The 107982-nt window shown below is 37.5% G+C and overlaps 1 protein-coding gene, 1 long non-coding RNA gene, 1 other non-coding gene and 1 pseudogene across 5 annotated transcripts; 2 read left to right on the top strand and 2 right to left on the bottom strand.

Moving 5' to 3' along the window:
* The first annotated feature begins 14290 nt into the window (after positions 1–14290).
* LOC141569409 (U6 spliceosomal RNA) lies at positions 14291–14393 on the top strand. Its single transcript, XR_012493021.1, has one exon. It is a non-coding gene; the product is annotated as a U6 spliceosomal RNA (small nuclear RNA).
* A 5394-nt stretch (positions 14394–19787) lies between these two features.
* Positions 19788–41079, bottom strand: LOC141569324 (uncharacterized). Its single transcript, XR_016022710.1, has 4 exons — positions 40933–41079; positions 38816–38930; positions 24186–24374; positions 19788–21536 (listed from the first exon to the last, which is right to left on the bottom strand). It is a non-coding gene; the product is annotated as an uncharacterized LOC141569324 (long non-coding RNA).
* Positions 31512–31604, bottom strand: LOC141569414 (U6 spliceosomal RNA; annotated as a pseudogene).
* A 120-nt stretch (positions 41080–41199) lies between the features above and the next one.
* Positions 41200–103036, top strand: RC3H1 (ring finger and CCCH-type domains 1). 3 transcript variants are annotated; one of them, XM_019725730.3, is made up of 20 exons: positions 41200–41493; positions 62971–63365; positions 66363–66483; positions 67185–67424; positions 67872–68047; positions 70901–71101; positions 72904–73036; positions 77673–77791; positions 79517–79629; positions 82943–83224; positions 83539–83753; positions 85964–86334; positions 86801–86968; positions 87935–88087; positions 90725–90938; positions 91386–91476; positions 91607–91739; positions 93380–93523; positions 94466–94581; positions 95552–103036. In XM_019725730.3, exons 2-20 carry the CDS (start codon positions 63135–63137, stop codon positions 95700–95702), a joined length of 3372 nt encoding a protein of 1123 aa, XP_019581289.2. In that variant the 5' UTR covers positions 41200–41493; positions 62971–63134; the 3' UTR covers positions 95703–103036. The 3 variants fall into 3 exon arrangements, with proteins under 3 accessions (XP_019581289.2, XP_019581129.2, XP_019581203.2); XM_019725570.3 differs by having other exon boundaries at positions 93353–93523; XM_019725644.3 differs by having other exon boundaries at positions 41225–41493; positions 72910–73036; positions 93353–93523.
* The last annotated feature ends 4946 nt before the right edge of the window (positions 103037–107982 follow it).

Here is a 107982-nt window from a genome sequence, read left to right as displayed (position 1 = left end):
TAAGTGCATAAAAAGTATGTGAGTCCTCACGTGCTAACCACTCAGCTTGGACAACGCTCAACATGTGGCCCATCTCTTCCTCCCCACGAGAGTATCAGTCTCAAGCATGTTTCCAGTTCCATTCCCCACATGAACCACTGGGCTTCAGCATGGACTTGGCTTCAGTCCCTCTAAAGCTGGTTTTCTGTTTCTAGAATCTGGGATATTCCCCTCTCTTGCTTTCAAAATATTGAAATTGGGAATATCTATTTTCTCAATTTTCAGGTTATTATCGAGCACTTTTATATTTTTAGAAAGGTAGCGAGTTTGTCAGCCTAGTTTGCCATATTCATCTGAAATTAATTTTTTGACAATGTTAAAAAAAATTGTTGAAAAGGAACTCCTTTTTAACCATGGAATGAAATTGCTGAAAATAAACTCTATTTTTTAACAATGTAAAGAAACTACATAGTCAAAGAAGGAGGCTGCCTCTGTGCAGATGTGGCGTCAGCCATTTTAGCGGCGTTCTGCTCCCTAATGTGTTTGTTTCCGACTCTAGGCAATGCTTCGGCAGGGACCCCAAGTCCCCTTGAAGTACTTGCCACAGGTCTAGAATTTAGGTTTTGGACATAAAAGAAATATTTCTTAAATACATATGTTTTGCAGAAAAGCAACTTCAAAAATTACACATCCTTTCATGGTAAAGCTAGGAAAATTACCACTTTCCTCTTGAGTCAAGGGAAATTCATGCCCTCTCCCTTCCCTCCCCACATGACATTTTTTAGTCTCGTTTCCCTTTGCTACATAAAATATGAGCTGCAAATTTGAAGGGGATAAAAAAGATTTATGCCTAAATTCTATAAAAGTCTAACATAAAGTAATTGAGAACTATTAAAGGACAAAACCTGTAGCTTTAGAATGTATGAAAAGATTCCTAACACTTTCTCTAACACATCTCCAACTTCAGGAAGATTCTTAGCACTCATGAATTCTTTCATTTGATGACAATAACAACCTCTTATGGTATTTATGATATTTACACTTATACTTATTATTGCTAATAAATTCAAACTTCATACCAAAATCCAGGTTTAGAATTATTTTTAATAAAAACTATGTCCTACGATTATATTCATAACATCTTATCTCAAGAGGTAGATGGTGAGTAAATGGATGTTCATTGTGTCAGTCTTTATGCCTTTTGGTACATTTAAAATTGCATATACAGAGAACAAACTGATGGTTGCCAGATGGGAAGAGGGTTTGGGGGCTGGGTGAAACCATATACTTCTTGGCTAGGACCAAGAAGTATAAATCGGTAGTTATGATTAAAAATAAATAAAATTGCATAATAATTTTTAATTTAATTCCACCATCACTTTGTGCCTCACTTTGGATATATACCCTTCAATCTCTTTTGTAGAATTAATACCTCACTCTTCTGTGCCCCAACACCTGGTACATACTTTCTTACAGCACCTATAACACTTTCTTACATTCAAAATTTCTCATAACTATCGCCACTAGATTTTAGTTCTTTGGAGACAAAAAAAAAAAATCTTGTTTTTTTTTCCCTAGTACCTAAACATTCAGTAAATGTTTACTGTATGAATGATAGAATGAACGAATACATTCACAAATTTGTTTTAGAAATGACTGAGTGGTTTCTTTTCTCAATGAAACAGAGAACTTAAATAATATAACTAATTACTGAAAATTGATCATAAATTAGTCTCTCTTTGTTTGCAAGGGACAAAAATGTTCTGTACAGAGAAAGCAAGATTTTAAAGAAAATCATACCTGCCGCACGATCAATGATCCTTTTCAATAATTCTTATTAGTAATCAATGTTTGACCTAGACATTTTATTAGCAGAACTATATTTAAGTCTGTATGCCAGTGACTCCTAACTGCTTGCCTCAAATCCATTTTCTCTTTCCACTTTAGTAAAAGAACCCTACATTTATTCAAGATTAGAATGTGCATCGTTAAAAGACTACAATTCCTGGCTGTCGTGCGGGGCGGCCTGCGGGGTCTCTGGTCCCGCTCCCCATACAAGAACGCAGGATATGGTGAGGCCAAAAAGGAACACCCACGGAGCCATAGATGGGGGAGTCATACCACTATATTCTCTCTGGCGGCACTATACTCACTGGAGGCTGGATCCACACTGTCCGCAAACCGCCATCCACGCTTGCCAGCCCAGCCGCCATCTTCTTGCTAGCCCCCATTCTCTCTCCTCTGCTAGCATAGCCACAGCAGTTATATTAGTGGCCAATGGCTCACTGGTTACAGCTGATGGCCATGCAATCACAGTTGATGGCCATTTACTACCTGAGCCAGCACCTGTCTATGTGAGGCCGAGAGCCTGGAAACTGCTTTTTGGGGTTTGGCCCCACACTGGCCTCTGTTGCAGCCGTGTATACTAGCAAGAAAGAAATAACTGAAAAATTGTCTTCAAAGAGAAGGAATGGGCTCTTCTTTCCTCCCTCTTACTACCTGGAACATAGAATGACGGTTGAAACTAGCAACCATCTTGAATCAGAGTACAAGAATGCACCGTAGGAATGTGGAGTGATGAACTGGAAGGAATTTAGGTCCCTGGTGACTTTGTAGAACCTCCAACCCACCTGAAATGCCAACTTCCAAACTTCTTTGATACAGAATGAAATCTTGCATATTTAGTCCATTATTAATTATTATTTTGGGTTTTACTCACTACAGCTGCACCTAATTCTAACCACTGCTCTTGCCCTTAAACCTTATTTTAGGGTCATACTCTTATTAATTGATTCACATGATTTTAGGATAAAGAATGAATATAGTTTCATAATACTGTAATTCCTTTAAAGTTAAAATTCTTTATTTGGACCCATCATATCTAGAAGGATAGCTGATACAGGAAGGTTGTATGAGAATGTGAGTAATGACTGTCTTAATAACCATGACTAAAGATATGTTTTCGTTCGATAATCTTTTTACTTAAAGTACACTGCGTTTTTTTCCCTGCCTTAGGAAGAATGATTTTTGTTTCATTCAAATTTTATATTTATTTCTTCCATAAAGTCTGAATAGTCTACATTCATTTCAGGATTCTACTGTAGTGACTGGTGAATGAAACTAATACAAAACTTGCAAATATTTTCATTTTATAAATTTGGGCTTGCAATGCTCATTTCCTCTTAAGACTTGTACCTACAAGTTCTGAAAGGTTTCTACTCACTATACACTGGAAAATCTGTGTATATGTTATAATGAACTAGTGTGATTTGTGAGATATAGTCAAAACATAACTTCTCAGAAATGAATTCAGAGGGTGAGTTTTTCCCCCTGCCACTGCGGTGTAAATTCCAGCTAGATTCGTGAGTTTTCTGCACACTTATTCTTACATCCTTTTAAATCATAAAGTTCAGCCTCAATTTGACATTTAGAAAGGAAAGCCTCAGAGAAAAAACATGCAGTCAGGTGCTTCTCCCTTTTCTGCTTACTTTCTCCCCTACTCAGGAGCAGCTGTTTGGGGTACGGGGAGGGAACAGGACAAAGGGAGCAGGAAGGTCTTACCTACCTGATACTGTAGTGAGCTGACTTTGTACTCTCTGGGAGTGGCAAACCTTTACAGCTGCCTCTTTGTCTTGTGGGAAATTTTGTGAGCTCCTCTGAGGCTCACATGCCAATCAAGCTACAATGCCTCTGACAACTCCTGTGACACAGGTCATATATTGTATTCCTCTTGCTGTCACCTCTCCCTTAGCCTCAGATTTTGTAGATCCACACCATACAGTGTTTCCTGTTAGAGCCCAATTGATGTCTCAAGCAGTTCTCTTGGGCAGGAGCCAAAAGGTCTCTGGACTGGCTTTTTCCTGTGTGGCCCACATCTGGTCTGTGGAGTGCATTTTGCATCCTTTGTCCTGACAAACTCTGAGGGAGGCGACTGGTCCCAGTGCAACTGTGTATATCCTCTCTAATAACAAAGAGCTAGCCAGGCCCTCTAGATTTTCCTGGGCAGGGAGTCAGACATCAGCCCTTTATACCCCATCCTTCCCATCAGTTTCCTGAATAATCCTGTAAGAATCCCCCCTCACTAGGCCAGGAATGAAGGGGCAAGTACCCTTCCCTCCTTCACTCCAGTAAGTGGGTACAGGATGCACAGGACAACTTCCTCTAAAGAATACTCTTCACAAATTCAGCGTGATTTTCCACTGTCTGAAGGTCGTGGTTTTGAAGAACCATCTACTCAGTGGAAATTCATCTGAAATTTCTGCTTGGTGGTCTAGCACTTCACGCTGAAAAAATCAAACCTGTTGCATTGAAGCTCTTCTGTCAAAAATTTCTATGCAACCTCCTGTTACATTTGTTACAGCTTCAGGATTCAAATATAATAAACACAAAGGTCACTTTTCTAGAATTTTATTTAAATAAAATCACACACTCTCTTTTTTGTCTGGCTTCTTTCATTAAACATACTCTGAGATTCATCCATGTCGTTGTGTATAGCAATACTTTATTCCTTTGCTTTGCTCAGTAATAGTCCATTCTAATGAATATGTCAACATTTATTTATCCATGCACTTAGTGATAGACTTTTTGAGTGGTGTGAGCCAGATTTTAAATAGTTTTGTTAGACTTGAAAGTCTGTGATTTTATCTGCCATGTAATAATACACTTTGTTGTGGACTGAATTGTGTCCCCTCAAAATTCTGATGTTGAAACCGTAACCCCCAATGTTACTATATTTGGAGAAAGGACAGTTAAGGAGGTAATGATGGAAAAATTTCTTGAGGTGTACTGATATCTACCTCCAAAGAAGGATGGGACCTAGTGACCGAAAAAGCAGGCGAACAACTCTGGAATTGAACAAAAACTTTATTAAGGGAACTTATGTGCTGGCATCGAAGAAAGGACGGCTATGAAGAAATGTTTCCCACAGAAGACATCTGGGCTGCATTTTGGATTAATGACATTTTTCATAAACTGTCTAGTAAAACCAATAGAAATCTTGATGAGCAGTGTTTAGGGAACTGAAGCATAGGTAAGTGAACATATTTCTCCCAAGAAAATATAAAGCATATGGTTTGACATCTGATTTGGCAACAGGACAGAATATTTGAAATTGGGACTCTCCAGAAAGAGAGAGCATATGGTCACTCTAAGCAGAGGGTGGAGCTTGGGAGAAGGCTCTAAGGTGGGAGAGGAATGAGCCAAGAGTGCACTGAGATTACACGATTGTCTAATGTCATCAACATTGACTGCAGAGCATTAAAAATAGAGCTAAGATACAGAAGCCAACCGAGGCCCCCAAAGAGTTTCCGCCTACTCTCCTCTCCCTGGTGTGACTGATATTAACAGCCTCCAGCAACAGCCCAGCAAGTGGGCTTTAGAAGTGGGTGATGATTGATTTTGAGGTAACAGTGGACATGAGGGTCAGTAACACAAGAGCAAAGTCGTTGGGAAACAGGCAGCAAATACTGCAGAGGTACTAACTGACTTCCTCTCAACTCCCACCTTTTGTGTGCTGACAAACACCAGCATTGCAACTATTTTATTTAAGAGTTTCTATGTTCCTCAAATAGAAGAGAAAATCAAAAGACGTATTTTTTTCTTTTTAAAAGGGAGATGTTTTTGGTTTTTTTTTAAAGGGAGATAACATTTTTAACCGAAAGAGAAAGCTGATTAAAACAATTGCATTTTGGTACTATCTGCTTGACTTCTTCCTATACAAAGTACAAATTCCTAAGAATCTATATTTAAGATAAGGAGCATATTATTAGTATGGTATTCATAGGAGAAAACAAAATAAAGTTTCAAAATCTGAGGACTTCTTGTGAAGGAAATAAAAGAATAACAATCAACTAGAAACCTATTCAAGGAGGTAGCAATTTTTGTAAAAACCAAATAGTTAGGTGATGATGACAAAGCTATGTGGTTTTTCTTGGAGGGGGTGATAATTATTTTTAGAAATTGAGTGTGCTTCTTTGCATTTCAAGGCAGAATCTCATACATCCACAGTGAAGAAAATGGGCACTTGATAAGAGTAGATAATGCAAAAAAGAAGAAATACAAAGCTAAAAATATGTTTAAATGTTTAGCCTCGCTAGTCCAATGAAACAATGAGATATCTCTTTGTTTACATATAGATTAAAAAAGAATGATAGGGCCAGCCTGGTGGCTCAGGCGATTAGAGCTCCATGCTCCTAACTCCGAAGGCTGCTAGTTCAATTCCCACATGGGCCAGTGGGCTCTCAACCACAAGGTTGCCGGTTCAACTCCTCGAGTACCGCAAGGGATGGTGGGCTGCGCCCCCTGCAACTAGCAACGGCAACTGGACCTGGAGCTGAGCTGCGCCCTCCACAACTAAGACTGAAAGGACAACATCTTGACTTGGAAGAAAGTCCTAGAAGTACCCACTGTTCCCCAATAAAATAAAAAATAAAAAAAGTATCTATCTATCTATCTATCTATCTATCTATCTATATATATATATATGTAAAGAATGATAATACGCAGTGTTGTTGACAGTGGAAAGATACAGTCTCAACAAGACTAGAGGGAGAATAAAAGGCATGACTTTTTTGGAAAGCAACTTGGCAAAATGTAAGAAAAGTCTCAAAAACGAGCATAGCTTCTGCTGTAACAATTCTACTTCTAATATTTATGTTTTTAGGAAATATTCATAAACATGTTAAACATAGGTATATAATTTTTAATAGTATTGTTTATAAAGCTTAAAATACCTAAGCATTCATTGATGACCTGCTATAATGCCTCTGTACATTGTGAAAGTGTGACTCATTTAATATTATATCTTACATGCATATGAGCGTATACATGGAAAGAAATTTATAATACTGATTTAAAGTGGGCTCTGTATAGTGGGACCCAAATTTTTTAAAATCCTATAGTTGTTATAGCTATGAATGCTTACAAAAAAGGAATACAAGATGTTAGCAGTGGCAGAATTATGGATGCTTAGTTATATTTGTCTTCTTATATTTTTTATTTTCCTTAATAAAGGAAAAAATATTTTAATGACTACTTTACGAACAGGAGTATTTTCACTGAAGGTTTTCTCTCCAAAAATCCAAGTGCAGGGGTATGAGGACGTCGTGAAGGTGAAGCTGAACGACAGGTGCGTGTGGTCAGGAGGGGTGTCTAACAATCAGGAGAAACAACAATGAACTTTTACATACTCGGTATGCTCCAAAGATGCATAGAGGGGGAGTTTTTAGGTCCTACTTCCTTTAATTAATTTATTTTTTCACTTTAAAAATTCTTTATCTGGAGAAATAAGCATTCATCGATTTCAGGGGGATGGGATGGGATAGGATGGGGGGAAATAGATTTTCTGTTAGTACCTTTGCTTTTAAGTAATTTTACATTCTGTGGATGTGTGTTTATCTTTCCATCAGGGGAAAATGGTTCTTGTTGGCTCAACCATCCGAAATATCTCAGGATTTCAAACATACAGTTACAATAATCATTATTAATGCTTTTGCAGCATCTTTCAAAATAGTAAAAGGTTTCACTCACATTAAATAGGGTCCATAATGAGCCTCTCAGCCAAATCAACCCAACGAGACTCACAGGGCCATTGTGAAGCACAGGTTTCCGAACTGCTTACGCACAGAAGTGTCTGTTTCAGCCAAGGCTCTTAGTGGCAGTAATAGAGACCAACTCTCGCTGATTTAAGCAGAACAGTAGTTGATTAAAAGGATATTGGGTTATACTTACATAATTGTTTTAAAGGACATTGAGTGGCTCCCAGGATGCTGGGAGGGATGGAAAACTAGTCCTGAAGCCAAGCAGTGGTGTATAAACCACCTACAGGACGGATCTGATGGGGAAGTTGGCTAGAGTAACCAACCATCCTGCTTTTCCTGGGACTCAACCATTTCCAGGGATTTGGAGCTTTCCACGCTAAAAATGGGAAAGTGCTGGGCAAATTGTGACAAGATGGTCACCCTACATCTGGTGCCATGGACATCAAGCTCTAGACAACACACTTTGCTCTTTGGCCACTTCTGCATTGGAAACTATAGCTTGCAGTAACTTCTACTGCCACCAGGCATTGGGGGGTGGGGGGGGTGAGGGGAGAGAGAGAGAGAGAGGACTATTGCTTGTATCATCAGCTATGAGCCAAAGGTCTAGCATAGATGCCTGACTGAAAAGCCTAGGTCACATGCCTGCACCCTAGCTGCAAGGAAGACAGAGAAAGTGAGTATATGACATCTTCCACGTCCATTATGGGAGACATCTTTGCTTGCCACCAAGATTTACAAGGTGAGGAATTCTCGAAATATAGGGAAGCAGTTCAAGTGGCCCAAATAATGATCAATTTCCACTGCAGTATCCATATTATTTTTAATTCTCTAATATTATTTATTTAAGAACACTAAGGCAATCATTTGTCTGGTGTATAGTGGTTTCTTTGATAGAAAATTAAATTATAAAAGTCAGATTAACAGACTGTTACTGTAATATTATCTTAATTATTTGGCCACACAATAGTTTATGCCTGTTATAAACTTTACAACTGTATAATAAACAGAATCCTATACTTAGGTTGTAAAAGTTTAATCCTTCTAACTTTTGCTCCTCATAAAGTATTGTTCCATTTCCATCATTTACCCAAGGGGTTAAAATCTTTTTTGTTTTTTTGTATTTCTAGAGAAGACAGTAGTTATACAAAGGCCACGATGTTTGCCAAGAAGAAATGGACTTTAAAGAAAACCTTTTATCTAAGACAGACCTGAGGAACAGTAATGGACAATGTGTTCTATACAACTTTTAGCTTTCACTCTTACATTTTTTGTGGTCAAGTGATTTGAGCAAAGGATTTCAAGTGAATGCTCATCTATTTTTTCTTAGCTGTTCATTTCTTTTAACAGAATGACCTTGAACGAACCCTTTTTGTCTTCATATACTGAACTATAAAATGGGAATGCCTGTAATTAATCAAAGATACTGTTTTTGCTGATTGATGGTAAAGAACAAAATAATGGAACAAGAATTCTAGTCCTGCCTTTCATGATGTAGTTATGAGGTCTTGGCCATGCCATATCACTTAAATTCTCATGTCTCAGTTTCCTCAATCTATAAATGATAATAATACCTGCATTACATCCGTGTGTTTCAAAATATATATGAGAATGCATTTTTAAAAGTATAGAACAATAAATGCAAAGTGTTATTACTGAATTACATCTTCCAGCATTTAATGCTAAAAATGCAGAGTGCTTCCTTTGATTTGATCTAGGAAATGTCTCTCAAAATCAATGTAAAATTAAGAGGCTAATACATAAGTCCTTTTAAGTTTGTGGCTGTCTTCCGTATGGCAGATTTTTAAATGGTAATTATTAATGCAGTTTTCTTGCACTTACTGTTTCCTACACTCCATTCTTTCCAAAGTTTTCTGAATTACATTTGTAGTCCCCGAAGTCCTGGGGATGCTTTTCTGAGTTGTTTTTTGATTGTTGTTGTTTGTTTGTTTTTTAAAGTATAATAAGATGTCCAAGATAAAATTCCATACAGGAGACAACCATTTATACAGCAAACAGAAAGTAGTGGAGTAGTCCTACTTAAAACAATTGCCCCCTGTTGGAGGCATGGAATATAACCTCCATTTACAAAGAGAGGAGAACAAAGGGAGAGGAGGAGAATCTGTTGAAAGACATTTGCTTGACAAATATAACGTATCTACTTTGTGCAAGTACCAAGTGCCTGAGGACTAGAAAAGTAGCCACATACCCACTATGAAGAGGCTCCTTTGTTTCCTTGATCTCTGGCCCTTAAATAGTGTCTGGATCATCTCATAGTAACTCTCTGTAGCTGTGAATTTATAGATTAAAAACTGCTGATGTAGGACAGTCATGTAATTAATCAAGACACCAGAAACATAAGCAAGCAAACAAGAATGCTTATCCTGGCAGCTTCGTAATTTGGGCTGTTCAGTGGGAAAAAAATATCTCAAGCCCGTTCCTTTACAAAAGTTCTTTCTATAGCTCACCTTCACTGCCTAAACCTAAATAGAATTCCTTTCTATTTTTAATCCCCTTTCAACACAGTGAAAGCTGAATTGACACACTGGTTTTTGTCTTTTATCCATCAACACTTTAGTTGAAGACAAACTACACTGCCTGTTAATCTCAAGTGGGATAAACCCTTCCATCACTTTTCTCACACCTACTGAGTGTATTTATCACAAAAGTTTGGTTTAGGGCAAATGATATGATTTAGAAGAGACAGTGCTGCCTGTGACCTTGAGCGATCTCTCAGATTATTTTCCTAGAGAATGTAATACAGTTAATAAAGAACTGTGTGATCTATCTTGCCCATAACAAGTATTCAAAAAAATTTTGTTGGTTGATTTCTTGATTGAGAGGCAGGGCTTAGATTCACAGTACTGAAAAGAGTCAATTTTATTTATAAAGTTAAACATTCAACTGAGGATTGTTTACATGTTAACTAAGAATATAAAGGAATTTGACTTAATTTTTTATGAGACTTAAACATGCAAAATCCCATACATTAATACAAGTAAAATGTAAATGATGCCACACTATGTCCTGAAGGAACTATAAAGATGTATAAGAAATAACCCCTGATCTCAAGGATCTTACAGACTAGTACAGACTTGCTACAACTTTTGACACATTTAAAAAGATTCCATTCAAAAGAAAACAATCAAGATGATTCACCATGTACAAGGCATGGAAAACAACAACAACAACAATAATAATAACTATGGCAGTGTCCTAAATAATGTCTCTGAAAAATATTCAGACTATCAAATAACTTTTTGTCTTCATTTTTTTAAAGTCAACAAGTCTTACAAGATATATTAAAAGACAACTTCTTTCAACTCTAGATGATTTTCTTCACATGTACTTTCAGACTCATGTAAAAAACCTGCTTGTATTGCTACATCACGTTCTTTTAGTTGTAGGCATTCTCTAGTGTCTTTCCTCGCCCTCCCACTAAACACATACATACACAGTCCCCACTCCTCATCATCACAATGTAGTGATGACATAAATATATACTGATTATGAGTACACAGGCTTTCAGAACGGTGATGCAGTCAACGATAATTTTTCATTTCCTGCAAAATGTCTTGCTTTCCCTGGAGTTAATCATTTTTGCATGTGTTTAGTTAACTCTCTAATCCCTAATGCAATCAAACTCTGTCTCAGTTGTTAAAATTTGTTAACGTGGTCTATCAATTTCAGCTTCCTAAATATTTCTGTCCCAGGGCCTCTGACCCACTCCAACTTGGTCTTGTTGCGTAGTTATCGTCTTAAGATCTTCTGTGGTAAACATTTTGGATATTCACTTCACTTCTCGCCTACATCTCCTGTTTTGGTGGAACACAACCTTCAGTAACTTCATGAGAAAAAATACATGGGAAGCAAATTTTTTGAGAGCTTATATGTCTGGAAATGTCTTTTTCCCCCCTCTATAGGCATACTGGGTATAGAATTCTAGATTGGAAATAATTTTCCTTCAGAATTTTGAAGCCAATTTACCATTGCCTTCTGCCTTCTAGTATTATTGCTACTGAGGAGTCAAAAGACACTTTGACTCTTGATCCTTCATGTAAGATTTCTTTTTTTTCTTTTTGGAAGTTTGTAGGATCTTCTCTTTGTCTTTAGTATCTGAAATTTCATAGTAATGTGTCTGAGTGTGGGTCTTTTTTCATCTCTGATGGTACACATTCAGTGAGATGTTTCAGTCTGAAAACTCATGATCTTCAGTTCTGAGAAACTTTTGTAAATTATCTTGTTAATACCTTCCCAATTGTTTTCTTATTTTTCTCTGTCTAGAATTCCTATTATTCAGATGGAGTCCTTCTCTGGATTTTTTTCTTCTTTTTTCTGCTCTTGGTCTTTTTGCTCTACTCTCTGGAAGATTTCCTCAACTTGATTTTCCAACTTTGCGGTTGAATTTTTTGTTTATGCTACCATAATTTTAATTCCAAAGAATAATTTTTGCTTTCTGAATATTGTTTTTATATAGCATCTTGTTTCATCAATATAATAACTTCTCTTGCATTTAAGTTTTTTTTCTCTCCTTGCCTAGTTGTGATTTCCTCAATTTTCTTTCCTGTATTTATTCATTTTGGTTTTATCTTTCTTTTAGAGGATTTCTTCAACTTTCTGATACTCAATTGTTTGTTTGCTCATATTTAAGGGTAGGATACTGATTGAAGTAAAATCAGTAAAAGCTGATTGAAAGACTTGCTCATACATCGACTCTGAGTTTTAGTGTGAAATGATATGGATGGGTCATTTGTTGAGGAACCCCTGAATTGTTATCTTTAGCTTTCTGGTCTTATCACAAGAGAAGGACCTTCCAATCTCCTGCCTAGAGGGTCTAGGCTTGACTACTAGTGTCTTGGAGTCAACGGAAAACAACTGGGAACTGAAAATATCCTACATGATATGAATTTTCCATGCAACATTGCTTCAGCTAAAATAACTCTGTGTGTCAATAGTCTGACACCCATTGGATTTGCAAGTCTTACCTTGCACCCCATCACCCGGAAGCCATCAGTGCTGATCTCAGAGAACAGTGACATGACTATTGAAACTTCAGTTACATTACCAGCTGGGGGATCATGCTGTATTGAGGTGTGAAGTTGGGGTGTTGCCCTACAGGATGAGGTAAATGCTCTAAACCTTTGACTAATATAAGGTGCACTTTTTCCTCTCCAGTAACCAAAGGAGTGAAAATGAGGGTTATGCCTCCCACACTTTTACCACATGGCCCTTGCACAAAGTATTTATTTCCTATCCCCTGTGACTTTGGGCTCTGCTAGTTTAGCAGTTTTGATAATTAAACTTAGGAGTACATCCATCAGGGACACAAAAAAATTTTGTGGAGGAGACATATAGAAATGTCTTTTAATCAGAAAATAAAGGATGACAACTTAGGTGAGAAGACAGAACTAGAGACAACGGTTTGAGAGTCATCGGGTGTCAGATGTAAAGGTGTAAGAGTAGATGAAACCTCTGAAGGAGAGTGCAGACTGAGCAGCCAGCCAAAGAAGCCAAAGACTGTGCCCTAGGAAATCTGTCAGAGGCTGGAAGAACAGGCTGATGCAATCACAATAAAAATCAATGAGGCATTCTAGTTTTAAATGGTATTTGGCTAGCCGATCCTGACTCAGCCTCTCCCAGCTGCTGCCCTAAAACACATAAAAAGACAAAGAAAAATGACAAAATCCATACCAATGCAGAAGATAAAGAATGACGGGCTGCTTATTGCCAGAACGAATTACCCTAATTCATGAGGCCGATGGAGTTCAATTCAGAGAAACAACCAGCAGTCTATGCATACTGTGCTTCATGATACGGAGCAGATCCACTCCTTCAAAAGAATCTGAGCATCCCTCTGGGAGTCTGAGCATCCCTCTCCCACTGCTGGCTTGCTGACTCAGAAAGCCAGGGTCCATACAGAGTTGCAAACAGCAACTGGACCTTTTTTACCTCCAATTCCCACAATCCTGCCCTTTGGTTACAGCACTGTTAGAGGCTATCAAATATCTGTGTGTATCTGGAGACTGCAACTTCCAAACAGCAGTGGAGACGGATGAAGTGGGGATGGAGGGGCAGGTAGTGGTCCATTGTGCCCTGGCAGATTTATCTCTATGAATAGTCTACAGGCAGGGTGCTGGTCACAGTGTTTGCTGAGCTATAGCAGATCACGAGTTCATTGGTTGGGTTTGTCAGAGAATCTGTTCCTGTCCTTCAGGCAGTGACAATGTCTTACCACAGTATAGCAAAGCCATGGAAGAAAAAACACTGGGAATTACTCTGGACATGAGCATATCAATCTGACCTCTAGTTAGAGATCTGAACGTGAAGCCAAAGGAAATCTATATGTCCTGCCTGGGTATATGATGGGTATACTAGATGGAGATGAGAAAATAAAGAGGGAAGAAAACTGTCCAAACTGACTGAAGGCCCTAATAATTCCTTCTAAATCTAGCACTATGAAAAGCTATCACACACTGTGTGTTTAATTTCCTCAGGTTAACATTCCTGGCTCTGTCTCCAGACAGAGGGCAGTCTTGCCTGACAACCTGTGAAAAAGGCCCAGTTCTTAAGTTCACCTTCCCCTACAGATTTATTGGTTGTTTCTCAAGGCTGCTTGGCCAGGCTCTTGGACGTGGGCTCCTGCGTGCTCCCCACCCAAAGCTGGTGGCAAGCTCTGCCTACTGGCACACAACTTGCCCCAAATCCCTGAAACCCTGGTCCATATCAGACACCCAAACCCTCTTCTTGCCCAACTGACATATAAAAAATAATATAGAGTGCTCGCTTCGGCAGCACATACACTAAAATTGGAACGACACAGAGATTAGCATGCGCCTGCGCAAGGATGACATGCAAATTCGTGAAGTGTTCCATATTTAAAGAACGTACAATCAAATAATATAGGAAAAGGAACATAATCAAGAAGATTCAGAAGACACATTTATCTCTGATAGTGATTTTCATTTAGAAAACTGTTTGACATCCTCAATAAGAAAGTGAGAAGTTATGGCCTGTACAAAACAGAATCAGAAGGGGAATAAAAGAGGAGGTGAGAAAAACCCAAACTGGGAATTATGAGTACGTCTGAGGAGGAACCCAGAAGAATGGGACAGAAGTAATAGTAAATCAAAGATAAATTGAATAGAAATGTCTGGACCTAAAAGAAGACTTAAAAATAGAGAAAAATGTGACACAAAATTAATGGAAAAGACCCACATCTAGACATATCCTGGAAAAAAAATGGATAACAAGGATTTTATAAGCATTCAGGCAGGCTAAAAGTATACTTACGAATGGCCAAAAATTACTATCTTCATTCTCTGAACTTAACTATAACAGAGTTTGCAACAAAGTTTGGAGGAAAATTTGAAATCTAAGCTATTGTTTAAGTGTGAACCAATGTGTTTATGTATGATGTTAGAGAAAACCATGAGAGGTTTCAGAATAAAAATACCATTCATGTTCTCTTCCTTAAAGAAATCATGAGTATATATTCAACTAAGAAAGAAATCAAAATAAGAATTCTAAATGAGGAAGTTGTGGTATAAACTATGGGCAGGGGACATTAAAGCCCATTTAACATCATTCATTCATTCATTCATTTAACAAATATTTATTGAGTCATTGCTACATGCTGAACATTGGAAATTCAACAGGGAACAAGATTATTGTCCTAGAGCTAGTGGGAAATAAAGAAAATTCAACAAGTAGTTATAATCAAGTGTGTGCTATGAAGCACATAGTAGAGAAACTGGCCTATTGTAGGAATCAAAGAAGACAGACTAGAAGCAGTGAAATTTTAGCTGTGACCTAAAAGATGGCGAGGAACTAGCCAGGCAAACAAGTGGTAATATGTGTTTGTCTATGAATGTGGAGGTGGTAAATAGTAGCAAATATGTCATGTATATAATATAATAACTAAAGAATGATACTACTTTATTAAAAAAATACCATAGTAAATTGTCACTTGAGCACTACTAGAATAAACCAAAGTACGTGGAAATTCACCACACATTCATTGAGTGAGTTCTGAGATGGTCACTGAGCTGGGTACTAGCAGTATAATTTCTTCATGTATATAATATAATATAAAACTAAAATATTAGGATATAGCAGCATGGCGTGTTATTTAGAAATCTGAGTCTAATACTAGAGCAGCCCCCAAAACACTTGAAAGAGGTGGCTTCTGGGAAAGGAAGGGAGGGGGCAGTTTTGGGGGAGACATGGAACCAAAGATTGCACTTTTCATTATAAGCCTTGTAATCCTATTTGGCTTTTTAAACCATGCATATGCATAAATGTGATAAACTTTTAATTGAATTTTAAAAACCCAACAAACTGATGATTTTTCTCTTGTTAAAATAAAAATTAAAATGTGGCGAACTTCTTTTGACCAGTATAGTAAAATTCACAAAACTTGTTTGTTCCTATCTTCTTCCAGTTCCATGATTTCCAAATTCCTTCTTCTCTGTGTTCCTCACATTTTATTCAATGAAGATTATTTACCACCTTCACAAAGAATAAGGAAGAACTAATAAAAAATGATTGATAAGTACAAAGAGACCTGAAAAGATGGGAATTAAGGGCAAGTCCTTTGGCTAAAAATTGTTAGAACATGAGCTATAAAAAAAAATTACAGGACATGGGTGTTTTCTTCAGAAATGTCCTTCCTAGAGAGAGATTTTTTAAAATTAAACAAATAGATCTTACAAATGCTGTCAAGTATAGCAACAATCAGAGCTGCACTCCAATGCATCACTCAGCTGGTAAATTCAATATTCAAGACAAAACCTGCTTAAGCTCAAATATAACAAAAATTACTAAAACAATAAAAGCTAACAATAACTGAGCATTGCTAAGTGACAAGCATTGTACTGAGCCTTTTATTTACATTCTACCATTTGAATTCTCACGATCCTATGAGTTAGATTTGACGATTGCCTCATGCTGCATGTGGGAAAACCTTTTAAGGGATAAGTCACTTGTTCAAGGAAGTGTCAGGCTGAATTTAAACTCAGATCTGTCTGACTCAAAAGCCCAAGCTCTTGCAAACTTCCAGAGGATTTTAAGCAAAACCAAAAATGACAAGGTTGGGGTGGGAGTGGAAAAGGATTAGAAATCACTCTGGCTGCCAAGTCTCAAGGCAGGGATATAGCAGTAAAAGAGAAAATTACTAAGAACCAATGGAAACTACAAAAGAATGATACTACTTTATTTAAAAATGCCACAGTAAATTGTCACTTGAGCACTACTAGAATAAACCAAAAGTACATGGAAATTAATTCGCCAAACATTCATTAAGTGAGCTCTGAGTTGGTCACTGAGCTGGGTACTGACAGTATAATTTCTTCATGTACGTAATATAATATACTTAGAAATAATGAAAGATTTGTTGAATATTCACTACAAAATTGGAGGTCCTTGGCTATCCTGAGCACACTCAATAACCAGTTTCTTAGAAGAAATTGTTATACCACAGCATTTTCAGTAGAGGGCACTAGGTGATTGAGATAGTTTTGAACTTCAGTTTATCAAGAGTTCATAGGGATATCTTTTAGAACTGTGTAGTTATGATTTTCAAAAGCATATCAAGTGTTCCAAAAATGGAATAAGCCACAAACCAAAAAAAAAGAGGTCTGATATATGAATATTGACAAGACCACTAAGGTCAATATTGTAGATGCTTGTACAATGATAGATTTTTTTTGAGTGATTCTATTTATAAAACGATTGCCATTACTTATCAGCAAGTCTCTATTAGGGCCATTTGGGAAAGACCAGTTTAACACCTAGCACTTATGAAAGAGATGGCTTAGGGTAATAATAGAATAAAAATAGGGCCAAAGGTCAAAATGCTAGAATTTGTGAGCACCTACCCGTCCCCATTGCCTTGTGCTAATGATGTGGCCTGGGGATGAATTACTTAATCTCAGTTTCCATACCTCTAAAATAGTGATAATTTCTCCCTTGAATGTGAAAATGTGTTACAAAGTGTTGGAAATACGTAAGGTATTATTATTAAAGTATAAAAAGTCAAACTATTAGAAAAAGAAATTCCAGAAAATTGACAGAATGAGTTCTTTTAACTCGTTCAAAGAAGTCAAAGCTCTTAACAAGCACTTAATCAATTCACTAAATATTTATTGAATACCTCCTAAGTGTATATAAATGAAATCTGAGAGATATCACTCCTCCTCAAAATGTTTACCAGGTTGGGGGCAGCCGGATGGCTCAGTTGGTTAGAGCGTGAGCTCTCAACAACAAGGTTGCCGGTTCAATTCCCCCATGGGATGGCGGGTTGTGCCCCCTGCAACTAAAGACTGCAAACAGCAACTGGACTTGGAGCTGAGCTGTGCCCTCCACAATTAGATTGAAGGACAACTATTTGGAGCTGATGGGCCCTGGAGAAACAAACTGTCCCCCAATAAAATTTATTTAAAAAAAAAAGAATTTTGGACTTCTGTGGTAGGCAGGATTCTAACTGTAAGACTTCCCCATCTGCTGCGTACATGTGTACTATGAATACGATCGATTTCTCTCGCATGCGTACTAAAAGTGCCCGTTTTAGTTTCATACAATATAAAACTGTTTTTCTCTTTGAGGCAAGCATATCTTCGGTGAAAATAAACAATAAAAAAGGGAACATGAAGTGAAATGGAGCTCTACAAATTAATTAACTATCAATGGCTTTTTGAGAGGAAAACTGACAACCCTCTGATCATAATAGAGTCATTTCCATGTTAGTATCTATTTTGAAAAGCAAAGGCGTTTTTATTTTATGTGTCAAACAATAGAGCAGTGTTGTACTTTTTGGAGCACAGGAAACACATTTGTTACGGCAAGAAGGGATGGAAAGCAGTAAATTGAAAATGTCTTAGGAAATAGACTCAACAGAACTTGGTAATTGATTGCTAGATGGATGGGGGCAGTAATGCCATGGAAGGTGTGAGAAAGGAGGCAAGAGTCAAGAATGGTTCCCTGGTTTCTGCCTCAGAGTATCTGGGGGGATGGTGGAACCACTTTCTGAAACAGAGACATAGAAGAGGAATAGAATTGGAAAAACAGGAAAGAATGCAAGTTTGATTTGACACGTAATCAAATAAAGTACCTATGGGATACCCAGGTAGAGAGGACAGGTGGCAACTTGATATGGAGAAGAAGAGCTCATAAGAAAGATTTGGCCTGAAAAAAAATTGGGAATGTAACACTATAAATAAAATGATTAGAGTGAGGGGAACAGGAAAATCCTTTCCTAGGAACGGACCTGCTTTGCAAACCCATGTAAGAGGCCAGGCTTTAAAACTCTACGGGAAGATTGACAATTATAAGTTAGAGAAGTTGAAAAGTACTAAAATTACTCTCAGAGGAAGTTATATGAAGGGTTAGGAAGAATGACAGACCCTACTGGGGCTGGTAGCATTTGGGGAAGGGGACAAAAATGTCTGACAAGGAATTTAAACTATTTGCTGTGTGGTATGCCTTATAAATCTTTATCTTTTTCTTTCCATGAAATCTTTAGCTAAACAATGGCTTTATTTCTCAGTATTTTGTGAAACAGATTTATTTTTTTGGAGATGTGACAAAAAAATGAATTGCGTCTCCAGGTTTGTATAGAGAAGCCAGACACAGCCATGGGAGGAAGGCTACGTGACTATGGGTATCATAGGCAAAGCATTAGGGGAGCATCTGCAAATGTCTCCGATGAAGGCGAAAACAAAGCAGTACCCAAAGAAGTCACTGTGGTGACACAGGAAGGTCTCTCATAGTCGTAATTTTTATTTATTTATTGGGAAACAGTGTGTTTTTCCAGAACCCATCAGCTCCAAGTCAAGTCATTGTTTTCAATCTAGTTGGGGAGGGTGCAGCTCACTGGCCGATGTGGGAATTGAACCAGCAACCTTGGTGTTACTACTGCGTTTCCCTGAAAATAAGACCTAGCCGGACAATCAGCTCTAATGCGTCGTTTGCAGCAAAAATTAATGTAAGACCCAGTCTTAGTTTACTATAATATAAGACCGGGTCATATAATAAACATTAATATAATATAATATAATATAATATAATATAATATAATATAATATAATATAATATAATATAATATAATGCAATATAATATATTGATACCAGGTCTTATATTAATTTTTGCTCCAAAAGACACGAGCTGATTATCCGGCTAGGTCTTATTTTCAGGGAAACATGGATGAGCACTGCGCTCTAATTAACTGAGCCACCAGGCTGCCCCTTTTGTTTTTAATGTTTTGTCGTTGTTGTTATTGTTCTTCTGTCTCTGCGTTAATGCTTTTTTTTTTTTTTGGTGTTTTTAAAATTGAGATATAATTGACATATAAAATTACAATCATGCTGCTTAACCAATGGGAATACATTCCGAGCCAGCAGAGGTTTACAATAAACTGCTAAGATTAAATTTATTTTCAAAGTTATTACATTGATTCTAAGTGACAGGGGGTGGTGGCAGCAAAAATAGAAAGCAAAGTGTGGATTTTCAAAACCTACACATTACAACATCTTAGAGGCAAACACATCAGAAACTAGAAACTATCTTTGCCTCTAGGAAGGGAACAAGAAGAACAGAGAAGAGAGGAGGGAGGAAGCCCTATTTTTCACTTTGTATCAGAAATGACCTTGTGAATTTCATAGCTCTAAAATTTTATGGATGACGGAGCCTTTACTGACACAAAGGCAGGAACCATTGAGCCAATGGCACAGAATCTAACCAAATGAACCTCACTGCCCGAGTTTCCTGAAGATTCTCTGAGGGGATGCTGAGACCATCTCTCCAGCCTTTATTGTGACACAGAGAAGCCAACTGCCTTTGTTCTCGGTTATCACATGATGCTGCATCCAGCTGCCTGTTGGAATCCAGGCTCAGTTGTTCCTTACGCATGACTCAGCCACTGCTTGTCTTTACAATGCATCTTGTCAGGTTGAACCCGTGAAGTCACCACCTAACAAAAATTGGCTCCCTCCCTCTTTTAAAGTTTTGGGTTAGTTGACTAGTGTTCTTCAGTTTCCCAACAACAATGAGAAAGAGATTTTTAGTCTGTGAAGGTCCCCTCTTTCCCTTTACCTTCTGTTTTCCAGACTTAAAGCTTGAGAGAACAGAATTAAAGTTTCAAACCGTTGTTTCATTTAGCTATTTGTCTTGAATGATTCTGATATAACTTTGCCTAGAAAACTAAATTTCTGAGTCTTTAGCAACAACACAGTGCATCAAAAAGATGTTATTAAATGTGTCTACCTTTTCCAAAGAGTAAAATGTAACTATTAGAGATAAAATAATGTACGCTGGAAGAGGGGAATATGTTCCCTGGAAGAGGGAAATAATGTTCCCTGGGAGAGGGGAAGAGTGAGAAACATGGTGGTGGTGGTAGGGGAAAGGCTGGACCTGGGAGTACTTTAGTTGATATCCTATTTTCCTCAATTGTTTTTGTGCTAGAATTAAAAATGTTTTTACTGACAGCAACAAAATACAATTTTACAGCAGAAAGAATAGGCAGTACCATATGTCAGAGCCGTACATATTAAAATAATGTACTAATAAAAGGGGTTTTCTATATATGTGCTTAAAGACATCCATTTTAGTATTATATCACTATTTTCCTCTTCCTCCATAAACGAAGAGTAAAAAATTGTGATAATTTTTGACTATTACTTCTCTGTGCTCTGTTAACTGAACTTGGAATACATTCCGAGTGTTTTCTTTCTCCTGAAAGCATTGTCTCTGAACTTTCCCCAAATTTAACACTGTAATCCTACACATGGCAACTTTGATTTCTTATTTAAAACCTAAGCATGATTTTTTTTTAACCAAAGTAAATATACTGAAAATGCAAAAAGAGCATGAATTAAAATACTCAAACCCTGAGGAGTTTATTCCATTCATTCTGTCTCTTGGAGCCTAATTATCTGCTGTATGGAGTGAACCGTTCATTTGTCCCTTCTCACACCAAATATAGTTGCACTTCTGCCATTGAATGGCTCATTTTCTTCTCCCACAAGGATCTAGGAGAAATGGAAGAAAGACCCAATATTTCAGCTCTTGAACTCTGAAGAGGATAGTAGTTTATATAGTACAGCGGAGGCTGTGCTCTGCCACTCCAGCTGCCAGGGATATTGACTGCTGGCTCCAACTTCGAAACTCGCTGCAAATTGCTCAGCTGATGAGAGCCATTTCACTGAAGTCATGTCCTCAGAAGCTCATGCTCCCTTCCTGGAGACAGTTCTCAACCAATAACTGGTTTCTTGCCTCCCAATATTACAACTCTGAAGGAACTCCCAGCTCCCGAATTTTTTGTGGGATCAGCTAAGGCCTCTGTTGTGACCGCACTGAAGACCAACTGTTCCCACTGCCTTTCACTCCCTTACAGCTGTTGTCGCAGAGAGTACTCCTCAATAAACCTTTCTCCACAAGTAACCGTCTAAATATGCTTCTGGGGAAACAACCTAAGACATATGGGTTGAGTTTTTTCCCCCCACCAGAGGTGAACTGATTTATAGTGATAAGTCTTTACTCTTTTTCTCACCATTTAATTTCCCAGTATTTTTGGTTCCTTTTAGGTTCCTGTAGCAGTATGTTGCCGAACTACCCTAGGACACAGAATCTCAACAGCGACAGTAAAGTGAGACTGGATTCTTTCTTGCCTATTTTATAGCTACCCCAAACAACATTCTGGACTTTCTCTGTCAGTTAGGGGAGAAGATAGAGTCTGTGAAATTAAGTAAGGCTAACTGACCTTCATGGAGATCAAACTCATGACCTTGGCATTATTTTGCTGTGCTCTGCCCAACTGAGCTAGTCGGCTCAGATATAAAGCTGAAAACTGAGACTTAAACACTACTTCTATAAATCATGCTATTCCTGTTCATGACAATCATCAAAAATTACCTAAAAATTGTATGTTTGAGAGCTTTTACAATTCTCCAAAAGATTCTGGTTAAAGATGGCAGATTGATCATGTGAATTTTTCTCCTATCCTGCCTAAGACCCACCCCCTCCCCTAAAATTAAGAGAATGGGAGAAGAAACAGAAGCAGATAAGAAATTTCAACAAACTTTTGAAAACTTGAAATCAGACAAAGTAGAAAGTGATTCTGCAGAGCAGAAAGTGAATAGCCCCAGGATAAAAATACATTCCATGGCCTCCAGCGTAAGGCTGGCTATTGCCTAATCATCCTAAACTAAATAAACAGAGCAAAGGGATCCAAAGAAGACAGATAACATAGGAAGAAGAAAAATCTTTTTAAAATTCTTAAACTTTCAAAAAAGAGATTACATGACACCCATAAAATAAAATAAAAAACACCAAAAAAAAAAACAAAACACACACACAAAAAACAGAATTATGTAAAAAGTAGAGAACACAGATATATTTTTATCTTATAAATTAAAACTGGGCCAGCCCGGTGGCTCCAGCAGTTAGAGCTCCATGCTCCTATCTCCAAAGGCTGCCGGTTCGATTCCCACATGGGCCAGTGGGCTCTCAACCACAAGGTTGCCAGTTCAATTCTTTGAGTCCCGCAAGGGATGATGTGCTGCGCCCGCTGCAACTAGCAACGGCAACTAGACCTGGAGCTGAGCTGCGCCCTCCACAATTAAAACTGAAAGGACAACAACTTGACTTGGAAAAAAGTCCTGGAAGTATACACTGTTCCTCAATAAAGTCCTGTTCCCCTTCCCCAATAAAACCTTAAAAAAAAAAGAAGAAGTTTAATAACATGATAAGAAGGGTTGGAAGAGAAAGTTAATGAAATCTCCCAGAAAGCAGGAAAAGACAGAAGATAAAAGAGATGTAGAGAAGATCAAAACAAAAGCCAAATCCAACTGTTAGAAGTCCCGCAAAAGGGGAGAGTAAATAGAGATGAGTAAACTATCAAAAAAAATGCTAGAAAATTCCCCAGACCCAAATGACAGGAGTCTACAAATTGAAAAATAGTAATAGGATATAAAATACTCAAACCCCTGGAGCAATGACTGAAAGAAACATTCAAAGTTTTGTCACTGTGAAATTTCCCAACACCCTTGAGAAAGTGAAGATTTGAAAAAATTCCAGAGAGGAAAAGCAGGTCAGATTCAAAGGAATAAGAATGAGAACGGTATGAGAATCCTGTTGTCAATACTGAACACGAGCAGATAATGAAGCAATGCTTTCAGAACTCTGAGGAAAAAATACCTTTCAAAACAAGAAATAGATTAAAGAAATTTTCATTTATTCAAAGACCCGGAAAACCTATTTTCTGTTCATTCTTCTCTGGACTTCAGTAAGGATGTATTCCAACAAAAACTGTATGTAGATGATGATAGAGGAAGACGTGGAACATAGGAAACAGTGCAAAACAACACCCAAAAAGCAGGCCCAAAGGGCGATATGGAGATTAAAACCAGACAGAGGCTTCCATACGTCAGTATCTAGGAAAATAAGAAAACTGGTAGTTTTTCTGTTACCCATGAGCATTTGGGGGGAAATGGTGGATTGTGAATCCATTTGAGCAGTTGTAAAAATGTGAAAATACTTTTATTTTTAATTATTTTATTTTGAAAGTACTCTAGAATTGCCAAGAAAGAAATATAATCATAGCACAGTTTGGAGTACCGATGGTGAACAATATTTACATAAACACCGATTAATTGAACTAAAAATTATGATATACTTACATTAGAAGTATAGCGAGTGGGTGGAGTGAGTGTAAAAGGATTTAATCCACTTGATTGTAAATCCACAAAGTCAGGGATTTGTCTGTTTTGTTGTCTCTGGCATCCTCAATAAATAACGCAAAGTCTGGTATACAGAAGTTGCCCAACCAATATTTGATTTGCCATACCAAGGAAGTCGATAGATGTTATCTAGAAGTGATAAATCAGGAAGCAGCTCTATAAAGATATCATCTAGGAATATGGAGATATAGATGTTAGTATATACACATACAAAGACACAGCTAAAATGATGAAAAAGAAAGAAGTAATTATTTCTGAGGCAATAACTGGGAGGTAGCCTGAAGGCGAGGGGCAAGAAACTACTGTTTGTCTTTATAACTTACTTGGTGTTCTTGGATATTTTTAAAATTATGTGTATATAATAAATACTGTTATTAAATTTTTAAATGAAGACTAATAAAAGTGTAAAATAAAATAATGTTCTCTAATAACATATTTTTTAAAAGAAAGTACTGAGCAATACAAGCTCAACACAAAGAGATTGCAGGTCCTTTATTAAGAAAAATATATCAAACAAAATCCCACTTGCTTCTCTGGTACCCTGACAATCAATTTGTTAGAAAAAGTAAAGATGACTGAGCCAATACAATTCAAGTTTCATACATTGCACTTGAATGGCATGAAGTTATACAAATCCAGAGAATGTGTTAATGGAGATGTCTTCTGCACAGCTTCTTATTTAGCCTAGTATCCTGACAGTGGACAAGGTTAAATGATGCCTTACCATGCAATTATGGCTATTTAGAATTACTGCTGAGCAAATGATATATTTATTTATTTGGTCATGTTAAGAAATCTAGGATTCACGTTAAGAAATCTGGGGTTCTTTTAAATGGAGCAAATGCAAGGTAAACAATTCCCCTTCCTTAGCTTTGGTGCTAAGACTTTAACAATTCTTATGGGTTTCTCACCCCCCACCCCCCGCCCCACCTCCCAAATTGGAAGGTTTACCACTTTCTTTCCCCTTCTAACATTAGTAACATGTCTTTTAAATTGAGCTTTAGTGGGTCCTTTGGCGAGTTTGTAAAACAAAGCACGGACTTTAGAATCAGGTAATGATAATCACAAATCCTGTTGCCTACTGTTTATGACTGTGAGTCAGTTACTTAACTTCTCCAAGCCTCAGTTTCCACACCTTGAAAACAGGGATACGAATGCTTACTATATCGTATTGTCGATAAAAATAAATAAGAGTTCAGTATGTAGGGTAAATGCCTACTAAAGGGTCTGACACTTGACTTAATCAATGGCAGGTGACAGTATTACTTAGGGTTTAGAGATTCTGTTGTTTAATTTTGTGATTTGTTTTTCTCATCTTCCCATAAGTTTACCTTATGACATGTATATGTTTATCTATTTTATAAAGTCGATTAAAATGAATTAAAGTTTGGTTTTCAGGATTCCATGAGACCCTTGGAAATGGCTGTGCTGTTGCCAAACCAAGGGACTGGTACTTTCTACAAAGCTTTCTCTTGACTGTAACGAGGAGCCAAGGTGTTAACTGTTGGTTAAGTGACAGGTAAAAGGGGTCTTTCTTATGTCATTCTGTCTCCTTTTGTATCTGTTTGAAAATTTCCAGACTGAAAAGCTAGAATAAACGTGGGTTCCCAATAAAGAGAAAGGTGTTAACCTAGTTTCCTTGAACAAAGCATTGGTTGGTACGGAGGCTTGACTGTTCGCTGAATCAACTTAGACAAGAAAGAGTCCATTTTTTAAGGAATATTTTCCATATTATAAATTCTATTTTTGTTTTTATCGTAAAGAGCAGCCTACGTGACAATAATGAAGATTTAATCTTCAGCTAAACAGGCTGGGCCGTCACACCCCTGAAGGAGAGACCCTCCAGGGAAATCTAGGTAGGAAGCAAAGTGTTGGTGAGTCAGCCTGTGGCACACTTTCTGTCCGTTGGTGCTGAATCAAAGCTGCAGGGAAAGACCGGGACCTTTGTTGCCTAAGCAGTAGTCTTGGGAGAGACAATACGATTGAGGGCGTAGCTATTAATAGACGCTGACACTTCCTTCTTTTCTGGCGTGTTTACTGCAAGAGTCCAAGTGTAGCTTGTGGAAACCTAGATAAGTCATTATTTGGATAATGATTCTCTTGCGGAAACTCCATTGGTGGTTTTAGTCACATAAAAGATGATGCTCCCTTTCCTGCTCTGAACTATTTGATGGGGTTGTTTATACGTGAAGTAGTGCCAAGGCTAGTCTTCTCCACAAAGGCTGTGTTTTACTGGTCCTTTGGTGATTCATCTACTATATACACATAAAAATTATAGTTCACAGGGTTGTTGTAAGAATTAATTAACGTTTGCTGTGCACCTCATGATCCTGAGATAAAAGGCACTAAGGAAATGCAGTGTGTCTACATAAAATAATAACATCAGTACACATTGTAAAGAAGGTTGGAATCTTTTTAAATGAAAGATGGAGTATTAACTTCAAGTTATTTTTATTAGTGTTTGCAGAGGAATCAAACAATATTTGGAGGAAGATAATAAAACTCTAGGGATTTTCAGGTGAGCCTGTAACTAACGAAAGTAGCAGACAATAATTCTGCTATAGACTAAGGAAAAATAGCCTTTTGCTTTTGGATACCTAAATATCAAAAAGACAAAAGTAAGAAAGAAAAAAAAAAAAAAAGGCATATGCTCAGTGTTCAGAGGAGGCAGCCTAAAACCAATAATGGAAATCTTTGATTCTTGAGATACTTTCCCCATTGAGATAAACAATTATAAACTGGCCCAAAAGAGCTTATCCCAAATATTTGATCTTATCTTGTTCCTCATAGTTTTACATGTGGTTGGGGGAAGACTTCAAAGGAAGGAGAAGGAAGAGTGGGAGGAAAACTTGTGTAAATATAAACATCAACGAACACAGGAGACCTGAGAATTATTTTGACCCCATCCTTCTATTTCACTCCTCCTGATAATGAAGGCCTAGTAATATTTCCTCCCAAATACCGTGTTTCCCCAAAAGTAAGATCTGACCGGGAAAGAAGCCCTAGCATGATTTTTCAGGACATCCCCTAAACATAAGCCCTAATGCATCTTTTGGAGCAAAAATGAATATAAGACCCGGTCTTATTTTCGGGGAAACATGGTATCAGTTCCTCCTGTCCCTTCCCACCCGCCTCACCCCAGTTGGACCGCTCAGTGTCTCAGATTTAGAGCACCCCAGTACCCACCTAGCTGGACTCCCTGAACGTTCTCAGCCTGTATATTAAACGCATCACAGCTAAACTCTCTTCCTACCTATGAAGGCCTGTTTTCATCATGCCCACTCTCTACCTGTCCTGCAGTAAGTTTATTCAGTCACATTGTTCTCTGTGGAAGTGATCCCCTCCTTCACAATCTTGAAACCAGTGGGACGTACTCTCCCTCCCCTCTACCAATCTACATTTAACCCGCTCTGAAAGCTTCGGATCGGTTTGAAAGCTTTCGCTGACGATGCCAGCTCACAGTAATCATTATCTTTTCTGACCGGTTTGGTATCTGGGCACCTAGAGTTTGTACCACGGACTCCCATGCGTGTTGCTCTTACCTACAGAATGAGGATGGACCCTCCTTGAGGACAGGGACTGTTCTTGATACACATTCTGCCTGTCACAGAGTGAAGCACTTACAAAAAGCACAGGAAGCGTGTGTCTGACTGGCTGATCCTAACTGGTTCACCATTGTCTCCCTTTTAAAGCAGGATGGTGGGGTCCGATGGGGACCACTGGCTTTGGCATCAAAGCTGAATGACAATTCCACCTGGGTCACTTCTATTCCACCTCTGTTGTATGAATGTGAGGAAGATGTTTGTTTTCTAACACCTAGAGAGCTACCAAGACAAATGCTTGACATGTCTATCCAGCCTCTGACCTGCGGAGAAAGACATCAGATCTGGGAACCAGAGCCAGCAGGTTCCGTCCTCTGGCATGGGAGAGGAATGTTCCATCAGCCACGTCCAGAGCCCAAAGGAAATGTTACCCCTCACGTTTTTTGACTTCCCTTGCTACAATTCTTTTCTCACTTTCTGTTTTTCCATGTTCCCTGATACCAGCAAGAGTGAGTCCCAGACAGAGGGGAAGAGTTTCTAGACACTGATAGAGCACATGACATTATGGCTGCGTATTAGTGTCTTAAAAGTTTGGTCAGTAGTAGGAATTGTTTTCAAGACACTCATTATCTTTCATTGAGAAAGTCCAGTTTTTTTAAAAAAGCTGACGGACAGTCACTGGGCAGTGGTGACCCTGCATGTATTTTGCCAAAAACGCCTGCCAGAGCAGCCCGTTCCTAAGCCACACTCCCAACTCAGTCTCCGCCAGACTGCCACACACTTCTGCTTGTCCAACCATCGGTCCCGATTTTGGCTTCACCAGAGGAGCCAGGCAGTGCAGTGGTCAAGAGAGTAGACTCTAGAGCTGGGTGGCCTCAGTTTGAAGCATGGCTCTATTATTTACTAAGCCACCTCAAGCCATCAGTCAACTCTTCGGGGCCTAAGTTTCCTCATATGAAATAAGATGTCAACTTCACCTACTTCACAAGGATGTCAGGAAACGCTTACATACATAAAATGCTTCAAACAGTAACCAGCAGATAAGTCCTCAATAAATAATAAGTATGCAAAAAGCAAGCTACAGGTAGCACTATGATAAAATTTGTTTAGACCCAGTCTGCTGACTTATTTTGGTAAAATATGAGGCACAATTTAAAGAACTTGTTGAAAGTTGGTGAGTATGTGTGACTTCCGTCTTTCACAGTTTCTTTTGACCACAAATTTGTTTCCCCATAGCAATTGACAGTAATTCCTTAAAAACAAAAAAGGTCTCTGGGCTTTTTTTTCCTGAGGTCATTGAGGATGGTTAGAGAAAGCTGAAGAGGCAGTTTCGCAGCCTTGTAAGGAGAAACACAGATGGGGGCGGGGAGGGGGCAGGAAGGGTGGAAACTGTGAAAAAGAAAGGAATACAGGAGCTATCCCATAAACCTGAGGGAAGAAAGGTCTCCAGAGATATCACTGGATCTCAAGAAATGCTCCATCATCTCAATAGGGTAGGTAGACAGATAGAAATGAGCAGAAGGAGAGACCTAGGCCGGTTAGGAAGCCCCTTGCGGCAGCTCCAACTAAGGCACTGAGGCCTTAGTAGCCCAGCAGGATTCCAGGCTCACACATGCCCCTAATCAAAGGGATGTATTATTAGAAGCTAGAAAGAGAGAAACCATCCTGCTTATCAGAATATACGCCCTGCTTCTCAGGGCCATTGTACTGAACTCAGACAACCTTGGGAGCAAGAAAGGAGAACGAGGCACGTCAGCTGGGAGAATGAGGTACTGCAGAGGAAGAGGCGGAGACAATTCTACCTGTAGACATAAAAACTCTCACGCAATGTAAGGAGAGGCTGCTTCCCTCTCCTGGGTCAGCCACTCCGTGTCTCGGAGTGTACTCGCTCTTACTAATAAACTTCTTGCTGTCCTGTGCTGCATAAACTCTGTCTCTTGACTGAATTCTTTCCTTCAAAAAGACAAACAGCTGAGGTACATGTCATTTCTGGTAACAATCTCCTTCTGAACCAGACCTTCCGACTTCACTAAAGGTTGGCTTGATGCTTGCTCTCAGCTGTACAAAGGGACTGTCCGCAATCCTTCAGTAGGTAAAGTTGTTTGTAATACAACTAAGATCTTAGTTAATACACAGGAATGTGCAAGACATGTTTTTTTCATGGACATTCTCCTAGGAGATTGAAATATGTTGTATTCAATATATTCTTTGGATGATTTAGAACACTGATGTAATTCTTTAAAAATTCACTCCAACCTTCAACAAATATTTCTGAGTCTTCAAAACTTATGAAGGTTCAAAACCAAATTGATCTTTTGATTTAATTCCAAAATCTCCACTGAGTGTACTTGAAAATATGTTTTCTCAAATCCAAATACATTGGGTGGGTTTTTCCCTCCTACTCTTTGGCAGCACAGCCTGAGTCCAGATTTCTGGAGCCGACTGTCAAGACTCAATTCCCAGTTTTTTGATGAGTGACTTCAGGGCAAACAACTTGATCTTTCTCCTTCCTCCATTTCCTCATTTGTAAAAGAGATAATAATAATACCAATTTATAAGTTTTAAGAATTAAGTAAGTCAGTACATTTAGAACAATGTCTGACACAGTAAGCACTCAATCAACATAAGTTGCTATTGTTACTCTTATTGTTGTCACTTATTGAATTGTCCCAAAATTCATTTTAATACATCTTACCTAAAAGGCCAAGTGTGGTGAGCACATGACTGTAAAAGGCACGATAGCACGGATTTACCTTCCTATCTTCTTCTTCTGGTTCCATGCAGTCTTCGTGAAGTTACTAATCAAGGTCCCCATTTTCCCGACCACAAGTGTGAGCACATGCGACAGTTTGGGCCAATTCCTTCCTCTCCGGGACTTCCCTGCGTGCTGTGCTGAGGATGAGGTTGTGTCATGCAGGGTGTCATGCATGGTCTCAGCTCCCGCTCCCCACATGAGAACGCAGGATATGGGGAGGCCAAAAAGGAACACCCACAGAGCCATAGATAGGGGAGTCACACCACGATAGTCTCACTAGCAGCTGGGTTGGAGACACAGGAGGCAGGAGCCACACAATCCGCAACCTGCCGTCTGCTTTTCTGCCAACCAACCAACTCCACTTGCTAGCTGCAATCCACTGTGCTAACTGCAATCCGCGCTTGCTAGCTCAGCCACCATCTTCTTGCTAGCCCCCACTTTTTTTGTTAGCGTAGCCACAGCAGGTATATTAGTGGCCAATGGCTCACTGGTTACAGCTGACGGCCAACTAGCCACATCTGATGGCCATCCAATCACAGTTGATAGTCGTTTACTGCCCAAGTGAGCACCTTTCCACGTGAGGGTGAGGGCCTGGAAACTGCACTCCTGGCTCTGTCTCCACAGGTTGAGAATGGGAAGCCTCCTTGTTTTTGCCTTATAAGCTATAAGAAGGTAGCCCTGGAGAAACACACTATTCTCCAATATTCCCCAATAAAATTAAAAAAAAAAAAAAAAAAAAAAAAAAAGAACCTAGAAAAATGCCTGGCTCATATCAGGCACTCAATAACCATGTGAAAGAAATGAATGAATGAATGAATGAATGAATGTGCAGGATAGGATGGAACGGAATCAGGAGAGTTACAAAGGTAAAGGTAACTATTTCTTAAACTGGTGATAGGTTCATAGATGTGCCTTTTAAAAAATTTTTATTATATATATACGTATATTGGTTTATAATCAATATTTCATAAAATAGTAAAAAAATTCCTTTGTATGGACAGGTTTTTTGCTAATCTTCTCTGTATCGTTCCAATTTTAGTATATATGCAATCCAACAAGCATTGGACAGGATTTTTTAATCCTTCGATAATATTATCTTTTTCTAATTAAGTTTTTAAATTGTGGTAAAAAAAACTGCACAAATTTACTACCATACCATTTTTAAGTGTTCAGTTCAGTGGTGTTAACTATATCCACATTATTGCATAACAAATTTCTAGAACTTTTTTATGTGGAGAAACTGAAACTCCATACCCATTGAACACTCCCAAATTTCCCCTTTCCCCTCCCTGGCAAACACCATTCCACTCTGTGTGTGTTTCCATGAATTTGATTACTCCAGATTCCTCATGTAAGTGGAATCTAACGATCTTTGTCCTTCTGTGACTTGCTTATTTCATTTAGCATACTGTCCTCGAGGTTCATTCATGTTGCAGTACATAACAGAATTGCCTTCTTTTTCAAGGCTGAATAGTATTCCGTCGTATGTATGTACTACATTTTCTGTCTAATCATCAGTAGATGGGCATTTGGGTTGCTCTCCCTCTTATCTATTGTGAACATGGGTGTGCAAAATCTTGAGATCCGACTTCCAATTCTTTCAAACATACCCCCACAAGTGGGATGGCAAGATCACAGGTATTTTGATCTCTCACTAATGACACATGAAAGAATTAGTTGCTCCATAGCCTTGCAAACTTTGTGTGTGGCCAGTCTTGGACGTCAACATTTAACTGTCTAATAGAAGAGGTGAATCTATGAAAGGAAACTGAGGCACAGTGACCAGGGGGATAGGAGAAAATCCAGGTGTGATTTCATAAGAAGGCAAAGGAAGAGGAGGTTTCAAGAAAGAGAAACTAATCCAGGTCTCCTCGTGTACTTTTGCTCCGCCTCCAATACATTTTCCACTCCACAATTAGAGACTAATTTTCAACAGGCAAATTTTACCATGTCCCTCAGCCTTTCAGACCTCAGCTAGTATAATAGGGTTGCCAGGGTTAGCACATAAAAATACAGGAGGCCCAGTTAAATTCGAGTTTCATGTAAGCAACGGATAATTTTTTTCAGTATATGTTCCATGCACTATGTGGGATATACTAATACTAAAATATTGTTGTTTATCTGAAATTTAAATTTCAGGTACATATCTGAAATACAAATTTAATTTGATGTCCTGTATTTTATCTGGCCAATCTATCTTCAAACAAAGTTTAAAATTCCCACTGTGGGTTCCATTGCCTACCCGCCTACCTTTGCAACATCTTTTTGGCTAGGGTCCCTCTGACTCTCTGTACTTTCTCCAGCCAAACTGGATTTCTGTTAGTTCCACAAACACATCGTGCTTCTTCCTGCCTCAGTTCATTTGCATATGCTGTTCTTGCTGCCTGAAATAGTTTTCTCTCTCTTTGCCTACTTAATTTCTACTCATCCTGCAGCTTTCAGCTTACATGTGACTTTCTTGAGGAAGCCTTCTCTGTTCATCTCAGACTAGGTCAATTCTCACTATTAAATATGCCATATACTTTGGCCTTAAAACTTGTGGCTATTTAACTATTTATAAGTATTCTATCTTCCCTGCTAAACTATAAGCTCTCTCAAGGAAGAGACACTGCAACATCTCCACAGCATGGTGACTGGCACAGAACAGGCTATTAAATATTTACTGTGATTGTCTCTAATAAAGTAGATGCAAATTAATTTTGTTCTGTTTGATTGAGAATATTTATATATCATCAGTTGAGAACACTTGAGTCTGGCTAGATGTTGCAGACACAAGGTTACAAATCTCTGCAGAAAAGAACCATAAATGAACACTTCAATTGTGGTAGTTGAAATATTTTTGCAAATATTTTTAAAAGAATCCTTTTTCCATGTAATTTTAGCACAGAGGGTTTTGATTATCCCAAATGAAATCCTTGATTAGGAAGATTCTTATTAGCAAAAGGAATTCAAGAAAAAAACTAAAAAGCGCTTTGCATTTGAAATAATGTTTAGCTAAAGAGAGATTTATATGGAGCCTTTTCCCTTGAGAAATTTGTGCAATATTCATTTTTAATGCAGACACTAAACATTCTTGGCAGAATGAGTAAAAAAATTCCAATCAAAAGCTTGAGAGGAGTGCTTATAATTTGGGTGTAATCAATGAACTGAGTTAACAAAAGGAATTTAGGACACCTTCACTTCAGTTTAAATGAAATGGACACAACTGTACTCTTATGTTTTGAGAGTCTAACGACCAGTGCAACAAAAATCAGGGCCCAAAGAAAGAAAAAATATGGATAATTCCATTAAACTGAGCAAAGGGCAAATATATGAGAAATAGGAAAATGGATTATTTCTGCGGACCCTTTGATTTCTGCACCCTTCCCTTATATGTTAAACTATGTCAGTGGCTAACTTAACCAGAAAGGGAATTTTCTGGAAGAACATTGAGTGGCTCACAGTTTTGATAGTAAGAAAGGGAGCTGAGGAAGCTAGAAAGCCAGAAGCATGGCTAGATCAGTTCGGAAATGGCCTGGTAAAGGAACCACTGCCATTACCAGTGGACACCACTCCAGGGATTGCTGCCATTGTCCCACCAAATCCTGATATCACAGGTGCAAGTGGGATGAATTCTACTTACTTTTCTGTAACTCAGTACAGATTCAAATCCCAAGTAAGAGTACCCAGTCTACCAAGAATCTTAGATCACTTTTCCTCACCTACGATTGCTGTGGCGCTGCAGCTGAAGGCAGAAAACACAAAACAAGTATCTGGGCTTTCTGGCCCCTGAGATCCTGTGACCCACAAAAATTCCCAAGTGGAAAATTCCCACAGAGTGTGAGGAGAGGGTAAGATGTTGTGCAGCCAAAAATTATAAATATTCATTATTATAGGTCCATCTTTCAGGGATAAGATAATTTTGCTCTATCCAACCGCTACAATTACAGCATTTCTACAATTGTAGACAATAGGTTACTAAATTACCAATCACTTGATGTAAACATACACACACCCACACACACACACACACACACACACACACAAATTGATCCACTGACTTTTCTTCTAAGTTTACTAATATTCCTGTTGAGAAAGGGAAACATTTTTCTTTATTCCAAGTTAAATAAGGAAACGGTCAAGTGTCGTTAAATTGCAACCATAACACAGTCCCTAACCTCAGAGGATAAATCAGACTATGATGTATTTTAACAAAGAAATTACAATTGAGAGAAGGCAAGTTCAGCCATGCGGAGAACCATGAAGTCCTATTTAAAAAGATGCTCCCTTACAGCCTTTTGCTGAAAAAGGGAAGTTAGTCTGGGGCATTGTTCTCTTTACATTGGTTCCTGAATGAGCCCTCTTGCATTTTTTTACCATAGCTGATATTTGTAAATCAAGAGCATTATCAAAATCTGCCTACCTCTAAACTCAGTTTCACATTTAGATTTGTATACTCATGTTTATACGGCAATTACTCATTCAGGAATACTTATAAATACTATGCCTGTGCTGTTGTTGCTTTACATTACTAATTCCTTGGAATGCAGGAACCTTGTTTAATTAATTATGTTTAACACCAAATCTTGCTCATTACATGTAAGGCTTTTAATGCTGCTGTTGAACATAATAATAATACTTTCCCTAGCTATAGCAAATATAATCTCTCTTCCAATAAGACGTGGTTGACAAACAACAGTCTGGAAGTTAAATCCAGTCCACCATCTCTTTTTGCAAATAAAGTTTTATTGAAACACAGTCATGCTCATTTGTTTACATATTGTCTGTGGCTGCTTTCCTGCTACCATGGCAGAGTTGAGTAGTTGACAGAGACCATATGGCCCACAAAGCCTAAAATATTTGTCTGGACACTTACAAAAAAGCTTACTGGCCATTGATCTGTATCAGTCGTTCTTAGCTCAGATGGTAGGATGGGATAATGTGTAAAATCCCTCAAAGGTAAAGATCCCTGGCCCCACACCAACACCTTATATCAAAATCTCTAGGGTCAGAGCAGTTTTTAAAAGTTCACAGCAAAACTGAAAATCACTGGTCTAACGCAACACTCAGTACCTGGTATAATTTTAATAACTCTCATTCATTGAGTGATAGATGTCAGGCATTGTACTTGATATTCTACATGTATTTTCTCATTTTAATCTCCATAAAAACCATCTCAGGTACATTTTACAATCCCTTCGTTTATAGTAAAGTTAATTGAAGCTTTCTAAGCTTAACTTGGAGAAACTCACACAGCTAGTAAGTGGTGGAGTTTGGGTGGTAATAAGTCTTTCTACCTGTCCAACACTGACAACAGAAGACAAATATCCAGGTAGAGAAAGACTCTGACTCTTATTCCCTGAGATTTGCTTCTCCTCTGGGGGAGCTGGAGGTATTTCCCATTACGATGCTACATTGGCCTGCATGAGAACGACTGGCCTAAGTATGGCTGCAGAACTCTCCTGTTTTTAGAAGGTGGCACAGCTGAGAAAAGACGGGGACATTACAATAAGACTTTATTCAAATGGAGAGGATAAGAGTGAAATAAACTCATGGAGGAACATGAAGCGGAATATTCACCTTCAATGAGGAGTCTACCATAGGGACATCTATCTGGTTCGTGACCTGCCTCCAAATTACAGAGCTCATCTTGAATCTCTAACCTCTTGAAACATCGTAAAGAACTCTAAAAACTCCCCCAAGTCCAGATCCTACAAACTAAGGCATGGAGGAAAAAGAAGGTTCGATTCCATCTTGCTTAAAGCACACTTTCAAATTCTGGTTTCCTGAATGATTTACACATGAAATGTCCAACTTTTTCTTAACTGGCTACTCATGACATGATAAACCTAATGTTGCCTAAGAGATAGTGAACATACATTTGGCTTGCAGGCTATCATTTGCTTATAAAATACATTTGACCGTAATATATCTATAATTGCTTATTTAGACAAGATGGAGCTCTAAATGAGGTTTAAATCATTAGCTATATAAATATGAATCCTTTCATACTAATCATGAGTCTATGCACATTCTGGTACGTGTTTTCTAGCATCTTGTGGTGTGACTCAGATAATTTTGGTAATCAGTTTTTTTATTCTAGTATCCTATTGGTTGTTGCTAATGTATACCTCCCAAGCATTGATACTTCATGATGCAAAGAGTAATCAGAAAAAGAAATGCTTCAGATTTAACTGGGTAGATTTAAAACTGTTCCTTCAACAAGGGTGCCTTTTATTCATAAGTATGGTATTCTTAAAGCGAGCATTTGTTATTATTATGTGCTGAATTCTGTCCACTACTCCCCCCGCCAAATCATGTCATAGGCTTAACCTCCAGTACCTCAGAATGTGACTGTATTTGGAGAAAGGATCATCAAAGAAGTAATTAAGGCAAAATGAGGTCATATGGGTAGGTCCTAACCCAATATGCCTGGTGTTCTTGTAAGAAGCAATTAGGACACATACAGACACACAGCGAAGACAGAGGGAGAAGATGGTCTCCACAAGCCAAGGAGAGAGGCTTTGGAAGAAACCTCACCTGCCTACATCTTAGACTTCTAGCCTTCGTGGAAATTGTGAGAAAATTTCTGTGGTTTAAGCCATCCAGCCCGTGGTATTTCTCATGGCAACCCTAGCAAACTAACACAATAGTGAAAACCAACAATATTCCACTGAGTTTTGCCCAGTGAAAAGTGGAGCTGCTTTCTTTTATCACAATGTTTAAAGTAGCACCTACAAGGAGCCTCTTTGCAGAAAGTTGTTTGATGTGTCTTTAATAAAAGGGTGCTGTTTACTATCACCCTGGGATAAGTCTTAGGAGGTCAACTGAGGTTCAGACATGCTCAATGTTGGGAGGCTTTCCTGGGAGGTAAGTCCGCTCAGAAGTAATTGCAGGTAAGAGGCAGAAACATCGTTTTATTTAGCTCTTTGGCAATCAAGTCTATAGGGATCCAGCTCCAGAATTCCCAGAATTGACTTGGCCTACATCTGCCATGATTACTTTGGATTGTTACCCTGAGTCTAAGGCAACCCCTTAGGCCTAATCCGCAAATGTTGACTTGGGCCTAGTTGGGACTGGACTCTAAAGGAGAAGGGTAGGTCAGAAACTATTCGTTTCCTCCTATTTCCTTAGTGTAATGGCTCGAGACATCTATCTCTATTTCTTATTTCTTTCCTAGAGATTTATCTTAATGGACACTGGTAACAAGAGTGAGGTCTGGGGTGGGAGTAGGTTATGGAGAATCTACGTAGAGGGGAAGAAGAAGGAGGGAATGATGGAGAGGACTCAGTTGGCCTCCCATCCTTATTTTACCTAAAGCAGTTCAGAAAATTCTAATGATCCCACTCCAGTACTCCCATTTTGTGCGTGTCTGTGTTTTAGGATGTTATTCCCCGCTACCCCTATATAAATGATTTACACTGAAGAGTTCTCAGGTCCCACCTGTACTTTAACCAGGTTTTTTACTCAATCCAAACTCTATTGCCACACCTCCAATTTCCTATTCCTTGTTCTTCCTCATCCCTACCTGCCCTGAATTGAGAGCTGACTGTACTTCTATGCCTCTGGATACATATCTAATATCATACATAGTATTGTCACTGGTCAAAAGGTAGGTTCTGTGACATTAGAATTAAGATTCATACTATTTCTTCCTTTTAACTTTCATAGCACTTGGTAGTTTGTATGCACTATCACCAAGCTACTTTATACTCCAGTAGTTGACACGCGTGTCTTATTGTATTCCCACTATGGCATTAATTTTTTTTAAGGCACGGACACATGACTCATTCACATGTATATTTTCCCCTCCCATCCCAGCCCTTACAGCTCTCTAACCCCCTCCTCAATAAGAGTGTTTATAAATAAGGAGTTGGGTAGATAGGTGGCCTATCTATCCTTTCTTAGTCTCTATCTCATTTGTTGAAATAAGTGGGTTAGTATCTAAGGTCTTTTCTAGCTTTAATACAACAAACAATGCTTTAGATGGACAATTACACATTCCAGAGCGATTTGTAAGTATGCAGTATCTTAAAAAATCATTCAGTATAACCTAAAAAGCAGACGTTATTCTCAAAAAACAAATAAATAAGAACAATATAGTGCAGGCATTGAAAAAATTAATCAGGCATCATTCTAATTTGTGTGTGATCTAAAAAGTAGCATTACTTTTTTTAGAGTTCATGTCAAGAGCAAAAACATATTTGATGATTTGTCATCCTTATTTGATCAAGAAACTAAAGACTGTAACGACACAAACATAAAATGGATTTTTAAAAAATTTGAGTACTTACTATGTGCCACGCTCTGTTCTAAGTCCTTCACATGAAATGATTCACTTAATTTTCATAGCATATCAATGGTGGAGGACGAGACAGGGTCTAAATTTCTAGGCATTCCACATCAGAACTAAATAAAATAGAAAATAAAACTAACTTGTTTAAATTGTGTTAAAGCTACAAAATAATGATTCCTAAGTATAATGAATATAAAACACTTAAGCTGTTCGTCTTTAGTAATTTATTCTTAATGTGTTACCTTGGCTCAAGGTAATTCTCAAACACTATTTCACTATATTAATACAAATTTCACTGGATTCAACAAATTATATAATTTTAAGTTTAGAAGTTTAAATATATGTAATCTAAAAGTCAACATGTCTTATTTAATCTTATTTATGTTAATTCACAACACCCTGAAAAATGTTACCATTACATAACAATAACATAGCAATAACTTAAATAGCAAAATCAGGAAAAAAAGAGCTTAATTCACTAGCTAAAATTCTTACAGAATTAATTTGGGAATAAAATCCAAAATATCTTTTTTTTCCCTTACTTAATAACCTAGTATTTTTCTTCTAAATAGACTCAGTCTCAGGAGATAAATTATTCTCTGTATCTTCCTATACGTTTAGACTAACTGGGTAGTTTAAAGAATATAAACGGCTTCTCTTAGATTAGTTTTTATTGTAAACACTTCAGTGTTTTCTTCAAAGCTGCTCTTCTGCTAAATGTTTCTGTTTAATTATATTGTTAAAATGAATTTTGGGAAGCCCTTCCATTTCCAACTTATGTTTAACTGAAATATTGATGAAATTAATGTAACCTAAAAGTCGTATTTTTTAAAGGGAAACTTGAACGGGCTTTACCAACTGAGGTACAACTATTAATAGTTCAAAGAAATTATATTATCTAGGTTGCTAGGTTGTAATGGAAGTTGGGTTACTAGCTTCACCTAAACAAGGGAGATTGGCATGTTTGCCTAGCAACAGCCGCTAAAACCTTCTGTTGTGGAAGGTTCCCTAGGAGTGAGAAGGGAGGGGGAGGAAAAGCAGGAACAGATTAATTTGTTTTTCCTAGCAGGGGATTGAGGCTTGGCTGTTTGAGGGAGATAGCCCTTAGGTTAGCCCACACTAGCCCGATCCCTCTGTGATAGCTAGAAATTTACTCTTTGTAGGACTGGGATTACTAACTAGTAGGTTGAAGAGGTTACTGATGTAGTCCCACTTCGAAGGCGGTAATTTCCAATCAATAGGAAGACATCAATAGGTCTAAAAAGAAGCTGAACTCTCAGGTACAAGAGGGTGTTGGCAGCTAAAAAAAACTCTTCCCTCCTCAGAGTTTAGGAAGGTGTGTGATATGTTATTTACAAATAATAAAAACACTACCTGTCATAGTGATTGGATTTACCACGATAAAGGCAAAAGCGTCTCTAAATATAGTACGTTACTCTCCTTGGTATTGGTGATGTATGCAGTGAACAAAGGACAAGAAAGCAAAAATCTCTGCTCTTGGTCAAGACCTGAGGCAAAAAACGGGGATGACGATGCAGAGGACTATTAACTGGGTGATTATTTGAGGACAATCTCCCTCCTCTATACCAGACGACTCATTTTGAAATTAGGACTGCATGGTATGAAAGGATTCCATTCCTCTCCCTTCTTAAAAGCAAGGGTTTGGCCACACCGCGTTGTCTTGCAGGGGTCTCCCATTACCCCAAGTCAAAATGGCTTCTTCTCCTTGAAGAAACTTTCAGTAATTACGAGGTTAGCGCTTAGATGCAGGCGCTCTTCTAGGGGCCAGGTTTTCCTGTCCTCCCCCCAGAGGGCTCTCACGGTGCACACAGGCCTGGAGAGACGTTTGGGGGCAGTGAGCGTACTGGCCTTCGGGCTGTTTCACCCAGTTGGGAGGCTGGACTCGTTCGGGACTCTGTGAGAGGGGTGACTTGGGCAAAGCTGGTGTGATGGAGAACCCGGATACAAAGAGTTAAGAACAAATTCTTCTGGGGGGTGTGAGGGGAGATATGGAAAAGAAACAAGAGTGGAGGGACAGGACTGAGAAAGTCAAGGGGGCTGGTAGATGGAGGTAGTGCGGGATTGGATGGAAATGCCAGCAATTTTGCAATTCACCTTCACCGTCTGGCCACCTGCCCGCTGGGCGCAGAGGCGTTGGTGGGGGCTGGGCCGGGCAGACGGATGGACCAGTTCTTCGGCTCAGGGCGTGGGTGCGCTCGGGTCCCGGCGGTGAGCGTCGCCAGCCTCGCTCTCGGCGTCGGGGGCCGGTGACTCAGAGCTTTCCTCCCTAGCCCGGCCCGGCCCCGCCCCTCCGATCGCCCCGCCCCCGGAAGGAGGGGCCTCGCCCTGATCTCCGCCCCAGTCTCCGGGGCGGGCCGGAGCCCGAGGAAGAGGAAGGGGACGAGGACAACGAGCGACCGGGCGGCGAAGGAGGAGGAGGAGGAGGAGGAGGAAGGGGAGGCCGACCAACAAGATGGCCCCTGCTGCCGGAGCAGCCTCAGCAGCAGCAGGTGGGAGGCCGGAGGCGGCGCTGGCAGTGACGGCCGTGGCCGTGGCCCGGCGGCCTGGGACAGAGTCAGAGTCGACGGTGGTAGCGGCGGCGGCGGCGGCTGCCGCGGCGGTGGCGACGGCCGCGGGGACTCGGAGCTGAGAGGAGCTGCTGCTCGGACCAGCGCGGTGAGCGAGCGGCGGCGGCGTGGGGAGCGGGGCGGCGCGGCCCGGCCTCGGTCGGGAACAATAGGCAGCGGCGGCGGGGAAGGGGCTGTCCTCGCCTGCCCTCCGCTCCTCGGCGGCCGCGTCCGCCCGCCCGCCCGCCGGGCCTCAGGCCCCGCCGGCGGCCGAGGGGCTTGTCAGTGGCCGGCGGCCTTCAGGCCTCAGGCCTCCGCGTGCCGCCTGGAGGGCCTGCCGGGGTGGGGAGGCCGGCCGTGGGGAGATGCGGACGCCGCCCTGGACGAGGGGAGGGCGAGCGCGGCTTCGGCCGGAGGCTTGGGGCCGGCAGGCTGCCCAGCTCCTCTGTGACTCTGAGGGCCCGGGCCGGGAGGCCTCTGCGCCCCGGAAACGCTTTTGGACCCTCAGCTTGTGGGGTGGGGGAGGTGAAGGCGTCTGTAAACAGGCGCCGCCTCTGCCTCCCTCCCCCTCAGGGCAGCTCCTTTCCCCAACCCCTTAGGCGCTCCCCTTCCCCGGAGGAATGGGTTTTACGACGTCTGTTTCCCTGGAGATGGAACGATATAGTCTTTCTTCCTGGCGGCGATAGGCACATTGTGTATGCAGGTGTCTTTTTTTAAAAAATATGTAAGTGCAGAAACAACAAATGCAAGGTAAAAGGTGATTAGCGATGAAGGATGGAGAGGGATGGACGTCTATCTACGGGACGTTCCTCTTTAAACACCTCCCTGGGCATCAGTTCTCTCTAAACATCACTTATGCCCACGTCCCGGGTGAGAGTGGAACAAGGACGCTTTTGGAGCAGTCATCATAACTCTTGACATCCCAGAATAGTCCATGAAACTGGAAACAAAGCCATTTACTGGCAACGCAAAGACAGATTGTAATGTTTGAATAGAACTTTTCTCCAAACGAACCGTTTTGAATTATTAATGTGCCGCATAAGACACAACAACAGCTCGCAACGGACCTCGTGGAGCATTTCTTCAGGAGACAGACGCGGTTCATCTGCAGGCTAGAAGTTCTTGTGTCCTGTCTCATGTTCTTATTTTGTCTTTCAGTAATTTGCCCGAAAATTATGCAAGACCAGCCCTGTCCTCTGAGTTTGAAATTTGGTTTCTGAAGCAGATTTGATAAGGTTTCAAAACTTGATTATATTACAATTTTCAAAAACTGGAAACAACTGTTGTTGTTTTGAATGTTTAAGCTTGTCAAGAGACAGCTGTTCATTATATTTGCCCTACTGTAGTGGTATCTGAAACTTCAACAATTACTATTTCTCCTTAACTTAGTTTTTCAAAGGCACCTACCACGTCCATTTACAAATGATGGGGGGAAAATAATTTAAATTTCTTTTATTCCAGTTTCTACCTAGGTGTGCAGAAATTTATATTAATGTTGTTTGGATGCATCCAAGTAGATTGCTCCACTATTTAACATTCAATTGCATAGTCCTTCTAGTTTGTGTTCTTAAAAAGGAAGATTGACCTGTGCAGAGAAGATGCCAGTTAATATCTTTCACCTGTGTTTAGGGTAAATTTCTCATTGGAATTGCCTATGTCGTAATTCAAAGCATTTTCAGGTTACAGTATATGAAGTTTAATGAGTCCTTAGGTCTTCCACAAGAGTTGACAGTAAATAGACTAGCAATTGAATAAACACGGTGGTTGAACTATCTCATTGTTTAGGAGTAAAGTATAGTGGATGAATATGAATGGCTTTCCTTTTATGCATAGATGTGTCAATGTTTTGACTAAGTGAAGGAAAGAACAACTTTCACATGGCTCTTGTTTATGTGAATTTTCTGGGCATAAGTTTCAGAAAGGACACCTTTCTCTAAGTGCTCAAATCCATGATTTTTTTTAATGCCAAGTTTTGTTAGATCAATACAGAATGCAAGTGAAGTCTATATTGCAACGATTCTGAAATTTATCTGTGACCCTAACATTGCAACAATTGTAGTAACTTATGAATTTGTAAATTGTAAGTCATTAGGGTGCTTTGTTATGGAAAAAAAATCTCTTGTATTATATTATAATCATAAGTTATCATTTGCCTCAGGCCTAATACCATTTTTCTAAAAACAAAGCTTTAAGTGTTAGGTTTTGTGTTTGAAAGTAGATGTTGACGCAACAATTTATGGGTTGAGTCTGGGTCCCTATAGCTGTTTAACATTGAAAAAGTTCTTAGAGAATTCTGTTTTTGTGTCAAAACTGTTCTAAGATGTGATCCCTCAATTTTCATATCATCATTATCAGTGTTTATTCTGATTATTTCAGTTCAGATTTTCTCAAGTAGTGTTTAAGAATTTCCTTCTAAGAAGTTTTGGTACGATAACTTAGGAATCAGATTTGCATTTACTTGATAATATTGAAAGTTAATAAATGTTTGATTCATTTCAAAAGATTTGAAAGTTGTTTTGTTTTTGTTTTGTTTTTTTGTCCATAAAAATATTAGTTTTTCGAAGTATATTTGTTGAATGAGTAAAATGTTCCCATTTAATTCTCCTAGTTAGGCTATAACGTTGGTGGTATCGTTCTCATTTTGTGTATGAAGAATGTGAGGCTAGGAGAAGCTAAGTAAATAGCAAAAAGGCCACACAGTAATTAATAGGTAAAAGAGCTTACTCAAACCCAGGTCCTGTGACAGATTAGATGCTTCACTACTGCTACCATATGTTTCAAGGTTAAACTTTGAAGCATCTAACGTATTGTCATATTCCTTGTTCTGACCATGAACTATGTCTTGTAATCCTGTATTTGCCTTTAGCCCTAATATCCGTTCAAGTATCATTATTTGTACCCTGCCAAATATTCACTTACAAGTTTGAGAAAATATTTATTCATGTGAATTACGAAGGAAACACTTATTTTTGCTTTTAGCAGATCTAAATACTATGAATATAGAAACTCATACCATTTATATACGACAGATTTGTACTATTACTATAATTGTTTCATGGCTTTAATTATGTAAGCAGTTACTAAGTTGTGCCTTTGAAATACTTTATGAGAATTTAAAAATGACGTTAGTAATATTCAGTGATATTAAAGTTGGGTCAGCTAGCATTTGAAATTCTTCAGTTACATTTTTTAAAGTCATAAACCATTTAGAATTCGGCAGCATGTTTTTAATCTCTAGATCATAGGGCTTGAAATGGAGCTTGATAGGATCTAATCAGGCTACTCGTGCATATATCTTGAAAGTGGTTGGCATCCAATAAGATGAAGAATAAGCTGATAAATGATCCTTGTTTGGTGGACACCTTGGAGCAACATGTTCCTTGGCAGGGTGTACTGACCTGGTTTAACTTCGGCCCCGTCAGTGCTCCGGTAGTTCAAGTATTCCTTGGGGTTGGATTCCAGTGGATTTAAATTCTCAGACTGGCCTGCATCAAAATAGTCACAGTAGATTTTGAAATCAGCCTGTTCTGTAGGCTCCTCTTTAAGCTCTCCTCTCTTTTGTTTAATTCTGGAGTCTAGGCTGGATTTGGACTGGCCCCAGAGGTTATGACATAATGTCAATTTTGTCAGGCATTTATACAAAGGAATTTTTCTCACACCAAAGTTTCTTAAGGTAAATTCTATACATTTTCAAGTGCGAAGTTTACTAATCTGAATTAATGTTGCCCTGCATCCCTAAGACAGCTTTAGCATATTTGTTTATATCCATATTGGTCAGACGTGTGCCTGTTTACTTATATGATATTAGACACTTCTTACCAGTTCACGGTGTTTTCCTGCTTGGTTCAGGAAAAGAATTCTAGTACAGATTTTGAGTTTACCTTACATGCACAGTGAAGCTGACTGAAATTGCATTCTGTCTTAGAGGAATAAATGTTTTAAGGTTCATTTGTATTTTTCTTTGAAATTATTTACAAATGTATGTCTGAGCAATATTCTTTTGATGTTTGTCAAGCATTTTAGCACTGATGTCAGCACACTCATTATTGAGCATATATGGTAATAATTTAACTTGTAATTCATTTTAGCTCAAAATCTCTAAGATCTAAATAGCATTTGCACATGGTAATGTTTTTGAAGAGTCCTAAAGAGGTCAATTTTATGTGTGTATCTTAACATAAATTTTTTTCATTGAGATTCAATTCACATAACATAAAATGAATCATTTTAAAATAAACAGTTCAATGGCAGTACGTTCACAATTTTTTGTTTTGCAACTACCACCTCTAATCCCATAACATTTTATCACCCCAAAAGGAAACTGTGCGCATTAAACTCCCCATTCCCTCTCCCCCTAGTCCCGGGGCAACCGCCATTCTAATTTCTGTCTCTGAATTTAACAACATTATTGTGAGGCAAGACCGAGGAAGAGTGCTATGTATAATTGAAATTGCAGAACAAAACTTTGGGGTATGATTGTTAGGAATCAAAAACCACCTCATTCTTTGCATGCTTCTCTAAGCACAGTAGGCACACTGCCAGGGACTCTTGATGGGAGAAAAGTTGGAAGACACAGCAATTTGCAGTTTTAGTTTTGATCACTCCAAAGAAGTTGTACTCTCAGACTCATTTGTATTTCCTCATTGGGTTGAGAGAATTAACAAAATTTCATTGTTACATACAAATGTGAGCAACTAATATTTAGTCTATCTACAATTTGTTTGCCTTTTGGTCTTAATATATACAGAAGCAACGTGGAATATTAACAGACTTCTTTGGACTTATTTGAGGTTATCTTGGGAAACGATTGTTAGATTGAAACTGTGAATCTTATGAATAACTTTATGACTCTTTTGTTTGGCTAATCTCTGAGAATATTTAGAGTTATGATTTACCTGACACTGCTTTTAATCCCTTGTTAAATAAATCTTAGAAACCTTGGTCGTGGCCTCCTATCTGACTCCCTCCAAAAACATAGACAATGTTACAGAAGCAATTGGTTTGAGCCTTTTTAATTGTTTTAGTTGTTTGAGGGAGAAAAATTTTTTTTTTTCTTTCTGGAATAATGTATAATAAAATTGGGCTTTTGTGAAAGTAGAATTGCTTTTAAATTTGAACTTTCAATTTTGAGCTTTGAAAATATCCTTAAATTTAAATTGATACTTCCCTAACTAAACTGAAATCTTAAAATTTATGGTGAGAAGTGAGATACAGATTTCATGTTATGAGTAAAGATTTGTAGTAAGTTACAGGAGAGCTAAGTGGAGAAGAATTTAAATTTTGATATTAATCTCCCCTCTTTTAGGGAAAGTTTAATAAATTTAGTAGTAAGGACAACTTAGAGTGATGAGAAAGAATTATATAAAAATATTTAGAACTCAATGCAGTAAAATTCTGCTTTTTTTTTTAATAGTGACTTTTCCCCCAGGAAAATATAACTGTAAATATATTTCTGTGTTTTTATGTATACCTTATTAAGTTTTGATAGTAATACATTTTGGAAAGCTAGTGACTAATCGTAAAAATAACATTTAAATGGGAGATGTCTAGAAATCTATGCTTGGAAATATGGTTTAGTGGAAGATTTGTAAATAGGATCTTATGTTTTTAGCTTTATTATAGAACAGTATTTCATCTATCCAGGTTCCAGTTTAGAATAAGAAGTAGACAAAACGACCTTTAATTGTCGCAAAATTAATGAACTAAATCATCTGCACAAAGGCATTGGCTTAGAAGTGCTCTTGCTTTGTACGTAATTCTGTGCAGTTTGATGATATGTTTTCTAATCCACAGCAGATTAAAAGGTACAAATTAGATGTGGGAGTACAGTCACTGTTGGTGAGATGGACAGCAAGGGAGGTAACAGGAAAGAAAACCACATTAGCTTGGGGCCATTTAATGTAAGGACAACACCTCATTAGACTCTGAGTATATCGTCAATTAATTAATTGTATTGTGCTATATCACTTATTCAAAAGGTTTAGAGAAGAAGAAGAAAGAAAAAGATCACTCCAGAAATTAGAAGTTCCTGATAATAAATTCATTCTGGGAAAATTAAGTTACGTTTGTAATTTTGGGAATCACAAAAATATGTACAGAGTATATTAGAACATAAACTTTGGAGTCAAATCTAGCTAGGTTCTCATCTTTTATCCCTTAAGTTTTATGATTCTTCATCTCTAAAAACAAATGGTAATACCTTCCTTTAAAGATTGTTTTGAAATTTAAATGAGGTGTAGTATACGTTTAATATAGTACCTGACATCTAGTACCCATTCAGTAAATGTTGTTTTGCTCCTTAAATTCTGTTTAACAAAAATGATTTAGAAAGAGATTCATCTAGAATATTTGAAAAAGTTGTGCTGTAAAATGTTAGTATTCAAGCCACATACAAGCTTTGTATAGTTTACGATGAACTGTGTTGTACCTTCGGGTGGTGGTCGGAAGTGAAATACCATTCTAATTTTCTTCCCACATTAGTCTTTCATTAATATGGACCCGTGCTGTTAAAATACAGATTACTAGCTAACTACATGTGGCTACTTAAATTTAAAATTTTTGATGGACTATATTTTTAGAGTAGTTCTAGGTCTATAGAAAAATTAGGCTGAAAGTACGGAGTTTCCATATACACCTTCTCACAGTTACCTTTGTTAACATCTTATATTAGTGTGGTACGTTTGTTATAACTGATGAACCAATATTGATAGATTATTATTAACTATAGTCCATGGTTTATATTAGGGTTCCCTCTTTGTGTTGTACACTTGTATGGGCAAGATTGTCTTCTTTCACTTAGCAATGTATGTTTAAGTTTCCTCCATGTCTTCGTGGCTTGATAGTGCATTTTACTGCTAAATAATATTCCATTGTACTTCATGTGGATAAATTTAACTTTTAATTAATTAAAACCAAATAAAATTTAAAATTTAGTTCCTCAGTTGCACTAGCCACATTTCAAGAGCTCAATAGCCATATGTGGCCAGTGGCTACTATATTGGAGAACATAGATGGAGAACTCCATCATCTCAGAAAATTCTGTTGAATAGCGCTGATACAAGCTGTTCCCCCAAGGTCCGGTTCTTCATGTATATTCACTCTCACAGAGAATTTACCTATTTACACGGCCTCAAGTTGTCCTCAAGCCTACATTGTCAATGCTTTGTTGCTTAGTCTGTTGGCAGCCCTAAACTTTACATAATTTAAATTCCTTTACTCCCCCAAAGACCCAGCCTTTCCAAATATTGTCCATCATAGTAAGGTTTCCTCAGTTTCCTATCAGAACATCATCTTTTACTGCACTCTTCTTTGTTCCTAAAATCTGGAGTCATGGTTTTCTTTCTTGCTCTAAACATTTTGATTATTTATCAAAGGTATAAAGATCTCTCAGAGCAAATAAATGATAACGTTGAGATTAGAATCTAGATCTCCCTATTTCTGTTCTCTCTTGGGGTCCCCACAAGTTGGGGTTGCTTTTACAATCACTTTTGAAGTTACAGTTGCTTTTAAAGTGGTTACCGGGGGCTATTTGATTATGTACTATGTAATTTAAAATATACTAACCGAAAGTATAGAGGCTGTTGCTACAAATTTAGTAAATAATGGTGTATTCTTTAAACATTTAGAATCTTAAATGAAGAAATTTATATTTAGCATATTTTTCTCTATAATTCATTTATGATGAAATTTCCTTTCCTCCATGTATTATCCATTTTAGATAATAAAAATTAATTGACAGTACTAATATGAATTGGCTGGTAATGATTAGAATTTGAACATTACTGGCACCAAAATTCTCTGTTGGCACTGATTTACATTTGGATTCTATTCAAAATACATTTTGATCTGTTAAATCCAAATTGCTTACCACATGAACTTGTATTTTTCTAAATTCGTTATGTTAAAGTTTCCAAAGCTTGAAAAATGGAGAGCCTCATGTCAGTTTCCTTTGCTTTTTGAGGTAGTCTGTACCTCTACTTTGCTGAAAATAGCCACGGTCTTGATTTGACCGTCTCTATATACAGGCTATGCTTGCTCAAAAGTCCATTTTAGGAGTACTATTCGGCGGTAAGAAAAGATGAAATAGGACCATTTGTGACAACATGGATGGATCTTGAGATTATTATGCTAAGCGAAATAAGTCAGACGGAAAAAGCAGAGAACCATGTGATTTCACTGATATGTGGTATATAAACCAAAAACAACAAAAGAACAAGACAAACAAATGAGAAACAAAAACGGGGATCAACTATATGGTGACGGAAGGAGAACTGACTCTGGGTGGTGAACACACAGTGGGATTTATAGATGATGTAATACAGAATTGTATACCTGAAATCTATGTAACTTTACTAACAGTTGTCACCCAATAAACTTTAATTAAAATAAAAAATAAATTTTAAAAAAGTCCATTTTATTAGAGACATTCTGTTAAAGAGTTTAGTCTTCCATATTTAATTACTGTCCTTTAAAAAAAACCACCTGGATTTTAATCTTCATTTTGAAATGTTTTGCCTGTAATTACTGCTCTTAAAACTCATGTTTTATATGTCAATTTTTACATTAATTACCCCATTGATAGCAGTTTTTGAACTATTTTGATTTAAACTGTCACTCTGCTTGAATCTAGCCTCTTTATTAAAAACTTGAAAAAATACATGTAACTATTTAGAAAAATTGAGTTATAGGTTCTTTGGATTGACTCCATTGATCTGCATCAGTTTTTTCAGAAATGTCATTTTGTTATGTACGTCTGCAGTTAATGAAAACCTGCTCATAAGGGCACAAAAGGTCCTTTCAATTTATTCTCTTTCTACCATATTTCCCCGAAAATAAGACCTAGCAGGACCATCAGCTTTAATGCATCTTTTGGAGAAGAAATTAATATGAGACCCAGTATTGTATTATGTTATATAATATTATATAATACAATACCAGGTCTTACATAAAAACAAGACCGGGTCTTATATAACATAATACAAGACCGGGTCTTATATTAATTTTTACTCCAAAAGACACATTAGAGCTGATGGTCCAGCTAGGTCTTATTTTTGGGGAAACACGGTACCACTATTTTTTTTAAATGTTGGCTTATTGGAATAAAATCCCTAGAATAGAAAACGTGAGATGTAACTCTCTTTAAATGCATTTAAGAGTAACTTAGACTAGCACAAAGCCTTGAACAGGTGATAATCTTATGAAAGCATTACTGAATATTAAAGTGGTAGCACCTGTTCCCCTAACAATTGGCATTCATTAATTCACTGTACTCAGATGTCAAGATAAAACTTGAAGCATCCTGTTAAGTGCATAATGACAAAATGGTGAGTGAGGCGGAGGGGAAAGAAGGGGGAACAATTCCGTCAGGATCTCCACATTTGAGAGAGATTTCAGGTTCAGTTATTGATCATTTTTATTATCTTTTTGTTTTTAAAGACTTTATTTTTTAGAACACTTTTGGATTCGTAGCAGACTTGAGAAGAAGGTACTGAAATTTCCCATATACCCCCTGCACGCACAGGTGCACAGCCTCCCCCATTATCAACATCCCCACCAGAGGGACATTTTACAACTGATGAACCTATGTTGACACTTAAAAGTCGATAGTTTACATTAGAACTCACTCTTCGTGGTGTACATTTTGTGGGTTTGGACAAATGTATAATGACATTTGATAATTGATAATCCATCATTATAGTGTCATACAGAATATTTCATTGCTCTAAAAATCCTCTGTGCTCCGCCTATTCATCCTGTCTCACCATAGCTCCTAGCAACCACTGATCTTTTTTATTGTTTCCATAGTTTTGCCTTTTCCAGAATGTCCAAGAGTTGGAATTGCTAAAAAGAAACTTGCACGGCCAAAAGCTTTTCTAAAAGAAAGGGTCTATTGAGCTACATACTAGCCAGAAAAGGACTAGGTCCTGGGGCATGCAATCTAAATCACCAGCAGCAGGGCTGGATGGAGAAGACAGCGTGTCCACCATCCTGGGATTGACCAGCAGTTTGGGGAAGAAAAATCTAAGTTGTTTTGAAAGAATTACATAGGCTACAGATAAAGGGGATGGGAGAAGGTGAAGTGGGGCTGGTTCTGGGGTAGGTGTGTAGTCCGTACGGAAGAAGAGTTTGCTCTTGAGGATTGGTGGTGGGCAATAGTCTGCACAGTTCACACGTAAGCAAGATGCAGTGGCTGCTGGTGGTTGGCTGTTCAGTCTCTAGATAATTGTGGAAATATGTACCCCTCTTTGGGTTGTTTCCCAATTTTGTAGAGCTTTTTAGGAAAAAATGCTATGAACATTTTTGTATATGTTTTGGTGGACATAAGTAGTCATTTCTTTTGTATAAATACATAGGAGTGGAATTTTGGGGTCATTTTGTTTGGCTTTGTTTGGCCTAAATAGATATTGCCAGTTTTCCAAAGTGAATGTACCAATTTCCAGTGCCATCAGCATTATATGAGACTTTTACTTGCACATATTTTCTTTAATACTTGGTATTGCAGTTTAAAAAAGTCTTTAGCCATTCTGGTAGGTGTAGCTCATTGTCATTTTAATTTAAATTCCCCTCATGAGTAATAATACCCTGTAACTCTTCAATAAGCATATAATATGCTTGTTGGCCATTTGGATATCCTCTTTTGTGAAATGTCTGTTCAAGTCTATTGTCCTTTTTTATTAAGTTGTTTGTCATGGAAGGAAAACAGAGCAGCAGTTGTAAGGATGGTGGAGGAAGATGAGATCAGTTAAAAGGTTACTCTGTGATCCAGGTGAGAGACTAAGCTCCATGAGGGTGGGGACTTCCTTTCATTCAGGCTGGTATCTTCCCATCTCAGGACACTGGCACATAGTAGGTGCTCAAAAAGTGTGTGTGTGTGTATATATATATATATATATATATTTTTTTTTTTTTTTTTTTTTTTTTTTTTAACTGAATGAATGTGGCCCTCAATCAGGGAAGTAGAGATGGAAAGGAAGCTATAGATACAAGAGATAATAAAATGCCTTCACGGGAGTAGAAGAGGATGGAATTAGGGTGAGTACCAGATTACCTGGTATGTACATTGAGTGTCAAATTGGGGATAGTGCTGTCATCAAAGAAATAAATACTACAGAAGGAATTACCAGTTTAAAAATAGGGATAAGTTTAGTTACCGTGTGGACTGGAGCATATTACCCAACATCTGTACTTCAGTTTCCTCAACTCTAAAATTTAGCTGTACTGAGGCCTAATAGGGTCATTGTGAGGCCTAAATGAGATAAAGCATATAAAACGTGGAGAATAGTGTTTGGCACATAGAATGGACTCCAGAAGGTTAGAGATAGAAACAAACAAAATCCGTCTTTATGGAGCTTACATTTTAGTAGTGGTGGGTGTATATATAACAAAATAAGTAAAAACATAGCATATTGGATGGTGAGAAGCATTATGGAGAAAAAGTGAATCGGGAAAGGCATGAACAGCAGTTGTGCATGGTGATAGTGGAATTGAGGTTGAGGGATCATTTTGAATAAGGTGATCAAGTAAGTCACTCCCTAAGGAAATTCACATTATGCCTGTAGGGAAATGGGGCAAAGATTCAGGGTTAGGGAAAGAATGGAATACACTGTCATGATTTTTTTTTTAAGATAAAGCAGAGCTCCCTATTTTTACCAAATAGAGTGTAATATTAGGTTTATCTGTTTTATTGTGTAGCCCACAGCAGTTACTTACCTCAACCTTTTATCCCCTCCTCCCAGCATCTCTCTCTCTCTGTCTGTCTCTCTCCCCCTCTCCCCCTCCCTCTCTCCATCTCTCTCTCCCTCTCCCCTTCTCCCTCTCTCTCCCTCCCTCCCCGCCTCCCTCCTCTCCCCCCCCCCCAAGCCTAAGCATGAATTTAATCCCTAAAAGATTATCGTTACATATTTTGGAGGAGGTGTTTTATGTTTAATTCTGATATATTAGCAACAAATTAGTAGGTTCTCTAACAGTAGTTACTACTTGGGAATCAGCAAAATGTCTTCTTTCATAATTTATATATACACATGTTCCAAACCACGTTATGTATATAAATAAGATATAGCTATAGTGTCTGGAGTCCATGTAGCAATTTGTTCATTCTTTTAAACTTCTCAAAATGAAATTTGCCTGGAATAACAGTCTACAAATAATTCTAAAATAGAAAGACCTTTTTGTTTTTTTTTTAGTAGCATCATTTTTCAAGTATGTGCAATTGAAAGTCACAAGAACTGTTTTCTGGAAATAGTTTGAATTCTAGCAAGTATATTCCACAAAAACAGAAATAATGTAGATGTCCGTAAGCCTAGGCCACTAGATTATGGGCACAATACATTTTAATAACACTAATACTGTTATTTTATTAAATATGCTAGATTATATCTTTAAAAATGTAAAAACTCCCTAGCTCAGAATATGCACTTGAGTATCACTTGACTAGTGCAAAAACAGCGTGTTGCATATCCCGTTTACCTGTGCTGAATATCTCTGCCTCCTTTCTCTTTGTTGCCCAGTTCTAGAATCAGTCAAAGCCCTACGGTAGCAACCAAGTGCCGCAAGGAAGTCTAAGGCATAAGGTCCCTGGAAAACAGCAATAGAAGCAAGTAAAAGGAAAGAAGTGGGAGCTATTAGTGTGACATGTGCTGCTGTGTTTTCATAAGACAGGATTCTTTATTCTCAAGTGTTATTGACACCTGTTTTTGTTCCTTCAGTTCAACACAAGAAATTTGCTGCATTCAAAATCCAAATGTCATCACTGCTCCAAAAATGAGTTCGTAAAAGGTAGCTTCCTAACTGGGGTCAATTTAACAGGAGTGCTTTGTAACATTTTAAAAATATAGATGTAGAAAAACTTAATATGTAATGTTGAATGAAAGAAGCTAAAATACAACAGAATATATGTACTGATGATTCTGTTATATAGGATTTTAAAACAAAAGTGATCTAGAGTAGTAGAAGTTGGGGTAGTAGAGAATAAAGGGGTGGCAAGGGGCCCTTCTGGGGTGCTGGTAATGCACATCTTGGGTGTACAGGTATGCTCACCTTGTGATAATTCATTGCGCTGAGCATTCTTACCTTTCTGTGTATGTTATACTTCAGTACATACAATTAGGATTCATTTTCTATTTCAGTGTGGATTATTTCTCAGTGAAGTGTTCTAATAAAGTATTCCTGTGGCTCTCTTCAAAGGAAATGTAGTAGTTGCTATAACCTGATTTTTCAAATGGATAAATAAACTGGTAGGCCTAAACAGTTTCCCAGTCCTGTACTGGCTAGCATATGGCCTGTCTTGGAGAGGTTCCATAGGCACTTGAAAAGAATTCTCCTGTTGTTGATACAGTATTCTAAGGGTGTCTTTTAGGTCCAGTTGGTTTATAATGTTATTCAAGTCTCATATGTATATCCTTGTTAAGCTGTGCACACTATTCTGGGTGGTAAGGCCCTAGGTTTCTTCCCTATCTGCTTTTCTTTAGGCCTGTGGACTGTTGGAGAAAACTTAAATACTGCAGCTTGGTAAGTTTGCTAATGTATATTGGCTAGCTGCTTCTGTATTACAGTCATAGAGCAAATAGCAAGAGAGGAAGAAAACCCAAGATAGTCTCTGAGTTTAAGGAATTTACACGCCACTTATAGCCTAGCCTTGCTTTATTGAGGTCACGGTTATCAGGGATACCAGTTAAGAAACTGTCACAGTAATCCAGGTAAGAGATGTTGGTAGCCTAAACTAAGGTCTTGGGAATGGATGGGACGGTTTTAAGACACACTAAAGGAATACAATGAGTAGGACATGGTGCTAGATTTGTTGAGGGGGAGGATTTGAGGAAAAGGAAGTAGTCAACGACGATCCTCATGCTGTGTCAACAGCTAAGTCCGTCAATCATTGACATAGAGAATAAAAGGTTAGGTAAGGTGGCATGGTTTGAGACTCAAGTTGGACATGGGTGACTAGCTAGCTGGTTATATGGCCCTGGCACTCGGAAAAGAGCTCAGAATTGCCATGTAGATTTGGAAGTCAGCTTCTACTTGGTATTTGAAAGCTGAAAATAAATGACATCACTCAATGACATTTTGTAGAGAAGAGAATCGAGGAATGAATTCTGAGGAAGATGAGCAGAGAAAGAGAAGCCCTCAAGAGAGACATGCAAGGAGTGGCCTGCCACTTAGTGTGGTTCTTGCACTGCCATTATAGCAGTGAAAGAGGGGCAGCATTTGCAGGATTAGCTGGTCGACATTGTTAAATACTGTATATATAGGAAGAAATAAGATAAGGACTAAGATGGAACCATTGAATTTCATAAGATTGTTCATGTGCTAGTTAAGAGTCGTTTCAAAATAGTGGTTGGGACAAAGTAATAGTTTGAAAACTGAAAAGTGAGGGGTGGGGAATAGCGTTTAGGAGAAGACAGGGATTGAATGACTTTTAAAAAAAATAAGACAGGTTCGCGATAGAAATGAGCTTTTTAGCTCCTCTGAACAAGGATTTAAGTGTGCTAGTGGGAAAAGAGCTGGTAAAGATGTGTAAGTTGAAGAAACAATATTAGTGTTGCTCCTTAAAATGTCTCAATTCCATTGGGTTCCTCAGGAGTCTATAGGTTGGTATTTAACAATCTAAAATACAAGTTTATGAGGTACAAGTTAGATTTTCTTTTCATTGTGAGCATTTTCCCTTACATTCAAGATATTGAGTACTTGCCAATCAGATTTGTCATTGTGTCTCAAAATAACTCCTGGGACATACGGAGCAAACTTCCTCTATAACAAGGAGTCGTTATTGTGGAAGGATGATTTCAAACTGTGACCTGAAAAGCTATTTAAAGGCTTCTTAAAATATTTGCCTAGTCTTCAAAACTTTTGACTGAGTTATCTTTATGATTTAGCAAAGAGCCTTAATTAAGGAGACATCAATTTTCACAAAGAAAACCAGTTTCAGAAATTTGCCCTTAATTTGAAAGCAGTTAACAAGATAGCAGATATATTTAAAATGCCTAGTATGTTCCAGAATATTCCTGATTTGGGTTATTAGTTCTTGGGATGATCTTGATGTTTGGATTACCACTAAATGGTGATGACGTACTTACTAACTTGATATTAATAGTAATAGTATATGTAATATTCATCGGTGTTAATGCAAAAACTGAAAAAAGAAAATTTCCCTTTGCTGTTTTGCTACAGTGGATAAGTCTTTTTCTGCTTACTACCTTCACAGTCCCTTTAAAGGCAATGCTTTTGAGTCTGGCCTTTTCATTCTGCCACCTTTAATAACTGCTGATGTCCTCTTCAGTGTAGCAAATGTACACCTAACATATAACTGAGCTTCAAACTATATACACAAAGTTAGAGACTGATTCACTTCCTAGAGGACTGTTTCAACTTCAGATCAGACAGCTTCTCCACGAATGGTTTTTATCTTCCTTACTGTTTCTTTTAAATTTGGCATTAGGTTCCAGGTAGAAATGTTTCTTTTTGTCCCTCTGAACACTGGGAAAGTAAGCCACCTAAATTAACCCTTTGCAGCTTTCTCAACCCTTCTTTATCATGATCTATTTTTCAGGCTTGTCCACCTTGAAATCAAAAGCCCTTCTCTTTATTCCTATCCCAAATATTTCTCCATTTGTACTAACATTAGCATATTTATATCTAGGATGTTGTGTACAATATAGGGCTACAATTCAACCCATATATTTTTGGAAGAGATATTTTAACAGTCAAAATTGGGTCTTCACAGTATTATTGCTGGAAAAACCTTGAGCCTCCTCAAAAATCTCAGACTACTATCTCATCTGTAAATTGATACTCTGCTGGAAATTATAACACTGAATAGTGTAATAATAAGTCTTCTTTTATTTTCTTTTTGTTTTTTATTTCCTGTATTTGGCTTCATTTTTCAAGATAGTTAAAACTTTTCTCTGATGTTGCCCTGCATGTTGGTTGTCATGGAAATGTTCCAAAGAAATGGCAGAGTAAATTTAAGGTCAAGGATAATGAGTTAAACTCATCTCATGAGGCAGGGCTGGGTGGGAGTAGATCCAAGATTGTCTTCTTAAAGACTTTCAGGTTTTGTTTGATATCCTATCTTTCTCAGAGCAGTTTATAGTTCAAATTCACATGAGAGCTGAGTTTCAGTCTTAGCTCAACAGTTTATTAGCTTCAGGCAAGTTATTTGTGCTACAGAAGCCAGGAGTTATCTATGAAATGCACATAGTACTGTATCGGAGGAGTGACTGGCCCAGAGTAGATACTTGATGAATTTTACTTTCCATGTTTCTCTGATTTCTCCAAATCAGAGGCAGGTAAAATGAACCTGTAATAGAGGAGATGGTGATAAATTTTTAACAGTTTTTTAAATGTCAGTTTAATATATTTATATGAAATCTTGAAAGCAACGTAATTTATTTCATAGAACTATTGCTGTGCTCATAGAAGAAATCTGAATAATATCTTTATATTTTTAAGTTATCACATTTAAAAATTTGAAAACTGACTTTATAAAAAGCCTTTAATGACTTTTAACAACTTTATTGACGTATAATTTGCATACTATAAAATTCGCTTATTTTAAGTGCACAATTCAATAATTTTTAGTAAATTTACAGAATTGTGCAGCCGTCACCACAATCCAATTTTAGAGCATTGCCATCACCCCTCAAAGTTCCCTTGTCTTAAAGACTTAACTTTTCACCTGTAAGGTGACACAAATTATAGGATTTAAAAGTACCGTTTTGGGCGTTAGGCCAGCCTGAGTTTGAATCATAGTCTTGCCACTTACTAGCCTTGTGTCTTTGGATGCTTCTCTGTACTGTGGTTTCTTTTATCTTCAAAGTGGAGATAATGACATCACAGCATTGCTGTGAACATTTAATTAATTAGATACTACATATAGAGCATTGAAAGTACAGGCATGTAGTTGGTGCTTAACAAGTATTGGTTACTAGTGGTTCTCTATATTGTGGTTTAGTTTTATGGTAGACATTTAGAGAAGAGAACCATCTGAAAACACCTAGAATACTGCCTGACACATGTTTTGTTTTCAGAAAACCAAGCTCTGTTATGCATCATGTCCTCATAATTTTGTCTATAGTAGCTCTTTGGCAGTTGCTTTAATCACAGTTAAACCTTGAGGTTCACAATATATAGTTATTTGTTACTTTGCAGAGGCATGGATTTGAATTGAATAGCTACAAGGCAGCTGTACGAGTTGAAGTTTGATATCTGCAGACTGGTCACTTAGCTAGTGGAATGGGTCCTTGGTCTTACTGTTTACTGTTCATTGAAATAATTTTACTCTGATAAGATCTTATTTATTTATTAAAAAAGCTCTGAGAAAAGTCAAGTGATAATATTAATGATTAATTTTATTAATATAAAAAATTATTTTTTTAAGTGATAGTTTTTCATCAGAATTTAGAAGTTGGAAAACTCAGTAAAACATCAAATGTTAGATTCTGTACAGTAGCTCCAATCTGTACAGTGACAGGAGGAAGGCATGAAACCAAATCGTCTTTTAAGTGTTTTCTATGAACACTTTTCCTGGTATAATGTGTATATTATTGGTGAAATTATATTTTTTAATTTGGACCTTCTTCAAGGTGGACTGATTTCTATTATCATGTGTATTCTGAGTTGTCTGTTATCATTTAGCTGCAGTAAAATCACTAATTGTTGCCATTTGTGTAGGAGGGTAGACCTTATTTAAACTGATGGGAAAGTTGACCATTGCTCTCATCACTGAGCAGCTTTTGGATTTTTTTGAAATAAAGACTCATCATTCATGCTCTGTTTCTGATTAGTAAGGTTCCAGTAGAATGTACTCCTAATGAGCTAGATTTGGGCTGACCCCCAACACATAATGATTTATCTGCAGGCCTTGAGCTCGTGTGCTTTAATAGAATTATTCAGCTTTTTTTTTTCTTTTTTCCCTGGCAGAATCTTGCTCTAAGGAAATTTAAAAAGTCAGTGTTGGTATTTTAGCAATTTTATTTCATATGTTTACTCTTGACTGAAAGAATGTTTATTACATTCACTGAGCGATATGTCCTGTGTGGTTTAGATATGTTTTGTGGTTGAAGAACATGTAAACACTGTCTTTGAGAAGCTTGGAGAATGTTTGGAAAGATGACTTTGGAGAAAGATGTTTCAAGAATGAAGAAGGGGAAATTCTTCTTAGATCTAATAATTGCAATTAATGACAGACACTTTGTCTCTAAACAATACCTTTGCCTTCTGTTTTTATAATTCCTGAATTAGAATCATCAAAGAGTGACTTACTGTTCTTAGTCATCAAACTTTCCCAAGCAAAGGCAAGCTTTTACAATGCTAGTTTACCCTTGGTGTCTCAGACCTATCTTTATGGTCAAAAGCTTGCTTTTAGTTTTAGTGAAAAACGGGGTGCTGATTCTGTATGTTTATTCTATCTAGTTTGGTATAGTTGTCTCCAGAGCTAGTTTACTAGAAAATGTAAGAGGTTAGCAACTATGTAATCTCATTTTACTAGGTTAATAAACTATGCTAGTTCTTTAAAATAGATAAGGTATACAAAAGTTTATAAGGGTTTTTAATGAATTTTGAAAAGAGCTAATAAAATTTTAGTGTACCTGAATTGTAGTGAGGAGCTCTAGTTTTCCTAGTAAACAACACAGACTAGGTCTGTGCTCTCGTGGAGTCTGTCTTCTAAATAATAGGAGAACATAGACATTGAGTGAACAAAAATATAAGGAAGAAAATGCAACTTATAGATGATGGAAATGTTTCGCAGGGAGTTTAAATACAGTGATGGACTAGAGAAGAATTTAGAGGTTATTTGAGAGTTTTAAGTGTTCAGGGAGGTCTGCTGAGGAGTTGACATTTTTAATGGCATCTAAATGATAAGGAGTGGCCTCCATTCCAAAGATTAAACAGAGACTAGTATTAACATTCTAAGATGGAACCAAGCTGCACTTGAGTAGCTGGCGGGTAGTGGGGTGTGAGGACAAGTGTTAGAAAATGAAGTTGGAGGGCTAAGTGTAGGTCATAGCATTCAGGTCATCGTAAACCAGGATAAATCCAGATTTCATTTTACATGTAGTGGGAAGCCAGTTCAGGATTTTTAGCTGGAGAATTAGAAAAGGAAAGTCAAGATAGAGACCTGAGGACTCCAGAAGTTTAAGAAATCAACACCATAGCCAGTGAATTGGGAATGTTGAGGGAGGGCAGTGTGGTTCATTATTGACACTCTCAAGGAGGAAGTAGTCATCTGTTTCACATCTTGTTGAGAAGTTAAGTGAAATTAGAGCAATGCCCTGACCCTTAGATTTGGCAACAAGTTTGCCTGAAGAACAGTAGTATTAGGGAATACAGCTTTGTGACATTGGGTTTTGAACAAAACTGGAAGTAGTTCTTCCTTAATCTGTGAGTGGTGATGTGGTTAAGAGTGGGTTTTGAGCCAGAATATTTGGGTTAATAGCTCTATTTCTTTTTAGAGTTTTCAGCATCTCTAAATCTCTCTAATTTTTTTAAATATCTGTAAAACCCATTTTAACAGTAATTACCTACCTTTTATCGGTTTGCTCTATGTAAGGCATTTAGTACGTTATGTGCACATAGTTTTATAAGAAGTAAAAATTATAATGACCTGCAGTAAAACATTTCTTTTGTGCTCTTTGGGGTTTGTACAGTTTATAGTGTTTAAGGAAATAAACTGCTGTTTTGTCTTGATTTTATGATTAACAAATTTTAAGTTCTCTACACGGCCATACTAGTAAAAAGGAAGGAACCATCAACTCTGTTTTGCAGGGATTAACACAGGATCCTATTCTTTGCAGGTATTAATATAAAGCCATGCTAATCCATAGAAACATTCGTGTAGGTGATACTTTACCGGCTTAATCAGCTTCAGCAAACGTATTCTGACTAATACCAGTTCTTGTTGCAAATATTACATCCTCTAAACACTTACCTTTTTTGTTCTTTATTTTAAAACATTCTGCAACCCCATGCAGTTGTATTGTTGGACTCTACTATTGAGTACAATAACTAGATTCTGTATTTTTTTAGCATTCCAGATGATAGTTTCAATTTATTAAGTAGTAGTAATTTCATGTAAACTTGCAGCTACTCATAATTTCTTTTGTTAAAAGTATGTATAATTAAAACATTATAGAAATCAAAATGTGGGCAGTTTCTTTTGCGGGGGGGCAGGGAGGCAGTTTCTTTATTGTTATCACAGGGCCATTTGAACACACATGCAGATAACTTTAATTTTAGATCCTGAGCATGAAATTAACTTGGTAACTGTCTGCTAGGCCATTAATTTTTTTTTCATTGTCCATTTATCCGGTAGCATGCTTTGCAAAAACCCAAACAAAGCTGAGGTTACTCAGAAGGCAGATAACTATGTGCTGTGTCACTGTTCCCCAACAGTTCAGAGTCTGTCACATAGTAGTGCTTAGTAAATATTTGTTGAATGAATGGATAAAAGTTTTAACATTCTTACAAACTGTTCTCTTATCAGTAATGGACTTGTATTTAAGGTTATTTCAATAAAACATGAATTCAGTGTAATGCTTCAAGACTTACGGTATATAGATTACTAGTTAATTACAGCTTAATTAAGATTTTTTTTTCATCTTTGTAAGTAGTCTCTACTGAGCATAATCAAGTCTTTAAGAACTTGGAATGCTATGTTACCTTATTGTTCTGTGCATCAGTTCTCATTTTTCGAAACTACAGTTATAGTAAGTTTGGTACATACCGTTTAAGATACACGCTAGAAGTTTCTGGTTGGGTTTTATACATAAAGAAAATTTCTGTTAGACACAGCTGATGAGTTTTGTGTTTGATTTGGTGTTTATCTCCCACCAAAAATAAGAGGATAGACAGTGAAAATCAATTATACATGAGTTCCCATTAATATAATTGTTCTATCATTCTTAAATTCGATAATTTAAAAAAGCTTTTGAAGTAAATTTTAACTGTGTTCTAACACAACACACAATAGCAAGTATAGGAAGTACTGGGGGGTTAAAGATACCAACAGTAAATAAAACTCTTAAGACTATGTAAAACCCTTAAAAATAAACCTGAAAAAATTCTGTATCTTTTCGTCTCATTATCTATACAAAATTACATGATAAAATCTTTTAAGGTAGTTTTTATTCTAGGCTAATTTTTAAAACCCTTTTTACTGAGGTGTAATATTCACAGAAATGTACTTATTAAAAGTGTAGAGCTTGATAAATTTTTACAGCTGAACAGAGTCACGTAACTGGTGTACAGGTCAAAAAACACTATTATTAGCCACCTTGCAAAGGCTAATTTTTAAATATAAAAAATCATAGATTTAGAAAAATTTGGAGCGTTAGGTCTGGATCTAACTTTATAACTAACTTCAAGTGTCAACCTCAGGCAAGTTATTTTTTCTTCTGGGGTCTGCTCCCCATCTTTAAATTGAGGGGATGAGACAGAATGTTTGATTACAGCTCTAATTCTGTAAAAGTGCAAAAAGATGGGCTATGGTAACGTAAACATGGTGTAAAAGGTTGTAGGTAGTAGGATGAGAAAGCACAGTTTAATTGAAAAAGGAAGACACTTACTTTTTTTCTTTTTCTTTGTTTTCCAGGTTATATTTCACACTATGTGCTGACTGTATCTACAGAAGATACTTAAAAAAAAAAGAAAAAAGAAAAAAAAAAGATAAACTTTTTTCAAAGATTTTGATTCCAGTGGAATCTTTGCTTTAGATATTGTGTGCGTGTGTGTGAGTGAATCGTAACTCCAGAAGCAATGCCTGTACAAGCTCCACAGTGGACGGATTTCCTTTCCTGCCCAATTTGCACTCAGACTTTTGACGAAACAATTCGAAAGCCCATCAGTTTGGGTTGTGGCCATACTGTCTGCAAGATGTGCCTGAATAAACTCCACCGCAAGGCTTGCCCATTTGACCAGACCACTATCAACACAGACATTGAGCTTCTTCCCGTGAACTCAGCGTTGCTGCAGCTGGTGGGTGCTCAGGTAAGAGGAGTGACTTACTCTTATGTTTTGATTTCTGTGTGTGTGTGTGTGTGTGTGTGTGTGTGTGTGTGTGTGTGTTCTTCCTGAGAGAGGCTTGTTGAATTAAAATCGGGTAACATTGCCTTCTATTTCAATAGATAAAATTCTGTTCAGTACTGTGCAAATCCTTTATTTCAGTCTATTAGACTTACTGTCGTGCAGTATTTCTCAGTCAGAGTGCTGTAACATCCATTTAATCTGCTGGTCAGACTTTCTCAACAGTCTTAGCTATTCAGATCACTAGAGAAAACTAGGAAGTCGCAAGGGCTTTGTAATATTGAGGAAAATATTATTCACAAAACCACTGTATTTCACTTACTAGGAAAAGTGAAGCTGCTTCAGACAATTTTGCTTAGTAGAGGCTAATTGAAATGAAAGATAAAGAAGATGACAAAAACTGGAGCGCACACAGCCTTTGGGAACCATTTATCTAGAGTAGGAGCAAATATCCCGAGGTACCTATAAACTTTAGTGTGGTAATTCTGAAAGTGATACTCTGAAAGTTTTATGTCAGAATTCTCAAATTAGAGATTAGTGGTATCCTCAGAGGGTTTCACAAAGCCTGGGAGGCAGATTTTTGAGACCTAGGTTCACTGAAATAATTCCTCACTAAATTAATTTGCATAGTGTGAGTCTAAAGTACCGTACATTTACCATAAATTCTTTTCTGAATAAATATACTGGAACTTTGGAGTTATTCCCACTAATGTCTTCCTATAAGTTGCTATAAACTAGTGAAGGTTGACATTGTGTATGTTGGACATAAACAGAGCAGTTCTAGAATAGCTTATTTAAAAGGATAACAATATATTTACATACCTTTCTTGATGACGTCACCAACAACACTACAGAATATTTGTCAAAAAGGAAAGTGCCGTTGATTTTTTTTTTCCTTCTGTACTTAATTTTTCATTTCATAATCATTTTTATTTTGAAAATCCCAGTACGACATTTTGGAAACGTTTAAAAAATAGACTTATTGGGGGTAACAATTTTAGAAATATAATATTTAATAGGAACCAAGGTTTACTTTTTAAAATAAAGTGGATTAAAGATGAACTGATTCTTTTTCTACAAAATGAGTAAGACCTTGTCATAGCTTAACAGAAACAACTAATGTTTGTGAAATATGAGTATATAGGACATTTAAAATAACTACTATTTTAACCTTAAATATTTCTGTTTAAAAACTGTTTGAGCTAATAAATTAATTAAAGTTTCAGGATACAAAATCAACATGCAAAAATCAGTTGCATGTCTGTTTATACACTAACAATGAACAATCCAAAAGGAAATTAAAAAGACAATTTCACTTACAGTAACATCAAAAAGAATACAATACTTAGGAATACATTTAGCAAAGGAGGTGAAACACTTGTGTACTGAAAGCTACAAAACAAGCTGAAATGAATTTTAAAAGATGTAAATAAATGGAAAGACATCACGCATTCACATATAGGCAGATTTCATATTATTAAGATGACCCCAAAGTAATTACCCAAAGTAATCTACAGATTCAAATGCGAGCTCTATCAAAATAAACCAATGGTGGTTTATTTTTCAGGAATAGAAAAATTCACCTAAAATTCATACGGAATCGTAAGGGACCCCAAAAAACAATCTTAAAAAAGAAGAACAAAGTTAAAGGAATCACACTTTCTGATTTTGAAACTGCAAAGCGACAGTAATCAAGACAGAATGGTACTGACATAAAGGCAGATATTTAGATCAGTGGAATAGAAGAGAGAGCTCAGAAATAAACCCACGTGTATAGTCAGATGATTTTTGACAAGGTTGCCAAGACCATTCAGTGCGGGAAAAGATAGTCTTTCCAAAACATGGTGCTGGGAAAACTGGATATCCAAATGCAAAAAATTGAATTTGGACCCCTATTTCACACCACATACAAAACTTAACTCAAAAGGGGTCAAAAGCTAAATGTAAGAGCTAAAACTACAAAACTCTTCGAACAAATAATAGGCATAGAATTTGTGACCTTGGAATAGGCAGTGGTTTTGTAGATAGGACACCAAAAACACAAGAGAAAAGATAAATTGAACTAAATCGAAATTTAAAACTTTGTGCTTCCAATGACATCATCAAGAGAGTGAAAGAACAACTCACAGAATGGGAGAAAATCATTGTAATTCATATACCTGATCAGAAACTTGTATCTAGACTATATAAAGAACTCTTACAAATTAATAAAAAGAACATAATTTTAAAATGAGCAAAGATCTGAATAGACACCTCACCAGAGAAGATATACAGATGGCAAGTAAGCAAATCAAAAGTTGTTCAACATCATTTGTCATTCAGAAATGCAAATGAAAACAATGAGATGCCACTGCATACCAGTTAGAATAGCTAAAAATCCCAAACACTGACACCACCAAACACTGAAGGAGTATGGAGCAACCGAAACTCGTTTACTGTTAGTAGGAATGCAAAATGCTAGTCACTTTGGAAGTTACTGTATGATTCTATGTTTCTGTTTATATAAGATGTCTAAAATAAGCAAATCCATAAAGACAGAAAATAGATTCATGTTTTCCTGTGATTGGTGGTGGTTGGAAAGAAATATGGGAGGGGGGCAGTTAAAAGAATATGGGGCTCTTTGGGAGGTAATGAAAAATGTTCAAAAATTGTGAGGGTTGCACAACTGTGAATATACTGAAAACCATTGATTTATGTATCTTAAATGGGTCACCTATATGGTATGCAAATTATATCTCAATAAAGTTACAGAAGCAAAACAAAACCAAAATAATGCAGTAAACTGTGTGTGTGTGTGTGTGTGTGTGTGTGTGTGTGTGTAGAAAAGGTCTTTTGAAAGAATCCAGTAGTTTAGTGGGAGTTTTGATGTTACTGGTGTGGACAGTACATAAGCACACTCATTAAAACATTTGTTTAATTAATTGGTGAACACGGACACAGACCTTTTCTTTTGACATCTAGGTCCCTGAGCAGCAGCCCATTACTCTGTGTAGTGGGGTTGAAGATACAAAGCATTATGAGGAAGCCAAGAAGTGTGTAGAAGAATTAGCATTATACCTGAAACCACTCAGCAGTGCTCGAGGTAAATCAGATGCCGTTAGCAACACTAAGTAAATGTTAATCAAAATACTTTTATTACCAGAAAGATTGTGGGATCTAAGTGAATGTTAATGGCATTCATTTATTATAAACCAAACCCATTGGTGCTAAATAATGTCATTATAAACCAAGCAAATAAAGAAGTGAATTTAGAGTTTATGTTGGAAACGTTTGAATGAGTTGCAGAGGTATAAATACACTGATGATTTCAGGAGGACTCTCTATTATTTGACAACTCTGAATTGTCTGCCTTCCATTCAGTTTCATACGGTATACTGTAGGGGATGTAATAAAACTGGAAGTTGCCATTACTGTCTCGTCATTACAGCCTATTTCATTAGGAAGGGAAGATTAATCACTATGAAATATATGCCAACGCTGTTATGACCTCAAGATCTGGATCTTAAACTAATTATTATCTAGCTTTTTTTTTCTTTATTCTTCCATGATTAACATGAATAATGGTGTATTTATTGTTGTGTTACATTTGCATGAGATGACAGCTTTCGTATACTTGTAAAAATGCTTCACTTGTGTAATTTTATTTATTGCTTATTTTAAATGTTCTGGTAGAACTCCCGACTATTCACCTACCCATAAGTCAGTCAGCCCGTTAGAAGAAGTTTTCCTGGTCTCTAAAATTGCGTTGTAAACCTAGAAATAACTATTTGCTCTCTTTTAAAGGAGTGGGTCTGAATAGCACGACTCAGAGTGTTCTGAGTCGCCCAATGCAGAGGAAGCTGGTGACTCTGGTCCACTGCCAACTAGTGGAAGAAGAAGGCAGGATTCGTGCCATGCGGGCAGCTCGGTCTTTAGGCGAAAGAACAGTTACAGAACTCATTCTCCAGCACCAGAACCCCCAGCAGCTCTCTTCCAACCTTTGGGCAGCAGTCAGGGCTAGGGGCTGCCAGTTCCTTGGACCAGGTATAGATTTAATTTCCTATTTACTATGCAAGAAATTCTCAAAGTATGCTGTAAGAACTGTAAGTTAGGTCCAAAGTCCAGTTCATTGCAAATTCTGTTATCAAGTAACAACCCTCTTGACAGTCATGGCTTGGGTAATTCCATGTCAGTTTTTCAGAGCACTTAAAACTTTTAATGTCAAAAATTTGTTCATTTTGATAGAAGTTTTTCTTAAGTGTTTTCTTTAAGTTTTTCTTAAATTAATTTTTTATCTGATTTCTTAAGTAAAATATACAGAATGTAATACAAAATTGCCCCCAAAAGATTAACAAGTGTAACTGTGTCTGTCATTGTGTTGTCCATTCATTAAGTGATACCTGCAAAAATTATTGAATATTGCCCTTCTAATAAGTGGATTTATCTTATCTCTGCACATGATAAATTTTAGTTTTGCCCAATTTTTCCTAGCAATGCAGGAGGAAGCTCTAAAGCTGGTTCTCCTAGCCTTAGAAGATGGTTCTGCTTTGTCAAGAAAAGTATTGGTTCTCTTTGTGGTGCAAAGGTTGGAGCCCCGGTTTCCTCAAGCCTCTAAAACTAGCATTGGGCATGTTGTCCAGCTTCTTTACAGAGCGTCCTGCTTCAAGGTAAGAACCTTGGTCACATTTCAGCTTAAAAGCAAACATTGTCTTTCCCCTAAACTTACGTAGTAAGACTTGTAGTTTAATAAAATTGCCTGTATCTTTTCAGGCAATTTAGCAATTTTTCTTTTTTCTTTTACAGAATGTAGATGGTGTCCTATTAAAGTTGTCTTTTTGTATTAAATTTTGTATGTTAGATATTGAACAACATAGATCAAACCAAGGCTTACAGATTTTTGCATTTGAAGAGATTTTTGTATTTGAAGAGCTGTGTCAATTTTCCACCAAGACTACAAGCAGACTTGGTCTGAATAGAGGGCCCTTGAAGCAGGAATAAGTTTTATTGGGCTATTTGCTTCTGATAGAATTCCACACATACAGTACTGGAGTCCCCCTTGCCATTTCGGTTTCAGGGTGTAGAGTAATGCTGGACAGATTCCTTGGTACCCCAAACTGATGCTGCACTACTTCCAGCATTGGTGCCCACTATATATCATTTATTGTTTGTCCTGTTTTCGTGACTTCTTAATGTTAAGGCTTCTTGCTTCTGACACAACACATAATCAGTACTTTGTGGATCAGGGAAGCATGTCTCTAAAACATTGTCAGTTCATACAAGCTCTACAGAAATCCATTCCTGAGGTCCCCACATTCCTTCATCTGACACTCAAACTAAAATAATCCCACATTAGCCTCCTACTAAATTCTGGTCTCTCTCATTTTTTGAAAAGGATAAAATGATTCACAAAACAGCAGCAGAGTAGACAGAATTACTGTAAAAAATGTTTTTAAACTTCCATCTAAAGGCCAACATTATTCTGTTTCTTTCTAAAGTCAGATTATGTACTGAAAATGGGATGTGGACTCCAGGTGTGTACCCACTCCTCTCATTTTCCGTAGGTGCCTCTGGAGCTGTCACAGCCTCTAGCGAAAATAGCTCCAACTGGTGCACATTGTCCCTGAATAACTCAAAGTTGTTACAGTGGTTGAAATAACATGATTGTACAGAGTAATCCAGCATACACTTCAGAATAGCTACCTGCCTCCAATGTTGTTTGTTCTCCATTAATAGCATCAGACAGATACAATATAGAAAGTTTAAAAAATAAAAAGAGAGGTAAGGAAATCCAACCTTCCCCTGTGAAGAATAATAAGGGGCTCATAAGCCCCAGCATAGCCACAAAGTGAACTTCACAATCCTAATTAAAAACATTAATAGTGATTTTTTAAAAGATTGGAAATTTGTAAAAATCTGATTTTCCGCTTGGGTCATGATTCCCTTTATTTCATTGTCTGCCTGCTTTTTTTTCTCTTGGTGGTCGTTTGTACTATATATACTCTCAATCATGAAAAGTTTATCTTCTCTCATTGCAGTAGGGTCTATACCCTTAACTATTCACTATGGCAGAGTTTCTGTTAAGTGTCTACCAAAACCATTTCATCTTCCTCACAGAACTCAAATCAGACTGCATTTTCCATTCTTTGTTGAAGGTGTATGTCCATGTAGCTGTGTCCTCCTATCATCTCTCTTATTTCCATTTGAAAACCTTTTTAATCTGTGGGATAATTCTGTTAGTTCTTAGTATATAGTACAATTCCAGGACTTTAGACAGTGCTCTCTTTGAAATCCTTGATTGTCTTTTAGTTAAAGAGAATTTTGAGAGCCAAGTCCAGGGAACCCCAGTATGTCATACAGAAAGCATAGTCTACATTTTAATGAGGTGTATCCTATATTGACAGGGAGTTTTCATAATATACACGTGTATTTGGTCTTTTGACTTGCTTTTGAATAGTGTCAAAATACGTATTTTTTGTGACCATAATTCTTGATTTTTTATTTATTTATTTGATCTTTCTGTGGACTTATCTAACAAAATTTAATTTAGACCTTCTTGTAATAAGAATGGAATACATTTTTAAATATAGTATCAGTATGACCTAAAAGTATGACTGAAATATTGCCAAGCTTCTTTAGTGGGAGAAAAAAAAAGGGAGGGAAGTTTCTACTACAGGAATTTGCGTCTGTATGGGACTAAAAGGTCAACAAGGCAAAATATGTAGGTGATCTTAAACTAGAATTAATTATATTACTTTGATTGGTTAAGCCTTTGGCCTAAATCCAGCTTGACTCAAAATGTGAATCACTGGGTGTGATAACAATAGTACCTGCCTCAACAAGTTTAGAGAATTAAACATGGTCATATGTCAGTACAATGGTTAATAAGGTAACTTAACACACCAACTGGCACATACCAAGTACTCAGTAAGTGTTAATTTTATTTACTAAAAGGTATTATTATCATCATGATTATTCTAATTCAGCATCTCAGAATTTGCACTTTCTAATGATGGCTCAGCCTATAAAATTCCATAGAGAATTAAGCCAAATACAAATTAGTCATGCTTAGAATCACACCAGCATCTGAAGCTCTTTTGTTTATGAGTAGCAGCTAGCTCAGTGCCAGGCAAGCCAAAGAGTAATAATCCACAGTTATGGAGAAGAAACATACATTGTTTTTCAGAATAATTGTACTTTGTATGAGTATTTTCTTCTTTTCACACATGCATATACACACACATACAATTTAAGCTGTATTATGTGTTAAGATCTGCCTATTCAGTCTTTGAATTTTGTTCCAGCGTATATTCTTTCTGTAAGACCTGTCCAGAAGATTGTGACATCTGTAAAGGGGGAAATGTTTTACTGGCAAAATGGTGTGCTCCATTTTAATCTTGCTATTATTGCGAAAAGAAATTTGTTACATTAAACATGATCTGTTATCTATATGTGGTCTTAGAAAGTATAAACCCATTTTGTTCCTTACCTGACTCGTTATGAGATTATATGTGTCTTCGTAGGTCACCAAACGTGATGAAGACTCTTCTTTGATGCAGCTGAAAGAAGAATTTAGAACCTATGAAGCTCTGCGGCGAGAGCATGACTCCCAGATAGTGCAGATTGCTATGGAAGCAGGCTTACGGATTGCACCAGACCAGTGGTCCTCTTTGCTCTATGGAGACCAGTCTCACAAGTCGCATATGCAGTCCATTATTGACAAGGTACACCCTTTTTTGTTCCTTACTCTTGGGCTAATCCTGCAGATTTGGTAATTCATGTATTTAACAGATGTGTATTAGTGACTACTCTATGTCACGTTCTTGAAATTATATTCTCTGTAACCAAGTGTCATAACTAGTCATCATAATTCCAGTTTGTTAATATAAAGATTTGTTTTAACTGGGTTATAATTAACATTGTTGATATAAGATTTCATTAGTGTTATAATGCTTTATCCAGCACGCTGTCTTTCATTCCTTTGAGAGGGTCCTATCTCTCTTTTGATATCACTTCTTTTATTGTCCTCTGAGTTTTGATCATTGTGTTAGTTAAATCCACTTTCTAAGTGCTTTTATTGTCCTTCCTGTAGCAGCCATTTAATGGTCTGGAAGATGTACATATTGAGGTTTCATATCATTCTCAGCTAGAATAATTTCACATAATAAATTACCAGCCATTCTGAGCTTGATCAAATATTCAGTAAATTTATTTCTACTTAGCTCTTGTTATAGTGAAGAAATCACTAGAGTACACATGAATTTTAGGTCATGAATTTTACGTCAGGCTCCTTTATTTCAGATTTTAAGAGCTATATTTAATAAAATTGGAGCATACTATAGCAGTGTTGTAATTCAATGTGAAAGTTCTATAAAAGTCTTTTAAAGCACCTTGTAAATATGTTATGTTAAATAACAGTGTTTAATTTTTACTATTTTACCTTACATACTTATAACCACAGAGATGATCATATATTAGAGTCTACCCTACCATTAATTGAGAGAAATAAGGTCAAGATGTAAAAGTTCCCTAAATATAATAATATCTAACACTTACTGAGAGTTAACTATGTGCCAGGTGTTTTAAAGAATTCATTGAATCTTCTAACAGCCCTGAAAGAGAGAGAGAGGTTATGTACATTTCTCCAGTGACAGAGCTGGATTTGAACTCTAGAATCTATGACTCTAGAATCTATGTTCTTAACCGCTAAGCCTCTTTCCACCATGTGTGTGTGTGATTTTCCATGTTTTTTTAATGTATACTTTTTTAAACAATTACCTTTTATAGAGTGACCTTTTGGGAGAGAAAAATTCTCATCTATATTAATAAACTGCTAAATTTTTCCAAGTAAAAACTCTTAGTTACTATCACATAATCAATTTTCCCCCCGTTAAAGGTCATGTTTGGCCACCTTAAGGGAGATAATCCAATGTTTATCATTAAGGCTTAGGAAGATACATAACCTGTTAGCTTCCCAAAAAACCAAACCAATAAAATGATTTTTTTGAGTTGGAATGGACTTTTGAAATTATTTAGTCCATATAACAGATGTGCTTCAGACTGAGTCTGTAAAGATTATAGCCAGTGTCACAGTCTTTAGTCTAAAATAGAATTTGAACTCAAACTCAGTTTGACTGAGTCCAGTTTCATCGTTCTTGGTATTGTATAGCATTATCTCTAGATAATATTTCCAAATTTCAGTTATTTGAAAGAACCCCAAGAACCATACTGTAAGATCATAAAATGGGAAGAATACTTCCAAACTGAGAAATTGAGAACGGTCTCACATTTGAGGAATGTGACAGCAGAGGGAAGAGAGTATACAATAAGCCAAGCCAAGCCGTAGCTGCAGGGAAGTGCAGGGTTTGCTCAGGTAGCAGGTAATTCAGTCTGGCCAAAGCGTGGGGTGTCTGGGAAGAAAAAATTAAATTTAACAAATTGCAAAAATGATTGTGATATTGTAAATAATCTTCACTTTAAAAGGATTGTCTGGGCTTTGGGAAAGTTAATATTTATGTTTTTTAAGTTGCAGACCCCAGCCTCTTTTGCACAAAGTGTTCAGGAACTAACGATTGCTCTTCAGCGGACTGGAGATCCAGCAAACTTGAACCGCCTGAGACCCCATTTGGAGCTATTAGCAAACATTGACCCAAGTCCAGGTAAACCCAAGGGAAATTACCGGACTGTCCTGTGTGTCTTGGTGCTGCTCAGTGATTTGTTAAATTATTTTCTGTTACATTCTAGCATTTCCCTGGGTGGTTATTCATATTTTTTCTGCAGTATTTAAGTTTCTGGCCCCAGTCTTCCCTGTCTGTCTCTATTGCTTCAACCAATGTTTATTTAATACTTTTTATTGTACTCCTCACTTCACCAGTAAATTCTCTCTGTGAGCCTTTGTTTCCTCTTTCTCCCACTGTAAAATTGTGCTGTCCTACCCTTCTCAATTCTTTTGACAAAACTCTAAGTTTTCTCTTTTTTCTAAATCATATGTCATGAGTTGCATTTTCTTGGTCCCGTTTTTTTCTTCTCTATGATAATATCATTTCATCAAGTATCTCTTACTTTCAACCCCTTTCCTGTTCTTTCTTCTTGACCTTAAAATCACCAATCCTTCACTTTTCACCTAATACTTACATTTAAGATATTTTAGCTGGTCTCTTATTGCTGTGTTCTTACTACTGAGCTAAAACTTTCTTAACATTCACTAGTAATTTCCCAGTTTCTAATTCCAAGGGCTTTTTCTCAGTCCTTAAATTACTTGATTTGTCTTCAGCATTTCATAATGTTGTTGATTACTTCCTTGGTATGGAAACTCTCCTGATACTGTATTTCTGTAGCCGTACGGTTCTCTTCTGACCTGTCTAAATGCTGCTTCTGTCTTATTTTGACCACACTTTCCTCTCCTGCCAGCTTACTTAAGGAGTAAGCTGGTTCTGTGCTTGGAATTTTGTTTTCTCTACACTCTGTTGGTGAAGGTCATTCAATCCCAGCATCAGGTATCGCTTTATAGATAATAGATGCCCAGCTGTCTCTCTCACTGTTATCTCTTCATCACTCCACACCCACTTTCCCAAATGCTTTCTGAGATTCACCCTCATCTGTGTTCCATCTTCACTTGATACCTACTCTTCCTCCTGTGTTCCCTGTCTCTGCAAATGACCTCATTCTCGAGGTATGTAAGCTTACAACCCGAGTCTTCTGTTACTTCATATCTTTTCCTTTCACTTGCTCTACATACCATTTCAGACAACAGGATCTATGTGTTTTTCTTTCATAATATCCCTCTATCCCATGCCTGTTATTTCTGCCTTAATGAGGACCTCATTCCTTTTCCTGAGACTGCCTTCCACTTTACTCTTTTAATTGTTCCAATCCATTCCACTTCTACTGCTGCAAAATAAATCACATTCTGATCTTATTTCCACACTTACAAACTTTCAGTGATACCCCATTGCTTACAGAAAAGTTTAGAACTCTTGACTGTGACATTCAGAGCTCTCTAATTTTTAATCAGCCTGCCTTTGTAGATTTACTACCAAAATTGCATAATCAAACCAAATCAGATCCGTTCCTAGAACACAGTGATTTTTTTCCCACTTCTGTGCTTTGATCATCCTGAGCGATCATGAGAGCACTTTGCCAAGCTTACCACCCCCATCAGCCACCAACCTGTTTACCTGCATCTGTGCCAATGTATCCTACTCTCCTTGTGTAACAGTGGATAACTGTACTACGAGCTAACGCCGTCCTCTCTCCTCATGTGCCAATATCATCTTGTCAAGAATATCCTGCCAGTATCATCTGTTTCTTATATCATCAGTTTCCTTCTCTCTGGAGCATTTCTGACAGCAGTCAAACATGGTATTATTTCTCTCATCGTAACACACTTTTGACACCATTTGCCATCCACCTACCACTCTGTTTCTCCTCTTTTTATAGCACTCTCTTGAACTCACTCTAATCAGGCATTATCACTCAATCAAAACTGCTTTTTGTCAAGGTGACAAGTGACTTCCATATGGCTAATATTGTTCTTGGCACTCATTATATTTGACCTGTTAGCAGCATTTAACATTGTTGCTTATTCTCTACTCTTTATAACACTTTTTTCACTTCTAGGTCACCACTCTCTCCTAAGTTTCCTTCTTTCTTTATTGGACCCTCCTTCTCAGCCTCCTTTTCTGATTTTTCCTTCTCTCTATAGACTCTCACCTTTTCCCGCACTGTAGCCTGACTTTTGGAGTGCTCCCAGAGATTAATCCTCGTATCTCTTCCCCGCCCACTGATCCCGCCTCCCCCCCACTCCAGTTCAAGCCATTGTTTCTCAGTCTAGCTGTGTAGGACACAGCTCCCTGGCCCATGTAGTATTATGAGCCTTGCGCTCCCCACCGGCTGAGGCAGTCAGTCGCCAGTTGTTGGTCAGCCGCTCATGGCAGCTCTCACCGGTTGCCGGCCACTCATGCTGGCTGCCAGCCACTCATGATGGCAGCACACAGCAGCCCACGGCAGGACTGCAGCACACGGATGCTCACACTGACCTCCCGCTGCTCACCGCAGCCCAGCTCCAGGGAGAGCCGTTGTTCACAGTCTTAGCTGTAGAGGGCGCAACTCACTGGCCCATGTGGGAATGGAACCGGCAGCCTCCATGTTAGGAGCACAGCGCTCCAACCACCTGAGCCACCAGCCTGGCCCTCTCTTTTCTATTTATACCCATTCACTAGATAATCTCATCTAGCCTTGTGGCTTGAAATATTTATATGATTCGTGAATTTACTATATTTCATCAATTCTGAAGTACATTTTTTTCAGATCTTAGCATTTCTGAAATTGGGATGCGTTTGTACAATCAATGACGTCATAATTTAATTAGCAGTCTTTTTTCTAGCAATCTTTTTGGTGGCACAGAAAATAAGGATATGTGTGTATTACAATTGATAGCATTTTAGAATCTGTGAAACACAGTATATCCAAATTCTTCCCAAATTCTTTTGTATGTCAACCTGTCTGCTGAATATCCAACAGCTCCACTTGAATATCTAATAAGAATTTCAAACTTAATCTGTCCAAAAGTGAGTTGTAAGCCTCTGTCCCAGCCCTGCCATTCCTGTTAGTGGCAGCTCTGTCCTTCCGTTTCCTCAGTCCAAAGACCTTGGCAATATCAGCTTCAACTCTTCTTTCTCTCTTTAAGATCCATCTACTCGATCAGCATATCCTGTAGGCCCTTCCTTTCAAATCCATCCGGACTCCATCTGCTTATCACTTTCACTGCTACCACCCTTATCTCTTTTCATGGATTATAGAATAGCTTCTTATTGTCTGTGGTTTTAGCAGAGGAGCCGGAGTGCTCTTACCCTTGTGCTCCAAAATTCTTCAGTGCTTTCATCACTCAGTAAAAGGCAAAATCTTTTCCGTGACCTCAGGCCTCGTATGACTGGTCTTCCTTTACCTCTCTCCAACATCGTCTCCTACTCTTTTTCCACCTAATTTAATTCCTCTCTAGTCTTACTTCCATGGAACATGCCAGACGTACTCCCACATCAGGTCTCTGCACTTTTCTTCCCTCTTCCTAGCATGTTTTTCTCCTAATATTATCTGTAAGTCACGCTCAAACTCTTCTTTCGGGTCTTTAATCAAATGAAACCTCAAGGAGGCTTCTGAGGCCACCCTGTCTAAAATTGTACACATGCCTATCTCACTCCCCTTCTTTATTCATTCAACTCAGTATTCTCTAAATATTATACTTTGTATTCTGGTTATTTATTTTATTTACTGTCTGGCTCCTTTCCTTGAATATAACAAGGATTTTTGTTTTGATCTCTGTGACTTCCCCAGTAACTAGAACAATACCTGGGAATTAGTAGGTGTTCCAAAAAGTACTTTTTTGTATGACTATTCACCTCTGTATCTTTATCATTTTTCCCTGTTAAAATTCTGTGTGTCCTTCAAAGCCAAGTTTAAATGCCATCACCTAAGTCTTTTAGAGTGTCTCCAACAGAAGTCTATTCTCTATCTCTGTTCTCACTTCATTTCAAACTTCTTTTAGAGAACATTTCATATTTAGTCTTATGGTTAATTTTTCCTTTATAAAATCACAGTGCTGGCACTCGACAAATAACTTACTAAATGAGGACAATGTATAACAGAGTTGATTTATATAATAGCTCTTCTATTAAACTTTTTAAATATTCTGTGTACCAGTACTTGATTTATACAAAATTTCAAGACAGACATTACAAATTGTCTGACTGTAGGCAGTCCACAGTTACATCTTGTTGGGTCCACACAGTGTTGACCTGCACAATATTCTAAATTTTTAGATATCGGCACTCATAAACTGGGTAATTTTACCGAAAAATCTCACATTTCAGCTTTCCCTGGGAAACAGTGGTGTATCTAGCAGTGCCAGCCTTGCTTCTTCACATAACAGCAGTCAGCTAAAGTTAAATGGTAACCATAACCTTAGACCTGAGACATACTCTCCAGTTCCACATGCCCTGTCACTCACTGTTGTCATTTCCAACACTCAGGGTCTAACTGCAGTTGCCATTTATTGTCTGGCCTACTTATTAGTTCGATTATGTTACCTTCCCTGTCCCTGTAGTTATTTTAGTTTGCAACCCTACCTTTGAAAGACTATATTTCATTAAAATGATGTTTAGGTGAATATTACCTACAAAGCTGTAATAAAGCTTAATTTGATTCTACTGAGGTGCTGACACAGTTCCTTTGTTAACTTAGTGTTGAGCAAAACATTGACTAACATAATTAAAAAAGGTTTTTTTATTTGTTGTATAGATGCTCCTCCTCCTACTTGGGAACAGCTAGAAAATGGGCTGGTTGCTGTGCGTACAGTGGTACACGGGCTGGTTGATTATATCCAGAACCACAGCAAAAAAGGAGCAGATCAACAGCAGGTAAGGCAGAAGTTTGAAACTTAGAAGGAAACCACTGTGGGTATCCTTAAAGATACAAACAAAGCCAACAACAATACACGAGTATTTTGAGACTGTAGAAACTATAAATTAGTTTAGCATGGTTAGCAGCCAGTTCCTTGGATTAGCCGTATAATTTTATCTGACACACTGAAATTAAATAATTCTTGTGGGTCTCATGTACTGGAGTCACTTTTCACATTGGACATAGTGGCAGTTGATTCTGTGCTAAAGCTTATTCTATTTAAATCAAATTACTCTCTTTGGTTACTGTTATATTTCTGTTGGACAATAAGTATCACTTTTTAGTGCTAATGCTACATCTCTCCAATATTATTCACACATTCATAAATGTTTTTCTATGTTAGTATTTGAAAATTTTTCATTCACAAGGTCTGTTATACCACTGCATCAATTTTCCTCAAATATTCTTTTTTTTTCAGTTGGGAAATATTGGGAACAGTGTGTTTCTCCAGGGCCCATCAGCTCCAAGTAGTTGCCCTTCAGTCTAGCTGTGGAGGGCACAGCTCAGCTCCAAGTCCAGTTGTTGTTTTCAATCTTTAGTTGCAGGGGGCGCAGCCCACGATCCCATGTGGGAATCCAACCGGCAACCTTGTTGAGAGCTTGCGCTCTAACCAGCTGAACCATCTGACTGCCTCTCCGAAAGCTCAGTGGCAGCTAGTTGTCTTCAATCTAGTTGTGGAGGGCGCAGCTCACTGGCCCATGTGGGAATCGAACCGGCAACCCTGTTGTTCAGGGCTTGCGCTCTAGCCAACTGAGCCATCCAGCCACTCCCACTAGGTCTTTTATTTTGCAGTAGTAAGCTTGAGAAATTAAAACTTTGTAATTAATTTATGTGGCTCAGGTAAATATTAATAGATTATTTAATAATCTTATTTTCTTTGGGAAGTAAGAAATATTAAAACTGTCCTAAGAATAATAATATGTATACAATTTTCCTCATCAATCTAAGCACAGATCAGAGCTTTATTTTATGATTCAGAAATGGAAGAAATTAAAACCTGTTTTTAACTCCCTGTTCCATTAGACATCATGAATGATGTAACAAAAATAAGATTAACCGTTGTGTTCTGCCAATAAGTGATAAAATACATTAAATTTCATTTAGCTTAGTATTGTGTTTGGTATCTCAACTCCCAACTCCATTGTCCTGCCTTATTCCTGAGTTCTAAGTAATAAGTCTGATTTGTACTTTTTGAGGTATATTAACTCCTTGATATATCTACATGTCAAGAATTGGTTACAGAATACTTTGCAGTTATAGGGCTTATTGATGATTTGTGGTGTGTTATAAAGAAACAGAATTACAAGTATAGCTATACTAAACACTGTTCAAAACAAATATTTGAAGACAGCTTAAACATTTGAAAGTCCTAAACTTCAGTGGTTTTCCATTATAAAACTTGGAAGGAAGATCATAGAGCCCTCATGAGATTTAATCAAGAATTTATGTGATGGTACATGTTTGAGAACATACCAGAAAAATCAAGACTACATTCTTTGTAATTAATTTATTTTTGGACTCTGAGACTTCAGGCAAGATGACTTTCCAGCACATTTGCTCTAGGCAGTCTAGATAAGTGTGTGATTCAATCTGAATTGTTCGTCTAGATTATCAAGATTCAAAAATGGCAGTGCAAAATATACATCTTTATTGAATGTCTGATGCTTTAATTTTGATCTTAGCCTCCACAGCATAGCAAATATAAAACATACATGTGTCGAGATATGAAGCAGAGAGGAGGATGCCCTCGTGGGGCCAGCTGTACATTTGCACACTCACAGGAGGAACTGGAAAAGTAAGTGTAAAAAGTCATTCAATTCAACCTTCCAATAACTTGTAGAATAAGGTGGAATTACTCAGTAGAATAATTTGCTGCCATTGAGAAAGTAGAAAAACAGTACTTGCATTCTCCCTAATGTTTGGAATGTAGTACAGACTTTAAAAAAAAAAAACAACTGAAGCAGTTTCTTCAGCTTTCATTACATTGTGCCTAAAAATAGGAAACTATGGTTAGCTAAATCTAGCAGTGAGTCACTGTCACTACCAAACAAATTAAAATTCTAAGAATTTTTATCAGTTTTAACTGATTGATTTTAACTAATTGAACAGTGCATTTCCAGTGGGATATATTGTCTTTTGCGGTAGTCAACAAATTATTTTATTGCCAGGTTCAATTTCATAGATTTTTTTTTGTCTTCAGATTTCAAGGATCAGATAATTCCTGTGTTGTTACATTTTCTAACACATAGTGGAAAGAAAGGAATACTTCTTAATTTTTCTATAAAGCCAGTAATAAGTTTGACAAAGACAGCACAGTTAAACTACAAATTTATCTCACGTAGTAATATTTTTAAAATCCCAAATATTAAACTTAGAATTCAATAATACATTAAAATAGACACCATGATTAAGTGCAAAGGTAGCACAATATTAGTTACTGTAGGTTAGAGAAGAAATACCGTGTGATCATATCCAGAGATGCCAAAAGGCATTTGAATAAAATCCAGTGTCCATGACAGATCAAAATCCCTTAATAGAACAAAAATGTCAGACACTTTCTCAACATGATAATCATACCTTCAAAGCCAGTATGATAGTATGATTAATCAATAAAATGTTTCATCTAGTCTCATTAAAGTCAAGAGGAAGGCAACATTTTCTACTCAGACTATTAGTGAATATTCTGGAAATAGTAGCAAATGTATATAAACGAGAGTAAAATAGCTATAAATATAGATATTACATGAAACAGCTCAAGAAAAGTACTGGAAGCTAAAGAAACAAGAATATAACAAGGTGGCAAATCAAAAAAGTTAGTTTAAAGGAATGAACTGCTCTTATATAAACTATAAAAAGAAACAACCAGTTAAAAAGAAAAGTGAAATTAAGGATTCCTTTTGTATTAACAACAACAAAAAGATAAATGCCAAATAATAAACTAATAAGAAATATTCAGGACATAAATGATTTGAACTAGTAAACTGACTAGGAATGGAAGAGAAAAATTGAATAAATGAAGAATACTATGTTGTTGGGTAAGACGGGGCATCATAAAGATTATATTTAGTCTCAAACAATAAATTCAGTGAAATCCCAGGTGGAATGTTCACATGATGGTTGTTAGTTGGGACCTAACAAAGTCATTCCCTTGGAAGAATATGTGCCAATAGCCAGGAAAATTCTGAAAAAAGAAGTGTTCAGCAGGGACTAGGCTAATAACTATTAACTGTATTATGAGTTAAAATGGAAAGACTGTATTAGCATAGGAATAGATAGATTAATGAAATATAATAGAAAATCTAGAAAGAGTTCCAGATACATGTAGGAACTTAGATGTGCTAAAAGTTGGCATTTCACATCACTAATAAAAATGATGGTGGAATAACTGCTATCCATTTGAAAAATAATTAGAGCTAGATTCTTTACACCAAAATGAATTATAAAATATCAGATTTAAATATCTAAGCAGGAAACCATAGAATACTTACAGATTTTTTTTATTGTTGTTACATAATCTTACAGTAGGAAAGGAGTTTTGAAGAATAACCCAGCATCCATAAAGGAAAGATTGATAAATTTGATTACATAAAAATTAAAAATTAAGATATGGCCTAACCACCACAATTGAAAAAAAAAAAAGATTAGTGGGGAAATGACCTACCAGAGGGCTGCTATCCTGACCATAAAATGAGCTACAGCTCTGTCAGAGAAGAACCGGTAGATACATGGATCACGAACATAAATGGGCAATTTGTAGAATACTAACTGCTAGTAAACATGTGAAACTATGTTCAGCTTCACTAATTGCTACAGAATGCAAATTAAAAAAACCTTGATATCTTTGAACTATCAGTTAACAAAGACTGATACCACCCAGTGTTTGATGAGATATTGAAAAAAGACATTTATTATCAGGAGTGATAATAGTTTGGGAGCATTAAAACAATTTCTAATGTACATACATTAGACTTAGAAATTCGACTTAGTCTAAGGGTGCAAACACATGTACATAATTATCCATTACTACATTTTTTAATAGCAAAAACTTAGGAATAACTTAAAATGTACTGATATAAAGGAATATCCAAGATTATGAGGTGGAGGAAGGGAATTACTAAGCAGTTATATATGACCCTATTTCTGTAAATAATAATCTTACATACATATGAATATTAAGGCAGTTTATAGAGGGAAAATCTGTATGATTATTTTCCAAACTGTTAACAGTGGTTACCCCTGACAGGTAGGTTCCCTCCTCCTCGCCCCCCACCCTCAAATTTGTCAGATATGGGAAACATTTGGAAAAATAGCATTTATCTTTTGAGGGTTTGTGTTTGAAATTATTTTTTTAAATGCACTAGATAGTTGTAAATAGATTTGCTTTCATTGCTGAACAAGGATACTAGAGTCTGATGGTTTAATTTTTTTTCCTGTGGTTAGATTTAGAATCTACGTGCCTTTTATACCAGAGCATCTGTTTAAATTTAGGCATCATTCTATATTGTTTCCATTATCTCAATTTTCAAATAATTTCAGCTTTATGTAGGCACATGTAGCATCAGTATTTCTGAATTATATCTGATACAAATTGCAGTTTTTGATTATTTAAAAACTTTAATGGAATAAATAGTAAATTTTTTCTCAGTGCACACTGGTTTGTTTTATTCTTAATTTATAGTATAGGCACACTGTATCCCAAGGCATTTGAGGGGAAGCTAAAGTAAAATGTTTCAGAAACTATCCTCTGAAAGTTTTAGAAATAGGAATTTCTAAATTTCGTCCAATAAGTTTTAGAAATAGGAATTTTAATAAAAGTAAGTTACGCTTATTATTAATACAAGTATTAATTGGCACAATTTGTAATGTTACAAATACTCATTACAAGGAATTTTATACTTAATCATGTGTGCCTTGCTTGAGATTTTATAGAACATATGTGTACACATACATTTTCAAGATGACAGCTAAAATCAAGGTTTGAAGAGAATTTCTAGAAGATAATGTGCTTGGAATCTTTAACTGTTGTATCTTTCTTTTAAATACATTTTAGTTCTTGCTTTTGCTTTTATAATTTTGGTTTTTGGTGTATGCCTCTGCCTTTTCTATAGATTTCGTAAAATGAACAAACGCCTGGTCCCTAGGAGACCCCTGAGTGCCTCTTTGGGTCAGCTTAATGAAGTGGGCCTGCCTTCAGCAGCCGTCCTTCCAGATGAAGGTGCAGTGGATCTGCCCAGCAGAAAACCCCCTGCTATGCCAAATGGAATTGTGTCAGCAGGGAGTACGGTAACTCAGCTGATTCCCCGAGGGACAGACCCCAGCTACGACTCCAGCCTGAAGCCAGGAAAGATAGATCATCTGAGCAGTAGTGCCCCTGGATCTCCTCCGGACCTGTATGTCATTTTTCCTAACTCTGATTTTAAAGTTTCTTTGTAAACATGACGAATAATCTCTATGTTTTCTTTCAACTCATTTTTTGGCCATTATTTTGTTGTTGTTTTATTTCTATTTCCTGTATTAGTGATTTTTAAGAAACAATTAGCATAGGTGAAATAAAATTAAAGTTTGCAAAATTTGTAGAAGCAATGACTATTGGAAGAAATCAGTTTACCAAACTGTGGCAATTTTTCTTTGTATGTTTAAGTTTGTATACATTAGAAGTATTTTTGAGGCCTTAAACATGACTTGCAGAATTTTGTTCCTATAGGTTAGAATCTGTCCCCAAGAGTATTTCTGCCTTACCTGTGAATCCGCACCCTGTACCTCCAAGGGGGCCAGCAGACCTGCCTCCTATGCCTGTCACCAAACCACTTCAGATGGTCCCACGGGGTTCTCAGTTATACCCGGCACAGCAGGCGGATGTGTACTATCAGGACCCTCGAGGAGCGGCTCCTCCCTTTGAACCAGCACCTTATCAGCAGGGTAATGGTCTTTCATTTGTTTTGCTCACTTCTCACTTTTCTTAATGAGAACCATTCGAAGTAAGAGGAATCATATTTGCAGTGGCCTCTTTAAGATAAATAGATGTATTTTTTTTAATACTTCAGGAAAAAACGGATTTTATAACCAACGAGTATGAAATGAAGTAGCAAAGCTGTAAAAGAAAATTGCCCTAACTACCAAACGCACTTATATATTAAATATGTTCATATATTTCTGGAAATAACAAGTCACCCCAGTAGGCAGTGGAAATTTGCTGACAAAGGACTGTATATTTTCCTGAACAAAATTTTCTTCAAATATAAAAAAGGAATTTAATATTACAGTGGGTATAAATTAAATGTGCACATACATTTTTCTTCCTTTCAATTATCCCCTACTATTATCTGGGCCCTGTAATACATATGAAAAAATGCAGCACATAATATACACTTTTAGAGAGTTTCTGGCGTAGAATCAATGTTAGTACAGAATAGAAAACTAACATATATGCACAGGCAGACCTTGGAGGCAGTGCAGGTTTGGTTTCAGACCACCGCAGTACAGCGAGTATCGCAATAAAGTGAGTCACATGACTTTTTTGGTTTCCCACTGTATATATGTTTACACTGTGCTGTAGTCTTTTAATGTATGTAGTAGCATTATGTCTAAAAAATATTGTATATACCTTAATTTAAAAATACTTTATTGGTAAAAATGCTATCATCTGGGCATGTTGGATAAATGACACTAATAGACTTGCTCAGTGGAAGGTTGCCACAAACCTTCAATTTGTAAAAAATGCAGTTATATGTGAAACTCAGTAAAGCAAAATGCAATAAAACGAGGTATGCCTGTTTGTGTATGTATGTTCATTTTAGTTGCGGTTAATATTAGTGTGATAGAAATTAACTGCAAGACTCAAGGGAAATCATGAAGAACTTGAGGAATTAAAAAGACTTTATGGACAAGTGCTTTAAATAGAAGTTTTGGGCACAGAAAGAAAAATTTACTAGTGGATTGCAGAGGAAAGTCTCGAGTCAAGGAGTGGTAAACTGTTACTCATTCAGGTGTGAGTGTTGAGGTTGGATTAGTGTGGTGGGAAGCAAGAAGAGACTTTTAGAAAACATACAAGTTGGAAAAATCAGCCAGTTTACTAATGACAATAGTAGGTATGGAGGGTGAAGGAGAGGAGGTGACTGAGGGTTCACATACACAGTTCATAGAAAAAAAATAAACATCAGATTTTTAAACTGGAGTGTTGGATCGCTCTGTCAGAAACAGTATAGTGCTATTATTTTTTAAACTGGGAAAGATTAAAGCTGTTCTCCATTTCCTTTTCCCAAGGCTGTCTTAATTTTGAACCAGAAATGTCTTCTCTGATTTCAAAATAATGGTTTTAAATTGGCACAGCATTATTAATACATGTCGAACTAAGATAAAAGTTGGTTTGGATCTTCCTTTTGATCATCCATTGCAGGAAAAACCCCACTACTTTTGTTGAAGTGACCTTAAATATAGTGTATCAGTCAGGGTTCAGTATTAAGCAGAAAGAGGTTTGATGCAAGAGGCTTAGGTGCCTACAAAATCAGTGGAAGGTACTGGAAATGCAGGCTTAAGCTAGGTCTCCAGGAACAAGTTCCAGAACTTGCTGCAGATAGAACCTGTTACAATGAAGCAGTAGAAATTGGAAACTTCTGTCCTAACTGCTCGCTTCAGAATCGCATCACTTGAGACAGAAGTCTGGAAATTGGGAAGCTACTGTGGTAACTGTTGTCTCAAGAACTCTAGAGCTATGCAGTAGCTATTGGATCTGCACCAGCAGAATGGATCTTTGTGCCACATCTCTCCATTTAACTCAATTTCACATTTAAAACTCATGTGAGTGATTCATGGAATCTATGAGTTTCAGGGAAAGAAGTTTTTTGCTTTCTAATGTTTGCATTGCATTAAGGCACACCAGAAAATGTTCAAACAAGTGAGAGAGCCAGTCTATTATTGTAGATTATAGATTAGTTTTTTCATTGAGTTTTAAGGATAATTTTTACATTCTTTTTCATAAAGCTAACTTGACTACATAAGCAGAGGGAAAACATCTAAAGAAATGAGTGGATTGTTAATTATTTAGTGTTAAAATAGTTTTAAAGGAAAGGTTTCATATAGAAAAACCAATTGGCTCATTGTGCTTTTGGGTCCTCTTTTGCATCGTATAGGTATGTACTATACTCCACCGCCACAATGTGTGTCTCGCTTTGTCCGACCTCCACCATCTGCTCCTGAACCAGGGCCTCCCTACTTGGATCATTACCCACCCTACCTCCAAGATCGTGTAGTTAACTCGCAATATGGCACACAGCCACAACAGTACCCACCTATGTACCCACCACACTATGATGGCCGTCGAGTATACCCTGCTCAGTCATATCCAAGAGAGGAGATTTTCCGGGAGAGCCCTATACCCATTGAGATTCCACCTGCGGCAGTACCATCCTATGTACCAGAATCCAGAGAAAGATACCAGCAGATGGAGGGGTACTACCCAGTGGCACCTCATCCCACTCAGATCAGACCTCCGTACATCAGAGTATGCTGTATATTTTTTCTTTTTTTCTTTTCTTCTTAGTACATAAGTTTAATTTGATTGTTGCTTGCAGTGATTTTTTGTTTTAGTAAGAAAGCTTCCCCTTTTTCTTGTCTTTTCATAATTTGGGTAGGTAATATTTTATTTGTTGGATTTTTTGTTAAACTATTAAAAGGGAAAAAATTCCCACCCCACTCTAATAACCCTTCTTTTGTTTCTGGACATTAGATGGTTTTAACATTTCTAGACCTACTTGGAAATTATGGTCTCTGGCCAAGAAAACAAAACTTAAATTTGGAAATCCTGAGTTTTGGGGAGTTTTGTTTGTTTTGTTTTGCTTTGTTTTATTAAGTCTTAGTATTTCCGAATGTTAAGATGAGTAAACAGGCTGCTTATTTAAAATATGTGCTAAATAAATGAACATGCTCTGAAATTTGTTTTCATTTTTTACTAACCTTTGCATTTTCAGGAGCCTCCTTATAGCCGACTTCCTCCTCCTCCCCAGCCCCATCCTAGTCTAGATGAGCTACATCGAAGACGAAAGGAAATAATGGCCCAACTAGAGGAAAGGAAAGTTATCTCTCCACCTCCTTTTGCACCTTCGCCAACATTGCCTCCTACCTTCCATCAAGAGGAAGTAAGACATTATTTTTAGTCTCAGTTTATCAATTTTTCCTTTATCAATGGTTTATTGTATCCTGTTTATCTTCTCCTATATAAAGATTATAAAGATACTTTCCTGTGCTTTTTTCTAAAAGGTTGATTATTGGATGGCTGGTTAGCTCAGTTGGATAGAGCATGGTGTGGGTAGCACCAAGGTTGCTGGTTCAATCCCTGCATGGGTCACTGTGAGCTGTGCCCTCTTTAAAAAAAAAAGGCAGTAAAATCTTGATTATTTCATTTAGATCTGCTGCCCATCTAGCATTGATTTTTGTATTATAGTCTAGGGGTCACGATCCATTTTTTATCCCCAAGACTATCTCATTGACTCTGCACCATTTAATGAAAAGACCATCCTTTCCCTAGTGCCCTGCAGTCACCTTTATCATAGTCAGGTCACCTTTGTCGTGGTCAGGTGACTATATATGTTTCTGGACTCTGTTCTGTTTCATTGATCTGTTTCTCTGTCCTTATACATACCAACACCACATTGGCTTTAGTGTACTTTTATAAAAGTCTTAATATGTGGTGATGTATGTTTTTCAGTTTTGTTGTTCTTCTTTGCTATTCTTGGTCCTTGGAATTTGCAGACACATTTTAGAATCAGCATTTTGTAGTCCACAAAAATATCTGCTGCATTTTTTATTAACCATTACATGGAATTTCTGGATCTATGCTGTCCAGTATGATAACCACTAGCCACATGTGGCTAATGAGTGGTTAAAATATGGCAAGTCCAAATTCAGATGTGCTATAAGCATAAAGTACACACTGAGTCTCGTTAGTGCCCCCAATAGTAAAATGTTGCATCAATATATTTCTGTTAATTACATGTTAAAATGGTAATATTTTGGATGTATTAGATTTAAAAATATGTATTGTTAGAATTAATTTCATCTGTTTCTTTTTCTAATTTTTTCTTTTCCTTTTTTTCCATCTGTAGTTTTTGGATGAAGACTTGAAGGGACCTGGGAAATACAAAGGAAATGATTATAGCCAGTATTCTCCCTGGTCATGTGACACCATCGGCTCCTACATTGGAACCAAAGATGCAAAACCCAAAGATGTTGTGGCACCAGGAGGTGTGGAGATGATGGTATGTGTGATGACTAAGCTATAAGTAGCACTGGTCAAGGTTAACCCCACAAACTACCCTCCATTATAGTGGAGGCACAAATCTTTGAGCTTTGCTCAAGAGTTTCAGGCTATATTCTATACTATGCAATTGAATTATATTTAAAGTATATGGCTCTTTGTTCCTTTCAGGATAAATAAAAATCCTCTCATACTTACTCGAGTCAAAGAAGGACATTTATATTTCTGCACAGCCAGCAGTTAACTCAGCAGCTGTTTAGAACCAGAATTATTTTGCATAATTAATCAAGCTCTTGGATTTTTTGTGCAAGTAATTGATAACCTTTGACAGCTCTGAAGTTTAAATAGCACAGGTGAACCTAGTAAACAACAATGGTACTTGAGTCAGAATTGTATTAGGTTGGTGCAAAAGTAATTGCAGTGTAAAAGGTTAAAAATAATTACAAAAATCACAATTACTTTTGCTCCGACCTAACAGCTACTTAACCTCAAGTAAGCGATTTTGTTTTTTAACAAAAAATAATGAAACACCAGTTTATCGAATACCCAAGCTTACAGTATATCACTATTTTATCTTAATTGCTTCTTTATTTTTTGAGGAAATAAACCTTTACAAAAGTAGCACAATCTTCCTGTGTATACTTCCCTAATCTCATTTTTGTTTCCTTCCCTCCTTCCCTGGAGGTAACCTGTATCCTGAATTGAGAGTTTATCATTTCATGGATAATTTTATACTTCCTAAACAGTTTTGTTTTGCATGTTTATAGACCTTATATGTTATATACTTCAACATGCATTTTCACTCAGCATTGTTTTTGAGATGTATCCAAATTTGAACCTATAGTTCAAGGTCATTAATTTTAACTACTTTTATCATATACTATTGTATAATAACTGATATTATCCAATGTATATAAATTATTTTTTATTTATTTTCCTGTTACTGGGCATTTAGGCTATTTTTGATCTTTTACTATCATGCTCATTGCTACAGTGAACACGTTGTGTGTGTCTCCTTGTGGACATGCATGAAAGTTATGCTTACATGTCGTATTGCTGGGTCAAAGGTATGCCTTGACTATTATTCTTAAAGCATTTGCCCTTATTAGCTATAAAGTTCCCCGGGTTATGATGTTGGTTTTCATGGATGAATACTTGTCCATTTGGTTAAGAGAAAACTAATTCTTGGTAATAGAAAAGGAAGACTTGGATGCTAATACCACTATCCGTAAGTGAAGTGGTATCTATGGCATAAATATGATTAGATGCCAGCCTTCCCCCCCACCTCCCCAAAAAAGAGGGGGGAGGGCGAGAGGAAGGGATATAGAAGAGGAAGAAGCACGATGAACCTTTTGTTTTTCTGTGCTGTGATTAGAGGCACATTGTTTTTTAAGGCCATAGAGAATAGCCCGCCTAAGAACAGGAATGAGCTGAGAAGGTGGAGGTGAACAGGAGCCCTTGCTTTGTACCTGGTTTTCAGAAACGGTGCTTATATGAAAGTAACATATACCAGCAAAAGAAAACTCATTGCCTTAAATCAGTAAAGAATAAAAATGTTGGCCAACTTAGTCTAGTGTAATTGGAAATCTGCTAAGCTGGTGAAAGAAGTCTAGCCCGATGTTTCTAAAACATTAATGTCCATATAAATTACCTAGGGATCCATTAAAATGCACGTCCTAATTCAGTCAGAATTTTCTGTTGGGAGCTCATTTCTATTGAGTTCCCAAGTGATGCTGGTGCTGCTGGTCTTCAGACTATATGCTTTGAATAGCAAGGGTCTAGCAATTAGATTTCTGTTTCTATTTATCTTGGTACCTACCGTGTTTCCCCAAAAATAAGACCTAGCTGGACCATCAGCTCTAATGCATCTTTTGGAGCAAAAATTAATATAAGATCCGGTATTATATTGTATTGTATTATATAAGACCGGGTTGTATATGATATTAAAATAAGACCTGGTCTTATATTACATTAAAATAAGACCGGGTCTTATATTAATTTTTGCTCCAAAAGACACATTAGAGCTGATGGTCCTGCTAGGTCTTATTTTCGGGAAAACATGTTATTAGGTTGGTGCAAAAGTAATTGCGGTTTTTGCAATTATTTTTAACCTTTTAGACTGCAGTTACTTTTGCACCAACCTAATTATTTCTTTCTGACTGTAATCCCTTTAAAAACTCTGTATTGGCCTTATATTTTTAAACAGTATTTTGCTAACGATTGAGTTTTGAAATTAACTGAATGAGTCATGATGGGCCTTTTTTTTAACACGTTGCTTACGGATCACGAGAATCTTCACGAGGGATTTAAACCCTGCCGTACGCAACGTGTTAAAAAGAAATGAATTCAAATACCATACAATATAAATACAAGAGTACATTACCTATAGTAAGGGAAAACATTTGTCATGAAAATATATTTGAATGTATATAGGTACTGGGTCATGAAGTAAAATAGATTTCTTATTGGGGACTGGTCAGAGGTTTAAAAAACAATGTCTTACTTGACAACCAAAGGCAATAAATGATTTTGGTCTTACCAGTAAGCATTATACTCTTTTTAACTTTATTACAGAGCTAGAGGAAATTATGTTAGAGATCTAATTGTGGGGTGGATTTCTCATTTTACTTATTATCAGAATGTAGAGAGTAAAGGAATGAGAGACCAGCGATTGGATCATCAGAGAAGAGCAACAGAAACCAGTGATGATGACCTCATCCCTTTTGGAGACCGACCAACAGTATCTCGGTTTGGCGCCATCTCTCGAACTTCCAAAACAATATATCCGAGTGCTGGCCCAATGCAGGCTATGGCACCTCAGGGAGCTCCCACAAAACCTATTAACATCTCAGGTAAGATTCTCAGAGGTAAGAGCATTAGAGGGTTCACATGCATGCCCCTTGGCACCATCCCTATTACCCACTCACAGCCAGTGCTTTCCATAATCTTCCAAAACAGTAAGCTTCAAAACTTTTCCTTGGAATTATCCCAATAGAAAGATAATTATAACCCAGGGGTACAAATGAAAATTAAATATCTGTACATGAAGAGTGCCTATTTTTCAGTAGCTCCCTTTTATTAAAATAATACATTCTTATTTTTTAAAAATTCAAACCAAAGAAAAAATTACAAAGACTGTTTCATTGGGGAAAAACAAACCCCAGTACCCTATTACCATTTTGGTAGATATCTTTCCAGGTAGCTGTGTACACAATATGCCGATGCCTTTTTGATTATAGCTCTCTGAATAGAATCAAGTCTGTGACTTCCTCACACTAGAGTGAATTGTTCTCTTACAGATTATAGTCCGTATGGAGCCCACGGTGGCTGGGGCGGTTCTCCATATTCCCCTCATCAAAACATACCTTCTCAGGGACACTTCAGTGAGAGGTGCGAGTCTTTTTTTTTTTACTTTTACAAACCTTTAAAATTATTCACTTTCTCTTTGCTTTTCTGGTCAATAATTTAAAATAAATAAATAAACTTTTAAATTTATTCCACACTTTCTTTCTCACTGAAGGGAGAGAATATCCATGTCAGAAGTGGCCAGTCACGGAAAACCCCTTCCATCTGCTGAGAGAGAACAGCTGCGACTAGAATTGCAGCAGCTAAACCATCAGATTAGCCAACAGACACAGCTACATGGACTAGAGGTACCAGCCAATAGATATTTTTTTATTTCAGTTTTTCAAGTGTTCTCAAAGAGATTTTAAAAGGAGAATCTTGAGGTGCTGTGAACACAAATTTTAAGGTCTGCTTCTTAAGAGTTAGTGTAGGTGCCCATTCTTCAAGAAGTACTTCAAAGAATTTAAGTACTTAAGAGTTCAGTTCTGGGACAATAGGAAACTTAGAATTTTATTACCTAAGAATAGATGACAGGTTATCTAAAATGTCCCAACAGGAGCTTTTATAATCCCTGGTGGCACATTTAAGTTATACAGTGTTTATCAACATACATTTTCTCTTAAGATTGGTTTTTAATTTCTCATATTTCTTTAATTGTTTTTAAAAAGTCTCTTAATTCTCAGCATTTATTTATAAATCTTTAAAGAGTAGAAGTTTAGAACTTTGACTTTAATAGCCTCTCTATAATCACAACACCTTCATTAATACAGTTCTTTTCAGTTTATAAATTATTGTCACCTCTTGTTTGATCCTTACATGTCCCTGACAGGGAGGTTAGGCAGGTGTCATTATTCCCCTTTTTTGGTTGAAGTTTATGAGTTTCACAGAGGTTGAAACAAACCCAGGTCTTCATACTCCAAATTCAGTGTTCTTTCCTTCATGCTGCCTGACACTGAAGGGAAACAAAATAATCAGAAAACAATGTTTTTTTCCCAAATCCTTTAAGTACCACTGAAGGAAGACTAGGCTTTGTTTATGTGATCCTTTACATGGGAACTTACTCTTTGAATATGGAAAACTAAAGACATCCTAGTGATAAATACATTGTTTCCTTGTGGAGAAAAAGATACTGTTAGAACATTAGACTTTACCTTTCTCCCAAGATCTTTAATAAATAAGGCATCACTTTGGAAATAAATTTCTTACTGATTCTTAGACTTTCTTATAAGGAAGACCAATAGTAGATTGTCTTTTGGAACCCATATCTGGCTCTTGCTCTTATATAAGCAATAAAGTTTAGAAATGGGAAAACCTATGTAATACTCACATTTTGTCTCCTTTACCCTTGCATTATTTACATTGGTCCAAAATTTGCTGATACCTGTTGTAAAAAAAAAAAAAGGAATGCTCTCTCTGATTATGTCCATCTTTTGTTCATTAACTTTTTAAAGATTCATACCTTTAACTCCATAAAGCATTATTCCTTATTCTGCTAATTCATGGCTTTTTGTCGTAGTTGAAATTTCTAGACCCATTTTTTGTCCCAAAAGAATATCAGCATCATTTGGAAGCTTGCCACGTGTTTAACTCACTGTGGTTAAAAGTCCTTGCCATTACTGAGGTTCAATTGAAATACATTACAGGATGTACTTCAGAGAAAATTAAATAAAGAGGGGGAGGAACGTAGATTTATAGTTGACTTCTATAAGAGCAATTTACACCTAAGATTAAATTACTGTTCCCTAATCTCCTATTTTTTTTCTTTTTTACAAATGATACTCAAAGAGAGAGTAGCTTATAGTTGTATCATTTTTATGCAAATACCTGAGTGATAAGCTGCTTAAGGCTGTGGTCTGAAATCAGACCTGGTCATTCTGCATGGTGTGTTAAGTTGTGTACATGCTTGGCTTTTATGCACTAGGCTGTTAGTAACAGGCCGGTGTTGCAGCGGGAGGCGAGTGCCCTGGCAGGCCCGTCACAGCCCCCACCACCACCTCCAAAATGGCCTGGAATGATCTCAAGTGAGCAGTTGAGCTTGGAACTGCACCAGGTGGAAAGGGAAATCGGGAAGAGAACCCGGGAACTCAGTATGGTGAGTGTTATGGTGGGAAAAGAGAGGGAAGGTGAAAGGAAAGCTTCTTTGTAGTTGTGTCACAGAACTCATGGCTCCAGAGTTCTAGAATCATCCAGAACTATAAAATCATCACCCCAAGGTACCCCAATGAGTGATTAATACTTAAAATAAGTTTCATGATGATAGGCCGCCCCCTCCTCCCATTTTATCATTCCTCTCTTTGGTTTGAGTGTATTGTCTTAGATTTTGCATTATGAAAAACGTTTAGGGAAAACAAAGTAGTTAATTGGAAGTTACTAAATTTCTGTTAAACATACTGATTAGGGAAGCAGTGTGGGTGGTTTGGTGTTTATGATTTACCAATACCATCATGTTATGTAAAGATATATTACCAAATAACATCTTAGCTTTCATAGCCCTTAAGTTATTGGTGATCAGCTTTTTGTTATGAATGAGATGCAATCTATATATCCTTTCCTGTGAAATTGTATCCATGGATATGCTAGGGTTTGCTTCATAGTTCATTAATGTTCATTTCAGTAAATTCTGAATTTCGGCGACTGAACCATTCCACCAGGATGCATGTAACTGACTTTTTTGTTGCATAATTTTCACATTCTTTCTAAGTAAATAAATGGGGTAGTTTTTCTGCTTTCAATAAGTATACTATAGGTATGTATTATATTTTGTCTTACTTCTTTTCTATGTCGTCATTTCTGTGAGATGTTTTCCATGTTGACCTAAGGCATTCTCCCCAATTATCCAGCCCGAGTAGTGTGCACGTGGGTGTGTACTCTGCTGTGCTTCGTATAGGTCTCTCTTTTTAGTCGGCCTGTTTCCTTGGTCATTTTACAAAACTCAGTGATTTCTGGATCATCAGTTTGTATTATCTTTAGTTGGTCTCTTCCATTAGCACCATGAAATAGAAGATAACTGAATTTATTTTCTTCTCTTTCAAAGGAGAACCAGTGTTCTCTGGATATGAAAAGCAAATTGAGTACAAGTAAGCAAGCAGAAAATGGACAACCAGAACCACAAAATAAGGTTCCAGCTGAGGACCTTACATTGACATTCAGGTAAAGAAAGGGACATTTCCACAGTCTTATATATTACCCAGTCATGACAGAAATACCCTTAGAAATATGATTTGATTTTTAAAATATTCTGTATACATTGAGAAAATAATATATTTACATAAATTTAGGAGTTATAAAACTTATTTTAGAACAGATCCAAGGTTAAATTATCTGTTAACTAATGAAAATTTTCTGGTTCAATTTCCTTCTTCCCCTTGTTTCTAAATTATTTAAAACCAATGTTCACTGTTGGACACCTTTCCAATCTCTTTAAAATGTGTGGGCATTTAGCTTCTTTCAAATCCAGCCACCACGACCCCATCCCCCTGGTTTTTAATTTGGTCTATCCCATACCATCTAATATTCTTCTATAGCCGTGGAAGAATGCATATCGTTATCATGAACAATCATACAATAAACAATATTTAATTCTTTGCGCATCTTTAATTATTTTCTTAGTGTACTTTGTGGTTTTTGATATATAGTCCTGAGCTGTCCTCATGATGATATATAACAGTGTCTAATGCCTGGTGCTTTCAGGCTTAGGTTTTGGCTATTTCATCCATGTATTATCTTAGGTTCAAAACAATTTCTTTTACTAGTAAACCTGGTAAAGCAGACATGAGCACTTTTTCTTAAAGGCCACATTGTTAAATATTTAAAATTATGAGTCCTACAGTCTCTGTCAAAACTCTCAGCTTTGCCATCGTAGTGTGAAAGCAGCCATAGACAACACGTAAACAAATAGGCGAGCTGTGTTCCAGTAAAACTTTATTCACAAAAACAGGCAGCTGTGTAGGCTTAGTTTGTCAACCTCTCGGCTATAGAGCTGTAAATTAAAGTGTGAAAGCCATTCATATGTTCACCATACTGCTAAAAGAAGGCCCTGTCAATTTTATTCTACTAAATAATCATTTTTATCTTCTTTATTTAAAATTCCAACTCTTTTTTTTTTTTTTTAAATTAACAGTGATATACCGAATGGATCAGCCTTGACCCAAGAGAATATCAGCCTCCTGTCAAACAAGACCAGCTCTCTGAACCTGTCAGAGGATCCGGAGGGAGGAGGAGACAACAATGAGTCCCAGAGACCCAGCGTTGCACCCAGTTCTGCTCCCTAAAATACGAGGAGCCCTGCTTTTATTCTTGGCTCCTAATCAATTTGTGGGGCATAGGGGTAGAAGAATGTGTAACTTCTAACCCTTTTCTCTGAGAGTGGTCAGAGAAATCCAGGAGAAGCACCGGAGGCAATGTGCACAAACACCACTACTAAAAACAAACTCTGCACATAGATCACATTAATGCATTTTTTAATTTAAAAAAAGAAAAAGAAAAAGAAAATTAGCAGTATCTGCAAGGAATTCAGATTAAATTTGTTTTTGTTCTGTGAATGAACTTTATTTTAATAACTTTGGACGCCTTGGATCCAGGGCTTTAAAAAAAAGAAGATATTATATATACACTCTGTTTGATTAATTGTATGATCTTAATGAAGTAGGTTTTTCTTGTATTTTGGTATTATTACATACCCAGTGTATAATTCCTTACCCACGGTCCTTTCCAACTCTCACAACCCCAGCAATTAAAACAGACAAAAAGCACCGGCCTTTCTGAGAATCTGTGGTGCTTGACAAACAGAGACAGTAACAGACCAGTTACTAGAAAATGTGCAGCAAACCCACTTTTTCCAAGAACTGTTACTGGAAGCCATAATTTTCTTTCCGTTACTGGGTCACTGTCTTCATGTGTAGGATTTTCCCAGGGCATGAAAACTTTTTTTGTTGTTCAGTAGGGTTTTATTCCTTGTTTTTGTTTTCAGTTTTTCAAAAAGGCAACTAATTTTTGAAGTTCACATTTCCATATTATGGGGTCCTCCTCGTTCTCTAATGTAATCAGAAAGCCAAGTCAATGCCTTAGTTGGTTAGATTTACATGGAGATTATTTTAAGAATTAACAGTAATTTATTAGCACTGAAAATACGTTGTTGGTGTATTACCTATATTGAACTGATGGTTGAAATTTGGAGCTGTGCTTTTCCAAATTGAACTTCTGCTGAAATCATAGAATGTTAAAAAACCAGAACAGTCAACCACATTTTAAAACTGCAGTACTTGATCTGAAGTTAAAATGAACAGAGCAACATTCATTCAATGGATGCTTTTGTTTTACTCTCAAAACCCAATAGTATGAAATAAAGTCCCTATATAAGGGCGCCTCTGGCTTTCGAAGAGATTTGCCTGGATCTTAAGGATAGTTTAGGAATTGATTGGTTATGACTGTTCAGAATCATTAGCACAAGTAGGTAGTAAGTACCTAGAAGTTAATTTTCATAGACTTGGCTTTATAAATATTGGAAAGATTCTTCATGGAAATGTCAAAAAGAACAAAGAAGCATTTTTATTATTTAGTTCTGCTGCACATACTCTATGGCGCTTGTCTATACTGAACTAAGACCCTATAAAACACGTTCGATGTGGATTATTTTATATAGTCAAACAATCCTCCCCATCCCTCTGTGTGCCTGATTTTTAAAACTTTCCCTTTCTGGATTATACTACTAAAACAGAAAGCACTGGTTATGTAATAAGTTACTGCATTGCCTTGGTTGGGTAAAAGCAAGAGTTTGTATTTTTCTTGTTTCTTACTTTCTTAACCCTTAACTCCTGCTGAGGTCCTAACAACCTCAGTCTAAGCTCTGTGTCCATCATACTGTTAACTGAAACAAATTGTGGGGGAGGGGGGAGGGCAGTACAGTCCTGCCATTGCCTACCAGTAGGAGAGTCCAAACAGAACACTCTTTTGAGTAGCAATTATTTAATTTGCCCAGTCAAGGCACCGTGTTTATATACTATTTCACATTGAATTTGATTATGCCCTACAGACCTGGCTGGTCAAGGATTTGATATACACATATTGGCTTGGGATTCGAGCTTTCTTTTTTATTTAAATAAAAATTTATATATATATATTATATATATATACACATATACATAGCTATATCTGTATATATATTGGGTATGTTTTAAGGATTTTTTCGCATGAGCGCAGCTGTTGCGATCAAATGACTGATTGGGAGGTAGAAGCACTGAATGAAGATGAGGCATTTTTTTCCATTGAAATCCGTGTTTTCCTTTTTTGTTAATACACTTGCTTTTTTGTTTGTTTTGCTTTGCTTATAACCCTTTCATATTTACTCTCTATGTGCTTATTGTTTTTTTTGGCAGGACACAAACTTTGTATTACTGACAGTCCCAGAATTTTCTTTTCTCTGTGGAATCATAAAAGAACATCCGTGGCCTCCAACCTTCTATAGGCAGATTTGAGCAGATCTTCCCCTTTGGACATGTTAGTTAATTCCTAAATTTTAGAAGCAGTTGATTCAATTTGGAACTCAAAATGATTCTGGTATTGGAAAGGAACTTACGGGTATGGATTTTGTTAAAGTTCAGAATAAAAGTGAAAATTCCATTTTGGGCATCTGTTGAAACCCCTAATAACTCAACTTCTGTTACTCTTGTTCTTGTTTCCTTCAAATACACTCATTCTTGCTTTCACCATTTTGATTTTGTAAACTAGGCAGGCGTAGGGACTAATTTCTACAGCATTCCTATTCTGAATAAAATCTGAAAAGCTACTGTTTGAATTGATTTAAAATAGTCCCTTTCACTTTTTAAGGCATTTTCATTGGGGGGGGGGTGGATCTCTTAAATTGTGTCCTTAAATCTAGCCATACCTCTCTCTAGGGCCCCACACTCTAAAGGAAACCTAGTTGTGTAGAAAGGCAGAGGTATCTGTCGCATTGTGCCTACAATTCACCTACTTTAAATTGGTCTTTCTGCCTTACCTCGTGGGTCTTCTCACAACTGTCCTAGTGCTCACAAGCAGTTCTAGGAATACAGTAAATCTCCAAAGTTTGGGGTTCTTTTTCCCTTTTCTCTGTCATATACTTTGTGATACGAAGAATCTGTTAAGGGTAAGTGGCCCGCTTTGGCAAAACGGCTTAACTCGAACTGCTTTTTTGTCAAAAATCTATAAAAGGCATTGATTTTTCTGGCTTTTAATAGTTATACCTTTTTAGACAGGTAAGAGATGAAACCAGATAGAAGTACAATTTTAATGCTTTATACTTATTAAAATATTAATTTCTCCTGAAGATGACTTTATTTGCTTCCACTGAATTCAAAAGCAAGACTCAGACATCTCAGATGAACGTGAGCAATTCTGAGAGGGCTAAGGTAGGAGTAATAAGCACTGTGTTCACTCATGTTAAGATAAAACCAGGACTTTATTAATAGGAATAGAAAAGTGCTTTGACTTTTTTTTTAAAGGTGTCTCTGAACAAGTGTAGAAGAACAGAATAAGATACCTAGATTCAATTTCTCGACTTATATGTAGTTCTCTTGCCTGACAGATACTGCCACAAGGTAAGTCCAGTAGCTGCCCTGTCTTGGGTAATTTCCAGAGGCTGAAGTGACCAAAGATCCATTCCTTGTTACTTTTCTAATCAAAAGAAAAGTTAGTTATAGCATAGGTTTCTAGTAATATTATTCAAATGGTAAGACACTATTTCTAATGCCAGCTACAAATATTCAGCTACTTAGAATGTATAAAAATTTATTTGGTACAGCATTAACATGGCTGATTCCCTTCTCACCTATTTCCCTTCCCCTCTCCTCGTCTTCCTCATGTATTTATTCTTTTGCCTAAAAGATACAAAATTGGTATGATTCTTATTTGCTTACCTTGCATATTTTAACTTCATCAGACTTTCCATAGGTCTTCAGGGTTGGAGCTTAAAATTTTATTTTTAATTTTTTTTTCCTGGCCCTTTTCTATCTCGCAAATTCCCCTTGATTTACCCACCACCCTCCCCAATCTGCAACAGTGACAGTTTGCTGCCTCAAAACAGAGCATTCACATGAATTCGCTTAGCCAATAACTTCTGTGAAGTTGCCTTTTCTAATGGTGTTATTACTCAGTGATGCACAAATGTGGTATTTGCCCTACTGGTAGGCAAACAAAGGTCTGGTTAAGAATGGTGACCTGCTGTTTTTTGGGTTTTGTTTTTTGTTTTTGTTTTTGTTTTTTTTTAAGGAGAGCCAAAGACTTGTGCTTTACTCTGTTTTGATTTTGGGGGGAAATAGTAGCCATTTTGATTGTAAAACCTGTTAAGTATTTGTGAGTTGATTGTACTGTGTAAGTAGATTTATCTAAAGTTAACTGTTAAAGTTAGCTGGCCTTATAAAATGTAAAAGTAATGAAAATTCATCAGTTTCTCTTTCGTCATGGAATATCATCTTTAACAATATTGTATGTAAGCATTCCCTTCCCCCTTTTTTCGAGAATATGTCATGGTTTTTTGGGTGTGTTTTTTTTTTAACTTGTTCCTAAAGAGCAGTCTACTATCGCTGTGGTCAATGGGACGGGGTAAAATAACTGATAAGCAGGTGGCTGGTGAGAAGTAACTGGTACATACCAGAGTACATACCAGATCAGATTCAGTCAGAAACAAATAGGTTCTTTTCACTGAAGAGTATTTGTTATTATATACAAATAATGATGGATGGAGTTCTTAACCATCTTTTTTTCCACTTTCTTTTTTTGCTCATTTTAAAGAATTTAGTAAAGATTTTATATATGCACTCTGTCTGTAAAAAGCACCTGTAATGATTTATATTTCATTAGAAGGAAAGGCCAGTTACTTTTTAGGAGAAATTAATAACCTGCCTGGAAATTAACTGCAGTGTTGCTAAGATTTTTACCCAAAAAGAGTACCGTTGTTTTTATTTTTTAGTTGGTGTTCCACTGTTATAGTGTTCTCTTCCCCGAGAAATCTCTCCTGTCCTTTTAGATGAAAATTCGAGCTCTAAACTAAAGCAATCACATTCAACATTAGGGATGGAACAAGCAAGCAGGTGACTGCTGTCGTCATTTTACCTGAGTGCCCATTTTGCCGCTGTACACCAGCCTTGCTACCTTGGAGAGCTATGATTTTTATATTTCATTGTTGCTTCAGTTCAGCTTGATGAAATTTTCCTGCTGAAATGATTTATTGGGAATTGTGGGTGGATTGCAGTGAATTTTTTTTCAACTCTTAATTTAACTTTTCTCAGCCACTTAGAAAGTTGTTTTGGTCAAAATGTACTATTAATAGTGAATACCAACTTAAGATTTAATTTTTAAGATTTTATTTCTTTGCTAAAGATATTTCACATATAATAGATTCTAATTGATAATACTAGCTATAAAGTTAATAAAGAATAGGAAACTGCCACCACCAGGAAGAAGTAACACCTTTTTTTAATAATGTGTTCCCAATAGTTGGATTTGCAATACTGCACTGAACAAAGTGAGTAAAGAGTCTTTTGAAATCCCATTGTGATAAAGGGACTTATCTACCACTGGAATCCTTGTTTTCAGAGTCTGAATTTTCAGCCAAACACTGAATTCCTCCTAAACTTTATTCCTGAGCAAAACATCCCTAGAGTAATAACCTGTATTTTCACAAGAAAATAAGGCACAATAACCTAAGAGAGAGAACTTAAATCTCAAGGCAATACTGTGTCCAAAAAATGTGTATTTATAAAGACAAGATCCTGTGGAATTAGTATATTATACACTAGATAAGGTGAGTGGTTTTCTTGTATTGAGGTCTCACTGTTTCTGGTTGGTTGGCTTTTTTGTTGTGTTCTGTTTTGTTCAGGTAGACAGAGCTCACAAGTCTTTGGCGTCCATTCTAGGTTGTACACTCAAGAGTCATAACTGGAAACAGTCAGCTAGCCCCCTCCCCCCACCCAAGGTGTTGTATAAAAGGGTCAAGAAAAGGATGGAAACAAACTATTGGGTGAATAATTGGTTGTCTTTTTTTTTTCTTTTTGGGGTTTGTTTGTTTTTGGCCTGATTTTAAAAAAGCATTTATTAGTGTCTCTCCAGTGATTGGCTGCCATTTTCACAATAATGTCTGAACCACTCTGTAAAATATTCCACTAATGTGAGGGCATTTTAAGCTTTGTTTATTATTTTTATATCCTCTTCATCTAATACACTGTCCTGAGAGCTACTTTGAACAGATCTATTGTTGGCTTCAATTTCTGTTACCCTCTTTCATCCTTTCTCCTCTTCCCACCTGGGAATGAAAGGAACTTGGGGGGCAGTTTTTTTTTCATTCTAGTCATTGATCCCTAGGCATCATATCTTACTTTATGCTGAATCTATGACTTCTTGAACAAGAGGAGTGGACAAAGTGGATTAAGATAATGAATGAAAACCTTCACCCACTGAAACATTTTCCAGTTGTGAGGTTCCTCTTCGTGAGTGTGTGGTCTCTTCCGTGTCACTTCTGTTGCCCTTTTTCCCCGACTCCGGTCAGTTTGGTCTTTAGGCTCATACCAGTCTCCCCGAGACAGTCTGCAGTCAGCACCTTTTTGGGTGGATTTTATTTTGTTTTTTTAAATATTTAACATTGATGCATATTTGCTTGGGACAGAGCTTGTGTAATTTACCAATCGTATTGATTGTATGTGATTGTGCCCTGCAGAGGTATATTTAACAAGATAAAACTAACCTCGGTTAAAAAGGAGCTCATGAGATTGGAGTCAGATTATAAATGATTTCATGAAATCACTTACAGTTTTGGATCGTGAGAATTCATATCTCCTGTTGTACATGAGTGCTAAATGAAATACCATTTTTCAAAAGTTTTCTGTTATTCCTGTTTTTTTCTCCTCCCTCAGCACCCTGTTCTTTCTTGCCTGCCTCCACCACGTATCCAGAAATGAAAATGTCCAGCCTTAAAGTGACAGCTGTTTTTTAAATTGCAGACGTTTGTGAAATTTTACTTTTTCCAAGTGTTTCCAACTTTAAAAAAAAACCAAAAGTGAAGACAGATAATGAGTTGGAATTTCCCAAACTGTGAATAATTCCTTAGTATTTGGCAAACTGTGAAATCTTACTTGAAGACGTCATTTCCTAAAAGTTCTTTTGGAATAGGGAAAAGAAACCTGTTTGAAGTGAACCATTTTCCTCTCTTTTTTAAATCTGTTTGTAGTTCCAATTTTTAAACAGCCTTCAAATCAAGTGAGATGGGGGAAAAAATAGGAAGATGTTCAGGGCAGCAGAACTCGGGGTCTGAATAAGTGCATGTTCCACTTGTTGCAGGGTTTTGAGAGGATTCGGGCTGTCTTTCAATTTTTTATTATTTATGTGCATGTTGTTTATATCAAAGATGCCACATTTTGTTAAAATGCTATTTCTTTGTTACTTTGGAAACTGACTCAGCCTCATGTTGCTCCTAATTAGTGTTTAAGGTTCCCATGAGTTGCAGATAAAAGGATTATTCTAACAAGTAGAAGGAGGTGATTCACCTTTTGGTTTGTAAATATACATGAAAGTGTCTACAAGGTCTTTATCTGCTTTCTGTCAGCATTTATATTAAATGATAAACTAATGAGGAGAACTGTGTAGTCTCTTGTAAATGAGTCTGTGCCATGTTATTTTAATCGTGGGATTTTTTACAACTTTCTTTAGGTGAAAAATAAAGAAATAGATAATGTGCACAACAAAACATACTTGTAGTAGCCAGTTTTGCAGAGATCACAGGAATTAATCCAGCCTTAAATACACTACTGTCCAAACTCTTTCATCTGTTACACAGTGATTGTACATCAGGATTAAAGGCAATGAGATCCTAGGGTAAGTGTTCAATGAGACCTAATGGCTAACAACGTAAGTCCTGGTTTTGATGGCTTCTCTTAAAATCAGGACCTTTATGCTTAACATGCACTAGTTCTGAGTACCTTCGAAATGCACATAGTTTTTCTCTTTCCATTCTTCTAAGTGTCCCCACCCATTAGTTATTCCTTGCAGTTAGAGGATATATGTAGGTTTACTTTCTCGTAGAGGTCACTGGAAATAGACATTAGTCACCAAGCAACCCAATGGCATGAAGAAGTCAAAGGGAGAGGACGACTCTAGACTAAAAGAAACTTAAAAGATGCCAAAAGCAGATGCAACATGGGGACTCGGTTTGGATTCTGATTCCAACAAACCAGATGTACAAATACATTTTTGATGTAATTAGCAAAGTTTGATTTAAGTATTGGGTGTTAGATAATACTAGGAAATAACATGTCTGTTGAGTGTAATAATAGTGTGATTATAGAAGAAAATGTCCATATTTTTTAAAAATGCGTAACTAATAGTAGTTGGAGTTTCCTTTAAAATTACTAAATACTTTTAAAAGAAAAATACACATTACCAGTGGAAGTTATTTACTACCAACAATTAGCAATCAGGTGCCCATTGGTACTGGATCTGACCTCAAGGGAAGGGGCCGGAGTTTAAAAAAAAAAAAAGTTCACAAGGTATGAAGGGTAGTGATGACTGCAACCGTCCTTCAATGTTATAAAATCTCCAACGGGGATTCCACAACCAGACCTGCTGCCTTTACCACTTACCCAGGCCTACCTTGTTCACAAGCAATAGGCTACTTTCTGACCCCTTTGACTAAAACTTGCAGATGAGTGAGTACTTTTGTGTGTGCATTAGCCTGTCAGTCCCAGTAACCAGCTAATCGGCAATAATGGATTAGTAAAGCCCTCTGCTTTCCAACATGGTGGCTCATTTAGTTAATGGCTGCCACCCTTATTTGGAACAACACTTTTTTCACTTGTCGCTGAACACCCATTGCACTATTTACTAAAGGAATTTATTGGGTACTCCCTATATGGACACTACATAGAGGACCAAGAGAAAGTACTGTTTCTGACCTCACGGAGCTTAGACTCCATTTACCGAACTTGACATGTATACAGTTTAAAAATCGGTAACAATCATCTCCAACACACTAGACAGAATTACCAAAGAATTATTCAACCATGATTGTCCCCAGACGAGCGAGGAGCTGTGAGACCACAAAGAAGACCTCACTTTGCTGGTTGGGCAGCACAGTCTTTCCCAAGGAAGTTACATTGAAGGTAAGACTTGAAGAATTGGGGGGGGGGGGGCGGGGTGTTGGAGACAGAGACTCCTAGTCAGAGAAAACAAGACGTGTGAACTCTGAATGAAGAAAGCACCTGTGTTACGGAAACGAAGGTCACTGAGGCGAAGAGTAGAGGAAGGGAACAGTGGCTTGACTTGAGGCAGAGCCAGGTCCCGGAGGCCTGTGGGTACAATGCCAAGGTGTCTGGATTTTAGTGAATGGAATCCTAGGAAGGGCTGAGAGCAGAATGAAGGATCAGATTTGTGCCTGTTGGTTCACATTTATTGGGTCATTTGTCTCACTGCTTCGCAAGCCTAATTCGCAGGCAGTTCACCTGGGGCTCGGAGGAAAGCGGTTATTGTCCCAGCAGGTGTGGAGTGGGGCCTGCGCTCTACTGCCCCCAGGTTGTGCCAGTATGTAGTAAGGCTCTATGTGATAGGCAATTTTAGCAGAAAGATCCAGTTTCTGCTCATCAGACTTAAATTTGTATGAAATGAATGGTATGTGTGACGTGCGTAATTAGCACTACCTGGAGTGCTAAGTAGTAGTCACTTGAAAGAAAACGTGTAGGGCTGAGGGAGCAAGGTGATTCAGGAAAGCTTACGTCTGAAGCGTGGATCCTGAAAGGTGTAGAAGGGTTTTTGTATGTTGAACAAGGTGGGGAGTGGCGACTGCAGCCTGGGAGCACATTTACCATCATGAAAGCAGGTGGCCTTGTAATGGGACTTAGGGAATTCGGCAAAGCTAGAAAACTTAGGCTGGCCCGGGTCTTGAAAAGCTTTGCGTATCATTGAGTCTTCTAGATTTGTCCTTTAGCAATTAAACACCGTAAAGATGTTAAGCCAGAGAGTGATGTGATTATTGTGATTTGAAGTGGAACAGGGTCTGAGGCAGAGCCCAGCCACGACTCTGTTGCAGTGGACTCGTAAGAAACCATGAGAGCCGCACGGGACAATGGGGTTAAAGAGGACAGAACTTCTAAGATGGTGTTTGATTGAGGCACAACTTGAGAACAGGCCACCAGTGTGACTGGAATTACCAAACAGCCAAACGGGTGGCACCAAAGTCATCTGCTTCCTGTTCCTTTGACCAAGCACTAGGTCTGCTCCTATAGCATTGGGTGAAAGGGGGGAAATTACCTTTACAGTATCAAAGCCCTTGAAAATACTCAATTCCAACATTCAGTCTTCACAGTTCATCATTGCCTTCCTCTCCTCCCAAGTCCAAAAATGTGCAGGTTATTGTGATCCAAAAGGTGCCCCCTGGTTTTCCTCAGTCGACAGTTGTCCTTGTCATCCTCTAACTGACTGGGCCTTTTCTTATCCTGACAACAAGCTAGGGAACCTGATGAACTCCTGGGCCTTGGACAGGACGGGCCGCTTCTGCAGAGTGGGCGGGCCCATTTCTCTAACCGAGCAGCACCATTCGCTGGTTCACTGAGCTTCCCTATGGAAATTCACCTAAGACCAACTAAGAGGTGAGTCCTGGAGCTTGTTTCTGTTTGAAGTTAGAATAACTGGTGCCCAGGCGGCATCTGCTGGTTTGCAATGCTGACCATTGGGGAAGGGCCTGAAACCAGCCATGTGTCCCTCATTTCTGCCTCATCCCTCAAACAGACTTGGTCACATCTGCTAGAGCAGCCCTTGGCAGAGGTGAGAAGCAGGCGTCAGTCACATAACTGACCTGTACTGATCAAAACACAAACCCTTGGCCGTAGCTTTACTATGCGTTTCTCCCTAGGCCTGTCCAACCCATCCCCTCTCCGTAAACTTTCTCCTAGGACCTTGACCTCTGGGCTCTGTCTCCTCCCCTTGTCTCTCTATTTCTCTTTCACCACCTACAACTTCCTGAGCTAATGTTGAAGCAATGAGCTTTGACTCCATGCCACTCTCTTGCTCAGTCCCTCAGCAATACCCTTGCTCAGTGTTTCTGTTCTTTCAAGGGGTCAATTCCTGTGAATAAGTAAGCATGTTTTACTTTACTTGATCACTTTCCACTGGGGAAGAATTGAAAGTATTTTCCTGTTAACAAGTCAGCAAAATTACTCTGAACCTGGGTTTCTTCAAACACAAATATTTATTGGGTATATGGTACATTCAAGACCCAGTAGCATGCGCACTGCACGTGTTCAGTAAATATTTGTTTTGATTTGGTTTCCCTAAAACCAAAACTGAACTTTCTAACGGTTGTGAGAATCTAAACAAATTCCAGTAAGATGCTTTGAAAGTCTCACCTGAAAGCTGCCAAATGATAATGCAGGATTTATTTTGATAAACTTTATTTCACCTTAATTAAAATGTCACAACCACCTAGTAAACTGGAAGCCGGGGAGAGTTACAGGCAACTCTGGTTTTTGTGTTAGATGTTTTGCCAAATTTCCATGGAAGTTAAGCTCTGAGTTACACAGTAACTACAGCAGGAGCTCAGCTCTGCTGTTTGCACCCCACCAAGGTCTTCCTCTTGGACCCAAAGGAAAGAATAGAATAGCCCCGGATGTGAGGCAGTGGCAAGGTCCAGCTGAATAACCTGCTCATAGGAGCTGCTCTTGAGACTGGAGGCAGGGCTAGGGAGAGGGGAATGTTTATTGTATTACTGATCTCGAAGTATTAAAAAAGAGAGAGGGTGATTGGATGCTATATTCTTTCCTTTTCCTGGCTCCCCACACCTACCCTTAACACAGCAAAGCAAAGAGCTGTCCTGCGAGCTTCCACTCAGATGTGGGGAAGCCTTTTCAAAAACTAGTATGTACTTGGTAAAAGTTCCGAAGTCTGCCTCCAGTTCCAGAAAGGGTTACCAGTTTCCATGAAGAATTTGATTTAAACATACTTTTATATATTAAATATTTACAATGATTAAAACACTACAGAATACTAATGACAGTGTGTGTGTGGGGGGAAAGACAGATGATTAGATAGATAGATAGATAGATAGATAGATAGATAGATAGTCACCCAGAGCCCTGCATACACGCTCTCTTTTCCTTTCCTCATCAAACCACCTAAGACGAATCAAGAGGAAGGGGACTCAGGTCATCAAAATCTAGACAGAGACAGGCAAGAACAGGTGTGAGCAGTGAGAACCAGACTAGGCTGGTGTGAAGGACCCCAGAAGAACAACTCAGAAGCACATTCGGAATGTGCATCAGAGAATGTTTTCTACTGAAATATGGGTAACCACAGAAAAAGGTGGCAGTTCCTGGGTTCATTTCTAGGCCCTGGATTTTGAGGGAATCATGGACAAACTTGAAGAGACTATCCAGATGGTGGCATGTCATAAACCCTGCCCCAAGAAAACAATTGGACAAAAAGACATGGATGTTTTCTTCACAGTCATCATGTAGGAGCCCAAGACCTGTGAGACAGGCAGACAAGGATTTGCATCTCAGCTTTGCCAGCTTTGTAATTTGGGGCAAGTTCTTAACC

This window comes from Rhinolophus sinicus, chromosome 11 (assembly GCF_057876585.1).
Source record: "Rhinolophus sinicus isolate RSI-liver-muscle chromosome 11, RSI-T2T, whole genome shotgun sequence".
NCBI classification, from domain to species: Eukaryota; Metazoa; Chordata; class Mammalia; order Chiroptera; family Rhinolophidae; genus Rhinolophus; species Rhinolophus sinicus.
The sequence above is the reverse complement of the archived record's forward strand: the minus strand, read 5'-3'. Positions and strand labels throughout refer to the sequence as shown.

Excerpts from the sequence above, each read along its gene's own strand:
- RC3H1 (XM_019725570.3), top strand. The coding sequence starts at position 63,135 with ATGCCTGTACAAGCTCCACAGTGGACGGATTTCCTTTCCTGCCCAATT. Across the intron at positions 68,048-70,900 it reads ACAGAGCGTCCTGCTTCAAG|GTCACCAAACGTGATGAAGA; the intron begins GTAAGAACCTTG and ends GTGTCTTCGTAG. Across the intron at positions 77,792-79,516 it reads AAGGAGCAGATCAACAGCAG|CCTCCACAGCATAGCAAATA; the intron begins GTAAGGCAGAAG and ends TTTTGATCTTAG.